Consider the following 144,179-nt stretch of genomic DNA (forward strand, 5'->3'; position numbering starts at 1 on the left):
AGGGACGACCAAAGGGCCAATCAGAGTTGTTGACTTTTTTTAGGATTGAAGTTGTTAACCCTTTTTATGATTTTACCCCAAAGTTGTCAAGCTTTTTTGATTGAGGTTTTTAAAGGATTTTACCACAGGAAACAAACTACCACAGGGGCTGGATTAAACTGACCGATGGACTTTGGACATGCCTGTCCTAAGGTAAAGTGGGACATCCTTGGATCAAATCAGAAACTGGGACGGCTTCTGTAAATCTGGGACTATCCCTGGAGAATAGGGACACTTGGAGGGTCTGTAATGACCCTTTCCTTTCAGGAGCAGAAGCGCCCTCTGTTGGATATCCCCAATTCCAAGTGTAGTCATAAGAAGAGCCCTGCACTATTAAGCCAAAGGCCCCTGCATTCCAACATTCTGGTCTCAGTCACCAACCATATCCCACAGGAAAATGTGCAAGCAGGAGCTGAATGCAAAAGCACTCATCCTGCTTGTCCTTGTAACTGAGCAAACACATGTTTCACACACACTATGCAGGGACAGAACTTTAAAATCCAGTCACAGGTCCAAAGGAGCCCCTCAAATATGCATATAAGCAAAGATTTGCCTGAACAGTGCTAACACAGTGTTTGGTTATGTAGCTCCTAGCTGCAGACACTCGCCTTTTCGTGTGTGGGCTTATTTACATGTATGCATGGATTTAAGTCTGTTCTCGTGCACTGCAAGCAAAAAATAATCTTTGCATCTGAGGGAGGGAAACGGGGCATTGTCAAAATGCCCTCCCCACCTTCATATAAAAAAATTGAGGGGAGAGAGGGAAGAGAAGCTGCTCTTTGAGTAGTGAGGGCTGATGACTACATCACTCTTATGACTTTTGCCATCAGCTGATAGAGATAAAGCTAATATCATACTATAATCCACTGAAGCCTCTAATAGGCTTAGGAATAACAGGGGTTTACAGCCTCATTAATGTTCAGCACTAGGTATAAGAAGCAAGTACAATTGGGGAAGTTCTGCACAAAAGAAAACAGTGGGCTGCTACATGGCTAGAGCCTGCTTACCTGTTGAGAGCAGAGGGGGAAATATTAGAAGCAGGAAAGGATAAGAGGCCAGCAGCACAGAGAAGGGTCGATTATATATAAAAAAGGAGCAGGTAGGAGCTAGGAAAAAGAGTAGCCAAGGAAACACTGACAGTTCAGTCACTGTGGCCAAGCTAAACTTAAGTCAAGCTGTGCAAAAGAGCTGAAGTCAAGGTTGTCTCTTCTGTAGCACAGCAGAAAACTCACATTCCTAGGCTACCCCACGAAATACAAGGCACAAATTCATGCCCTTTGGCAGGCAGCAAACACACTAGATGTGACTTGCTCCACAGCATTACAACTCCAGGGCAAGGATATAAGCATGTTCATAAACCAAAAACTAAAACAGGTGAGTTCAACAGCTGAGCATCTCTCCCCAGACAGAGGCTCCAGCAGCTATGGATGGGCCAAGCATTGATGCAGATGCTCTCGTCTGAACCAGCAGCATGGTGCAGAGTGCTTCACATTGGTAGGAGTTGGCCTATTACAGAAAAGATAGTTAGGTTTGAGGGTTACGATAGCTGGTGATGAAGTCACCATGTACTACGTTAAGAAGGCCAAGGTTGCCCCTCATTTTCAAGGTCTGTAGACCTGTAAGTAATCCATGCTGTTCTTTGGGCATGTTTAGTGCACCTGAGCGCTTAAGCAGAGGTAGCTACACTCAAGGAAGTTGAGTCCAGCTGACTTCAAAGAGAGACAGAACCCGTTCTAAGTGCGTATCTGCTGGCTTAAAAACTTCCTGCGGATTGCACTATTCAGATAATGGGAAACTATATACAATTGACCTTTTGCAAAAGGTTGCTTTTCTAGCTCTTTCAATGAACTGGCACATAACCTAGACGTAATGGGTATTTCATCTGTGGTTCACCCATCACCTAGCATTTGTGGGACACAGCCTGCCTGTTATTAGGGAAAAGCAGGTTATTGAATGTATGAAAGAAACCTGGAATGGAAAGAGCAATCAGTCCTATGCCCATTATCTCAGCTGGCAGTTCAGAGTCAATCACCTGTAGAAATGGAGGCAAGAGGCTGTCCGCTAACCTAGGCTTTCTTCCATTTGCAAACCTGTCATCAGCTTCGTTATTTAACTCCCAAAGCTGCCTTTGTTTTAGCCTTACACAAGACCACAATGCACAGAGTTTCAGCTCCAAAGACCCACAACAAGGCTTCCCTTTCGGGCAACCACATTTTAAAAAGATGTTGGGATAAGGAAGTTAAAAAAAGAAGAAGATGACTAGCTTTATGGAAACAAACTGTCAGGGATGTGGCGATGAGTGGAGGGAGAGGAGGAAGGGTTTTGTTTTTGGTTAATCAGTATTTTGAACCCTTGCTCATCAGTATCTTGGGTTCCATTTTTCCTCCCTCTTACCATGCTGTATTTAGAGGAGCTGCAATCTACTGAATGCTGTGGCCGAATTAACGACTTAAGAAGAGATAGATGGAAAAGTTGTAACTGGGGCAGATTGCCATCACAACATTACACTTTCTTGTGTTGGGACAAGTGAACGTGCTTGTTACAGAAAAATGGGAGAGAACCCAGCTGCAAATTTATGTGATGCTGTGTACACCTCCCTCCACACCTCCCCATACAACTGCTTCTACTTTCCTGATGTGTTAGAGCAAAAAGCAGCTTGCCAACCCTAGTAAGAAAAAACCTCCTGAGCACATGCAATTTCCCATTTTGTAAAAAAGCCTCACTTAAATCATAGCACCATCCTGGCGACAGGGATAAGATGGTTGCTTTTGTTGTCCCCCATGTTGCTGTAGACAAGGTTAATATATTCTAAAAGTACAAATGATAACAATAGGCTCTGTAACCCTGTACATGTCTCCCCAGATGGTTCTGAAAGGATGCTGTGGGGACCAGCATCAACCCCAATAGCTCCAACATGTCCATGACAGTCCTAGGGGCTGATCCAGTTTGCTATCTGCTACTGCTCTCTGGGTGGTCATTTGGGGCCCTTCCAAGTTGTAGACCTCTGGACTTCAGCCCCAAGATTGAGACCTAGCTGCACCGCAGTGTGAGTGCATGCAGGTGGCCAAGGGATGGTTGAGGAGAGCATCTTCTGAAGCAGGGCCTGGATGCTGTGATAGCTTACTAGTTTCTGGTCCCCATTTTAAAACTCAGGGTAAAATAATAGGACACCTGCTGTGGCAATATTTTTAGGCCTAAACTGAACACAGCTTGGGGCATTCTCAAGCTTACTAAACTCAATGCATGGATTTAAGTTGGATTTAAGTCATAACATTGCCTGCACTGAGCAGATTCTCTTTCTGCAGTAAGAGCAGAATTCAGCTTCTGTGTTCAGTAAAGGTTTGTGGATTCAGCTTTGAGAGACAACGGACACTTCTAGCTGACCTGTTTGTTGAGCATTCCTTGTGATAAGTTTGCAAGAAGATTACACGTTCTTGCAGGAAATTTAGACAACTCTGGCTATTTAATGAGCTTTCGCTCTGATTCCTAGCCCACTATAATTGCACAACTTGAATTTACCAGTATGTGACTGAATCCCACCCAAAGATAGAGTCAGCCTGAGATTATATATATATATATATATAGCTTTACTAACTTTCCAAGTCTGCAATTCTGCTCTGACAGGTGTCTTTCAAACAAATCAAAACACAGACTGCCCCCTCTTACCAGAGCAGGTGGTTAAAAATACATTTTCAACAATGTCAGTGAATCTTCTGGCAACAACTAACCACTGAAGAGTTTCCTTTTTGAGATGTTTCTTACAGAGAAGATGACATTTATTATTTATTTCAAGTATTTATATACATATTTTTAAATCATTGTACATTTTTTTACAGCGCACGCACACTCAAAGAATAAGACCAATTAAGTTCCAACCTAGAATTTTAGTTGCTAATCCTGCACCCACTTCATTTTTTTCTAGTATGTAAGAATTGATTCAACTCCTGAGTTGCCTCTTTCAGAAAATGCATGCATAAAAAAATGAATGCAGATTATACCCACTGGGGGAGGGGGAAGGTAAAGCCAAACATTCTCACTGGAACAAGGACTAAGGGGTCTGGGAGACATCACATTTCTGAATTTCATGAAATTCGTGAGCAAAAGACACATCTTGCTCATCTGTAAAATTTCAGATCAGAGGAGATGCATTTCTATAGTATCAGTGGAGGGGGGGGGAGCCAGTCACCCAGGATCAGCTAGCAAAACAAATTTAAAAATGTTATATGTACATCCCCTCTTCTGCATTGTGTAGGAATATCCCTGTACGATCAGATATACATAAATGTAGTTTTGATTCTTTCACTGCAGACTATCCAACAATTCACTCCCATGCTGTCAAAACTGTCCTCAGAGTGGCATACTCCTCCTACAGACACCAGGAACAACCTTGCCCATTTCACCTTTTGTCAGCCTTCCAAGACATCAACTAAATGTATAAATAGATTAAGGGACTCTTATGGTAGGGTCAAAAATGAAAGCAAAAACACACACAATTTTTGAAATTTCTAGGGCCAACAGTGGGTACAGCACAAGGCATACATGCAAAAGTGAACAAAGATAGCCTTGCTAGGGGGCTGCTTATAGCATCCCCCTCCCCTTATCCTCTTTTAGGAAAGGTGTTTAGGCAGACATAGGGGTCAAAGGCATCTCATTAAATGCCAGGCCTGCTCCGTTCCAATCAGACTCTTTGACAAGATGTCTCCTTCAGTTTATAGGACACCGTTATTACATAATGGGCCTTATCACAATATGAGGAAGGCTTTGCAAAAGCTATTCATCTTCCTTGTACAATATCCTGGAAAGGCCTTATCAAGCACCTTGGAGATATTAGTTCCTTCTCAATTTATTGAAGTTATTTCACTACCACAGAAGAGCAGAGATTGGCAGACAAGCATAACTGCATTATACCTATTTTCAATCTGAGAGAGAGAGAGAGAGATTGTGTAGGGAGCAGTCAGCAGTACCTGCTGCCATCATGCATTGCTTTTCTTAAAAAAAAAAAGAATTCAGCCCTGCAAGCAAAAATGTGATGGTCTGCAATTTTAAATGCAGACAAAATGCAATTCATGGGTGACAGATCTATCTCTACCTTAATTTTGATGTATTATCATGCATAGGTTGTTTATAAGCCCAACAAATTTGGCCTCTACAGCAAGGAATGAAGTATTCAGTTTTTGTCCTCTTGATGTTCAAAAAGTTTCACAAAATTCTGAACTAGGCAGGAAGTCAGGAGCATAGGAGCCAACTCCTAGCGACCGAGGTCCCTTCGGTCCCCCCAATAAAATATTTGAGGGGGTTCGGTGGCAGCCCCCAGCCATCATAGATAATGATCATGAGAGTTGCAGTCCAACATTCATACAGAGGGCCACAGGTTTGCCATCCCTGACTTAAGTGCTCTGTGTCACACAGGAGGAGTGCCCACCGAGTGGTCAGTCATGGTTTTAATCTATAAAGAAAAAAGGAGGAAGACTTCTTCATGATCTGCAGAACCAAAGATGGGAGAAGTAATTATCTGACCACACTAGGACATGATCAGGGCCGGATTTAGGTTTGATGAGGCCCTAAGCCCTTTATATGTCCAGCTGTCCTTTGTCAACAACAGATTGTCGCTGTTTGTTGTGTTGAATATATGTTATATGGTAATATATGGGAATATGGGAATATATGTTATATGGTAATTTATGGACCTAATAGGTATGTAAGGCCATTTGCACATAACCAAATATGTATTTTATCAAAGTAATTGTTGAACTGAAATACAATTAAGAAGTATATTAATAGCGCAATACAATTAAGAAGTATATTAATAGTGAAATAATGATTAAGTTCTAACTGTATGTAGGTTTTATTTTATTTGGTTTTTTATCTTTTATTTTGGAAATGTATATCCAGTTTTTCCCCCTTTAATTTTTTGAGGGGCCTCCAAGAGAGTGGGGCCCTAAGCTATAACTTGTTTAGCTTATACCGTATTTTTCGGCCCATAGGACGTACCGGCCCATAGGACGCACCTAGTTTTTTGGGGGGGAAATAAAGGGGGGAATTTCCCCCCCAGGTGTGGGGCTGAGGTGGGGGAAGCCCGAGCTTCCCCCGCCCCCAGCCCCCAGAACAGGCTGCTAGCAGAGAGCTGCGCGAATCCGGAAGCCTGGGGTGTGCTGAGCTCAGCGCGTCCCAAGCTTCTGGGTGCAGGCAAGCTCTCCCACGGCTTGCGCAGAGCTTTCTGAAGCCTGGAGAGTGAGAGGGGTTGGTGCGCACCGACCCCTCTCGCTCTCCAGGCTTCAGCAAAAGCCTGCATTCGCCCCATAGGACGCACACACATTTTCCCTTCATTTTTGGAGGGGAAAAAGTGCGTCCTATAGGGCGAAATACATGGTACATAAACCCGGCATTGGACATGATATCCTGACTGGGGAAGAGAAGCTGAATTAACCTCACTTAATGCACTTCTCAAGCAAAAGATGGTGTTTTAAACAACCCCCACCAATAGTAAAGACAGCTGGAGCTTATTTGTTCTCACTGACTAGCTGAAATCGCCCAAACTCCCAAAGCTAGGAAGCAACTGTAATTGAATCATTTTAAGATAATCAAATGAACACACAGGGCTGCAGAAGCTCTTGGCAGTTTCCTCAATGCCAGCCACCTACGTCATTCACTGCTGGGATGAAACAAACAAACAAACAAACAAAACAAAGAGAAACTCTTGGTGCTTCCTACCCGCCTCCCCTGGCAAAAGTTGTATGTCAAAGTGGAGGAGGAAAGTTGCAAGGTTTTTTATCATTTAGTATAAAACGAACAGAATCAAACCCTATTGGAGTGGTGGTTCTCATTTTGTTCATCCTCCCATATTTGAGGTGGGGACAGGGAGAAGGAGAATTGCAAGCATTATATGGTTGTCCTAGACAGGGCAGAGGTGTCCCTGCTCAAATTGCAGAGAATGCTAGGGTACTCTCTCCATTTACACTGGGAGTTTGCCGCACCAGAAGCAGTGCAATGGTCTAAGTTCATGTGCTCCTATTTGTATGGCTGGGTGCCTGTTGCATTGGGACACCGCAGATACCCACTTTATCTGCACTGCTGAGCTGGTTCTGGGAGTGAAGTGCAGCAGGCAAGGGAGAACAGGGGGCAACCAGGTTTTGAAGTCACCAAGCCTCACCAGGCCCAAGGCTATAAAACAAAGCGTTAGCGACATGTGCAGACTGCTTTAGCTAGCAATTTTGCAGTGTTGTCTTGCCCTTTGTAAAAACACACTTCCAGTATCCTGCAACTGATACAGAATATGCAAATATTATCAAATTAAAAACACACACACAAATATTTATCCATTGACTACGTTTATTTGATTCTATGAAAATACAAATCCCTTTCAATGTTCGCAATGGTTTTTATTTTAAACATTTCACTTAAAAACAGGGCTGTTCACTCGTCTCAGACAGTGACCCCCAAACTAACACTTTGCTCACCAGATCAAACCTGATGGCCAATTCTAGAGGCTCCCGGCACTGACATCATACCAAAGCAGATGCCCTGGCCCAAGGCAATTCCTTAATTTATTTGGTTCACATTAGGTTTAGAGGTTATCCAAATATTTCCAGTTTTAATTCAAGCTACTTCTACACTGAAGGTTGCAAAGCTCTTGTTTACCCACTCTGCAAAGAGCTTTGGCAGCGTGCATGTTTATTAAGATACTACAGACCCGTATTAGTATGTGAGCCTGTCGGAAAGATCTAAATAGGGAAAAAGCAGGCAAATCCATTTTGCAGGAGACCTGGAGGAATTAGATAAAGAAAAGGGAGCTCTTCCGATTTGTGCATATTAAGGAGCAGAGCTATCAGATACCAGGCTTAAGCAGCCTTCAGGACATAAAAAGGTAAAGCTAGGCAGAACCAATTGCTATTAAGCTCAAGGCAAGAAACACCCCCAGGCTGAAGGGAGAAGAGCGTGCGCTGCCATCTACAGATACATGGTCCTTGTGTGTGCAGTGCCAGAGGCAACAAGGCCAGTACATCGCAGGAGACAAGCAGCAACTCTCAAAAAGGACACACCTTAGCAGTGAGTCCAGGCAGAAGATCTGTCGAAGGAACCCTTGCTGCCTGGACCATCGTTATCGCTCTGCTGGCGCCGTGGGCGAGAAATTCAAGCGCAAACACCACGGCATAGAACAGGAACAGAAGCAGGTGCTTACTTGTATTAGACCCCAGGTAAGCCGGTCTCTAACCCAGAGATCAAGCAGCGGGGTTTAAAAAGGACTGAAAGGCTCACTGGACACAGGACTAAGAGAGTAGCAAGCAGCAGCAGCTCCCTTGGCTAGGATTGCAGCACTTGAGCACTAGACGCAGCAGACAAGATGTTACAAAAGCTGGCCGCAAACACTGGCCTACTCCACTGGGTAGCGGCAGGACAAGAAATGCCGGTGGAAATGGATGCTGACAGCAGAGACCTCTTGCTTTGGGATCCTAGGTGCAGCTCAAAGACCCTCAAGGTCACAGGCCTCTGCCCTCTCTCCTGTGCAAAGGTCTCTAGGGAGGTATATTCTCCCAGACTTGTCAAAGCACTCCATCTGTGAAGACAAGTCTTTTGTCTCCAGCTCTTTTGCCCCACCCCTTAGAAGTGGGCAGACAACAATCAACTTTAGCTAACTGCCCACTGACTTGCATAAACGCTGAACATTTCTTCTGTAGGGTCTTATGGCACTCCACTTAAACCTTAGGGCTCACCTGAAGGGACAATAAGGTATGAGTGGTACTGGAAAAAGGGATGGAAAGGCTACAACCACAAGAGGCATTCTTACCCCAAACTGTCCTTTCCCCGCACCAGTTAGCTGTCTCCAGGAGATATTTCTGGAAACTCCTTATAGATCTCTTGGATTATCATTTTGTCCATCTGGCACTGCTGATTCTCCTCCTCTTCCACCATGATGCGCTGCAAGGTCCTCTGCAAGTCAGTGTAACGGTGCTTGTGCTGCAGGTATGGCGTCGACCGGATGATAGAATGCATCAGAGACAAGTATTCCATCCGCAGCTGCGGGAACAGAAGACATCGAAAAGGGCTTTAGCAGCAAGATAAACACAAGCAGAAACACAGACACTGGAAAACAATCTGTTCGCCAAGCGCAAGTCTGCAGCACAAGCAATTGCAAACAGAATAGGCTCATAGGTGAAAGATTCCCCTGCAATCTTTGTTTTCCCCATTGGTCTGTAGGGGCCCTCACTTTCAGAGGAGTTCTGGAAATCTATTTAGCCAACCAATCGAATTAGCTGAATGGCTTTCAAATACTAGTCAACTGGACTCGGACTCAGGTGGCTCAATAAACAACATCCCAGTGGTAGATGTGCCTCTTCCATTTCAAGGAGCTTCAGGGATGAGAAAAATTACTCAACTAACCCTGGCCAGAAAGAATGCAAACTCTAGAATATACAGCTTCACTGCGTTACACAGGGGAGAAAGGAGATGGTAGAAACATTCCTTTAGGTTTCAGGCTCACTGTGTGAATCCAAAAAGAGAGACAGCTAAAATCCCCAACCTTGACTGGCCAAAGGCCCAGTAAACTGAGAAGCCCTCCTCTGAAAAGAAGCTGTCAGCCATCCATAGTTATTGGTCTTGTAGTCTAGCTTATCGGAAAAAAATTGAGATGGGTGACAGCTTTAAGAACAGATGTTCTTTGCAACTATGAAATATAAAAATATATCTTATGCATGCATAATTCAGGCTTTTAGTGAATCCCTAGAAAAAGTAGTTCGGCAATGGAAAGACTAGAACAAAACACAACCTTTGTGCCCATTTGAGCTTCTGGAGCACAAATGCTATCAGGATGATATTAAAGTGATTTCAGAAGCAAGATGCCGAAATATTGGTGCCCCAAACCCATCAGAACTTCATTGCAAAACAGGAGCACATTGAATTGGTCCTGGGAGGCAAATGCAGATTCTAGACCATTAGTCTTCAACAGGTGGTTCAGGACCTAATACAGCCGTACCTTGGATCCCAAACGCTTTGCAAGCTGAACGTTTTGGCTCCCGAATGCCACAAATCTGGAAGTGAGTGTTCTGGTTTGCGAACGTTCTTTGAAACCTGAACGTCTGACGGAGCTTCAGCGGCTTCCAATTGGCTGCAGGAGCTTCCTGCAGCCAATCAGAAGCCACGCTTTGGTTTCCGAACACTTTGGAAGTTGAACGGACTTCCGGAACTGATTCCGTTCAACTTCCAAGGTTGTATTGGGTTGTGGCCTGATCTATGGTGAGTCACAGCAGCAGTGCTTCCACCACACAAATATGTGGCTGAAAACTTAAGCAGTGGGTCCCCAAATGCATGTTTGGGTTGAAGATGGGCCTTGGGTCTGAAAAGGTTGAAGACTGCAGTTCTAGAGCATTGGCATAATGTGCTTCTAGCATTCCAGCACTACCAGGAGATGCACCTTCATTATACAGCAAGTGTAGCCTCAGAGCCTGTACACAAACCCCACTGACAAAAGGTAAAAGCTGTAGCACTGGCTGTCCCTTTTGGCTTCTTAAGAGCATCTTTCTAACTCTGCTGGATGCGAAGATTTGCTTTTAAGTGTGTGGCAAATGCCTGCAAGCTGGAAGAGCTGCCTATCCATTCAGACACACACCAGGAAGCTTCTACCTCTTCACTCATGTTCAGTTCTGCCTCTCTTTTTTCAAACTTCCAAAGAGGAGGCATGGGCTTTCTTTTTCTTTCTGTAAGTACCTTTTCTCCGGGAGAGAGATCTGCAATCTGCCTCACAATTATGTCGATCATCACCATCATGTCTGTGTGGTAGAAGATGTTTGCCGTGTCCTTGCTGGCAAAGATGTCCTGTAGAAATTTCAGCACGGAGTGGGGCGGCTGCGGCTGGTGCTTGAAGATGCACACGGGGTCGTCTGATCACAAGTTAGAGAGAAAGAAGCTTGTTGTGACATGCATAGACACGAGCTCCCTTTAGCCGAAGGAAGCAATTTGTACACAATGTGCGTGGACAGAGAGGCTTAGCTAGTTTCTGAGCAGCAAAGAAGCCAGTCTCTTGAAGAGCAGAGAGATTTCCCTCCCCATTGCAGCACTGCCCTAGGAGGAGAGAGAAAGCTTTCCACAAGTGCATTATCCTCGCCTTGTATTCTCTATCAGCGCCTCTCTTTATAGAAAATTGGCATAAACTGCATTCTGACACATGGGTCATACAGCTGTAACATTTAGCTTACCCCCTAAGACACCCACTTCTTCCATGGACCACTTCACTGCAGCTCCGTACATGAAAAAGTGTAAGTGCAGGACATATATTCCTGCACAAGGGACAAAGACGGTAGCTGCAGGGAGGCAGTCAAGGAGAACCTTGCTTAAGTCTTGGCATTTGAGAAATAAACTCAAAGTGAGGTGTCAAGAGTAGGCTTTCTAGCAACTACTAAGGATCTGAAAGGAGGCCAAGGCAAGGAGATTCAAAAGCTAAAAACAGCCTGCAGTGTGCTAAGAACATCATTTTCAGTCTGGAAAAGGGCTTAAACCAGGAATAAAGTAGAAGCATGAAACACAGGAAGTCATTTAAGAGCAAATCAACAAAGTAAAGGGAGCCTGAACACACACACACAAGCAAGCAGGACCCCCATGCTGCTAAATACATTAGTCCACACAATCCTTTGTTAGGAAGGCATAGGTAGAATACTTAGGGAATTAGAGAGTGTAGGGGAAAAGCTCTCCTGCTTTAATGAAGTGCTTTACAATAGGCTCTACAGCAGACTCAACACAATGTGCAGCGCTGGCAAAGTATTCTATAGGTGGGCTACTTGAAAAGCTGGTGGGTTGGGAGGAAGAAAACACAACAGGATCCCCTAAGAAGCTAGACTCTGGAGGTTTTTGGATCACAGTGTGCCAGTGGGGGGAGGAAATCCAGTTGTTGAGACATGCACAACCACTCAGACACCCTGGTTTCAAAATATCACTGGGGGTTGGGCACAAAGAGAATCAGTATAGATCCAAAGCTGATGACAAGACCAGTTTGTCGAACCATAAATCCTTTTGAAAGAGGGAAGGGAAAAGCTGAAGCAAAATACAGAAGAAAGGTGGGGGTCCCTTGGGCTTGTTACAGTGACTACCAAGGCTAGAAAGCATGCTTTTAAGAAGTGGGGAGGGTTATTAGGATTTCACATCAGCTACCAGATTCTTTATTCAATACCATCTTCCCTGGTTATACAGATCTCAAAATCCCTGAGAAGCAGCTGCACAGAGCTTTGCACTAAATATTTATTATACTTTTATTCTGCTTCGCAACCAAGACACTCCAAACTGATTGCAAACAGCTATTAAAAATTCAGTTCCCAAAAATACAGTTCTAAGGACACCACGGTTAAGATGTTGGGGGAGCTGCACTCCATACGGCGCTTTGTCCAGTTCTACACACCTGGAATACAGCTCTTTGGCCAGATAAGGTCACTGCATGCCGTTCTGCCACTAACTGAGCAATTACCTGCATTCCAGCAGGTCAATCTCCTTATACCACAGAGGCAGAACCGACTCCCCTGGCCTAGAAACTTTAAAAGGCAGAAAACTTCACGGGAGCTTAGAAACTGTTTGCCAATTATTCCTCCTCTGCAATGTCAGCAGGTGCCACTCTTCAGATCTACTTGGCCATTAGTGCTGCCGTTATCTCGAAATAGTAATAGAAACCTGCAGACAAACTCACCCGCACGATTCAAGAGAAGAAGAAGCTTTTCTGTGAAGGTTTTGACATTGGGGTGCTTGCTCACGGTAACCATGATCACATTATGCTCAGGCACTAAGAAATAAAACAGGCTTTATTAGAAGTGACCAGCTGCCTATAACTGGCTTAGTTACAATACCTATCTGGAGCGTCGCGATGCAAAGTTGGGTCTCTCTCTATGAATGGGGGGTCTTTGTGCCAATCAAAATACCACTTATTCAGGAGCCTACAATGTGTGGGAATCTTTTATTAGTAGAGGAGGCTTCATAGTCATCCTCCACAATGGGGATAGCGACATGGGTAATGGTGGAGCTCTGTATGCTTGTCTCTGCTCGTGTTTAAGGCTTGCAACCAAGCAGAATGACTGAACAGGGCTAGTGTTGTTTCCCCACAGTGATCACTCAACCCGGATGCACATCCCACTTCCATCAGGTCTCACAAACACGAACATATCAATATAATAATGCTGTTGGGACTGCACTGGGAATGCCATGTACAGCTACTGCAGAGCTGACGCAAGATCACAATAAAATGGGTTGCCAAAATTATCAAAGGAATGGAAGCAAGGGACTTTTTAGTTTAGAGAAAAGGCAAGTAAGAGGAGACATGACAGAGGTGTATACAATTATGCTTGGTGTGGAGAAAGTAGATAGGGAAAGGGTGTTCTCGCTCTCTCATTATACTAGATGTAAAGCTGATTAATATTCTATGGCCTTTTAAACGTGTTTGGGGGGTGGCTTACGGTTTTGTTCTAACTACAGTGGTACCTCGGTTTACAAACTTAATCCATTCCGAAAGTCCGTTTTTAAACCAAAACTGTTCTTAAACTGAGACACGCTTTCCCTAATGAGGCCTCCCGCCGCCGGTGCCCTTCCACCGTTCGGCTTCCATTTGTAGACCGAGGTAAAGTTCTCAAACCAAGACACTATTTCCGTTTTTGCGAAGTTTGTAAACCAAATCGTTCTTAAACCGGACCGTTCTTAAACTGATGTACCACTGTATTTATTTGCACTTTGATCCTGTATTTTTATCTTGTGAACTGCCCTGAGATCTTTGGATGAAGGGTAGTATATTTAATAAATGAACAAATGAAATGAAATGAAGTAACAAAGACATGGAGCAAGCAAATCAGGATGACTCTTCACTGTCATATAACTTCCTCGCAAACCAATCAGGACCAATGTTCAGTAAACAACTGACACTGTATAACCTCTGTATAAACTTTCCGTAAGCGTGTCAAGATGAATGCTCAAGAAATATGTCATCTGGAGAAACCCTTGCTGTATGAAGCCTTGTTATGATGCAACCAGTGTTGTAACGTAGTTGTCTGTTAAAAATGCCATTTTCATTTTATACATGTGTCCCCTCCGCAATCTTTGGGCTGTCACCTGTATCCTCCATTTATTAGTTTTCTTTATTACTTTATACACCTGGGGGAAAAAATCAATACCTCTACTTTCTTTTTTAAAAATATAGCTTTTTGTTATTTTCATACATGAAACTACTGAATTTGCTACTAGCCATTATCAAGCATTAAAGCCATGGAAGCCCGTATTCAAAATCTGGTCGAAGATTCTAGAACAAATGTTTAACTTATACTATACACACGTCTTCATTTCTACTGTGTGCGTTTGCATCTAGTCACTGCGTCAGGCTCACAGCTTGCTCCTGAAATAGTCATCAGGGTTCATGCTGCAAAATTCAGCTGCAGAAATATGTCTTGCTAGGTAATGTGAAGCTCCCTACTCTCCAGTCAGCAAACTACACCTGCTCAACTAAGAAGCCAAGATTATTCAGACAACCATATAGAAAATTGAGCTTACTTACGCTACACCACCACAGGGGATGGGAAGAAGCCAGAAAGAGGCTCAGACAATGCCACGCAGTGGAGGCCCACCGCTATTTCTGCACATTCCATAATTGATGCCATTCTATCACACAGCATGGGCATGGAAGTGCAGGAGGAAGAGACAGGAGTAAGTAGTCAACAGCTCCCTTCCTCCCTGTGAAAAAGCTAGTGTTTCACAGTCTGGTTTGAGTTTAATTTTGTATGTTTCATACTCCCATCCTGAACAACTTGTAATGAAGGCAGCAAATGAATGCAAATGGGTTTTTTTTTAAAAAAAACACCCAACAACATTGAGATGCCATAGCCTCTGCCCAACCAGGGCTACCATTGGTCTGAGTCACCTGACTTTGCACCAGCTACCTCCCACCCCTTGTTTCATGGACAACAATCTCATTACTATTCATGTGTAGGGGGGAATATTTTTAAGGATTTCTGTTCTGTTCTATTTTATGTTTTTTGTGCTTTATTCCTTAAATAAAGAATCTTATTCCTTAAGACTGTGCTGCCGCTTTTACATGATCTTTTTTTTTTACATTATTTATGCTTTTTCAACTGCAAGTTGCTTTGGAAGGCCTAGGATGGAAGAGATACATGGTTATAATAAGAATTTGGGCTTATTTGTTTTTGTTTCAGAACCATAGTAAAGGTAAAAGGTACCCCTGCCCGTACGGGCCAGTCGTGTCCGACTCTAGGGTTGCGTGCTCATCTCGCTCTAGAGGCCGTGAGCCAGTGCCGTCCGAAGATACTTCCGGGTCACATGGCCAGCGTGACGAAGCTGCAGCTGGAGAGCCAGCACCAGCGCAGCACACGGAAATGCCGTTTACCTTCCTGCTAGAAAGCGGTCCCTATTTATCTACTTGCACTTAGGGGTGCTTTCGAACTGCTAAGTGGGCAGGAGCTGGGACCGAACGACGGGAGCTCACCCCGCCGCGGGGATTCAAACCGCCGGCCATACGATCGGCAAGTCCTAGGCGCTGAGGTTTTACCCACAGCGCCACCCACGTCCCCTACCATACAATATGGCTATATATGAAGTGGGCAGGGAAACCCATAAGGATGGAAGAAGGCAACTGATTCTGTCTTGCCGTCCCTTGCAATTTGCAAATGACCTCAACTTGCCATGGTGACGTCTTTGCCTCCATTACTGCTCCCTCCATCTGCACTTACTGAATGCTGTGTCTACTACTAGTTGGCACTCTTAGGGCAAATCAGAGCAAGACAACAGAAAGGCAGAGACGTGTCAGGGAAGAAAAGGGTAGAACCTCTACATGCCGGGAAATATCTGTAACATTTCAGAAGACAACACACACACACTGAACAGGTTTCAGAGAAGCAGAATTTGTGGCCTTTTCTGCATTACACACTCTGGTGGCTTGAAAGACATAGACTTTTTTCCACACAAAAAGAAATGCAGTCCAAAAAGAGGCTGAGCATTAGTTTCTAAGTTCTTGACTAAGTTCCAGTTTCCCACTGTACCCCAGGTGGGCGCAAAATAATTCATATAAATGCTCTGCCCGTCAGGTGAAACAGTGTAATTACTCAAACTAGCCAGCACTGAAAGAAGAAAACTGTAATGAATAAAAAGGAAGAAAAAATAGACTTAAATCCATTTCTATTAGGTGATTAATAATGCAACAGATTTATTTATTCACACACACACACACTTTACTATAACCCATATCTTAATGATGTTATCCCTTAAATACTACGTGGCAAATTACTGGATGTGTTTATAGCTGCTTAATCCATTCCACTTCATGAAGCCAAGGTAGAAAGGCATCCCATGCAAAAGCAGAAAGCAATTAAGGCAAGGCCATGAGAACTTGGCAGCGTAATAATTTGCCAAGATATTCAGGATTAACAAGATGCAGCCTGATACCACGGTGTGTTTTGACCTGCTTATGACTGCCCACTCAAAAAATTACATTAAAAAGTCCCTGCAATCACCAACAGCAAGGCTAAGCTAAGCTGCTTCCCAAAAGGCTCAGCCTGGCAGGAACAAGGGGAGATCAAGTATTCCTGGAGAAAGTGCTGCCCAGCAGAATGCCATTGTAAGGAATAACCTACAATGCGTCTACAGCTAATGAAATTCACAAGGCACAGCAAGGGATAAGCAGAACACCTGCCAATCACCGAAAAGAGGAAGATGCCCAGTTAACTGCATTGCTAAGGACCCAGTACTTGTTACAACAAAGTCTCAGACTGGAATTTCCTTCCAGCTCCCCAGCTTTGAGTCTCCACATTTCATGGAGCACAACTATGAAAGTGCAGTTCTCACATGCACACTTTAGCTATTGGGGAAAGCAGGGGGAGGAGGATGAATAGATGTAGTGGGCAAAAAGGAAACCTAGTGGAAAGAGAAATGGGGGGATACAGGGAAGGGCATACTGTGTACATCAAAGAGGGCACGGTGTCAAACAAACCAGGACTCCCCAATGGAATAACTTCATCCACAGAATAATTCTAGGGGGCAGTGCCAGCCTCAAAACTAATTCCGCACTGAAGACATACCACCAGGGAAGAATCCAACATAGAAAGCACGTTCATAATGCATGACTTCAATGTGCCTCACACAGACTGGGCAAGGGTGTGTTCTGACCCGGACAAAGAGGCAAAATTTCTAGATACCTCAAATGACAGTGCCCTAGAAGAGCTGGCCATGGAACTGGCTAGAAAGGAGGTGACTGTGGATTTAATCCTGAATTGTGCCAAAATGTGTGCATGTTGCTGAGCCAACTGAAAATATTAATCACAGTGCAAAAGGAGAGCTCTGATAGGTCAGTGTAAAGTTCCAAGGGGAAAACTGCCAACCATGTTTACCAAGTTGGAAGAAATGTGTTCCCTCTCGAGGAAGAGGTGAAGAAATGAGAGCTTGCTGGTTAGTCCAGAAGCAGTTTAAATCTCCCTTAATAATACCTGAGCTCATATTTTCAGAAATGTAAATCTGCTCCCTTTCCACCTGTAGAGCATGGCCAAGTGTCTTATTTAAATCTGTGTCTTACCCATTCCAGAACCTAGACAGAGGCTTCTTGCAACTTAAACAAAGTACAGTAGTGAAAGATCTTCCACAGCTCACTGCAAACCTTGGCATCGTCTCAGCTGGGAAAACTTTTATTACTCACCTGGAATGTGAAGGTTAAAAGCCAGAAGAACATTAATGAACAGGTCAGGCAGCTGGTCTGTGGTGTCTGATGGCAACCCATCTTCAATCACATCCAACAGAAACTGGACAAACTGGGAATTGAGGTGCTCTGTGCAAAATAAAATATGTTTAGAAATGTTTTTGTTCTGTTCTGTTTTTTTTAAAGGACTCCACAGGGGATGTGATTTCTGGTATGTGGAGCAAAACTATAAGGCCAGCCACTACATTTCACAAAGCCGAGTAGCAAATGAGACACTGGGGTTATTCATTTTTGGGTTGTATTTAAGTCCTATTCAGAGTAGATCCACTGAAATAAATGAAACTATGTTAGCCATGTCCATGTGATAAAGACAGGAAGTCTGTATCTGATGTGCATTAAATGGATCATATTGTATTGTATTCGTATTAAGTAGGTGTACAGCAGTCACCAAGGCCAAACAGTTCCACTAACTGAGGACCCAAACTAGATGATAAAAGAGGGGTAATCCAAGTATGGATCCCTGTTATGCCCTCGCCCCACCCACCTGCTGGTTAGACACAGCTCTTGGGGAGAGGGACTAGGATTGGTAGCTATGGTGCTGGGAGAGAGGGATTTAACCCCTTTCCTCTTGCATATTTTCCCTTGAAAAGTTGCTCCTCCCAAGCTGCTATTTGCCCTGAAAGGGTGGTTTAATGAGAGCCAGTGTGGTGTCGTGGTTAGAGTGCCTGGCTAGGATCTGGGAGACCAGCGTTCAAATTTCCACTCAGCCATGAAACTCACTGGGTGACCTTGAGCCAGTCTTTCCTGCTCTCATCATAACCTATTGCACAGGGTTGTTTGTGAGGATAAAATGAGGAGAACTATGTATGCTACTTTGAGCTCCTTGGAGGAAAGGTGGGGTATAAATGAAATAGACAGACACAGACTGTGGAAGGACGGAGTTGAAGGCTTAGGGCCATTTATCAGCTAATAAGAAAGATATGGCTGCCCTCCAACAAATGTCCTGACTGATCTCGGGGAAGCTGAATTCAACACACAGTTCTGAAGGGAAGACCAAGCAAGTTTTCACTCATCTGGGCTCCATCCAGTTCTCATATTCCCTGTAAGCGTTTTGGTGAGCCGTTTCCCAGACTGTGGAGAGCAATCTCGGATCAAGCTGTCTCTCTTTAATTATAGGTTAAAAAAGCTGCAGAAATCCTCTGCTCAGTGGCAGCTTGCCATCCACCCCCTGTGGAGGAGCTTTTTCTCACCATAGTGATGATATGGCAGCGGTTCTCCCATACAGAATATCATAGCCAGCACCAAAGCGGAGTAGCACATCTTCTGATGGTCTGGAAAAGAAAGCCATGAGTTTAGTTACACCTGCACCAGGGCACATGCTCATGCGATCTAGATACGGCAAGCATCTAGAACAGCCACTGAAGGAAGGCAGCTGGCTTGCTTGGAGGTCTGCTCTCTTTCTTCCCTAAGGCAAAATTTCTGCCACACTGAAAAAAGTCAAGACGGAAAAAGAGATTATACAATGAATGCAGCAGATCAGAAGATAAGCGTTACATTTCCGGCATGGTGTCAGCTCTTAAACAGATACCGTATTGGCCCGAATATAAGCCGCAAGTGCATATCAGCCGCACCTTTAAAATTCAAGGGAGGGAAAGAAAAAAAAGACAATACCCAAATATAAGCCGCTCTCTTAAAATTCTGCAGGCACTCACACCCATTCCGTTTTACCGTATGTCTTTCAGCAATGATATCCTAACAGCCAATTTTTGTAAGGTCGCAAATTTAAGCCACATTTTAACTTTTCACAGTTGAATGGGGGGGGGGGGGGAGTGTGGCTTATATTTGGGCCAATACGGTACATTTCTCTCGATATTTGATACCGTCAACAAAGTCTTGAGTCTTGAAGTGGAGTATGCAAGAGCTACATGCAGAACTGTTAAGTTTAAATATAGGGAATTTGCCCACTGCCAGATGTTGCTATATAATTCTCACCATCCCCGACCCCTGACCATGCTGGCTAAAGCTGATGGGACTTAGAGTTGAACAAGATCTGGAGGTCCACAGGTTCCTCATCTCTGGTCCAAAGACCAGCATGTCACTGCAAAAGGCAAGGGCCAAGCTCCACGTCTGCTGGATTTATCTTTTTTCTACAATACGTGTTCTATGTTAATTCTAACTGAACTTTCAGATATCCATTCTGTCTGGTTAAGGCAACAGAGTTTGATTTCTGCAGGGCAAGGATGGGAAATCTCTGGCCCTTCAGATGTTGTTGGACTCCAAGTCCCACCAGCCCCAATGGTAAAGGACAATGTGAGTTGTAGCCCATAAACACCTGAGAGTCACAGATTAGCCACCCCTGCTGTTGAGCAAAATGGTGGTGACTTACTCCTTACTGCAAAGGCTGCCTCCATCCATTGGCTCTAATAGCACAAACATAATCGGCAGTAGAGGAAAGAGTCTATTCATTCCCTGCTTTCATATTTCCTAATTCCAATCACCTCTTGCCCAATACATTTCAGATTGGTAAAATTGACTAGACCAAACCAGAAGTAAATTTTACACAAATGAAGTTCACCGTGGAGGATAAACTTGCTTTTCAAAGGAAAAACAAGGTTGGTTAAGGCATTAGAGCACACATTTAAAGAAAAATGGATTTAATAAAAATTCCTGGTCTTAACTCGTTACTGAGGCACATCGGGACAGGACCTCTTCTCCTATTTCTCTGACTGCTAATTGTATTATTGTAGTATTCTGATTTGATTGCTTTTTAATAAAACAGGGGGTATGGCACATTATCAAATGCTGTGCTGGAGAAGGACACACTTCTGCTTGCCCAGAGGAATTTCACCGCTCTTCTCCCCACTTCCCAGAGCCTTCCACGGACCTCAGAGTCTTCTCCAAAAGGTATGGGGAGCCTCTGGAACAGATTTTGGGATAGTGGGGGGGGGGCTGCAAGGGGGAAGAGGGAAAGGGGAGGTTCTGGGCACGATTGGAAATTTGCTCACACATTAAATTCTGCCCTTTGTATATGGATTAGTTTGTTTGCTTTGCTGTTAATTGTGTTGAGCTCCTACGTGAAAGAAAAGCAGGACAATTAAAAAAATATATAATACAACTGGGTTAAACAGCTTCCCCTACCCCAAATAGTATTTCAAGATCTCACATATATTGTAATTTGGTTTGGTGGTGTTGTTTTTTACAGCCGTTCCTGTAGAACACATTTCTTTCCCATAAATCAGCAATAGTTTGGCTACAAGTCACCTGAGATTCAGACTATTCCAGGTGTGCGTTTTCGCTTCCTTTCCAGTGCACATTTGTACCTCATGCATCAACCTGTCCTGCAGCCTGCTAGTATAGCACAATTTTCACTGGCAGCATCTATACATGAGCGCTCCACAGAATCACAGCCACTGCCTTTCCTGAATCTTAATTAGTTGGCATGTTCCAGTAGGGGTTTAAATAAGAAACGCCACATGATAGGGCATATGGCCACAATGAAATATGCACTGCACTGTTTACAAGAGATCATTAAAGCATGGAGAGGTTTACACAGCCTAGTTATTATGTGCAGCGATGAATAACCCAGTAAAAGTTGGCTCATTTCTGTATAGGCCAATACTTGGGTTATGTACTCTATGTGACGATTAGCAGGAAAGTACTTGGACTTCGAAAGTGTGGATTTGTCCATTTCTCTCTCAACATGTTTTGTTTCCCAGGTGGGTCCCAACTTTCATCTGGCACAACCATCCCCCTCCACTGGATGTGACCACCAGTCAGGCAGATGAACATAAGAATTTGTGGCAGGGTTGGACACAGGCTTCCCTGAAGCTCCAGAACAGGTTAGGGAGCGCCAATGTTTCATAGGTACCTCGCTCTGTTATTTTACCAGCAAATGTGCCATCCTGGGGGAAGCTCTTGTGTCCAGACACCATCAGCTTTGTTTATGGGTGCAGCTGCCTGGGAGAAGGCCTTTGGTTGCCTAGGAAAGGAGTCAAGGAGCAGAAGCCCCAGTTAGCCAAGAGAAAGGAGAAAGAAACTGGGGGAAATGATACATGATCTGACAATATGTCAACAACTCAAAAGCACCCTAAAACTAAAACAAGGAAAGAGCAGAACAATGAAACATGTTCTGCTGTATAGGGTCTCTGCTATTCAAATAGCATGCCCACCAGTGTATGGGGATTCTAGGCAAGGAACTATTTGGGGCTGATGGGCCTTCTAAAGATATCAAGCCATCACTGCAGCAGGTGCTTTGGTTTTGCACTGGGCAGCAGTGGCAAGTGGCAGTGTACAAGCTGCCACTGGCCACTGCTACCATCTTCTCTGGTATTGTACCCGGTAGCAGTTACTCGCAGAGGAATGAAAAGAGCTAAGGCAATTAAAGATTTGTAAGAAATATATCTGGAATGCTAGAAGCCGAATGCAATATGTAAGCTAATTCAATTATTCAGTGCATGCTAAATTCATTGATACAAAAGCTTAAGATTGTTCTGAGCACCTAGTTCATTTCTCTTAAGCCACGGCAAAATGGTGCGTTCTTAGCAAATGTGACCAGTCACTTTTCTATCCTGGGCATATTAAAGGAGAAGGGGAAAGGGTTACCAGTAGCTCTATGAAGACTAAAAAACCACAACCCAATTCACTTTGAAGACACAATTCACCAGGGGGGACCTATGATGACTGACACTACACACAAAGCTGAGGCCAGTTTATGAAGGGCAGAGGAAATGAAAACCGCATTACCCAGAGTTTTGAGTCAGCTTGAATGTTTTCTGAACTTAACCACAAAGCCAATCCTCTGGACCGCAAATGCAACAAAGGAAGATTAGGACTTTGGAAGGGCTTGAAAAGTGAAGCTCATAAAAAAGGAGAGAGCAAAAGAAAAATGTGGAACTGACAGCAGTGTTGTGTCTCTATGTAGCAATGACAAGGGACAGTTGATTACAGGAGTGGATTATAAACAGAATTGTTCTAGTTAATACTGCCTTGCTGCGTCTTATAATAAGCTTCCCCCCAAAAATACCATGTGGAAAAGATTTGCAGACTAGAAGCACCACAGGAAAGTGGCTGTCCAGGGGCAAGAAGCATCTAGCAGAAAAAGTTGGACGGCAGCCAAGGTGCTTGCATCAGCACAAGGGGAAAGCATTATTTCATCAAAAGCATCCAGAATCCATGCAGAGAGCTTTAGCCTCCAGTATTCCTCTTTAAGCACCAGGCAGGATCCAATGGAACGCTTGCTTCTGGCTTGACAACAATCCCCAGCCGCCTGAGAGTTGGCATGGATTGCTCTGCTCTTTGCCATCCGCAAAAGGGATTAGATGCTCTGCAGTCTATCAGAAGACAGATCAGCCTCGATTCCCAAGTTCCAAGCAACAAAGTAAGCCTCTATCACTCCAGCACTCAAGGTCATTTTTCATGAGAGAATCTGTTTACAGTTTTGTGACAGCAACAGCAGAAAAAGAAAAAGAAATCATCTAAGCACTGTTGCACAAAATGGCCCCTGGAAAGAAAGAAATGGCTGACATGGACCGGTGGCAAAGTATTCACTGCCCCTTGCCACTTTTTCATTGTCTTGGTGATCAGTCCTGTTTCATTGTGAAGTGTTATTTCAAATGAACTGGTAACTGACATGAAGGGAAAGCGCTGGATAGTTTTGGCTGTCAAAATCACATACCTGTCAAGGTCTGCCATTGCTAACACATGAGCAATAGTGTGTGCGCAAGATGAATGCTCCTCAGATGTGCTGTGTGGGGATAGAAAATGCTCAAGCTGAAAATAAACGTGACAGGAGGGCATGGGGCAGAATACCTTTCCAGAAGCAGATGCTTCAGTCAAACGAAAGCATATGTAATATTTATAATCTAGCCTTATGGTCTCTTCCCTTAGCAGCTTATTGTATTGTATTTGAAGCGCGCAGAATTGAAAAACAAAACTGTTAGGGCGCAATTGCACAAAAGCTAGTTAATACTAACCAGGAAGCAACTACTGGCCACAAAGCCAGAGGCTGACTCTAGAAGACTGGAAGGTACTATCTGTAGGGAGATCACAAAGGAACAGCCCAGGGCAGCTACCAGGAGAACATGGTCTGCACATTTGGTGACAGCTAAATTGGCTGGCCAGGTTGTGCAGGTGCTACCACACAGCTCTGGCAAGATAGACTTGTAGGAGGGAGGAAGAAACAGGAGACAAAAAAGACCTTCTTTTTCAGCGCCCCCCAGCAAAGACAAGTTAGAGGTCTAAAAGGGCACCTGAACTCTGAATTATCCAAGCAGTAGATGAAAAAAGGAATCCATTTGTGAGAAATACGGAGTATAGAATAAAAACATCTGCCTGTAGATGAACTTATAAATTAGTGATGTATGGAGCCGAAAGTTTATTTTTAGATGCCAGCAAGCTAGGACTAATCTTAAAATCCAGGCAAGCTTCCCGCTAGCTAGAGTGAACAATGAGAACTACAGCTTCAAGTACTGCCATCTTAACCAGCAGAAATAAACACCCTTACAGAGACTTTTGCATGCCAAGATAGAAAATGATAACAACTTCAGACACTGTGGACAATCAATAAACTGCTGTGATAAAGAGAAAGCTCAGACATCTATAAGCATAACAAGTATAAAGTGCAGGCACAGATCATATTTGCATTGCAGCAACACAGGGAATGAATGAATGTATCACAGAGCAAAGCCAGGTCGTTGCGTGAGAAGCCAGTTGCCATCTCCCAGATCACCATCCCACCCACTCAGGAACACACATCGCCCGCCTGCTCCCCATGCTAGTTCTGCTCTGTAGTTTTCCCATTTTGTTTGTGTTAAGTGTGACTGTCAGATTTTTTATACCTTCAGGGCAGAACAATCTTGGCTATCTGTATGCAGATAACGGCAGCCTGGCATTCCCTCTCAGCCCCTTGCAGCTCAGCAAGGCTTAGAGTTGCATCCGATCAAGCGCAGGGCATTCATGTTCTCTAGCCTACCTTGTGCTTCTGCTGGCTTTAATTAATCCCCTCTCTCTTGTTTGCTGCTTGCACTGAGGAAAGGCCGTCTTACTGGTACATATCAACCCTATGCTTAGCACCCGAGTGTGTACCCCTCAAATGGTTTTTGAATGCGACAAATGAAACAAAACAGAACTGTGATTTTCTTAAAGATGGCCAATGGATTCTCTTCAAAGTTTTGTCCTTCAAAGAAACTGTGTAGTGATCCTCTGTTTAGACTTATCAAACAGATCTGTTTGCACCCTAGACAGATGGAACACAGTTTCTCATTACCACAGCTACGTTGCACCCATTTGGTAAATGTCCGGTTCTTCCCTATAACCTGTAACTCTAGATTAAAGCCATTAAGCTTCCAAATCCTTTATCAGAAGCCTTGGGATGTATGACAGCAAACCTCATTTTAGATACAGTGGAACCTCAATTTTTGAGTATCTCAGAAGCCAAACGTTTTGGTTTTCAAATGGTGAAAACCCGGAAGTAATTGCTCCCGTTTTCGAACGTGCCTTGGAAGTCAAATGGCTTCCGAGACGCGTTTCTCAATGGAATCTTCTGCCCACCCATTGCACCTCAGTTGTCAAATGTTTTGGAAATTGAATGGCCTTCTGGAATGGATTACATTCGACAACCGATGTTCCACTGTATACAGCTACACAGAGGAAGGGGGAGTTGTTCCATATGGCAAGCTGAAATGCTTGTGCGGATGTATGTTGTGCAGCTGAATCCCACCCAGAGCTGGTAAGGCTGCAATCCTATGCTCACCTGGATGAGAGGAAGTCCTATTGAACTCAGAGGTGCTTACTACTGAGCAGACCCGAACAGGATTGTATTGCAGGAGGCAGTGGGGTGCAAAGGTTAGCGCTGAACTTGGACTGGGAAGATCAGAGTTAAGCTTACACAGCTAACACCCTCTGTCTAACCTCCCACCACTATGCTATGAGGATAAAGTGAGGTAGTTCACCTGTACAAGTAGCTCACTACCCTGAGCTCAGTCAAAGGATGGGATGTAAATATGGGTAGTCATATAATGATCATTTATAATGCTTACCTTCAAAGGGTTATTCATTTGTATAGAAAAGCAGGCTGTTAATGCCACGTTTGATAGTGGATTATGGATTCAGTTTTAAAAGATTAAGGGTCTAGACTTTATCATGTGCGCTTGCATTAGTTTCAGAGTTCTAATTAAACTAGTTCCCATGGTGGCAGTCTGTTGCAGCATGTGTGTGTGTGTGTGTGTGTGTGTGTGTGTGTGTGATACTAAGCCAGATAATTTTTAAGGGATACTTAACTTGATATTTTTTAAAAAAATCAAATAGCCCATTAAATCCCAATAAAACTCCCACTCTTTTGCCAGTGTACTAGATGGCAACAGGTGACAACACCACTAAGTCAAAGACAGCAACTCTTTTTTTAACTATTCCATGTTCAGCAGCTGAATATAAAAAGGTAAAAGGAAACAAGATACAGCCCACTAGAAAGACACCATGGGCTTCCTTCTCCGAGATATGTATGCATTGCCCATCAAAGCCATGGAACAGATAGAAAGCCAAGAGATTTAAATCGGCACTTGGCAGCAATAAACAAACTGCAGAATTAATTTATTCAGCCTGCTGCATATTTTATACATATCGAAGAGCAGAAGTAGCTGGCTCTGCTAAACCTAGTTAATAAAAAATGTTCTCTGTCTAATGAAAGCATTTCCAATCTTTTTCTTCTGCAAAACTTTGCTTTCAAAGACATGGCTTCACACGAGGTCACCCATGAGATCAAGATCTACTGCCCCTTTTTAAACTGCCTGAACCAGGCAAGTTCACCCCCCCCCCAGCCATATCCATGCTATTGCTCTTCCCTCATATCTAAATCAGAAATACACAAGGCCACCCTTCCCCAAGATTTACACACACTTTCCATCATAGAACGGTCAAGCTATCGTACCCCCCAAAAACCTTTATCAATGGTCTCCAAACTCACCCAAGCCAACTTCTGAGCCTCTTGAAGATTTACCTGGGAGACATGCAGTCACTTAAATGAAATGCTAGTGAAGCCAAATACTCAAAACGGAACATTCAACTACAATCCCAGGGGCCCAAATTCATGACAATTCAGAATGAGCAAGATTTGAAGAGTTTAGCTGGAGAAATGGAAACAGAAGCTACTTGGATGATCATTTAGAAGGAGGCCAGTAAACTCAAAACACATAGACCAGCACCTTACTACTCACTCAGCTACCCGGGAGATGCTTGCAAAACCCAAACTAAAACTCAAGCACTCTCTCTTTGGCTATCGTGAGCTGCTTCCTCAGCTTGCGACAGGATTTCCAAGGATGTAGAAGCATGGAAGAAATGCTAGGCAATTGATCAAGGATACGGGTAAGATAATGTACTTTCAGATCTACTCTCCCTCCCTCTCTTTTCTTCCTGTTTATAGTCCAGCCTCAGCCCTGCTTCAACTTGGTGGCATAACTCCACTGTGCCCACCAGTCTTAATTTCCTACTAACACCCATCTCAGAGGCTCTTGCAATGGTGGATTAGATTGCTGTCCAAATACCTGTAACAATTATTTTGGATGCCCAATCTTCATAACCCCACAATACCCCACAAGCTGCCCAGAGTGGCTGGGGCAACCCAGTCAGATCAGATGGGTGGGTGGGTAGGTAGGTAGGTAGTAGCAGTAGTAGTAGTAGTAATAACAACAACAACAACAACAACACCTCAAGATCTCCATGACCAGCAGCAGAGATGTAGCAAGAGCCATTTTATAAGCTTGCCTTACCTTGGGTATGAGTCTGCATGTCTCGAGCTAGCTCCATTGGCAGGACCGAATTCACCAGAGCAGAGATAATAGCAGCATCCAAGTTGCACATTGCTCCAAAACACTTCAGAAGCAGTAGCCGTAATGGCACTCTGTGCTCCTAAAAAGTTTTAAACGACAAATTTTAAATGACAAAATGCCAGGAAAATACTTCCTGTTTGTTATCAGTACTCACCAAGGTTAAGTATTTAGTTTAAGAACTGAGCTCAGCAAAGCGAGTACATTTATCTTCACTGGAACAGTTTCAAGTTAGTGAGCTCACATGGAAGCTGGTCTTTCAGGGTATAGAAAATGGTGGTGAACTGGATTTCACCATTAGTGTTTCTTGCCTAGTTCTTTATGAATAAGATAATCAATAAACCAGGAAACCAAGGTTAGTGACAAGCCAGAAATGAAGCTACAGCTTGTTTGGGAGTTATTAACCACTGTTTCCTGGACTCGAAGTACAGAGAAATGACAGTTAACCTAGACTTCCTGGTTTGTCAAAACCAGCTCTAAACACTAAAAGACAGTGCCAGATAACCTCTTCCTACTTGAGGCAGACCCATTTATTACCACCTTCCAATTTGCCTTCTGCGTCAATTTGTAGCATCACACAAGTTTTGTGATAGAGTGCAATCCAAGCATTGCTTGGGATTAGAGGAAAGTAAGCTTACTCCTCAAGAGAGAGTCTCCTAATTGATACAACTGGGAACAGATGAATTATCCACTAATAAATAACTCCAACTCCTCTATAATTTCTTTTTGTGTGTGAAGATCCTTTCAGATATTTCATCACAGGAAGGAAACATTACACTTGTAAAACTAATTTCTGACCCATACAAGTGGACTATCTGTCACAATGGCAACTCTCACCACACAGGAACACGCCTCGTACCAAGTCATACCGTTGGTCGATCTAGTTCGGACGCAACTACAATGACTGGTAGTGGCTGTCTGGGGTTTTAGACAGGAATTATCTCCATCTCCCAGCCCTACCTGGAGACGCTGGGCATTGAACCAGGAACCTTCTGCATGCAAAGAAGATGCTCCAGCAGTAAACTACAGACCTCCCCCTACTTTCCATGCGCTGGATTTTTAAAAATAAAAACATGTTTAAAATAAAATGAATTAATTATGACAAGCATAGGAGAGTGGATTATCTAGGGCAGATGGCTGTAACAGCGAGCCCTCGGAAAGGGATGGAGCATTCTTGTAGGCACTAAAGAGAAACACCTACATGTTCCTCCGCATACTTGATTTCCTTCCTTTGTCCCAGAGAAGTATCTTCATAACCTAATTTCCTACCCAAAGCTGTTTATGAATGCACAGATGTGCATCAATTATGAGAAGAGCAGGAACAGCCTGCCAACGTTCCCAAGGCATTCTCAGAAATCCTTCCTCTCGATGACAGCAAAGCTGCTACCTCTGTTCCTGAGTGGAGTGCTTTTGTGTGCGTTTTTATAAGGGGCAGCTAGATTTATCTTCCAAGCTGCTAGCAGAGATGTGTCCATGACCCAGATATAAGGCTTGTTTTCAGGCACACTTTTCCTGATGCCACAAATAAACTTTGGAAATAAGCAGTCCTTTGTTATGGGTTCATTTACAGCTTACGCTCTCTAGATTTACAGTGTTAAGCTCACACTCAGCATGCTCATATTCTTCCTCTGCTCTTACTGTTTGGCTACTTGATCATAGTGTAGAATACTACAGCCTTCATAGTTGCCTGATTTAACTGGCAAGCCCATGCATGGGGAAACTATGCCCCCTACCAGATGTTGCCAGACTACAACATCCATTATCTCTAACCACTGGCCAGATGGGAGTTGGACTCCAACAGCACCTGGATGGCTAAAGGTTCACTATTCACAGGCTAGACAAACCAATTAGAAATATTCCTGGAACCGAGAATGCCAGGAGGAGGTTAAGGTTCTTCACAACACTGTTGTAAACTTGTGTTCACATTTTCACTTACTCCTGTCCCCAAAAACTCTCCATCAGTTTTGATTTGTGAACAAGGATTACATAAAAACAGTGTGCCCCCTACATGCAGCTGCGATGATGATGATAACAACAATAATTTATTTATACCCAGCCCATCTGGCTGGGTTTCCTCAGCCACTCTTGAGCTCTACACCCATGTCCAGTCAGATTCAGAGTGAGTTTTCTGCCACTGGTGCTCTAGCCATCTCAGTGACTGTTTCATTGCCCTCAGCTCCGGGGCTGTCCAGGCTCCATGCAATCGGAGAGGGCACTTTGGAGCCAGACAGTCGATAGCCCTGGTTAACTCTGCATTCCAGCGGGCCACCAGGGAATCAGCTGAAAGGCCATCAACATGGGATAAAACATCCTCTACCATTCTCTGGAAACAAAAAATATTGACTGCAGTCTCATACCATCTGATAATAGGTAACAAGGGATATAACCGATTCGAAGTCATTCTTCTTGCACATCTTCTTGCAGACTTCAGGATCCGCATCGGTCTGGAAATGTGGATGGAAAAATCAGTTTCCCAGTGAACCAAGAATGGATTGTTTCTGACAATAGCCATGCAAGATGAACCTGCAGATCTGTCCCAAACTGCAATCTTTCCATTTTCAAAACATAAACTAATATAATGCAAACTAAAGTTACATTCAGTACTGAAGCAAGTCTCTGTCCTGAAACAAAAACAGTCTATAGATGTATGGTCCAAACAAAAAAAAACATATATAATTCCAGAGAGCTATGCAAGCTGCTGAAAGGCTCAACAAGAGCATGCTACTACCCATAAAGTAATTTAGCTCTCATTCTGGAAGACAAAATAGCTTATAAGGGTTTCCCCCCAACCCCTAAATTTCCTATTTCAGGCCTGGAGGAGGAAAAGGACCAATCACATCCTTAAACAACGAACATTCACTAAAATGCACCAAATATGAGAGGTATAAGTTGTTTTGGACTTTCCCGCTTGCTAATAGATGCTTCTTCTGAAAGAGTCGGCCTTTTAATGTAAATTCCCACCTGCAGACTCCTTAGTTTAGAAACGCCATTGAAGTTCACTCTAAAAACAAGCAACATTAGGCAATTTCACATTTCAGTTCACATTCATGTTCGTACACATGCTGGCCTCTCAAGAGAGATATGGATCAAGACAAGGTTATCATGCCACATACATAACAGAAATGCATCTGTATCATTCTTTTTTTTTTCATCCCCACCCCAGCTAAAAAGTTACACCAGAGCTTTCCAAACTGTGTCACAATATGTTAGTGTGTTGGCTGCAGTGTGTAGTTGTGTTGAGCAAACGCTTCCCTGCGCTCCTCCCGGGGCTGGAAAGGGGTTAGTTTAATGGGTAAAACTGAATTACTGTGTCGCAAAATGATGCATGTCTAAAAAGTGTGTCACTAGCATGAAAAGTTTGGAAAGCTCTAAGTTACCCTGTCTTGATTGCTACTCGGGGCTCCTCTGGGAGGATACATGGGGGTATAAATTCAATAAATAATACATAAATCAAATTTTATATTTCTGCTGAACAGAAGTCTGAGAAAGTAACAAAGACTCAAGCCATGCAGAAGCCAGAGCAGGAAATTACCAGAATACGAAGAAGTTCCTCCAAGTAACAGCAAATGACGTTTTCATCTTCATAGAGGGCCCAGCTGCGTTGCTGGGCATCATCTTTATGGCGGGCCAGATCTGCAAATATAACCTTTAGCCTCTGTTCGTCATGGCAGATCTGACCAGAAGGCAGTCCTGAACAAAGATCCTGCAACAAAAATAATACACATCACTTTAACAGGACGCACTTACTGGAAAAGCACTTGTTTTCAACTATAATTTAATTTTCAACTGAGATTTAAATGGCTAAGGTAAGTGCACCTTCCAAGTAAAGGCCTTCAATGAACTGCCATTTGCAAATCATGTACAGGCATCCAAAAATGCCACAAGTGACTTATTTTACTTTATTTTATTCCACATCAGGACAATGTCTTCTATTTGTTTCTTACCCTTTGTTTCTTAATGGTCATTGGCCATAATAATAAAGATTTTATTTGAACTAGCCACAAGAGGTTGAATGGGGTTAGTATCACTTATGAGAATACCCTCAGTCATAAGCATGAATTAGTACTCTGAAAACTGAAATGTCTGTTCTGTTCAGTGTCCTGGGAAACGGATGGCAAACAGCTTGAACAATTAGTTAATTCAGCTGGTACACAGAAAACGATATTCCTCAAAGATGTGTATAACCTGGGGAGCAGAAGTGTCAACACAATACAGCTCATTGGGCACAATCATATCTGTAAGGAAGAAGGCAGTTTGGGAATCTTACAACTGTTGGGTTTTGGCACCTGCCAACTGTGCCATTAACCTGATTAAACAAATGAATTCACATTGGCAGAGGGTGTGTATAAAGCAACTGTGATTCTCTTGAAGATTAGAAATCCATTTCTCCCTATTTGTGCAACTTTTGTTTTCTCACAAGGCATGAAAGTGACCCTATGTGCTTGCAAAATGTGATGAAAATCATAGCCCTAGGAACCCAACTAAAAGAGCCTTGCATCATTTTAGAGTTAAGATGGTAAGAATCTCCATCTCCCATCACACTGTTCATTCAACCTCATTTTAAATCAACACTGTGAGAACAGAAACACCGTTAACTCTATCAGATTTCTCCAACCCTTTCTCTCCCTTCCTTAGACGGAGCGCTACTGGTACTATATTGGGAATAGGTAAAGGATCATGCTAATGTTTTTTTGGGTGCCTCCCCACCACACACAATAACAAAAACCATACAGGGGCAGTTGCTTAGATGCATCCAAGAGTTCCTTAGCTGGCTAATTTGCAGTGTGGATGGGGGCGATCTTTGAAAAGTAATTCATGTAGAAAGGATAACACATGGTTGGAACTGAATAAGATGATTTCTCTAGAGGCCTGATTTCCATGCAAAACATGCCCTAGAATTTGCCATCAGCACCTTGAAATGTCATCTCTCAGTATCTGAGCAATTTGCAAGGAAGGAAATTGGAAGCCGCCTTATACTGTCAGACCATTAGTTCACTTAGCTGCATGCTGACCCTACTACAGTGGCTGGCCGTAGTTCAGCAGTTTCAGATGGGAGGAATGCCCAGCAGTTCCTTGAAATGTCAGAGATTGAACCCGAGGCCTTATATTTGGGATGAGGGTGGGAGAGCGGAATAAGGACAAAAGATACTAGGCTCTGAAAACCTCAAAAGCTTGGTGAAACAAAAACTAGGCTTCTCCTGGAGGGGTGTCCCCAAACAAGCGATGCCACAATAAATAAGTCCTTGTTCTGTGCATCCACATTGACTGAGCCTTATAGATGGTTCATGCAACATTTGTTCAGGACCAAGGTAAAACTTTATGCTTTTATCTTCACATAGACTTATAGTGATGGAGGTCTTTATCCAGCCCTATAGTCTGAGGCAGGATTTTCCACAAACAGATCAATTCAGACCATAATATGACCCAAACCAGAGGGGAAGCATTGTATGATGCTAAGGTACATGCAGAACCATTATGTGATCAGACAAATCAGACAAGTTCCCAACACAAGTTCCCAAACAGCAAAAGTTTAATCCAGAAGTAAGTTAAAGTATTTCACTTCCATGCTCTCCATATTGCCAGTTGGGTAAGAAATAAACTAAATTTGTAGTTGGCTGACTATTTAAGAGTTGGTAGTCTGAAGAGTGCAGAACTAAAGTGTTTCATTGCTAGAATGTAAACAAAAGGTGTTTGCGAGGAAAGGTGCGCAAATAAGCTGTGTCGCTGGAAGACCAGTTAGACCCTAGTTTTATACTGTCATTTTGAGGGATCATGACCAGACTCTCCATGATGATAAAGAAGTCAAAGGTCAGTGTATCTGGGCAGCTGCACATTCAAAACTGTTTCCCCTCTAACCATGCTGGGCAGCCATAACTGCAATTCCACTATGTTACTTGTGCATTTATTAAATTTATGTCCAGTCCTTCCTCCTGAAAAGCCACTATGTGTGCCCTGGGTGTATATGGATTGAAAGTTGGGCTGATGTAACTTATCACAGAACTATAATGACTTCAAGATCCAAGTCAGCTATTTACTTAGTGTAATAACTAACTTTGTTCTGTAATCAGCAAGATAGGGCTTAACTAATGTGCCATATAAGATGGCCTCTAGACTAGTCAACAGCAGTGTGGGAGCAGCATAGTGTTAGAAACTGAGATATGAAAGCTAGGAGCTAAATGGCACCTTAAACCTAAGCTATGGGCACAACAGAATGTCTAGGCGCACTTTTTACAACAAAAATACAAAGTTGAAAATGAATGAACTGCAGCCAAAATATCACGTTCATTTCCCACATGGTCTAGTCCTTTCCCTGCCCACCCCCTAATATTCTTAAGAGGGTCTCTTCTCCAGTCTTCAGAGAGCAGCTGGAAGTGGTCAGGTCCTCCTTTCCTTCCACTCTGCAGTTTTAATCTGAAATCTTAGGCGCAGTACTGCACCCTGAGCTCAGCAACTGCTTGCGCTAATGATATTGCCCGTCACAAAATGTGCCTGGAACAATGGGAGTTTCGAACGCTGGGCATAGTGATGAGGCAGTGGCCTCACAGATTTGCAACACTGAGACTTTGTTCCCAGCCCCAAGGGGTTGCCTCAAAGCAGTATGGTCCCCGTGCTATTGGGAGTGGGGGCAATTCCCGGTCTTGAGGGTCTTTCCTTCAAGGAACCTCAGTGCAGCCCGTCAGGGTGCCTCAAGCTAAACTTGACTAAGTTTTGAGTATAAGCAAGCTTTTTGAGTATAAGCAGTGTTTTTGAGAATGTGAGGGTGTTTTTTTACAAACTCATGAAGTGTGTATGGACAGCAGTGCTAGCTTCAGCATGAAGTTAAGTGCTTCTTTCTCAAACAACTTTAACTATGTTCTCTCTGGGGAAAGTGAGAATTGGAGGAGGGAGCTGAAAGATTTTCTAAGAATTTTTTCCTCCCAAATGGAATAAGAGATCATCATTGATTAAAGCTTCCTGCTGCTCTATACTAAATCTCTCAACCTTTTTTCAGGCTTCATATTACATTCTTAAATTAGTTGTATCCTTTCTTCTGTCCTCCTACTTTAAATTAAAAGTCAAAGCACTGCTTTACTAAATCAATTTTAGAATCCATTACCACAGACTTATTCCCAATGTGCTCTTTTGAAGGATGAATTGCTTGTGGTATTTTCCATTCAGGTCTGCCTTGCTGCTGTGTTCATGCAATACAAGGATCAAGGGAAAAGAAATATACTCATACCTCTGATGTTGCACATAGTCTGCCAGGGTGTCCTTGCACTTATTCTATAGTGGAAGCAATTTCAAAAAGAAGGACCTTGTACCTCTCAGGTACTCTCATATACCTAAATAAGGCAGGAATGGAGAGAATCTAGCCAAAGGTGTAATTCAGGCCTCCTTTGATGTAGGAGAGACTTCTTTTTAAAACGTCAGTAGAGGCTAGCTTTCCCTTGAGCTTTGGGTTTCCACTTATTTCTCTAAATTGCCTTTTAACATATTGCCCATTTGGGCAATGTAAGAGAACATACATCCTCATAATGACAGGCTGCTGAAGGCCCACTCGCACACTGTGTAAGCTGCTCCTGTGGTAACTTCAGTGCCCCTGCACACATGCCCTCTGCACATTTTATTTAATATCCAAGTGTGGCAAACATGCATTCATCCATAAGATCAAAAGAGCAGCCCTCCTGGATCAGACCAGAGGCCTATCATGTTTAGCATTCTGCTTCCGCAGCGGCCAACCAAATGTCTGTGCAGGAAACTTACAAGCAGGGGGTGATGGAAGCAGCACTCTCCTGCTCATAATCTCCAACAACTGGTACCCAGAGGTACTGATTTTCTGACACTCAATGTAAACTATAGCCATCACGAATGAATAATGGTCATTATAGGCCTTATCCTACAGGAATCTGACTAATCCTCTTTTAATGTTGGCCGTCTTTGGACTTCAAATTCTATAGTTTAACTATGCGCTGCGCAAAAATGCACTGTGCATTTCCTTTTGTCTGTTCTGAATCTCCCACCGTTTAGCTTCATTGGATGGTTTTTTGGGTTCTGCTATTATGACAGGAGGGGAGAGGAAAAAAATCACCCAGTGTGCTTTCTCTGCACCATGTGTATTTTTGTGAACTTCCATAGCGTCCCCTCTTACTCATTTTTTAAAAAATTCTCCCTAGACTAAATAGCTCCAAACATCCTCTTGTAGGGGTTTGGTTTGATCTATAAGCAGCTATGGGATTCGCTTTTTCTTGGCTGGGGCCTATGCCCATTGCATTACTATGGGGTCTTCAATTGAAAAAGCTTCATGATACTGCCTCCTCCTATAAACATGGGAGAGCCAGATCCAGAGCTGAAACAAGTACCGGAATTGGACAGCCATCACTAGTTGTACAGGGAAAGTTACTACATTTGGAGCAGAAGTGACTGTGTGGGGATTCACACACAAGGATAGAAATAAATGAAAGTTTATATATAAATAAACGAAACCCAGCTTGGTGTCCGGTGCTGTTCAGCACTTCTAGTTTTGCAAGACAAACATTGGGATCCTTCTGGCTGTGCCTTAAGTCCCTTGACTGCAGTCACCAAAGCATATCTTGCGGCCCAATAACTCTGTGGAAGGAGTGTTTGAGTGACTGGCCTACAGATGACGATGGGAATACCTGACAGGCAAAGTGGGGGAAGCATAATTATTGCAATAAAAGTAAAGGTAAAGGTACCGCTGCCCGTATGGGCCAGTCTTGACAGACTCTAGGGTTGTGTGCCCATCTCACTCAAAGAGGCCGGGGGCCAGCGCTGTCCGAAGACACTTCCGGGTCACGTGGCCAGCGTGACATCGCTGCTCTGGCAAGCCAGAGCCGCACACGGAAACGCCGTTTACCTTCCTGCTAGTAAGCGGTCCCTATTTATCTACTTGCACCCGAGAGTGCTTTCGAACTGCTAGGTTGGCAGGCGCTGGGACCGAACAACGGGAGCGCACCCCGCCGCGGGGATTCGAACCGCCGACCTTTCGATCGGCAAGCCCTAGGCACTGAGGCTTTAACCCACAGCGCCACCCGCGTCCCAATTATTGCAATAGGAGAAGCCAAAAAAACTCTTCTTGCTGTCCGGTGCTGCTGAACATCTGTAAACACTTGCTTCCATTGCGCTGTAAAATAGCCTTCTCTGTAAGAGGATTATAACTCCAGAAGAAGGAGGAAGGAAACACCCTGTAATTACTACACACTCAGCCAGGGAGCTGAGCTTGCTCCTAAATGAAACACTAAGTTTCCAAAGGCTCTACCCTAGAGAGAGGCTCAATAAATTGAATTAAGTGTCTGTCTCACTCGGCACTGTTAATCTGGGCTGGAGTCTCCTAGGATGTGCTGTTGAGATGGCAGCCCCCTCTCTTGCATTAAGCATAGCTTAGCACAGGGATTTATCACACAGTCATCAACAGAGTAATGTACAATGATACCTTTTTGTTTATTTATTTAGGGCTCAGGGGAGATGATTGTGCACACCCACTCCCAAAAACCCCCCCTAAAAATATTGCCTACATTTTTTTGAGAGTGCCATTGGCTCTCTAGAACGGCTAGCCAGGACTTAGGGGAAAAGGAGCAGAGCAGCTTTTGCAGAAGTGCAGCCACGTTCGCACAGCAGAATTGTCATTCCATCTGTTAGCAGTGGAGGCGAGATAGCGGCAGAGGGAACTTTCCCAAAATAATCATGTTCTCTTCAGCGGAAAAGACTGTGATTGGGTGTTTCCCGTGTATAATTTGCCCTCCAAATGCAGAATGACAAACACAGATGAGCTTAAGGCACATCTTACAAATACTGTAGTGTAAATCATTTAAGTTGGCTGTTGCTTTTCTAAGGCATAGTCTGGTTCCTGGAAAGAACTGTATGGGGTGGCTATACAGCAGTAATAGCTGCTAGTTACTTAATAAGAGCAGATCTGACCCTAGCAGTGCGAGTGAAAGAAATGGAGTTAGTGATGAAATCGCATTAAGGAGGCGCATGATATGTCAAGAAGTTAGTCAGATTAGAGAGCTTTGCTAATAGATTAATCTCGTTCAAGTCCATTAACGGCTTGGTTCACAGTGGAAACCCTGTGGATGGGAGATGGGAGGGAAATAAAGTGGACTGTTAAAAGGTGGGGGAAGCGCTTCAGAGCAACTGTGAAAATTTGTGGGCTCTAAGGCTTTGTTTGCCCCAACATTTTATCATCGCAATTTTAATTTGTTTTTTTTAAATTTGTTGCTGGCCCCTAATAATTTTTAAACACATGGCTTCCCTTGTCAACAATTTCATGCTTGTAGGTTCTATTTTATAATAAGTGCTGAATTAGTTCACCCAAACACGATGCAATTAGGTTGTTATAGTCAGCTAAAAAAAAGGTAATTGGGATGGGGTTGACCTTGAGATGAATCATGAAGTAATACTGTTACTTGCTGCCTCTCAAACTCAGAACAATATTTATAGGATTGTGGTTTAGCTCTGTTTTTAAGATTTTGATAGTTTCTTCACTCCCACTAAAGTATTAAGGAAATTGCCTGGGGTTTGTAGACACTCTTGGCTGCCCTGTTGCTTTGACTGCATACTTTATATTTGACTTTCTTCAGTAATGTTTTATTCTGGATTGTTTTATTTGATTATTTAATGTGTTCTAAAACACTTTTGGAAATTTTCTTTAAAATATAAAGCGGTACAGAAATGGAATTAATAATATTGATAATTTTTTGCCATACGCTGCCAAATGGGGGAAAAACCACGGTCTTGTTTTTCTGAGTAGGGAAAAAGTGACAAGAGAGGTTGCACATTTGGGACTGGATCCAGTGCTAGTCCTACTTAGAGTTGACCCACTGAAATTAAGAGACCTAAGCTAGTCATGCCCATTAATTTCAATGGAGCAACTCTGAGTAGCAGTAGCACTGGATACAGCCCTTTAAAATTACCCTTACACGAGAAGTTGGTGCACAGACTCCACACATTTCCAGTCTTCAACTAAAAATTGTTTTTGTTAGTGTTTTATCAGGATACGGTCAGCTCAAAGTATTGTAGGTGTTTCCTTTGAGCCATAGAACAGGAACAGGAACCAACAGTCTAAGCCAAATTGTAGACAGGGTGCGGGGAGAAAAGGCTGCAGCATGAAATTGCTTATAGGTTTCTGTTGAATTGAGGCTGAGTATTGATACGCCATCTTTATCAAGTTAAAAAGCAATTATCTTGATTACCCAGTGGGTCACATGATCCCAGAAATGTGAAGTTCCGCTGCTGCAACTAGCGATTGTGTTCACTATGGACAGCTAACTGGATTACGATTTGATCTGAATTTTGAGCAAAACAGTTTTCCATATCTGTATGCCTCGCTAAACCCTTTTGTAATCTTGCCAGCATCAATAAAGCTTTCCTATTAGAGGTCAGTAGGAAGTTTCCTTCTCCACTACCACACAACAGAAAGGAACTGAATTTAATATTTTTCCACTTAAAGCCAGTTAGCCAGACAGACTATGGAGTCAGTGGCAAGAGTGCGCAATTTAATGTTGGGGGAACGAGCATTTCCAGCATAGCTCAAGTGGCTTGAAGATGCCACTTGGTGAGTTAAAGAGGGAATTGGAAACTGTGAACAAAGCATAAACCTGGCCCTACATGCTGCACCCATCAGAATCTGTGTTAAGCATCCATCTACCTGTGAGGTGTAGAGGACACGGATCAGACCTTCTCATAATCAGTGCTCACATCATGTAATTCATAGCTGTGGGAGATCTGGCTTTCCATGTCACTGAGCGCACCGAGCCAGGAAATCAAGAGCCCTCTCCAAACACACTTTTTATGGCAATGCTCTTGATGCTGTTTCTGTCCTGTGATAATGTTGCTGGGATGTTACTTGATTATTTTACACTAATTTTTACACATGGTACCCAGGCGGACACCCATCCAGGCACTGACCAGATCCAGGCCTGCTTACCTTCAGCAAGGCAGTGACCTCAGACCATACACTGGTAAATAAAAGATGTAGCAGGATAGAAACAAAACTAGTTTATATATAAATAAAAGAAAAAGAAAACATTGTATCCCAGGTTAACCGAGACCAAAGGATTTGACTTTTGGGGCCATATGAATGCAAAGCAGTGTAACAGCATTATCTCTAGAACTCTTAATTTAGGGGGGGAAATGTGGTTTCGGATAAAATAATCTGAACAGGACCTCGCAATGAACCAATGTTGCTTATGGTTCTCCCACCTCTTTTCAGATTCTGTATTATTTTTCCCCTTTATAGACAACTGTTACTTTTATAACACTAACTCAGTCTATACCAACCAGGGTCATTAAGTTGCTGCCTAAATCATCTCCGATTTAGGGTTCCAAACTATGCAGGCCAGATTTATGCAGTTATTTCTCTGTATGCCTAACCCTATGTTGCCAGTGTATTGTTTACCAATAAGGATGTCAACAAGACCGCATGATCCCATTCCCTTTTTATTCTGTTGCTCTTCTGGCATATGAAGTGTTCAGTAATTCTACCATCTCTTCATAAATAAAGCCCAGTAACCAAGCATGCATTCTGCTACTTTCTGAGGTGACAAAAACACCATAGAGAAGGAAGGGCAGAAAGCAGGATATACTGGTAGAGCTGGGTAATTTGAAGCAGATTGGCAAGGGTTATTGACTCCCAATTGTTTAACAATAACACCACCCCCTTCCCGGCCACAAATTATTCTTCTGACACACCAGGGGACAGGGGTAGTTAGGAGCAGATTCTTGTCTGAAAGGACTGTGACCTCAAATCAGCTCTGGTTCTGGAATCAAATTTCTGGGCTCAAAATTATTTAATTCTTATTCAGTGTATTTTGCACCTGGCTGTGATTGGTGGATCTTGGGATTCTGGAACAAAAAAATCAAGGACACCCTGCTAGTCTGAAGTTCAACCATCTCTAAAGGAGCCGACATAACCTCAAGGGGATATGTCCACTCTTATGCTGGACAGAATATGATCCACGCTGCCTCAGTCACCTGAGCTCCCAACTCATGTCACTGCCTGCCCACCAAAAAAACCCCATGCCTTCTAAAAACAAAGTTCATCAGCCAGCAAGCCACAGAAAATGCTTTTCAAGCTATGTATTTTCCTACCTTGCTTTCCACCAATGAGATGAGAATCTGCTCCATGATGCTATTAGTGGCAGGAACAGAAGTTTGGATATGGCCAATTACTACACCAATGGCAACCCGGGAGAGCTCATAGCTGAGATTCGTGTTCCTGCGGACGAGTTCAATCAATTCGGCGCCTATTGTCTTTGGCACAGATACTACTAGGCTCGGTGATTCATGATCTGCATCCTCTAGATCAGCTGACTTTTTATCTTCCGGGCAAAGGGAGTCAAATTCCTCTGCCTCCGCAGGAGCAACTGGCACAGTCTCCTTGGCTTGTACGGTCTTCTCGTCATTTGCACCTGAAGCCCCTGCTTGCACGGGCACTTGTGGGGCAGCCCTCTTGGTCTGGGGTGATTTGCTTGCACTCCCATGCTTTCTTTGCCCTGGCGGGCTAATATCCAAGCTGTGCGATGCCATCGTGTGGGCACTTCTGCTGGGAACAGGGGGAGGGGTGTTGCTGGGGCTGGGAGTAGCAGTCGGGAGAGCAGACTCTGTCGAGCCAGTGTACAAGGTATCCAGCGAAGTTGTGCTTACAGAGGAGGCACTAGAAACTGACCGAGAGGTGATTTCAACTGCGTCTGAAAGGCAACGATTAAAATGTCTTAGCAACAGCATCAAAGGAAAGGAGGGGAAAAAACAAACTGCAACAGCAGAGTCCATTAAGAAGCTCATTGTGCATGCTTCCAAAGTAGTTTAACTAGCCTTCCTGGTTCACTTATCTCAAAGCAAAATTGTATTAACTCTCTCTTGAGTATTCCTGATCACTAACCTCTTTCCAACAAGGGAGAAAAAGCTGCTCTGCAGACATGAATTTTCTTCAAAGATCCCAGTGTTTTTATTAAAAAGCATTAATCTGCGGGTGGAAGAGATTTTCCCCGCAGGAATAGATGCACCTTTTTTTCTCTTTCATTTTTAAGCATACAGCTATTACTTTTGAATAATGTTTCTTACATATTTCAAATTACAAGAGGAAAACTGCCCATTGCTGAAGCATCCCCCTTTTCCCTTCTGCAGCTACTTTCAAGCACCGGTGTACAGAGAATAGTACAGAGAATGTACTATGTACAGAAGCCAACAACAGAGATCATTGGCTAAAAGGTACTGACCGCCACCCCTCTATAACACTTGTGGCTCATGGGCAAAACTTAGCCTGCCAGGGTCCACAAGGCTATTTCAGGTAAGCCATGCCCACCTAACATAAGCCTGAAGTCATAGGACGTTAAGTGAAGTCATAGGATGTTGACTGATGGGCTTTGCTGGCCCTGCTGGCTGGCTGACAGTCACCAAGTGCATGGCTTGCAAAGTGCTTCACGCAGCATTTCAGAAGTGCCCAACAATCAGTTGGATGTTGGATGCTTGGAAATGTTGGATGCCAGTGGGGTGTAGTGGTTAAGAGTGGTAGACTCGTAATCTGGGGAACCGGGTTCGCGTCTCCGCTCCTCCACATGCAGCTGCTGGGTGACCTTGGGCTAGTCACACTTCTTTGAAGTCTCTCAGCCCCACTCACCTCACAGAATGTTTGTTGTGAGGGAGGAAGGAAAAGGAGAATGTTAGCCGCTTTGAGACCCCTTCGGGTAGTGATAAAGCGGGATATCAAATCCAAACTCTTCTTCTTCTTCTGGAAAGCACTATGAAGAGCACTGTGTTTAGACAGGTGTCAATCACCTGGCATCATTATGTTGTAATATGACTGACCAGTATGTGGTCCCATCCGCCTGACAAAACTGGCCTGTGGGGTGGAGATAAAGATCTGGCCCTCCAGGCCAAAAAGTTCTACATGCCTGACCTTTAGCTTGTTAACCAACAAAATGGGATGTTGGTTCACAAGGTTTTTCCTAAAATTGGTCAGAGATCTTCCTCCTGCATGGAATTTCTGGATGCCCTTTGGTTTTCAGTAACAAAAAAAACCCTTGCATTATATTACGATTCGCTCTTGCATGGCTGGCGTTGTTAAGAAGTGGAAATAACCTGTTGCAACTTTTACAGATGATAGGAATGGTTTGTACCTAATAAGTAAAATAAATTTATTAAATATAAATCTAATAAAATACATTTATTAGATTTGCGTAATTTATTTTCTTCAGCAATCTTGCTGGTTAAGGCTTTCTGAGTACCATGCTATTTTTGCGGCAGTAAACTCATACCTTCACAAACCCGAATACTCAAGGCAAATCAAGCATATATGTACGAACAGTCCAACTGCTGGAATGTCTTGTTTAAGATTCTGCCTGCATTTATGTACAAAGTTTTATTCCTTATCTTCCCAAAATAGGCTACTATATACCCCACAGTCAGTCTTTCATTGCTAAGACAAGGAAGAGTATATATAGTAAATAGTGACATAGATGAACAACTTGAGAACCTTATCTGTAAAAGGAAAGAAGCAGTACTTTCAAATGGCAACAACGCTGATTCTAATTCTTGATTAACTGTATCACCCTTATGTTACCCACCACTCTTAAAAACCAAAGGGGAACAGATTTATTCTCAATTCCCAAAAAGATTTTTTAAATTGCTAATGAATCACTAACACGCTCTCATTGCCTTGTACTCAGCACACATGCCTAGCAGGATCTGGCTCCAGAATATTTCCTTTACTTTTTTTATTTTATTTATGTTTCTTACATTGGCAACCTCTATACCTATTGATCTCTTTTCTATACTGAGTAGGACTCAGATTCAGATAATTTATTACAGTCAAAGACCAGTAGGACTCAAGTAACGCACAAGTTTAAATACTATACTTTGTTCTTTTTGGCCTAAGTCATAATGCTTAACCAATGTTTGTTTTCCTTACACCAAGTTTTCAATGCTATCATTTGCCTGGTTGCTTCAACAGAGTATAAATTTCCCCTGGGTGACTAGGGCTGATCTAGCATAATTCCTTTGCACCTAATAATCCAGCATGATTAAACTTTAAATAATGAAACTCATTGTATGTGCTCAATCTGGTACTAAGCAAATTATTAGTACCTACACGCAATCCAATACTTTGACCGTCACACCTCAAGCCTCCTGTTTGGTTTTATAAGCGATATGAGTTGCTTTTTGTTGTATTTGCCTCACTATGTGCCTAGTTTAGTAAGGTTCATGGTTCCTTCCAACTTTTTTGGATTTTTAGCTATCTATCTCTGAAGAGGAAACAGACGGAAAGAAAATTGGACACAGTTTCTTCCTAGTGCTCTTGATTCTAGATGTGTTGGAGTTATTGTTATTGAAAATTTCAGCTTGAATCTATTTGTTGTTGTTGTTTAGTCGTTTAGTCGTGCCCGACTCTTCGTGACCCCATGGACCAGAGAACGCCAGGCACCTCTGTCCTCCACTGCCTCCCGCAGTTTGGTCAAACTCATGCTGGTAACCTCGAAAACACCATCCAACCATCTTGTCCTCTGTCGCCCCCTTCTCCTTGTGCCCTCCATCTTTCCCAACATCAGGGTCTTCTCCAGGGAGTCTTTTCTTCTCATGAGGTGGCCAAAGTACTGGAGCCTCAGCTTCATGATCTGTCCTTCCAGTGAGCATTCAGGGCTGATTTCCTTCAGAATGGAGAGGTTTGATCTTCTTGCAGTCCATGGGACTCTCAAGAGTCTCCTCCACCACCATAATTCAAAAACATCAATTCTTCGGCGATCAGCCTTCTTTATGGTCCAGCTCTCACTTCCATACATCACTATTGGGAAAACCATGGCTTTAACTATACAGACCTTTGTTGGCAAGGTGATGTCTCTACTTCTCAAGATGCTGTCTAGGCCTGTCATTGCCCTTCTCCCAAGAAGCAGGCGTCTCTTAATTTCGTGACTGCTGTCACCATCTGCAGTGATCATGGAGCCCAAGAAAGTAAAATCTCTCACTGCCTCCATTTCTTTCCCTTCTATTTGCCAGGAGGTGATGGGACCAGTGGCCATGATCTTCATTTTTTTGATATTGAGCTTCAGACCATATTTTGCGCTCTCCTCTTTCACCCTCATTAAAAGGTTCTTTAATTCCTCCTCACTTTCTGCCATCAAGGTTGTGTCATCTGCATATCTGAGGTTGTTGATATTTCTTCCGGCAATCTTAATTCCGGCTAGGAATTCATCCAGTCCAGCCTTTCGCATGATGAATTCTGCATATAAATTAAATAAGCAGGGAGACAAAATACAGCCTTGTCGTACTCCTTTCCCAATTTTGAACCAATCAGTTGTTCCATATCCAATTCTAACTGTAGCTTCTTGTCCCACATAGAGATTTCTCAGGAGACAGATGAGGTGATCAGGCACTCCCATTTCTTTAAGAACTTGCCATAGTTTGCCGTGGTCGACACAGTCAAAGGCTTTTGCATAGTCAATGAAACAGAAGTAGATGTCTTTCTGGAACTCTCTAGCTTTCTCCATAATCCAGCGCATGTTTGCAATTTGGTCTCTGGTTCCTCTGCCTCTTCTAAATCCAGCTTGCACTTCTGGGAGTTCTCGGTCCACATACTGCTTGAGCCTTCCTTGTAGAATTTTAAGCATAACCTTGCTAGCGTGTGAAATGAGTGCAATTGTGCGGTAGTTGGAGCATTCTTTGGCACTGCCCTTCTTTGGGATTGGGATGTAGACTGATCTTCTCCAATCTTCTGGCCACTGCTGAGTTTTCCAAACTTGCTGGCATATTGAGTGTAGCACCTTAACAGCATCATCTTTTAAAATTTTAAATAGTTCAGCTGGAATAGTTCAGCTTGAATCTATATATGCACCTAAAAAGGCCCTTTTGCTCCTTCTTCACTCCTCCCTTTGCATAAGCAGGGGAAGCAGGCAGAAAGCCGATGGTAACATGCCCAAACTAATGGCTAGAAGCAAGCCAGATATGGATCTATGGTTTAAAATTCACCTCTAGTTCCCTGACTTGTTTGGAAGGCATTAACCACAGTTGCCCATTTCAGACATAAGGGGAAGCTTTGATTAACTGCAATTTCCTGGTTTGTTTCACTATGTGCATGAAAGGAAGAGGGAAGCAGTGGCAAAGAGGCTGTGTGTACAGCTATTATAACTATGGTTAGAAGTAGTCAGGACTGACTGAAATCCAGAATGAGCAACCCTGGTCTATGACTTAGGCTCAGCCTCCGACACTCAAACGTTTCTGATTACAATGTGACAGGTGGGTCTCACTGGTGACTTAAAGGGGCAACACGTAGCTTAGGAACCTTAACCAGGGTTAAAGCAACAAATGCTGATTGGTTCTAACCATGGCTATGTTTTATGTCTGCACTGGGCATTCCTGAAGAAAATAGTTCTCGTTGAGTAAGCTTGACCCTTTGGATAATCCATTTTCTAAAAAAGCATAGCAGCGGAGAATTATCTGCTTTGTTCTCAACAACACTGGGCATTTCAGATTTAATGAACATACATCATTGACAGCCAGCAGTTGCATAACTGACACACCCTCCTGGTAAAAGCTGAAAGAATATGGTTCCCGAGAGCACCGCTTCTACAATGTTCAGCTCCGAACAAAGAGCAGGATGGATTGTTCCCAGAAAGCTCGTTCTTAATTGAGCCCTTCATCATTGCATTATTAGTGGGCTCCCCCTGGTGATCTATGGAATTATCACATCTTGGCCAGGGGAAAGCTGGGATTCTCAGTACACTTGGTTGCAGGACTCCAAAGAACAACAAGAAGTGCTTATGCACCTTAGCCAAAGCAACTAGCTGCACAGAGGCATGTCTGTCATTCAAATACTGCCACGTCCTTTGGGAAAGACCAACCACTGCCACTTCCAGCTCATCTGAAACTGACTAGAAAGGAAGAAGGAGGGGTGGTGGTTCCCATGAAGCTATTTATCATCAATCTCTTAAGTTCTCTCTCCAAGTTACTACCAGAATCAAAATTCTTAAGGTGGGAGCCCTAGGCACATGTATCTCTCTAACTGATGAAGGATTCCAGCAGTTTCTGGAATACCTAAATCTAGCCACAAAGGACACAAACATACACCAATCCATTCCTGAGCTTTCTAAAATACGCATGTTTATATTGTGTGCTTACTCATGCAAATCTTCCCATGATAATAGCTTTAAGTCATAGGACTGGTGGTTTTGTAAAAAAAATCATACGGGAACAGCCTGAAGTTCTCAACTAGCTGAAATCGTGCTGGAAGAGAGCTTTCCAAATTGTGTGCCACGACACGTTAGCGTGTCAGCTACAGTGTATAGGTGTGTCACGCAAAAGTTCCCCACGTTGCTTCCAGGGTTGGAAAGGGGTTAGCTTAACCTCCGGTTTGCTAGTAAAACTGAATTACTGTGTTGCGAAATGATGCATGTCTAAAAAGTGTGTCACCAACATGAGAAGTCTGGAAAGCTTTCTGCTAGAAGGTTTTAGAACAATTGGAAAAAATCGTTCTAGGACTGCAAGCCTTCTTCTAAGTTCCATGGCAAAAAATACAAAAGCAAAACGTTTGGAATAAACTCTTATCCATAATATACTCCTTTCCATCTTGTGGAACACACACAGCCGGAAGTAGCTCAGCAGTACGTTACCCACCCTACCCCAGATGTTTATAGGGCCGGTGGACGTGGCTTGGCCAAAACGATCTGACAGTTCAAACGGGGAGGCCTGGTGGGCCTAACCAGGCCTGTGACTCAGAGGATGCCCACCGTGATGTAGACAATACTGAGCTTGACGGACCAACAGCCTGACATACTATAAGCAAGTTTTCCACATTCCTAATAGTTGACAACCAAATAAGTTAGTTGAGCAATGCAACTGATCCTCAGTGTCATACAGCCGCAAAAAGCTTTTTTCTTACTTTTAACAGAGGCAGCCATCTGTGTGTTTTTGTATTTCTCTGGCGGTGGCGGAGTAACGGGAGCTGCACGGCGTGGCTGTGGTGGGATCTAGAAGAAAAGGTTTTAGAACAATCAAAGGAAGTAGTGAAGACAGACACATAAAAAATAAATCATTTTTTTTCTCTCTGTGTGCACAAATTTGTCCCAATATTGCTCTTTTCATTCCTTAAAGATGCCGCTGGAGGATAGCGATGTTAATAATAATCAGTTTCCTCCAAGAGCAAAGCGGAAGCGTCTGAACGTGTCCCTCTCCTCCCTCCCATGGACAAGACAAGCAGCATGTTTAATTGCTACGTTCAGCAGTGCACTGTGTGCTTGTGTTACACAGACCTGTCAAACACGTACACTTTGCCTTCCTCTCAGCCCCTCCACAGAGGCAGCAAACCATGTGCATATTAGATGCATTCGGAGCGATCCATTCAACAAATTATGCTCGCAAAGGGATAAAGACAAAGACTAGAAGCATGTAGGTTTTCTTCGCATTAATGCATTCAGAGCATTTTTTACTGAGACCGGAAAAAAGTCTCAGGCTAGACAAGGCCATTTACAATGCCATTCATTCCCTGCAGAGGCTCCTGACAAGGAAAGCTTTGACTCGTGCACGGTGCTTAGAGCTCCCTACAGCTAGCACACTTCCAAAGTCACACAATTCTTCTGTGAGCAGATAAGGCTGGAATATTAATTGCATAGCTTGATCAGCAGTGGGGGGAGGGGAGTGGGGCAGAGGCTAGATTAGATAGTCCGTCTGTGACGTCTGGATTAGACAGAAGTAGCTCTAGGTTTTAAGGCTCCATTTCCTTCCTTTGGGATACAGAAGAAACACTTCCCATCCGTGTTAGAAACTCCCATTGTTCTAGGTGCATTTTGCAACAGGGAATTTCATTAGCATGATCTGTTTAGGTGCCGTACTGTGCCTAAAATTTCAGATTAAAACTGCAGAGTGGAAGGAGAGGACGACCTTTTTTCCCCTCCCCACTTCCAGCTACTTTCTGAAGACTGGAGAAGAGACCCTCTTAATAATATTAGGGGAGTGGGCAGGGGAAGGACTAGACCATGTGAAAAATGAACATATTATTTTAGCTGCAGTTCATTCATTTTCAGCTTTGTATTCTTGTTATAAAAAAGCGCGCCTAGACATTCCGTTGTTGTGCCCATAACCTAGGCTTAAGGTGTCATTTAGCTCCTAGCTTTCATATCTCAGTTTCTAACACTGCTTCCCATTTGTGTTTGTTATAACAAAGGTGGTTAGCCAGCTAGAGAACAGTTTCCCATTCAATGGCACACGTCATCCTGGGCTCCTTAACACAGTCCACTTCCCCAAACCTAAGGCTCTGAGGGGCTGCATCACCACAGGGGTCCTGCACCTGATTTGCTCTATTTGACCTCATTCTGCTCCTGGAGTTCTTGCCACTCAGGTGGCAGCTGGAAGCAACTCTTTTGACACCAACGCTTATTTGCAGGAGTCAGGATGGTGGAGACCAAAAATCTCACCCTTTGGGCCAGCACTTGTCTCTTGCACTCTTCTTCCTCATCTGTGTTTTCCCCCTCTTATCTCCCCCTCCCAGAAAAAAAGGACAGTCCTTTCCTTATACTTATTCAAATGCCTTTCTATACTGATTATTATTTCAAAAATATCTAAGCGGTGTACAGTCTAAAACAGATAATGTATCATTAAAACAAGAACACAACCTAAACCCTGTGAAATGGCAGTATAAAAGTATACAAAGGGGGGAGGGGCAGAAATTCAGAGGATTCAAATATCCTGGAGCCAGAGGCTTTGTCCTTCCTTCTGTGTGTGTGTGTGTGTGTGTTATTGGTTAGCTCCCCAAGAAAGAGTCCACCATAGCTCTTCCATCTTTTACCCCCATCTCCCAATCCATCTGTTCCTCCTTTGGCAACTCAGTAGCATCTAGTCCTCCACACTCTCCAACTCTGTGACAGTATTTCAAAAAACAAAAACAAAGCCATCTTACTTATGAGTGCTCTTTATGGGACCTGTAATATACCACAGAAACAAGATCTCCCCATACGCATCAGGAATGGGGAACCTCAGGCCTTTCTGATGTCCTTGGACTCCCTTACCATCAACCAGCCCCAACTAGCATGGCCAAGGATGATGGCTGCTGGGCTGCAGTCCAACAGCACTGAGGGCTGCAGGTTCCTCATTCTTGATACACCTTAAACAGAGAGTGATCTCTTAGAAAAGGACACAGCATTTACAAAAGGAATGCCCAGTGTCTTCGATTAGTAGGAACCTTTTCCAATTTATGGAGGGCATCGGTTTGGCGAATGCCAATTTATTGGATGCACCACTCAGAGTTAAACTACACATTATGTTAAGATATGTAGCTGTGCTTGTATGTGTAGGTGGTTCTTTCTTTCCCACACGTTGCCAGTGCAGCGGCCCCAGTTTGGATCACGAACATAGCTTGGAGGATAGGGAGGTCTTCAACACTCCTCGCAAGTATGGCCCCAATCCACTGCACAATGAGCTAGGCATGCTTCCTTTGGTTTGCAAGTGTTGGTCTTGGTTTTCATGTTTTTAAAAAGTGCAAACATTGTTGGTGGGCCTTTCTAGTTGTTCTATCATTAGGTGCAGCTTGCTGTGTGATGATGTACAGTAGATTGTGCTATTCTCTGCTCTTGGAGACACCAGTGGCTTCAACACTTCTAGGCTTGGGGCATCTACTTAAGACACATCTGACTCAGGCCTTTGGTAGAAGCTGAGGTTTTTTTTTGCTCAAGGTCCTATTGCTTTGCTGAATTGCATGTCATATCTAAAACAAATACTGTTTTAGAAATTATTATTTTAGTCTATTGTTGAATTTATCATTTTATGGTCTGCTGATGAATTTAGCATTTTATAATGTGCTTTTAAAATCAAGTAAAAAGGAATCAAACCTGGCTCCTCTAGAAGCTACACTGGATGTTTGGGACTAAAAGTCCTATCATCTCTGGCCACTGGCCATGCTGGCTGCAAACTGGGGGGTTATATTCTATCAACACCCAGAGGGTATCAGGTTGGAGATGACTGCTGCTTTAAAGGATGTTCAAAAGATGTTCATTTGAAGAAAAATGTTCAAAACTTTTCATGTGCTTAGGCCAGCTTATTTGTGGAACTCCATGCATCCCAAATAGCCAGTCGTTTGCATATTCTAGTGTAAGCAGCATATTTTGCAGAATAGTGATTTGCAAGTGGCAGCTTCATGTCAATAGTATACTAGGAATTATATATAAACATTATTGGTTAAACAGCAGTAGGTAGGAGATAAATGGAAACTAAAATGAAATGCAGCTTTTGAAGAAAACAAGCATAGCCTATGGTTATGTTTTGCAGAACATTTTACACTTAAGTATGAAAAAGTTAGAGTTAGGGTATAGGGAGCTAGAAACTACAACCATAAAATATGTTAACTTACGCCATACTTTGTTTCTGGCCTTTTATCATTCTGACAATCGTAATCCAGAATAATAATAAAAAAGATAAAAAATGAAATGATTTTTTTAAAAAAATGAAAGATACTATTTAAACAGCTCCATCCCATTCACTACATTACCATAGTGAGGCCTATGTGTTTGCCTTCCACAGTCATTCTTTACTCCAAGCCCAGAATTAACAGTTACAGTTCATAAACACAATACAGTGGTGCCTCGCAAGACGAATGTCTCGCAAGACGGAAAACCCGCTAGACGAAAGGGTTTTCCGTTTTTTGATGCGCTTCGCAGGACGAATTTCCCTATGGGCTTGCTTCGCAAGACAAAAATGTCTTGCGAGTCTTGAGGTTTTTTTTCGCTCCCCACCCCCTTTTTCTAAGCCGCTAAACCGCTAATAGCCTTTTAGCAGCTAATCCGCTAATCCCTTAAGCCTTTAATAGCCGCTAATAGTCGCTAAACCGCTAATAGGGTTGCTTCACAAGACGAAAAAACCGCTAGACGAAGAGACTCGTGGAACGAATTAATTTTGTCTTGCGAGGCACCACTGTACTTAAAAACCATGCTGAAGCGCAAGCTCAGTCCTTTATTTTTTTTAAAGCTTAAAGAAAAAAGTGTTACTCATTTGAAAAATGGCAATGCATACACATGATTCTAACGAAAGACAACAACTCATTTGTTCATTTAGAAATTATCGGTATTCCGTCTCAGTAAGTATCAGACAGCTGGGAGTTAAGGACATAAAGGATGTCTTTCAAAATACTGGCAAAATCCCTCTTCCTTTCCCCTAAAGCAGGGATGTCCAACAGGTCGATCGCGATCTACTGTTAGATCCCTGGGAGGTTTTGTTAGATCGTGGTGGAGTGCTGGGTCCCTTTCTTTAGCATTGTTAAAATAGAATCCGGCCCCACCCCCTCGCCCTGCCCCCAACTGTTGAACGATTTGGAGAATGGAAGACGGAGTTTACTCAGTGAGGCTGTTTGTTTCCCCAGCAATCCATTGGTGAGTGGTGCTTTTCTCCTTTCCAAAAAAGGGGGTAGATCACTGCCATTCTGTGAGTAGATCGCAGTGTTGGCCACCCCTGCCCTAAAAGATTATGTATATGCACATGCACCAAGTCAACTTAAATCTTCAATCCTTGGCATTCTGTAAACTTCACAGGCTCTGAAAACTTCTTGGTATGACGAGGAAGCAGCAGAATTTGTTTTTATATTATTTATTTAAGTTACTTCTTAGCAGCGCTCCAATAAGGGATTCTAGGGCAGTGTGCAAAACTGCAAATAAAAGTGCTTCATGCCACCTAGAAACCAACAAATAAACATAACTACCGTATTTTTCGGCCCATAGGGTGCACCGGCCCATAGGGCGCACCTAGTTTTTTGGGGGGGAAATAAAGGGAAAAAAATTATTTCCCCCCCAGGCGCGGGGCTGCGGCGGGGTAAGGCCGATAATCAAGATGTGATGTGGAAACAGCAAGATAAGACTCTGTTTGGACTGATTTGGACTGATTTGGACATTAACGCAGTAGCAAGAAGATGATCAGAATCCCCCTTCGGATCTTGAAATATGGGTCCCCTCAACAAAATTTAAAATTTGGCTTTGTAATTCGGAATTTATGTGATATGATTTAATTTGATTTGATTGGCCGGTTAATAAAAATTATTTTAAAAATATTTTTTAAAAAAAACCCCAAAGCAGGATGCAATACAGATAAGACAAATATACTTTGTTGTTTTGCATAAACATGAGTTATTTTTAAAACTTCCGTCTGAGACTTCATAAGATTATAAAGCAACACCTTCATTATTGTTATGAAGGCTGGAAGCTCAGCCGCAGGTGTAGCTGTAAGTATGCTTTGCACAGGCAAATAAATATATATTTCTCAAATACATTCCTGCTGATTAGTGTGCCTGCAGGCAAGAAAGCTCAACAGCTCCTGCTAATCCTCCCTTGTCAATACCCACAAGAATGTTTTTCTCCCAACAGCCAGATTTCTTCCAGCCTCAGAGCCCATGATGGTGGGCAGAACAGTTTTTTTAAATGGCCGGGAGAGGGACATTGTCAATACCACTCAGTGGTTGAAGAATTCTCCCATGTAAATGCCCCGTCCCTATTTAGCACTACCAGGCAACACAAGCTTGGAAACGGCATATTTCCATAATGAAGCACAATTCTGCTCTCAATGTTGAAGCTGCCTGAGTTTCCTCTGCATCTACCCTTGCTTTGTAGAATGACAAGAATAGCTCAGTTTTGAACATGTTTGCTGCTTGCTGCTTTTCTGGATGTCGACCAGAAGTGAGAGCCTGTGAAATTTCAAAGAATCAGGTCAATTTCACGCTGCTGATGCTTCCTAAGAGAAGCACCAACAATAACAAGGGAATACTGAAAAGAAATGGTGGGGGGAGGGGTTGTTTGATGGCGAATCTACTTCCGTCTTCCTTCTCTCCTTGCAAGCTGGTTTCACGTGTAAGACCATATCACAAGTCACACCCTTAAATAAGTTCTGATCACTTCAGGTTTAGCATACCCTTGCTAGCTAGAGATTCTTGTGCAAAAAGGAGCACATGTCCCGATATCCAGAAAATCCCTAGTATGGGGGGCTGAGAGCAAGCTGTCTAACAGTCTAACAAAACATGCTTCTCCCAAGTCCAAGGTTTCTGGGTTGTGGGTTTTTTTTTAAGGATCTTTAAAAGTATCTGGGGAGGGGCATTGGCTCTGCAAGATGTGTGCCCTACGACACGTGTCGTCCAAACCCCATTGCCCCACCCTCAATATCATTTTGGCAGCAATTCCCTGTTTACCTTTGCTAACAACTCTACTTGGGAAACAACGGTGACGGTGGTGCCAAACAGAAGTCAATCTTAACAATCAGGAGAGCTGACAGGTTGGTCTTCTTCAATTTGGATGTTCAAAAAGGATTTTCTCTCCAGCGATTCTAAATTCATCATCTGTTTATCACAGTGCAAAGCGCGTTCCATCAGGAGCACACTCAAAAGAGATTGCGGAGGATTTATAGCCAAATTGGGTTTGGGAAGCTCCCTTCCTATTAGTCAAGGCACTTCATGTTTTGCTAGAGCTTCACTGGCACTGAGGGTCATGATGGAGAATACAGATGGGGAGTGGATTTCCATCATTCATTTTTCTGTCTATAGAGAAGCATTCTCTGGCCTCTTCCAAAGGAGATCTAATGAGTTTATTTGCCTTGAGTGTAGATATAAATAGATCAAGAAACAAGTTGTTATGGCAAGTGACATGCTCCATTCCATTCAGATGACCTTTTTTATAGTTCCCGTCAATATTAATGTCCTAACAATCACTAAGACAAATAACTTGTAGTTTCTGAAGGAAGAGGCTCCCTGTTCCTTTGGGAGGGAAAGGAACCCAAACTTTACTGGGCTAGTAATTCCAGCAAACTGTACTATCACCTTCAGAACTCAGCCTACCAATTGAAAGACATACATGGGCATCAGAGAATATGTTTAAATGTCTACAAAACTAAGTTTTGCTTCCTTTGTCCCTCCCATTCTTTTTTTCCTAGTGTGACATGAACCAGCCTAGTACTAATTTTTGTAAGCTGCTCCAACAGTCTTTTTAGAGAAACAGGATATAAATGCCTTAAATAAACAAATCTCTGCTTACAAATCATATTTCCTGCGCTTCCTTCCTTAGTTTATCATCAGCACAGAAAATTTAAGGCATATTGCGCAATGCAGTAAACTGGGAAACGAGCAGTCACTGTAGTTAAAGAACTAATCTGTCGAAGAATGGGCAAGACAACAAGAAACACTGTCCCAAATACATTTTTCCTACTTCTCTGAGAAATCAGCATCTCTTTAAAAGCGAGTTACGAGACTGCTGAATGCCCTAATCTGCTCTCACAAATCTCTCTCCTATTGGCCTCTTCCCGGGAATTCCCCAAAGTTTTACAAATGAAACCATCACACACAGTAGCCAGGTCTATCATAGGTTCAGCTACTCTATAGTGCTTGTCAGCTGTAGTGAACACAACTTAAGAACTGATCTCAAGCTGCCATTGAGTTAATATCACCTGCAGTCACCTCCTTCATTCTCAAAACAGAACACTGACAAGAAGCAGCAGGTGGCATGTAACATATTTTCACCTATGCTCAATAAAATAATGCTTGGAGGTTGAGCTTCTAAATAGCTGGCAGGTCCAATAAAAAAAACCCAGCTCTTTACTTATTCTCTAGGATCAACACTCACAGCCAGCTATAAATGGTTAAGTGTAAGAGGTAGAAATTCTCGCTTTCCCACCCAAGCAATTTTTTTTACATGATTAGCACACAGAGTAGATATCTTATAAGATAAAGGATTAAATATGCCACAGATCTCACCTGGTAAACACCAACTTCCTCCTCTTGGGGATCTGTGTTAGGCAAGCTATGGTGTCGCTCATATCCAGTCCTGCAGACGCCATTGGGTTGCCTGGCTAGGTCCAGGTGATGATCACTGGAAGATGGAGTCATTCCTTGAGTGGATGGCGAGTGACTTTTGCGGGAAACAGTTTCCTTCCGATGATGTATCAGCTTCCTGGCAATATAAAACAACAGCCATATTGAGGAAGTAGAGCTCACAGGACTGGTCCAGAGTTCCAAAGCTGAAGTCATATGACTGAACTGTGAACATGGAGTGACCTGTTTAGGGAAGCTTTTAATGTTTGATGTATTACAGTATTTTAATATTTTTTTGGAAGCCGCCCAGAGTGGCTGGGTAAGCCCAGCCAGATGGGCGGGGTATAAATAATAAATTATTATTATTATTATTATTATTACCTTGAAGATCTTACTTCAACGGCAGAATGAATCCAATTCCGCTGAGCTATCGAAAGCTATGGGCAGGATTCATCTAATGAGTGCCTTTGCAAGGTCTTCCCCTTTCACAACAGGGCTCCCCCACTTCCCTGCGCCCATAGAAACTGGCTGTGGGAGGGGCTTGGGAGAACTCCCAGAGCAACATGCAAGTGGGGAGGGGATCATTCCATCTGACAAGCTGAAAAGCTTCCACTGTGCAATGCTGAATTCCTCCCACTGAATTTCCCCATCTCCTACTCATGGTGTGCAAGGTTTAGTATTTCTTGCCCTTTTGTTCGTGATTCATGACATATTTGATGACAAAAAGATGTGTGCGAGGAAAGAGTGTATCTCTCATGAAACTGAAGTACCAATGCTGGAAAGCAAACCTGTTTTGATTTGCAGGCACCAGACATTTTTAGCCTAGAAAACCAAGGAGTTCAGTTTAGAGGAAGAAACTCTGCAAAGCTCTTTACTTCCCCTCCAATGAAACTCGATTGCAAACAGTGTGAATGCAGCATTTTAAGCTTTGGTTACCGCCTTGGAAAGAAAGCTTCATTGATTTCAAGATTACACAACTCTTTGGTATCTTGGAACCTGCACATAATTCGTGATGAAACTACTGTGGCTTTATCTTCTTCCTTAAATTTCAATACTTTGATCTGAAAAATCAGGTGCTCTGGATTCATAGAGGTGCTTTGGTTGCCAAAAGAATCATCTTATTACAACTGGAAATCCTCATGTTTCCCCCAGGAGGGTGTCTGGATTAGCATCACTTAATCACTGGCAAGCATGCTGACATCTCCCCATTTATATGGCATGGTTTTCTTTGTGACTCTCATATTATCTGGGTTCCTCTGCTGCTGCACATCCCTCCTAAATCCCATTCTCCCTACCCTTCCCACTTCTTCTTGCATATTCAAGCCTTTTGTCTTCCTTATTGCTTACCACATTGGGTTGCTTATTCTAGTAGCCTACTGCTTTTCTTCTGTTTTCCCCCCTTTTCCTTTATTGGGTGGGCAGGGCTGGGAAAGGGAATGGGTAGTAGTTGTAGCCACCATTATTAGTGTCAGATAACACCCCGCCAATTGAAAAACAAATAAAAATATATTACAAAAGAAAGATTGTGTCTGCACATGTCAAGCCCAGATACCCAGCAGCCTTTTCTAGGTGGGACTAACATGAGAAAATCTGTAGTAAATGGATAGTTTCTCAGGGCTGATCTAGAACTGCTAGCAAAATCCTGAGGTTCACGTGTGCACTTTCTACTTTTGCCCTGGACCCTCTCCAGAAAACCCATGTTTCTTTGTCCACTATATGGTTGTGCTTAGTCCGATTTTTCTGAATGTGTCTGCCTTGCTCCGCCCTCTGCGCTTCTCGGGGTTCAAAGTGGCTGCGAGGAGTTGCTAGCTAAGGAAGCTCTAGGCTTCCAGGACTCGTTGCTCCCTCCTCCTCCCTCTCCATTCTCTGGAGGCACCAGGTTCTTTTTAATGTTTGATGTTTTATCACATCCTGTATATGCTGGAACCTGCCCAGAGTGGCTGGGGCTATCCAGTCAGAAGGGCAGAGTACAAATAATAACATTGTTGTTAGTATTATTTTATTTTTTTTAGAGAGCAGGTTTTGTGATTATGCAGAGATGTGAAGCAATCAGGTGTTAGCTCCAACAATTCCTGATGAGACTGGAGTACAAAAAAGTGATCGAGCAGGCACCACTCCATGTGTCTTTTCAACACCTGGCTTGGCCTTGAATGCTAACCGCGTGCCTTACAGTCATTTGCCTTCCCTAACATTATTTCCATACTGTCTTGAATATTCCTGCTTGCTGTACTTACTGGAGGACATCCCTCTGCTCCAAGTTGTATTTCCCCCCATTCTTCATCGCCGCATTATGAATGGCCTCAATAGCTCTGTCGATAGACTGCAGAACCACATCTTGTTCCAGCACCTAAGGAATGTAACAGGCATTGTGTTAAACACCTTCACTTTCATCTCCCCATCAACACTTATAATGACAACGTGAACCTGACAAGCGTAGCCATCTTAATTCTGTTTTATGGACAGACTTAGAAACTCTCTCAACTTCCGGAGGCGGCGCGAAACCGTGATGGCGGACCTCTTCGAGCTCTGAAGAGGGGCACCGCAGAAAAGGGTTGTTTCGCTACGGCGCAGCGGCAACCCATCAAGAAAAACCACGGACAGAGAGAGTCCGTGGCCGTGGGACTCGGCGGGCACCTGGAGCGACCCCAAATTCGCGGAAGGGACCCCGTAAGGGGCTCCGGAGTGAAGGAGGGGGAGCGGTGCTGTGAGTTCATCGCTCTTTCTGCGGAGGCGAAGCCGCGCGGCTGTCACGGATGAGCGCTGACCTTTCTTCCAAAAAATACTACTCTGAAACAGCAAACCCGTGAGTAAGGACTTAAGATTTGTTACAATAACTTGAAGAAATTTGGCTGAAACCGGGAGACGAGAAAGAGGAAGTCCGTCTTCCGGCACTGCTTATAAGATCAAAGCAGACTGTTTAAAGAGCGGAAAGCGCTGTGAACAGGGAAGCTTTAAGGCTTTAAAGTGGGACTTTCGTGCACACTTGAAATTCTATTCTTAAAGGAAGAAAAAATACAGTTTAAATTGGACTTGGAGCGGTCCCCCATGGGGCGAGGGAAGACTCTAACCCCAAATCTTCGGGTGGCCGGGTGAAGTTGCTTGACTGCGGAACTGTTACAAACTTCCAGATACTTTTGTGACTGAAGTGCAACTTTTGGGCTTACTTAGTTTGAGTGGATACAATTGCAGGCACCTTGTTGGAACATTGTTAAACGTTTTAAAGTGCTCTGCAGGACTTTTTTCTTAGTGTTTTGGAACTAATTTGCTTTTAAAATTGTTTTTGAAAACGGAAACTTTAATGGCGGAAAAGTTACCTTCTTCTTACTAACTTTTGGTGGCACTCCCCCTAGAGGACATTGGATAACAAAGGCCTGGGAAAAGTTTTTTTGCTTACTTTCTTTCTCCAGACTGTTTATAAATTTGGACTTGTCTTTCCCACGGGATTACAACATCTGACCTTGAACATTGACTGATGAGTGGTACAGGAAAGACAAGAGCAGCCAAAGCTAAGGAAGCTAAGGAAAAAGAAAAAGCAAAAAAGCAGGCACAGCTTTTGCAAACAACTTTAACTCAGGGACGTAGACTATCAGTGCCTGCTGTGCTTGCAACACAAAAAGTAGAAAGTGAAAAGCCTGAAAAATCTGAAGAGGAAGATATGGTATCAGGAGGAGCAGAGGCAGCACTGAAACAAGTTTTGGAACAATTGTCAACATTAAATCAAAAAATTGATAACCAATCAACAAAAATTGACCAAGCTACATCCTCGATCCAGAAATTGACAGATCAGGTTTCCCAACACACCCAAGCAATTGAAAAATTGCAAGGAGCAACGGAAGAGAACCGTAAATTGGCAGGGGAAGCCGTTGAAATTGCAACATCAGCTAAAAAAGAGGTTGAGGAAGTTAAAGCAGAAGTCAAGCCTCTGCATAAACAGATAGGGGACCAACAAACCTATCTCTCTTTGGTGGAACTGAAAAACCGGGAGACTAATCTTAGGCTTAGGGCGGTCCCAGAAATCGAACAAGAAGATTTGATTGGATTTTTGACAATACAATTTTCAAAGTTCTGGGGCTTAAAAGAAGAAAGTGATTTTAAAATAGTATCGGCTTTTCGACTGGGAAGATTGGTAAGAAAAGATAGATCTAGAGACTGTCTAATAGCTTTGAGATCAAGAGAGGAGAGAGACAAAATATTAGGCCTACACTTCAAAAACTCAATTGAGATTCAAGAGAAAAGGGTGGAAATCTACCGAGATATTCCTAAACAGCTATTGGATCTGAGAGCCACCTATTCAGAATTGGCTAAGTTGTTGAGACTTAACTCAATCCCTTATAGGTGGGAGTTCCCACAAGGACTATCATTTACTTACAAACAGAAGAAGGTTAAAATAAGATTACCAGAGGATCTACAAAAGTTCCAGCACGACCACGGAGAAGATCTCCAAAAAGAAGCAGCAGCCCTTTGGCCTATACTTAAACCAGGACCCACTCTGCCAGCAGGCGGAGGGACGCCTAAACCCTCGGAATTAGAGGAAAAAGAAGATACACCGCTCTAGGTGTAACAGAATAGTTCAGGATGTCTCTGCAGCTACTCAGTTGGAATATAAATGGCGGAAATTCCCCGGAGAAAAGAAGGAAACTGTTTCATATATTGAAGAAAGAACAATTGGATATTATTTGTTTACAAGAAACCCATGTGACCAGGCTCCACAGGAAAGTTTTGGTCAACAAAAGACTAGGCCAAGAGTTTATTTCCTCAGACAAGGTAAAGAAAAGAGGAGTGGTGATTTATGCTAAGGAGAGCCTGATACCTAAATTTTTATTCAAAGATGAATATGGAAGAATTCTGGCAATTGAAATCCAGACCCAAGGAGAAAAAATATTGATACTAGGAATTTATGCTCCAAACGACGGGAAATCAGAATTTTTCAAGAAGCTGCATGAGACGCTGCTGGACTATCTGGACTATGCTAACATCATAATGATGGGAGACATGAATGGAGTGGTGTCTACACATATGGATAAGTCTTATAACCAAAATCTAACATCAGACGGCAGACTGCCTAAAACTTTTTTTGAAATGACTGACAATCTGGATTTGATTGATATATGGAGGACAAAGAACCCCCTAGGTAAAGAAGGAACTTTCTTCTCTGAGGCCCACCTGTCCTGGTCAAGGATCGACCAAATCTGGACCTCCAGGGGGCTGGCACCCAAGACTAAAAAGGTGGAAATCTGCCCAAAAACATGCTCCGACCACAACGCTCTGAAATTAGATCTCAGACTTACTCAAACCGGTTCCTTCAGATGGAGAATGAATGACACTCTTTTAAGAGATCAAGAGATTGTGAAAAAGGCCCAAAAAACATTAAAGGACTATTTTGAGATAAATTTGAATACTACAGTAGAAAAAAGAACGATCTGGGACGCAAGCAAAGCTGTCATGAGGGGGTTTCTGATACAACAGAATACAATTAAGAAGAAGCTCTGGAATGGAAAGAAAGATAAAATACTGGAGAAAATACATCAAGGAGAGAAAAAATTGAGAACTAAACCAAAGTCAAAGGATCTGTTGAGAGAAATTAAATTCCATCAAGCAGAATATTCAAAATTGATTAATCAGGAGATTGAATGGAAAATAAAACAGATGAAGCAAAGATCCTTTGAATCAGCAAATAAATGTGGAAAGCTGCTAGCTTGGCAGCTGAAAAAAAGACAAAAGTTGAATACAGTTACAAATCTAGAGATTGAAGGAAGAACGGTGCAGAAACCAGAGGAAATTAGGAAGTGCTTCCACAGATATTTTAAAGAACTTTATGTACAGGGGCCTCAGAAAGAATCAGAGATAGATCATTTTTTAAAGACAAATGGACTATCAAAAATAACTCAAGATAAAAGATCAATCTTGAACTCTACAATAACCACCCAGGAAATTGAAAGTGCCATTCAGAACATGCAACTAGGCAAATCTCCAGGCCCGGATGGGCTTACCTCCAAATACTACAAGACTTTGAAAGACTATTTAACACAACCCTTGTTGGAGGTATGCAACCAGATCATGGATGGGAAGAGGGCACCAGAAACGTGGAAAGAAGCGTTCATCACATTGATACCTAAGATAGAATCTGAAAAGACTCAACTCAAGAACTACCGCCCCATCTCACTCCTGAATGTGGATTACAAAATATTTGCAGACATTTTGGCAAGTAGACTTAAAAAAGTTTTAATTGAAGTAATTCACAAAGACCAAGCAGGCTTTCTCCCTGGTAGACATTTATATGAGAATACCAGAAACATCATCGATATTTTGGAACTTTTACAAACTAACAGGAACACAAGGGCGGTGTTAATTTTTGTTGATGCGGAGAAAGCATTTGACAATATATCTTGGATGTTCATGAAGAAAAACTTGGAAGGGATGGGAGTGGGGCGGGGGTTTGAAAATGGGTTACGAGCAATTTATTCAGAGCAAAAGGCCAAATTAATAGTGAACAATGTGGTGACGGAGGAGTTCAAAATTGAAAAAGGGACACGACAAGGGTGCCCTCTATCCCCTCTTTTATTCATTTCAGTCCTGGAGGTGCTATTGAACATGATAAGGGAGGACCGGCTGGTACAAGGGATAGAGGTCGGAGTGAAACAATATAAACTTAAAGCTTTTGCAGATGACCTAGTTTTGACATTGCAGGAGCCAGAATCCAGTACAAAAAGAGTTCTTGAACTTATATCTGAGTTTGGTCAGGTGGCGGGGTTTAAGTTGAACAAACAAAAAACCAAGGTTTTGACCAAGAATTTGACACTTACAGAAACAGAGGGGTTTCAGAGAGAAACAGAATTAAATGTGGTAAAGAAAGTGAAATACCTAGGGATCTATTTGTCTTCCAAAAATTTGAATTTATTTAAGGACAATTATGAAAAATGTTGGTTGGAAGTAAAGAAGGATTTAGAAATTTGGTCAAGATTGAAACTTTCCTTGTTGGGAAGGATTGCAGCAATTAAAATGAATGTATTGCCGAAAATGTTATTCTTGTTTCAAACCCTACAGATCGTGGACAGAGAGGAATGTTTTGGAAAATGGCAGAAGGATATATCTAAGTTTGTCTGGCAGGGCAAAAAGCCCCGAATAAAGTATAAAATATTAACTGATTCAAAAGAAAGAGGGGGGTTTGCCCTGCCGGATTTGAGGTTGTACTATGAAGCTGCAGCCTTCTGCTGGCTGAAAGATTGGTTTTTGCTAGAAAACACCGACGTCCTAGATCTGGAAGGTTTTGATAATGCATTTGGTTGGCATGCATATCTATGGTATGACAAGGTTAAAGTTCATAAATTGTTTAAAAGCCATATTGTCAGAAAAGCGATTTTTGCAGTCTGGATGAAATATAAAGACTTATTAGAGAGTAAAACACCGAGGTGGCTATCACCGTTGGAGGCCAAAGCTCGAAAAAGACCCAATATGGAGGCCTATTGGCCGAAATATTGGGAATTAATTGAAAAAATTGGAGACGGTTGGAAGTTGCAGAGCCAGGACAAATTAAAAAACAAGGTGCGAGATTGGTTACATTATGCTCAAATTCAAGAGGTTTTTAAAATGGATAAAAAGGTTGGTTTCCAGGAGGGGAAATCGAAACTAGAAACAGAATTGTTAGAACCAAAGACCAAGATTTTATCTAGAATGTATAACTTGCTGCTTATGTGGAACACACAGGATGAGACAGTTAAATCTGCTATGATAAAATGGGCACAGGATGTTGGACATAATATTATGTTTGAAGACTGGGAAAGGTTATGGAACACCGGAATGAAATTCACGGCATCTAGTGCCTTGAAGGAAAACATTATGAAAATGATATACCGGTGGTACATGACCCCAGTCAGGCTAGCCAAGATGCATCACCTGTCTGACAACAAATGTTGGAAGTGTAAGGAAGCAGAGGGGACTTTCTTCCATCTCTGGTGGACCTGCCCAAAAGTGAAGGCCTTCTGGGAAATGATTTATAATGAATTGAAAAAGGTATTTAGGTATACCTTTCCTAAGAAACCAGAGGCCTTCCTGTTGGGCATGGTGGACCAGAAAATGTCAAAGAAAGATAGAACTTTGTTTATGTATGCCAGCACAGCAGCAAGAATACTCATTGCAAAGAGTTGGAAGACACAAGATTTGCCCACGCTGGAGGACTGGCAGACGCAGTTGATGGACTACATGGAGATAGCTGAACTGACCGGCAGAATCCGAGATTTGGATAAAGAAACAATTGAGGAGGACTGGGGAAAATTTAAAGATTATCTGAAAAAATATTATAAGCTGTATGAATCCTAAGAAAGTGCATGATTAGGAAACGTTAAGCTTCTGCGAATATGATTAAGTAAATGGTAAAATTAGTGACAAAAGAGAAAAGGAGACAATTTAAATTGAATATGTTATGTTTATTTTAAAGGTATTGAAATTGAGATATAATATATTGTATTTGGATACATAACATTCGAAAGTTACAACAAGGTATGAAATAAGGTAACAAAATGCTGACATTGTTAATGCAAAGAACGCAGAATCGGAAGGGGTGGGGAAGTCCAAGTTTTATTTTGTTTTTGTTGTTAAAAAAGAGAAAATTTGTTTCTTGTAACTACTTTATTTGTTTATAAACCTATAAAATTATGGAAAGAAACGCAATAAAAAAATTTATAAAAAAAAAAAAAAAGAAACTCTCTCATTGTTTTGGTACTCAACCACAACGTACATTCGTAACAGAAATCAATTCCCTCATTTTGTTTCTTATGGGTATTTGATAAAAGTTTCTTTAAAAATAAACAAAAAATAAACCCCAAGGGGTATGTGTGTGTATGCGTGTTTTAAAAAAGTAATATACAAAATGGATTCTGTCTGCGCAAGATTTATTGGCGGAGTAGAAAAACATTTGTTTGGAGGCAGCAGAGGATACATCACAACTCCACTCACCCATCTTGGGCCCTGGAGCCCCAGCAATTCATTACATGAAGATCAATGGCAAGACTTCAGAGGCGCAAAGCAGCTCTTCAGATCAATTTCACATTCAAATTGCCACAGTGACTCTTCCACCCTCCACTGCAAGTTGTGACAATTTGAAGCGTGTTTCCTTCCACTATCTTTGCTTGCCTTTAGAATAGAACGAAGGGGCTGGATTCCCACATACCCCCGACACCCATCTTGAAAAAATATAGGCGCAAGCATTGACTTGAAATACGTCAGGCAACCAAACACCTGAGAACAGCTATCCCATGATTCATACCACTTGAGGCTCCTCCAGACAGCCTTTTTTATTGCACGTTCATGATGATTTGTGCTCATGCTGTTATCAGGGCAGTCATACATGATCCCACTTTAAATATTGCTTGCTGGTCCTATTGCTTCATTTCCAGTCAGCGCATATCCTATTACTTCTGAAATCCTGTACCATTTATACCACAACTATTCAGGTTTATTTTCATCCTACTTCTGTTGCACTATAGCCCCTTTAGACAGCAACCTTGTGGTAAGGTTATCCCTATGGCTATTGTTCTCCAAGCAAATAGGCCTGCCCTTCATCAACCAGCTTTGTTTTTGTCAAATCTTTTTAAGGCAAATCATGAATCTCACATTCACCAAAATGTTATCTACCCCAGACATTTAATATGCTTATGAAAACAAATGAATGTTGATGACTGCTGGCTACGGTCTTCCATTCGCTTCACTGCAGGCACAAGTCATCATTGACACTCACATATTGGCTCTGCATGATCTGACATACTGAGTGCGACCTTTCTTGGATTAGTTATATATGCTGCTGTTAGCAGTGGCAAGGTCCTGTTGGAAAGCTGAAGGAGTTGTAACGAAATGAAAGTTATAAAATTGAAAGGTGGAAAACGGGGAAAGCATTATGTGAAGGTGAAGTCAAGGAGAAGGAATTCTTGCTGGTCAAGAACATGGCTATTATTTTAACTTACTCTGACTAATCAGTAAGTGTTTACGTAGTACAAAAAGGCCCTGATCTGAAGGGAAGAGCAACCAGGAGCTCAATAGATCCATAGTCTTCAATGTTTGCTAACTCAGGACCCACCTTTAACCCAAACATGCAATTGAGGACCCATTCCTATTTTGATTTTACATATATCTGTACAGTGCTGGATGCTGCTGTTGCAACCCAATTTAGATCAGGCTGTGGCCTGGTAGTGGGTTCTGACCCACTAAAGGCTAGCATGTTATGAAGTTGGGAAGCCCAATCCCAACCTCCACTGCAAGTCTGCAGCTTTAGGGGCATTCTGTGAAAGTAGGGAGGGGCAGAGCTGTGCAGTCCACTCCTTGCTAAAACCTGCTTCAAAGCCCACCATTACATTTGCCATCACTCAATTATTCCAGTATTTGATAGACATGGATCTAGCTCTAGAGATAGTGGCTGGTTGGCTCCAAGGCTTCTGCCCAGCACTCTTTCCCCACTCTTCCCATGCTAGTGCAGCAGAGTTCTAGCTACAGCTACCCAGATATAATAATAATAATAATAATAATAATAATAATAATAATAATAATAATTTATTTATACCCCGCCCATCTGGCTGGGTTTCCCCAGCCACTCTGGGCAGCTTCCAGCAAAATATTAAAATACAATAGTCCATCAAACATTAAAAGTTTCCCTAAACAAGGCTGCCTTCAGATGTCTTCTAAAAGTCTGGTAGTTGTTTTTCTCTTTGACATCTGGTGGGAGGGTGTTCCACAGGGCAGGTGCCACTACCGAGAGAGCCCTCTGCCTGGTTCCCTGTAACATGGCTTATCGCAGCGAGGGAACCGCCAGAAGGCCCTCTGTGCTGGACCTCAGTGTCCGGGCTGAACAATGGAGGTGGAGACCCTCCTTCAGGTATACTGGACCGAGGCATTTTAGGGCTTTAAAGGTCAGCACCAACACCTTGGATTGTGCCCGGAAACGTACTGGGAGCCAATGTAGGTCTTTCAAGACCGGTGTTATGTGGTCTCGGCGGCCGCTCCCAGTCACCAGTTTAGCTGCCGCATTCTGGATTAGTTGTACTTTCTGGGTCACCTTCAAAGGTAGCCCACGTAGAGCGAATTGCAGTAGTCCAAGAGAGAGATAACTAGAGCGGGCAGATAGGGTCTCATCCTGCGTACCAGATGGAGTTGGTAAACAGCTGCCCTGGACACAGAATTGATGTGCACCTCCATGGACAGCTGCGAGTCCAAAATGACTCCCAGGCTGTGCACCTGGTCCTTCAGGGGCAAAGTTATCCCATTTAGGACCAGGGAGTCCTCCACAACTGCCCACCTCCTGTCCACCCAAAACAGTACTTCTGTCTTGTCAGGATTCAACCTCAATCTGTTAGATACAGCTGTTGCGGCAACTCCCCAAGTCAGAGCAATATTTAGAAAATTCCTTTTACCCGTACTGTAAGCCTAATGTTTCATTTTATGAAGCAGAGCACAGGATCAGCTTTGTGGCCCTGCCACATTTAAGGAAAGAGCACTTGACTGACATTTGATGTATTAGCCTTTACGTATTAGCCTTTAGTGGGCAAAACCCAATTTGCTTAGATGGGTTAATGCCATCTAAATGCCAACCATCTTCTCTGCTCAGTTAAGGAGTGTTTGGAAACTTTATTTGCCTTAGGCAGGATTCTTGTACAGCAGAAGGTACCAGCTCCCCAGGGGGTTAAGATCTTTGTTGCCCATACAAAGGAATATGAATGCCAATAAAACTGTACATTATGAAGGCATTACATTACTGTGCCAAATCTGTACTTAAAGAATTCTATGAATACCATGGAAATAGACTTTCAAAGATGACAAAGGGAAGTGACCTCACAGTCCTCCAAAATTTAGATACTACGCTGCCATCAGCTGAGCTTTAAGGTCAAGATGAAACTTTTGTGGGTTTTTTCGAAATAATTATCTTACAAGAGAAAAGACAGGGAGAGAAGAAATGGGGGAGAAGAATCTGAATTTCATTAGCACTCTGCGGACTCATTAAAAATATCAAAAATGGGTCTAAGCTACCTTGGTGTTTTTAATACAAATCTGTGAGAAAGCCCTCTCTAAACCTTTCCTATGGAGAGTGAGAGTATGAGATACTGTGTGATTAATAGTCTAAGCAGAAGATAACTGAATCTCATTTGCAGGGTACGTTGTGTACGGAAAGCTATTATGTGTTTAAATTCAGACTAGAAAGGATCCAAATGGTCACATGGTCTAATCTCCCACCCAAGTTGTAAGATCTGCCACACCCTCTCCCAAACAATTCATGTAATCAAGACCACTAAAGTCATCATGGTGATGGCTGAAGAGGACACAGCTCCAATGAGACTAGTAAAAAACTTGAGGAGAAAAACAGCTTGTCTTCTATGACAATGCAGCTCAGCAAATGAAAATTGCTTCTCATGCTTGGAAGAAGTTATTTTGGGAATCTTCCCTGATCTTTTTACCAACAGGCCAAAGATGTTGCCCTAGTAATAACAAAATCGCTATTAAAATAGTTTACTATTCACTATCATTTTATGGAAGGTCTCACATACTTTTTTAGGGTGCATGCCCAGCGGTTACAACAGATCAACACATTTCCAGAATTTAAAATAGCTATCAGAATGACATTTAAATAAGAGCACCACATAAACCAGTTCTTAAATCAATTCACCTAGAGACAAATGGAAGTCTATTTCCAGTTTGTGTCATTGCATATGCTAACACCAAGTCCATTCCATCAAGTTACCAAAATTTTTAGTTTTTTTGTAAAAATGTGCAAAAATTACTAACAACGTTAATTACTAACAATTCTACAAAGTGATAAAATATGAGGGCAACTTTGCCTCATCCATACACCAGGCCAGGAGATGTAGATGAAGTCAGTTTACAGCTGAGGTAATTCCTTGAGAATCCCACCCTTAACCACAAACAATGCTTCTTGTACAACCATGAGCTACTCTTTTGGGTAGCTCACCCTCCCATGCCCCCCTCCCCGCCCGAACAGCAGTATCAAACTGTGCAGGCTTCTCCAAAGAAGAGGTTGTTGTCTATTCCTGTGACATCATCTTACTGGTGTCAACTAAAACTGAACAATTAAGACATTTAGAGCATCTTTGTCAGCTATCATCTCATTTGGGCTTCCCCTCCTTTCTTCCCTCCTGTGAGTCAGGCACTACATCATTTCTATGAATTCACAGCAAAAGCTTCTGAACATAAGCTATGCGCTTTTATTGACTTTAACAATGCTATGCAATGCGCACACACAGCCCTTCAGTTATCATGTTAACGTTGCATGTCTTTTTTTTAAAAAAGCACCCCCTCTTCTTTTAAAGTTCAAGTAACTTCTGTCACACACAAAAGTACTTATACTACGCCATAAGCGGCACCAAGTTAGCCCTCAAAACCACCAGCACTTAAAGAAATGGTTTCTAAAAATGTCATCATTTTAAAGCATAACTTGGGAGGAACATGTTCTAGTCTTGGGGCTGCTGCACAAAAGTCATAATCCACCCCACAGCAGTTATTTCTTCTTTTACATTGTTCTTGACAAAGCGACCCAGGTGGGTGGTATATGTTGTTAACAGGTTGTGAAGGGGCTGAGAAAACCAACAGAACCACTACAGTGAACACAATACTGGCTGAATACATCCTCACATTCACACTTCTACAAGGAGGCAACATGCAGCATTTTGCACTATACTAAAGCTGCAAGTCATATTCAAAGCAGTCCCTGGTAGAATGGCATAATCTTAAAATGATCCTCAAGACTACAAATGCATGATAAAAGATGCCAAAATTCCCGATTTTGTAGCAGAAGCACAGCCGATCTGCTGTTAAAAGAAGCTCCTAGCCCTAGGCACCACCTGTTCTTTCGAGTAGAAAAACTGCATCGGGGACTGACAGCCCACCCCAAACAGACACCTCTCCTTCCAGAGAAGCGCTGCAGATTATGCCACCAGCATGACATCCAGGGTGGGGGGAAATTAACAAACTGTAGTGCTGGCAGAATTGCTTCTCCTTGCACAAGACAGGATGCCTGCTTCTCCCCCGAGGCATAGCAGGAGGTGCCGTGGCACCAGGGGCAATGTTGAGAGGGGGCGCAAACAGGCGCCCCCGCAGCAGGCTCTTTCGTTGGAGCCTGGCTCCATGCCAGAAGGAGCTATGCCTTGGCTGCAGTGCTTCTGCCTGGTAAGTGACCTGGTGATAGAGAGCAGGAGAGTGGGCAGCAGCTTCCCTGCCCATCTCCTAACCCTGAACTGTGGTGCATGGAGGGTGCCTTCTGTGCCCCGTCAACCCACCCTGGGCAGCACAGGCATACGTTCCACCGCCAGCTTCTTCTAACCACTGGGGACCCCTCAAACAGTACAGGTTATGGCACAAAGGGCTGTGATCAGTAGGAGGGATGATCACTAGCAATAGTGCTTCCATTGATGCAAAGCCACCATCATATACAACCATATTTTTAAAGGTCAGTCTCCCCTCCCACATTAGATCAATGGTTACTTAAAAAAAAAAAAAAATCCAGTTAAACATAAAATCTGAATTTAATACTAATGTATTAAATTCTGCGCTGCTCATGAAACTCCGTTCATGGCCCTCCATCAAACACCCTGAGTTTAAGCCTACTCTTCTCTATGGAGAAGAGCTGTCAGGTCAAGCATTATAAATAGAACATAAAGTATGCTTAAGCCAATTGTTTTCAATGGATTTAAGGATGCTTAATTCTGTATTAAAATGGATTGCAGACAATGTATTACAGCAAATTATGAATATTTATAACTAGCTTCACAGAAATTTACTTTCCATCTCGTGGAGAAATACAGTTTTATCAAATGGTAAGCAGTAAGTTGCTTCTGGAAACAAACCTACAACCCAGCACACTGAACTCTATGCTGAATTAAAGTTACCTTTAGGGAAATGACCTTGCTTGTTGCCTTTCAGTGTGTACAGAAGAGCCAGACAGAAATCCATTATTTCACAATTCCAGTCCTAACCCCTTGTTTCTTAAGTAAGCATGATCTGCAAGACCAGAGGGGTTTTAGAGCATGCTCCCAGGTAGTTTTAACCCTTTAAAAAGTTGTAAACTATCAAGTTTCCATTGGTATAGTAGCCAAGTAGCAGGCACTCCTTTTCAGGGGATCTATGAATGACAAAGTGGAAACTTGATTTAGACAGATCTCTTCAAACAGTGTTTTAAACCATTGTTTAACAGAACCATCCAAGCCCCTATACAAGTGGGGGGTGTTCCTCTGTCCATCCCAGCCTTCATCAGTGAGGGAGCCCCACCAGCAAGGAGCACCCCAATTCACCCAACCCAAAATGTAGGGGAAGGTACTGTTGATAGCATCTCTGCTAGCAGCAGCCAACAAAATATCCTGAAATGCCAGTTCAGGAGCTGGCCCATGATGGCAACAACTTACCCAGGCCTCTTCACTGCACCAGCCTGGGAACTGGCACAGTAAAGGGGCATCTCCCCTGTCAACCTTCACCTTCTGCCTTGGCCAAAAGGCCAAGGAGACAGCAGATCCGACCCACAAGGAGTGCGCCACAGTTGTCACTGCCACTGTATCAGCAGCAGTGGGCAATGCATACCTTGGAAGCTGGGTCTGCTGCCTCCTTGGGTCCTGCTGCCTGGTGCAGTTGCCTTATCTTGCTTCACGGGTGGGTTCGCCCTGCCTATAGCTCAGGGATAAAAACCAGCACATTGCAATTGTAAATTACAAATCAAACCCCATGCCACTTCTACAGGGGCTTCTTGGTGATTTGGGAGGGGCTGCTGGTCTTATTATAAATAAAATGCATTCATTATGATTTTTTTTATTATTATACAGAGTTTAGGAGATGGGGAGATTAATAGGAAAATAGGATGGCAGGGAAAGGGGTGAGCACACCCTTCTTTCCCTTCCGCTCCTTCTCTGCTTCAAAGTGCCTCAATCGACAGCAGTTTTGAAAAGGAAACCATGCTATTAGGACTTTATGACATGCCCCTGAGACAAAACCAGTCTGACTTAGATGTGAGTTTAAAAGGAGCATTATTCAATAAATTCATGAAAGAAGATGGCGATGATAACGATAACCTTCATATAGTATTAACTGAATTTCTTACCCAACCTTCACCATAATGTTCTAGGGCAGGTTACAATGATATAAACACACCATATTAAAATCAGTTAAAACCATTTAAAATCAGAAGGTTAGGACCTTAAAACATGTATCTTAGATGTCAAAGACCAGGGCAAAGAGTCGCATCTGTACCATATAACAGAAGCTATACAATGAGGATGCTAGACTCACCTCTGTGGGTCTAGTAGGCTTTTTGCCCTTTTATAATGCCGGCAGATACCTCAATGGTTTAGCATTCCAAATCCCTGCACAATCACTAACAGCAAAGAAACCGTTGCTGGGAAATGTAGATGTCTTTGTACAATAGAATGAATTTTGTAAGCGTGCATGTTTAAAGATGTGAGAAACACAGAGCAGGTTTCAAATAAATAAAGGAGTCAAAGCAGGTATAACTATTACGTGAACCAAATAAATGTGGAGGCTTTTCCTTACAGCGGTCATGGATCCCATGGTGTGTTTTCATGGTACTATGAGAGGTCCATGTTGCTCAAGCATGTTAGATTGACTCTGGAAGTGGCCTGAATCATCAAACATTAATTGTGCAGAGGATACCTTCTTTATAGTCTAGCAAGAGGCAAAGCTATAGAACTGAATCAAGACACAGATATTTCCAATCTCTGTTACTAACATGAGCAAACAGGCAATTTAATCATTGAATCTCAGAGGCCTTCTTACTTCTCTGCTGGATTAAGACAACAAATAATATAAATAAGACATTTCCTGCTTGAAAGCTCCATACAACATGCTTGAGCCTGCATTTGAGACCAACAAAAAAAGAAATTGCTCCTTTCCCAACAACTAACAGGACAGATTATCTTCACTTTTCAGAAGTGTTTTTAATTAAACTCAGTTACAGAATATTCATGCAAGTGTTCAAGCTACTAATCAGCATTTCCCAAAAGAACTGCCTTCACCCCTTTCTCCATAAAAATCCATCTCTTTGCAGTCATTGCTCGGAATCTTCTGACTGTAGAAGATTCAGGCTTTTGTGCTGATCAGAAGGGGAGGGGGGACGTAATGATAGTACAGTATGTTTCTTTCTACACCCCATCCCCCAACCACTTTTCTCTTTTCCATTTTCTGCCTCCCTCCAACACACTTATATCACTCCTGCAGAGTACTTCTCTAAGTGTCACTCTACAAAACACCATGGTTGTTTAAATGCCAGTCACATAGGAAAACTTGTTCAGCAGTCTAGAATAATCATACCTTTCAGAAAAGCATTTTTCTAGACAAATGGGATTTTATAGGGTTTGCTGACAGAACCAAAGATGGACTGCAGGCATGCGCTGTGCGTGCAATTTACATATTTAAGGCAATGGGCCTATTACAGATATGACAAGCCCCTGAAAAATGTGCCTTTCAAACCAAGTTTTTCCTTTCCTTTGGCAAGGTTAGATTAAGCACAATAATATCCTACTCCTTCCTTGTCTCTCCCAATTTAGGGGACAGCAACACAGGCCCGAAATGGTTTCATTCCAGAGGTCACATGCTAAATTAGAAGCAAGATGCTTTCTACATTCAAGGTTAGGAATTTGAATTACTTACAGAAGCTAATGTACCACATTCAAGCAAGTGTCAACAATAGTTTGCATACCCTCCCAAGGAAGCAGACAGAGGGGAAACAAAGATGTTGTTCAAGTGTTTTCTGCTACAGTGGCTTCCTGCAGACATAATGCTTAACCATATTTTGCATAACCATGGCTGGCTGACTTAACCCAGTTAAAATCAGAGCCATGCCAGAAGGTCTTTAGAGACTCTTCAGCTCAGTGCAGGAAAACAGAAGAGCATGTGAAACCACACACTCACCTTTTTGTTGCTGTTGCCGCAAAATTGTAAGGTTTTGGAAGCAACAGAAATCATGCTTGCCACTGCTGCTAGCTGCACTTTTCTTCAATACTTTCCACCCAAAAGATGCCAGTGTGAAGGCGGTATCAGAACCAGCTTGTGAGGTGAAGAAATTGCCTGAATCACACTTTGCTCAGTGCAAATTACAGTCATACCTCGGGTTAAAGTAGCTTTGGGATGAGTATTTTCGGGTTGCGTGCTGCGGCGACCCGGAAGTAACGGAGCATGTTGCTTCTGAGTTTCGCCACTCGCGCATGCGCAGACGGTCAAAATGACATCATGCGCATGCGCGGAAGCGGCAAATCACGACCTGTGCACTCAGGTTGCGTTCGCTTCAAGATGCGAACGGGGCTCCGGAACGGATCCCGCTCGCATCCAGAGGTACCACTGTAAATGCTTAACCATGGTTAGTGCTAAACATTGCTTACAACCTGCTCTGTGACCACTTCTTAAGCACTGAAAAGTGAGTGTGGCGGTGTGGTGCCTGAAGTGTTGGATCGGGGCTTGGGAGACTAAGGTTCAAATCCAAACTGGACTATGAATCTCAACTGGGTACAATTGGATCAGTCTTTGTCTCTCAGACTCAGCTACCTCACAGGATTGTTGTGAAAATAAAAATGAGGGGGAAGAGAGAGCCACCTTGAGCTACTCAAAGGAAAGGCAGGATATAAAGGTAGTGAAAAAGCAAAGAATAGCTTTAGGTTTTCAGACACAACACTTAATCGTGGTTAAAGTGTTATGTCCTCAAGGGCCAGGCTTATTGCACATGTAGAAACAAAAGGCCAGTTGTTGCATTCCTCTGTGAAATCATATAGTCAAGTGTCCACAGCCACATGGAAAAAGGTTGGTGTGCACCTGCATGTACACATGGAGAAAAAGAAAACATATCTATGATTATAGTTGCACTTTTTACGCTAGCCATGATCTCAGTACTGTAATGCATGAAGGTACATGTGGTTCCCCCTAACTTTTGTCCATGTGATTATGTACTGTGAATATGGACTCCATGGAAGAATTTAGTGTAAATTCATTTTTTGAAACTTGCCTAAATAAATAGCTACATTGTTTCTAAATTCCCATTTCAATAGAGAAGGTGCACCCAAGAATACAATACAAACTCAGAGACCATAAGCGGCCAGAACATTCTGCTCCCTTAGGGGTTGCCTGATTGTTCCAAATGACAGTTTTTCCCTCAGAGTAATTATAGGGCAAGTCATTGTAATGGACTGAATTACTCTTACCCTGGGATAGGAAGGCTGTGATCTTCCAGATGTTGTTGGACTCCAACTCCCCAAATCTCTGGCCATTTGCCAGGTTCAATGAGGCAGATCTGGAGGGCCACAGCCTGTCTACCCCTGACTCGGACCAAAATATACATATTAATAGTACAATCAGCGCACAACCCCAGAGTCGGTCACGACTGGACCTAATGGTCAGGGGTCCCTTTACCTTTACCAACTTGGATCGCACAATGTGCAAGGCTCCCTTCCCCCACCTGAGGAGCCTAGAAAAACAGCACTACTGGGAAGAAATAAGACCTTCCTTCTCCTTTATCTGCAGCCGCTCCTCTCCTTCCCAAACAAATCTGGCTATCGAGCATTAGTTCCAACACTAATAGCAGAGGGCTAAAATGAAGGAGATAGGAGCTCAACATTGTCAGGATCAATACATCCATGCTTCCCCCCTCTTATCTGAAAAATACATCCATTGCAATAAAAATATAGGCGAAGAAGCATGGAAACTGCCCTAATCACTGCCATACAAGTTGGGGACACAAACTACATGGTGTTAGCCAACATATGACAGCTGAACGGACCACTTTTCCAGTAAGTTGGGTCAAATACCTCTGAAATTGCTTTTGATTGCTTCTTAGTGCCTTGATGTGGTAGACTCACACAAGTGCCAGCTTACTGAGTTCGTGGATTTACAGCACTTCAGTGGGGCCAGGCAGACATTTTACATTGCTGCTGACTTGCATGGGGAATAAATAAAATAAACTTAGGAAACTGTTTCAGAAAGCCTTGTGTTATAATAAACATTTGCTAACAGTGGAAATTCTGGTTTTAGTGAGCCATTTTTTCCTGGATGAAGACAGAAAGAATTGTTCCGCCAGCGCTAAGTTTAGAGGACTACAAAATCAGATTTTAGTTGAGAATCCCACTTTCCAACAGATTGTACATATCACATTTGGACTGGTTCATTAAGCAGAGACTCCAGGAAATGAAACAAAATAAAAAAAAATCCCTAACAAACTTAGTTGGTCTCTAAGGTGCTACTGGAAGGAATTCTTTAATTTTGTTTCAACTACGGCAGACCAACATGGCTACCTACCTGTAACTAGAATCCAGGAAATGAGTAAAGGTCTATAGCAATTCAAGGGCAGAAATGCTATTACTTAGCTCTTCCATTTCACATTACAGATTCCATTTCACAATACAGTGGTACCTCAGGATACAGACGCTTCAGGTTACAGACTCCGCTAACCCAGAAATAGTACCTTGGGTTAAGAACTTTGCTTCAGGATGATAACAGAAATTGTGCGGCGGCAGCACAGCAGCAGCGGAAGACCCCATTAGCTAAAGTGGCACCTCAGGTTAAGAACAGCTTCAGGTTAAGAACGGACCTCCAGAACGAATTAAGCTCTTAACCCGGGTACCACTGTATTTTTTAAAAACTAGTATCTCACACTTACAAAAAGGCCAGTGGGAAACTCATGTCTACATGGAGCAAAGTAAAAGCAATAAGTCTTGAACTGTGAATGTGTTTCTTGAATCTAAATGGACAAGAGGTTTAAATTAGGGGTTAGGTGTGAAAAGCACACACACACACACAGAGAGAGAGAGAGAGAGAGAGAGAGAGAGAGAGAGAGAGAGAGTAACCCTATTAGGGCTGTCTCCAAACCTAATGCTAGACCCAATGGGTGGAATTCAATGTCGTACTATTACAAACCTCCTACCAGTGCAAGCATCTCACAGATGAAACAACCCCCACTCTCCTCCCCCTGAACCCTGTTCTGGGGGGCTTATCCAATTTCAAGGGCAAGGGCACACAGGAGGAGGAGGGGAAGGCCCATTGCGCAAGAAGTTCTTGAGCAGGGCTTCTGCTGACATGACGTTAGGCAAATCCTGTCCACTGAAATAAAGGGACCTATGTTGGTCACATATTTTAATTTCAACGGGTCTACTCTGAGTAGCATTGGATAGCACCCTTAGATTTCTCCCAGGCAAAAACAAGTTGTGCGGCTTTTTGTATAAGCAGATTCCTGGCAGTGCATACTGAGGGCTTTAAACCATCCCTGTTTCAGGATTCATTTCTTCATTACATTTTTATGGATTTTCACAAGAGTAATAAAAATGAAGAGAAAAATAAATTTTGAACCTTATAAACATAGAAAGCACTGAGAGTACAAGTACGGCGATAGAAGCAATAAAGGTCATAGAGGTAGAAAAATTGTTAGAATTATAGCAGAATAGCCATGAAATTATAAGGTAAAATATTCAACTAGAACTACTCATACATTCCAGCAATATGTCTACAGGATGAATGCTAGTTGGCATACTATACAAGTAGGTACCAGCTCTCAATGAAATTGTCAAGACACATTGACTTTCTTTCATAGGCTTGTCCATTAAAACTAGTTTCCAGAGCTCTTGAGAATGGCCTGGTTCACATGTAATAACAAGGAGCAGAGGAGCTGCTTGCAGGGACTTTCAAGCAATATGCACCAGCTCACTTTAAAGTGATGCATGGACTGTGTCCACAGTCTGGCTAATTATCCATGCACTAGTAACCTATCGGCTAAACTACAGTAACACAGCCTTTAGTCTGATGGTGCCCATCAGAAATGTTATTCTGGTGCTTTCTTTGCTATTTTTTAGACATCCAGTGAAGTCCACCCTCTTCCCCCATCTAGTTTAGTGTTTTATATTGTATGCTGCAGTGAAGCCCATCTGGTGAAAGGTGTGGAGTGAACGCAATAAACGAATAAATGCTCCTTTGCCCTGGCTATCCTCTAGCTGTGGAGGTGCTGATAACCAAAAGAACCCTGGCATCTTAGCAAACGCCATTCCTTACCAAGGGAACATAACCACGTCTTCATCTTTTCTTCTCCCCCCACTGAAAACACCCCCGGCTACATGCAGAATTCATTTACGGGGCAGATATTTAGTACACAAGGGGTAAATTCCCTCCCTTCCTTTGCACAGCCGGGTTACATTCCTCACAACTGGCATATGCCAGGTGGATAGTGCCTGTTTGCCACAGGCACAGTACCAGCCATGAGTTCTGAAGTTTCACAGCTCAAAAGGGAGTTCTGCACTGACTTGACAGGAAAGGAAAAGTGAGGAAGAATAAACTGACCTTACTCCCCTGAGCTGAAGCTCAGCTTGCTGCTTGATCAATAGCCAGCATCAGCAAGTAGTTATTAAAAGGGAAGCTGCCAGCAGTCACACAGCTCTACAGTCAACAGCCCAGCTGCAAAGGGGGAAGGAACGGGATCAATGAAGCCAGTGGGGAAGCTGTGGACTTAAAACCCATGCAAAAACAAAACATAGCTTTCAGGTATAAGCTACATAAGGAAAGCCATGTGTACTTTAATAAAGCCACTAATGAGGGAAAGGCACTCCTCTTATGCTCAAGGGACGGACTTGGAAAGAAAATGCCACTAGTTACATTTTTCTTCCTGGACAGATGTGAGAGAAATTGTACAAAGAGAACAGTAAACCAGAGACACAAATCCCAAGGATCTTTTTAACAGCAATCGGAAGAGAACCCAGGGGCTTGACAGAGAAGCCTCCACTTCTTCCTACAAAGCTGTCATTGTGAAATTTAAAGGCATCAGCACAAACTTTAAAGAGACCTTGAGATGTTCCCTGAACACGTTTTATTCTGATCTAAAGGACAAGGCTTTGCCTCGTACGGGACACGCTCATATTAAACAAGGTCATTCACACGGCTGTTTTCCTAAAACGGGGTTATCTTTGGGCCATCACCTCACAACAAAAACACCCACATAAATTCTAATGTCATATGCATTCAAAATAACTCCTACTATAGCTTATTATCATGTGAATCTCCATCACAAGGCATGTAGAGAAAATTCACTTTCATATGGGTTTTTTTGGGGGGGGGAGGGGCTTGTACATGGTAAAAGATTTCATGTATCAATATAGCACCGCATTTATCTACGTGGAGGAAACTCACCATTATTACTCAGCATGGAATATTATATTATATTATTATTATTTCCCATGCATAGAATTCTGTTTGTATGGAGAGGCTAGAATCCCCTCATGTTGTCTTTTACAAAAACACTGGAAGACTCACAAGCATCATCCCCCATCCACCATTTTAATCTACACGTATAAACATTTGTCACGATATATAGGTAATACACATAAACTCTGTTGTTATAAAAATCATCCCATTGCCCATCAGTCTCCTTGTTTGAGCTGCAGTGTTGGGAAAACCCACACAGCTGCCCTGTGGATTTTAACATCCATGTTGGGCTTGCCTTGAGAGAACCAGCTCAGAGCTTCATGGCTACTATAACAACCACAGTGCTGCCTCAAAACATCACTGGTCAAAACATTTTGCAGGACAAGCTCCAGATCTAGTATTTTCAACAGGGCTGGAGGGTAATGGTCTGAAATTAGTGTGCTTTAATAACCTCATGGGCATGGATAGACCGCTTCCTGGTGTAGTTTTGATTGGAAGTAGCTAACCCCCTTTGCGGTGGTGTAGGAACCATTAATATGTTCTACTTGTGCAGGCTTACAGAATCCAATGGATTTCTGAATGCTCCAAGAATGTTTCCGGTTGACATGGCTGGCATTCCCATTAAAGGTCTATCTAGTCTTGCTATGATATGGTGAGGTAGAAGGAGCTATGGACTTGAGTGTAGAGCCCAAGTAGCTCCCTGATTTACCAGGGAAATGCATGCTATGCAAAAAGCAACAGGTGGAATGCAAATGTGACAAGTCTCATAGCAACCATGAAATGGGCTGTGGCCAAATTTCACCTGCCCTCTTTAACAAATAATAACTATTACTAGCAGAAGCAAAATGGACAATGCTCAGTTACCCTTGTGACAAGTGAGGGCACTCTCCAAATGAAAGACAACACGTTCCATACAGAGGTTTCACAATAGAGTGAAGCATCTCTACAGTTAAGGGGAGTGGCTGGGTGGGTGTGTCTGTTCCTGTTTATATTTTGTTTTTAAGTTAGGTACAGATGAGCCATACAATAAGCCTGAAACTTACATGCATTTAACTGTGTTCATTCAGCTTTATGAGCGTTGCCATTTTTTTAAAGGGGGGCCAGAAAGGAAGTAGGCTTCCGGAGGAAATGGCTTTGGCAATCCCACCCACCATTTTAACCCAACGTGTACAGACTATGTGCAATTTTTGCTTTAGGTGAGATCCCTGGAACACAACCCCTGCACAAGCTGTGCACTTACTGTATAGCAAAAGTTGTTAAACCTTCAAGGAAAAAGCGATAAAATTAAAAAGTTTCCAAAGTGTTTTAGGTAATTAGGGAAGTAAAGCTGTGTCGCTTATCACAGGGTCCATGCAATAGGGGGCTTTTACATGTTCCACACAATACTCCTAACTGCAACATACACACTACCTGAGGGAAAACCTAAATCTCCCAGCAACAAAATATTTCAGTGGAGAAAGACCTGGAATGCTACACAAAATGGAGTGATCAACTGCACATTTATTGTAATAAAAATAGCCAGGGGAAAATCAGGCTGCTGGCCTACTATAACTGTTGAATGCTTGTTTTTCCCTATGTTTTTAGCTGTTCTTATTTTATCTGTAAGCCACCTTGAGTCCCTGTCAGTCTCAAGAGACAATGGAGTGCACCTCTGGGAGTGAAGTCAAACCGCTGCATTGGCAGCACCAAAGTGACTTCCATGGGGCAGTGAAAATGGAGGTCCTGGGCTGCCCAGACGACTAAGGTACATTTTATTTGGATGGTGTAATGAGTTTTCATATTCAAGCAGTTTAAATTTACTTTAGCCTATATTAAGCCTTCAAAAAGGTGAGGTACAATATATGAAATTCAAATATATACATGGGCTGCCCAGATATCCAAGCCACCAGAGAGGAACACTCCCAAGTAAGTAATTTTTTATGGGTCAGATAAGTCTCAGCAAGTTCCTATGGCTCACTGTTAATTCAGAACACATTTTGCAAGTACCATTTTCTAATATGTGCTATTCACTTGCCATTTGTTGTCTACACTCAAAAAACACAAGATGCATTAAGAGTTACAAGCAGTTAAAAGTGTTTGCAACAATTCCACAGCCAATATCAAGTGGGAGCCTGTTAACTTGGGTAGAAAAAGCAAGGCTGTCTATCATATTTCCCAATAGATTAGCATAGTGGTGAGATGTAAACAGCTTCCTTCAAAATTTCTCAGCAATTTAAAGTTCTGCCTTTCAGCCTTTAAATAGACTTTATGTTGTGTAGTCTGCATTCTCTTCACTTTAGGGCAAGCTCTTGTACATTGCTTAAAAAAGAACAGATCCAATTATGCTTCAACCAATAAATAAATGTATTAAATATCCAAAGAACAAAGAAAAGGGTTAGCAGCATTTTAACATCACACTAAAATCTGGGCGAATAAATACAGCAGTGAACAACAGGCTAAGGAAAGAATGAATATTTATGTCATCACTGTAAGTAATAAATTTCTACTACTCACATAGCTGTTACCTCCAAAAGCATTCATCCTTTATTATATCTAGCATTATATTTTATAAGGAACACCACCTAGGTTTCTATAATGCAGGAGGCAAGACACTACAATTCAAAAGGCTATAACCTTCTCTAATACTGCTTATTAAATGGATCTCTGCTAACACAAGAGGAGGAGAACAGAAGGAAATTGGTGTGAAGGACTAGAAAAATGTCTAGAATACAGCTATTTCATGTGTGATAGGCCTTCACATACATTTGATATGATAAACGGTTTTGTCAAAATGCACATATCCACACAGTATACAGTATGTTATTTAAGAATGGCATAATGACAGAGATATAGCTGTGCAACTCTCCAGTAAGTACACAAATAAATAAGGTATAAGTCCCTCAGGGTCAACTTTCTAGAGAATGCCCAATTTTGTGGTGAGATCAACAACCAAAAGAACCATAATCATAAAATTTCACCATTACTGATGGCAGAACACTTAACTCTTTCTGTGGAGGGGAGTCAGTCCATGTTTCTTCATGTGTGAATTCAACTGGTGATCACTTAGAAAAATGCAACTAATGCATTATGTGCTTGTAATGTCACCATCACTTACACCAAACGACTTAGCAAACGAGAGCATGTAAGGTTATGCACCCAGGTAACATAGAAGTCAGGTGTGTACATGGTGTTTGCTTGCTTTGTAGCTCAATCTTTTAAAATAAACCCCTAATAAAACATCAGAGTACTTAGCCCCTATGTACTCATGCAGTACCCAAACGATATTACCGTGCAAGCCATAAATGGGAGTCGGGAGAAAGGCAAGAACTTCAGCTAGGCTACAGAAGAGAGAAACTGGAGTAGTTCGACTCATAAGTAAATACCACAGTGGCATAACAGCATGGGCATTTCTGTCCACATGTGTCTTGTTGCCCTCCCTGCGAGAAGCAAAGTTACAGGGAACCAGGCAGAGGGCCTTCTCAGTAGTGGCACCCTCCGTGGGACACCCTCCCTTAGGATGTCAAGGAAATAAAGAACTACAGAACTTTTAGAAGACTTCTGAAGGAAGCCCTGTATCAGGAAGTTTTTAATGTTTGATGTTTTACTATGTTTTTATATGTGCTATAAGTTGCCCAGAGTGGCTGGGCCATAAATATTATTATTATTATTATTATTATTATTATTATTATTATTTAAACTTAAGTGTTTTCCTTTCCTAGCACTGAAAGGAAACTACCTGGGTGCAATAGCAAATTCCAGTGGTGCTGGTGCCTTCTATAAAACTGACTGGCCTTTAAAGGGCTTAAGGCAGATTCATGCTGGATAAGCCTATAAAGTTAGAGAGTTCCAGAAAAACATCTACTTCTGTTTCATTAACTATGCAAAAGCCTTTGACTGTGTCAACCACAGAAAACTATGGCAAGTTCTTAAAGAAATGGGAGTGCCTGATCACCTCATCTGTCTCCTGAGAAATCTCTATGTGGGACAAGAAGCTACAGTTAGAACTGGATATGGAACAACCGATTGGTTCAAAATTGGGAAAGGAGTATGATAAGGCTGTATATTATCTCCCTGCTTATTTAACTTATATGCAGAATTCATCATGTGAAAGGCTGGGCTGGATTAATCCCAAACCGGAATTAAGACTGCTGGAAGAAACCTCAGATATACAGATGACATAACCTTGATGGCAGAAAGTGAGATGGAATTAAAGAACCTTTTAATGAGGGTGAAAGAGGAGAGCAAAAATATGGACTGAAGTTCAACATCCAAAAAACTAACATCATGGCCACTGGGCCCGTCACCTCCTGGCAAATAGAAGGGGAAGAAATGGAGGCAGTGAGAGATTTTACTTTCTTGGGCTCCATGATCACTGCAGATGGTGACAGCAGTCACGAAAAAGACGCCTGCTTCTTGGAAGAAAAGCAATGACAAACCTAGACAGCATCTTAAAAAGCAGAGACATCACCTTGCTAACAAAGGTCCGTATAGTTAAAGCCATGGTTTTCCCAGTAGTGATGTATGGAAGTGAGAGCTGGACCATAAAGGAGGCTGATCGCCAAAGAATTGATGCTTTTGAATTATGGTGCTGGAGGAGACTCTTGAGAGTCCCATGGACTGCAAGAAAATCAAACCTATCCCTTCTTAAGGAAGTCAGCCCTGAGTGCTCACTGGAAGGACAGATTGTGAAGCCGAGGCTCCAATACTTTGGCCACCTCATGAGAAGAGAAGACTCTCTGGAAAAGACCCTGAAGCTGGGAAAGATTGAGGGCACAAGGAGAAGGGGACGACAGAGGACGAGATGGTTGGACAGTGTTCTCGAAGCTACAAACATGAGTTTGACCAAACTACGGGAGGCAGTGGAAGACAGGAGTGCCTGGCATGCTCTGGTCCATGGGGTCATGAAGAGTTGGACACGACTAAACAACTAAACAACAACAACAACCAACTCCACTGTGGGAGGCAGTATGCCTCTGAACACCACTTGCTGAGAATCACAAGCGCAGAGTGGGCCGTTGCAGGTGAAGTCCTGCATCTGACTGGCCACTGTAAGAACAGGAGACTGGATAAATGGCCCTTTGGCCTGATCCAGCAAGACTCTTGTTGAGTTTAAACTATCATTTTCTAAATATATGTGCTAGCACATATAGAAATGGAAACACATTGCACCATACCATGAGAATCAAAAGGAAAGCTAATAGATTCATTCTAAGTGAAGATAACGTAACAGTTCACACACATTGAAGATACCAAGCTGTTCCTGGCATGTTCAGTCATTCCAGGGTCACCTGTGGAATGTATTTATTTTATTTTTAAAGTGGGTCCTAAATTTGAGTGCATGTACCACGGAAAATGATGCCTGCATCATACTAACTTCAACTCTTAAACGCTTAAATGACTCCAGACTTGATGCAACCCACAGCTAGAACAAAAGCAAAAACAGACAGATGGCAACCGTCTCTAGCAGGGGAAAACACATGTGTTTTCTTGGTAGTGTTTAAGTTGCCTCTCTGACTTACAATGAAGTACTCCATTTTATGGATTAGAAGAGGTTCGTTTTTATTGATTATCAGCATTTTAAGAAGGAATCTAGTTTGTCACCTGTCAGGCAGATTTATTTTGTTGCTTTACTGCATTCGTTCGTGAGCAGAGTTAAAATATGTTTAACATGGTGTTGTGCAAGATGCTGCACTTTCCACAGCTATGTAGTTCTGAAGATGCCTTCACTGGCACTAACACACTCCACAAACATGCAACCTAATCATATATATCAGAAAGGAAAGCTCTTGGATTTGGTATGGGTTTGTTAGGATCAATGGGGCTCCAAATGGTTGCTTGGCATTTGCAACGATTTATTCAAAATGCATCTGGTGGCAAAGCAAATTATACAACTGAAATTGCTACAGTAATGAAGAAAGGATGCAATTTAAGCCTCTCCGGAATCACAGAATAATATAATTACCTATTTAATACTTTGCGCACTGTGGATCCTTCACAACCTGGTGGCTATGTAATTTGGGTTACTGCTGACCACTCGTGTCAGTGTTTAAGTTTAGAGAACGAAAGGAGTTTGTTTGTTTTTTGGAAGACTGATACTATGATTGTGTATCAGGGCTATTTTGTATTAAATTTTCAAAACTCCTTCAGGATTTATCCTTTTACTAGCTCCCTGACAGCTCAGTTGCTGAATACATAATCTTAGCTAGAGACAGAATGAAGCTTAAATTGTTCACCGGGAACTGCGCCAAGACATTATTAACAATTCTGTTTATTTTTATTTACACTGAAACTCTACTAAAAGAGGAAGGGAAAAGATTGGTCTCTGTAACAGAAACAGAGGCCTAAGTGTTTGCCCAGGTCTGAGACACTGACACGCCCTATAAAGGAAGGATCTCTTTATCAGCAAGGTCAGAATAGCCACTGCCAAATATGGAGGCTTGCAAAAATTATCTCTACTTACTTATCAGTGCTTTTTAAGGGCCTAGATTTCTAACCAAGCCTCTGCTGTTACTTCCATCATTCTACTACACACATGGAGGTTGTGTTCAAAGGATCTGGGTTGGATCCAAATAGATCACTGTGCACAGAATCCCTTCCATGAGTGCAACAGAACTTCCCCTTCTCCTCCTTCCCACCCCCAAATCTCCTCCAAAGGGCAGATGCAAAATTCTGTTTTTCTTGTGGATGTTGTTCCATGCATCCAATGATTTAGATAGATACAACTCCAACTATCCCACCAAATCTTTACAGGGCCCCTTTTCTCCTTCCCTAGAAGAATAACCTTAACATAATTTTATTTGACATTAATCCTGTGGGCATAGCCATTCCTTCATTTTAGATGTGTATAGAGGTTAACTATGTACATGCAATAATGAAGCATCCTTCCAATACATTCCATAACATCCATGATTTGGACATGGGTTTGAGCACAAGCCATGTGTCAACACTTGTGCTTCAACATAACACACACAGAGACATACATCCCTCTACCTTTGTAGCTTGAGACAAAACATGCAGCCAAGGAAACACATGCTGATGTTGTGGCTTGATATGGAAAGTCTGACCCGTGGTTTATCCAACCCAGTCATGTTTTGTCTTCCCCAACAGCACCTGAAGTCTCAGATAAAGGTTTTTCCAGGCCCTGCTATGAGGGATTGTTTAATGAGAGAAGCTAGGAAGCAAAATAGAATGGTGAAGATGGTTTTTTAAAATTCCTGCCAAATGTATATGGCACCTATGCAAGACTTGAAAGGGCAATGGATTACATGCTTGAAGAGTGACTGGCCTCAAGAGAGTATTTAAGATGGGCACTGTCAGTAGACTGTTTAAGAGGGGAGAACTATTTCCTGCTTAAGGCACCTGGGATCCACCTGCATGATGGCTGGATCTGATGACCACTGGCAAAATCCTATTTACAGAGAGCATTTAAGAGTTGCCGTGAGGCAAGCCACAGATCAGCTGCTGCTCTACCACTTGCCTTGCTCTTTCCAGGGATCCCACAAGCTCAGGTGGGAAGCAGTACCCTGAGTATTGCTCCTGTAAAGGATAGGAGAGTGATTCTCAGCTTACATCTGCTGAACGGAAGTGAATGCCTACTTGGAAGCAAGCAGATTGGCTGGATGTCTCAAGGGGCATGATAACAGCTATAGCTGCAACTAGGGCACTATGCAGTATGTCCTGTGCTCAGAGCCAGAGTACCCTACATCTCAGCCTCTCCTTAGGGCAACCCTATTTCTCACAACACAGGCATTTTTCTTCTAGTATGGCTCAATTATCTCTGCTGTTACACAACATGTCAGCAAATGCTAATCATTTCAATTAGTACCAATGGCAACTGTATTTCTCTTTAGTGCTTTCCATTCCAATTCAGCATATCATGGTTTCGCAGACATTAATTCCCAATCTCACGAGGAAAAGAAGCATTATTGAATTTTTATTTTTCTAAAATAAGATACTAAGATGCATCTGTCAAGTACTCTAAAGACCTCTAAGGGAGCCCAAATTGAAAATTAGACACATTCACACTTACCTCTTCAAACATCAGTGGACTAACCTAACATTAACTTCAGCAGTAAAAGCACATTTCTGAGTGGTCTGTACTGCCTCTGCCATGTGCACTGAATCTGTCTTTACTCCCCCTCCCCAATATCAATAGAAGTCCCATTCATATTGCCTTGCATAAAGAGAATACTTTCAGCTTCCTATCTTAAAAAACCCCAACAAGTACATGTGCCCAGAAAAATGCAAATGCAGAACTTTCTATCTATCCAGAAACCCTTTAATTGTTTTCTAACATGTATCCCCAGCATGGTTGAAACTTCCGCTAGGTGCTTTTTCTGATAATTTAACACCCATCTGCTACTGAAAAAGGATAAATCTGCAGGGCAGAGCCACTTCCAGGGGTAATTATAGCAGTAAACCAGACTGCTAGCATGAACACATCTTTCAAATGTGCAGACACTTAGAAAGGACATCAACCCATTTCCCCATTTCCAAAACGTGTAGCATTCCAAAACTCACAAGGTGGACTTTACCCCTCTGGTTGAAGAGAGAGCCCAATATAAAAAGAATTCACAACATGACCCTTAGGCATAGATAAGCTTGGCTTCATCCTTGCTTTGCAATTTGGATGAGTCTTGCAAACCATGAAGCTGACTTTTACTCTTCTCCACATGCTCCCCGTGATCTGCCTGTTTCATTTTTTTTAAACTGCTGCATGCACATTTATGCCCTCATTATCTAGAAGTTATAAAGTGCAAAGCTGTTCTGAATGTGAGGGTGGGTGGTCTTGGTGACATCATAGCATGCCAACCAATCAGCACCATGTATGGTGGCCTATGCTACAGACTTAAAATAACATTTTTCTGAGCATAACCTTTAAAGAGAAAGTGTTTGGAGTGAATATAGAGTGCTTCTAACCCAGACCCAAAGCTCTAGAAGCACAGCTCTAGACTGGGTTGAAACCTGTTTCAAAATGAATCTTCTACAACAACTGCTTAAGGGAGAGGTCAACTTGTGTGATCAGGGCAACACTAAATGACAGATGTCATCACAGCAAATTCTGTAAAGAGGTTTACACATCCCTAGCATGCTCCAGTGCTATGCTGTCTGAATAAGTGAAGAGTTGTTTGTGCAGAGGCGTCGCCTGATAGAATGTGTGAACAATGGATTGCACAGTCAGCCGTGGGCTGCCAACGTCACTCACACTTGGGAATCCAAGCATAATGGTCAATTTTACTCAGTACCAAGGATTCAATTTATTTCTGCTCAAAATGCCAGAAATGAGCAGAGTCTATCCATATCCACACTTAAAAGGTCCAAAAATCATTAGCTTATAAACTTTAATTACTATGAATGGTGCAAAAATGGGATTTCCAATAAAAATACTGTATAGCTACAGTAATTAGTGGAAGCTAACTATAGCAACTGATCAATCTAATTTCAAATAAAATTCCAACTGAGTATCTCTGCTATTCTAACAGGCAGAAGGAAATATCCCCCTCCCCTCCATTCTGGTTTGTTGTAGTTAATACGTTTTTCTTGCTTTTAGCCAAAGACCATTACAACCACCACAGCACCCTTATTTCAAAATACAACCTCCCCCCTAAAAACCATTTCAATGCCCCCTGAAAAACTAAAAACAATTAACAGCATAATAGCCAAATATATCAACGAATTCAGACTATACATCACCATGGCAATAAACTGCCAAGATTTTTGGGTTTTCCTTGAATTCTTAGGACTGCCAAAGCATACAGGGAAGTTCCAGGTTCTGAGAAAGTATAGCTCTGAATCCCAAGAAGCTGGAAGGCAAACGGAGGAGGGCTGTTACTTTTCAAGTGCTGCTTGGGGCTTTTTTTGGAAGAATCTGGCCAGTCCCTGCTGGAAACAGGATGCTAGACTAGATGGACTCTCGGTCTGACCCAGCAGGAAAAGGTACCAATTCACCTGCGTTTGCCTGCACACATTCCTTTTACTTTATTTGGTTTATGAACAGAATTGCACGATAGGGAAATTGTTAAATTGGTATTGTGCTGTAATTTTACACCAAGGTATTGCTTGTGGTACCCCCATTCCACAATCAGTCAATACACTGTGTATCTGTAGAGTTTCCTAAGGTGGCAGAGGATGAAAGAATTGGTAATTCAGGGCAACCTTTCAAACCTTTGTAGGGCTAGCCCTGTGATCTGTAGGAAGAAGACAGGAACTGCAAGTCATAGGGCTGTTGCCCTTACCTTTGCTTGCAACCAAGACACTACTGCAGTTGTAGTAGATCTCTCCCAGTGGCAGTCATTGGTGGGAGCGGATTGTGCATCAAGCGTTTCTGGATGCACCCTGTCTGAAATGGCAGAAAAACTCTAGCAACAACTCTAGAGGCAGAGAACCATCAAGTGGAAATGCATTTACTGCTCAGAAATGTGGGGCAACAGCCCTGTACAGCCACTGCAATGAATGCCACATGCAAAGGCACAGCAGGTCATCTGGCTGCAGAGGCTTGTGAAGCCCTGTGCTGCCTCTTAAGTGCCAATGATCATAACATTGCTTACAAAGGAACAGGGATCTGCAGATGCTGAAAATCAGCTGATCGCCAGTGCCTGCGTGGGCAAAGGAAAGCAGGATGACTGATCGTTATTTTAACATCAGAGAACTGATAGATGGGTGGCTGTGCCCACCTGTGTCAAAAAGCTGGTCCACGGAGTGGAGGAGGTGAAGAACTGGCCTAACAATCAGATCCCATGTTTAAGAAAAATTCATGGAGAACAGAACTATCAACAGGTATCAGTGAAGATGAGTCAATCAAACTTTCAGGTTCAGATACAGTATCTCTCTAAATATCAGTTGCTAGGGGGCCGAATACCCTTCATATGAACTCCAAAGCATCACCTGGCTGACAACTTTTGACAACAGGGTGCTGGACCAGGTAAGTCTTTGATCTGACCCATCAAGGGCCTTCTCAAGAACACCCCCCCCCCCCAAATAGCCTAATCCTGCAGTTCAAGAGCAAGTGTGGTAGATATTTAGAGGAACTTTGGCTTGCTTGAAAACCTTGTGGCAGGCACTCTGGAACACAAAAACAAATGCTTATCTTCACAATTCTATTAAAGCAGCAGTGTTATTCCTATATATATCCTCAGCAGTATGCTGTGGGTGTGAATTTCACAGACTGCTTGTTGGCAGAGTATTTACTCTCGATTCATTGCATGCCAGGTTATTCTTGTATGAAGACAGGGAGAAAGGGAGCCTCAGCTATTCTGGCCTAGAATATTTTAGCTCCTCTGTTCATATCTCCTTTCCCAACCCTGCCACCCCAACTGTTAAACTTTCCATCAACATCTTTTCAACGTTTGCTCCTACATTTTGCATCATTACTTTTAACTGTAAGGAATTGAAAACTTACCAATAACCCAGGTGATGCATTTTCTGCATTCGTTCTCCATTTGTTTAGTCTTTCCAAATAAGCTATTCATTTGTAAAACATAATATGATAAAGGGCTGTCACTTTCAGAAGAGCTTCCTCCAGTTCAAGCTGCTGCTTTTATCATCCTAGTAACAGGAGACCAAGGCTACACCTAGCTTTCTTTTAGCTATATATAATATGATGTCAATATTAAATATTTCCAAGCATGGAACAGCTGTGCAGAACCACCATTGAATAAAGCCTGCGCTGTATCTTAAATGCCAAAGTAAGAGAGACCAGAGATCTGTGACTGAATCTTCCATCTTTTCAAATTTTGCCAAATAAGAGCAGCCATCAGAGCCAATCTTGATTGGGGCCATGGAGCTGGGAGAGCAAGTACCAGTGGTTCCCCTAAGCAGAGAAAGGGGCCTGGGGCTGAAAGACAAAGGAAAGTAGGTGTAAGTGTGCACAGAACAGGAATGAGTGTACGTATGGAGTACTTGCTGCTTGCATGATATACAACTTAAGGTTCTTCCTTGAACGTGAAATTTACGTGATTTTTTTGTACATGTGTGAATCTGTAAGAGTCTGAAGTCTTAAAACTAGAGGTTTTTTAATGCTACAATTTCTTGTTTTTGAAAACAATTCACAGAATCACATGAGCCATCTTTAAAGTAGCAAGATTTAACATCACTGTGGCTTTATAATACTTATATACTGCACTTTTACGTGTTGAAATCACTTTACATCAGCCCTGTAAAATGTAGGCCATTTTAATTATCCCCCACCCTTGCCTCTTTGTTTTGCTCATTGTTTGTCATTTGGTCCAGAAGTATAGTAGGCATACAATTTTGCAATGCAGTATTGTGCATTGGCCCAAAGGGGTGGGGGCCAACGCAGAGACCGAGCAGTTTATAACAACTTTGGAATGTAGCCCATTATTATCACAGAGTGCAGATCAAGTAAATCCATGGCAGGAATTTCAATGGCTCAAGGAATGAGTCAACCCAGAGGCTACAACTGAAGTCACAAGACAAAGTATATAGTAAGACTAAGAGTAAAGGAGAGAGAGAAAATACGGTATGTAGAAAACACATACACATTTTTCAACAGGAAATAGACCTAACCAAATGACATACACATGCAGCACCTCACTCCTAACACCTTCTCTCCCGCAGCGACCCCTTTCCCTCCTCCCACATGTAAACACAAAGCACTGTTCTCGTTCTCTTGTTCTCTCTCACACTCACACTCACACACACACACACACACAACACACACAAGCACACACTGGCCACCTACATCCCTTATGAAGCAGATGCCCATGCCAAACCTTATACATGTACTGAAAGGACAAACCCTCAGTTTTAGAAAAATAGGATTTTCAGAATATGTAAATGCTGGACAAACAAGATGCCTTAGCCGTGGTGCTGTTCCTATGGCTCTATAATAAGACACAAAATATAACAAAATATAGCACTGAGATTCAGTGATAATCACTAAATCTGACATTTAGAGAACTCTGCAGAAACTGGTAAAAAAGCTTATCAAAGAAAATCTTATCTTTCGTAAGTATTTACTACATTGGAGTTCCAATCCTATGCACACAAACCTGGAAGCAAGCCCACAGAACACGGTGGAATTTACTTCCGGGTAAGTATGAGCAAGTTTTTGCAGCAGGACATCAGGCCAATTCTGCACATTGCTCTTGTAGCCTCAAAGAAGGAAGGAACACCACCTGGTCTTACTCAGCTTCACCTGACCTAAGACTGTTAAATGCCTGCCTTTGCAATTTTAGCCACAGCCACTAAGGTAGTTATTTTTGCCCTCTTTAGCACTGTAAAGCAACAAAGGTTTTAACTGCCAGCATAATAGAGCTGTCAGAACTGAGCTTGATCCTCAGAGGCTTTGATTAAGGCAGGGAGATCAGAGCAAGGAAGAAGCTACAAACCTTGCTATAATCCATGGGCAATGCCTTTGTTTTCTCTAAAGAGAAGACTCGAAATTAGACTAATAAACTAGGAGAACAGCTCCTTTTAAAATTGCCATTGCAGTGGTACCTCCTTTGTCACAAAAATCCTCCAGTCCACTGAGAGAGGGAGTATTAGCTCCATTGTACATGGCTTAAAATAACCCAGTATTAATCACACTAGAGAGTGAACGTAGGCAATTAAAAATCCTATTCCCAGACTGGAAGAAGGGTCCAATCAAAAGCAACAGTCGACCTTCCACACCATTTCACTGCAAATTCAAGTTTAGCACACTGAGAATACAACTGTAGAAATCTAGCCACCAGAGCAAGGAGACATGGGTTGGGGTAGGGAGCACACAGTCCCATGGCTAGCGTTTTGTAGTTGCATTCTCAGTGTGCAGTGCAATCCTGTCCACTTTTACTCAGAGGTCAGTCCAATAAAGGTACTCTGAGGTACACAGGTACAGTCCAAGACTTACAGTGGCATGCTTTATGCTAAATAGGTTCCCTTTTAACCATGGTTTGCAAACCAGGTTCATGTCTTGGTTTCAATCTCTGCTTACACAGGGAACTCCGGTAGCATTAACCACGGATAAGGTTAGTGCAAGATGAACCCTTGAACTTGGTCAATACTTTTGGGGGGAAGGACAAGAGAATTCACACAAGGAAGGATACAACGCTAAAGAATGGAAGCAGCGTTCAAGCAGCAAACCAGCCAAGCACATGAACACAGGCCGTTCCAATGAGAACTCACTGAAAGCAGGAAGCCACCAAAAAAGGATGGCTTGTATTTTTTTAGACTTGCGCACTTCCTTAACTCCTAGAAGGAGAAACCATTTTTGTCCAGGAGGCCGACCCTCTGTGGGCCATCTCTGACAGGTGGGTGGGATCTGCCCACCTGCCAATCACCTGGCTTAAGGTGGACCCGATCCCTGCCAAAAGCAATGGGGTGTGGAAGAGATGCATACAGCACTGAATTTAAACAGTGACAACTGCAAGCCCTGCTGCCAAAGAACAATTGGGAGGGCACAGCTGAGAGTGTCATCCCAGTTGTCCCTTTGCAGTGAAGCATGCACTCAGTCCTTTTTAAATTTAGCACCAAATGCAAGTCCCACTGCTTTCATCAGGGACTGGATCCAGCCCCAAATGAAACTCCACTGCAAAAGAACATTTGGGAGCACAGTTGTTCCTTGACCACCACGGAGGGGGTGGAAAGAAGGACAGGGAGGCTTCAAAGTGCAGAGAGTTCCAACAGAACACGATTCCAACAGAATATTTACTGTTTCTCCTTGCTGAGCAAGGCACATTCCAACAAAGTAATCTTGCTCCAGCCAAGGAGCAACAGGCAGCCCATTTTCTTTGAAGTCCCACAGTTACCTGCCGCACAGCTTATTTCAGGTGTAGGGCAAGCAGCTGTGGTTTCCTGGAAGGTCAAATCTGGCCTGTGAACTGGAGGTTCCCCATTCCTGCACTGCTTCTTCTGTTGGCCATTACCCTTAACCTCCTACCCTGACTCATCTGTTGTGTTCTCATTGCTCTGTCCTCACCACTCATCCTTTAAAGACCCTTTCTACAATCAGCTGCGCGGAATGCTCAGAGTTTGACATGAAATTAAAGTCTGAATTAACCTGCCACAGCGAAAATCCACAGTGCTCAAAAGACAGATCCGATTCATCCATTGGCTGTCTTGCTGTTGACATATACAGCCCTAAACAACTTCAGGCCAGGGTACCTGAAAGACTGCCTGCCCATAGATAGATCACTTCAATCATCTGAGATCTTACTTGTAGCAACAAGTCCTATGGGCTTTTTGAAATGCTCTTCCTTCTGCCATACTTCTGTTGTGTTTTACAGATCTTTAAAAGAAATATTTCTTTTCCCACGCTTTCCCTGACCACTGCATTTGGTTGCTGAAGCTGGACCCCTGTACCTGACAATTGTGACTTGTGTTTTATCCATTATTGCAATGATGTGGGATGCGTGGTTTTATACTGTTCTATATTCTGAGCTTTGTATGCCACTTAAAAGATTTTTTGTGATATTAAGCTGGTAACAAATGCTCTTAAATACAGCCACAGCAAGGGAGCAGTTACATGTAGCGAACCATATGTAAGAGAAGCTCTCTACATGGTTCATATAGATTAGTCATGTCAATGCAACCCCCCCCCACTTTTTTTTTTTTTTTGCTGGAATTGCACTGGCATGGCTGGAATCCATCCAACCTGCCTGATGAGCTGCTCATGGTCCTGTTGAGTTCTACCCATGTAGCTGTGCTGCAACTGGTTACCCATGTGCCTGCTTGCACGTATGAGGGTTTCAAAACAGATTAATATTTCACAGACCATTTCCCGCAACTGAATAAACAGGCTATGGTGACAGCTGAGCCAGTCTTTTCCTCATCTCACTCTCAGAGACAGAAGACAACAGTCCTACAGTAACAGATAATAAATTGTTATTATTTTGGTCATGATTTCAACAACACAGACAGAGGCAATATTGTTCTCACTTTCATCTTTGATGACAAAGATCCTGTACAGCTATGGTGCAATCCAAACCCTTATGGTCTAAAAGCTGAAACTTGGAAGAGATCCAGATTCCCATTAAGTGATTACATGTTTTACTATTAAGATAATGTATGGACTGTTTAACCTAACCATAAGGCCCTCATTTGTTACATTGGGCTTTCTTTCCTATTCAGCAACTATTCACTTCCTTGACACACAGAATAAATCCCTTTCTCCTGAGGAAGCTTTTAAATTGATTTTTTTTATTACTTCATATAAAACTTCACTCTTCTATCTACAATAAATTATTCTCTGCCTCAGATGAAAGCTTCCATTGTAGCCACCACACTTTTTTTTTTGCTGTTCGCAACCTATTTAAGTATCACTCTTACACTCTTGAGATCTTCCAACAACTGGCATCCTCCTGTTTAGTCAGACACGGTGAAGTTCATAGGCTGGTTTTCCTACCACAACATCTGCTTTGCATTAAACTATTGGCAGCACTTACTAGGGACTCTCAAGTAACTCCAAGCAATTAACCAGATGATGCTGTCAGGTGCGCTTCTCATACCTCTCAGCTGTAGCACCTGTTCGAGTCATTGTTCCCTACAGTGTAGCTGACCTCAGATCCTGTATCCAAAACTCTAGACACTAAAGGCTTGCTTACATTAAACTCTCCCATTATCATTGCAGCTGAGTAAGAAGCAGTTTACCAGATCTTTGTGGTGTTGACGCAACTTCATGGAAGCTGCTGTCCCGTCCCGTCCCCATGCGAGGAAAAACGCTATGGATGCAAATTCAAACATGCAAATTCTGTGCCCAAGAACTTAAAATCTGCATCGTGAATTTAAACACATTTCCTAGAAGCAAGGCTGGCTTAAAAGGACCTTTCATTTACCACTATGTCCCTTTCTACATCTGTGTTCAAAATTACAATGAATATAATAGCCACACAGTCAGGAAACGAGCTCAAGGTGACTCAAGCCACAATTTCAAGGGGAAGGCAAAAAAGGAAGCCCAGGATCACTGCTAGCTTCTTTGGTTCAAATATGTTGTGACAGATCCTGAACATGAGAAAAACAATTCACCAAAGTAAAACTGAATTGGACTCTTTCATGAATTAATCTGCATTTCTTACTGAAGAGAAAGATGGTAGGGCATAAGGCAAGAGAAAAGATGGATTTGGACATCTGTTCCAGGTAACCTGTAGGGACAGGGATCGATAGGTTCACTGGGTACTAAGCCTCACCAAGTGTGCACTTGCAGCTGAAATCAACCACCCTTTGGTCTTCTAGGTTTCACCAGATATGGCCCTCAAATTCTCAAGCTGCTCTTTACAACCAGGTCAACAGTAAAACCCTAGCAGTGCCCCGTTTTGCACTGAAGCACTATAAATTCTGTAGTTCCACAGAACAAAAATAGCTCGACATACCACTAAGCTGGAGAAAACACACACGGCCTGGCAGAACATTTTCTAAAACAAAGCTAGTTGTGCATTTTGCCTCTTGAAGCCAAGATGTGAAGGAGGAACTCAAAGGAAACATGCAGGTGGCATTAACAGGTGTAATGCCTTAATTTAAGTCAGAGATCCCACTTTAAATTACATTATTTCAATTGCCACGCTGTGATATCAGTTCATAACTCCCACTGGGAAGTTCCATCAGTTGAGGGAGGTTTTCTTCCGCGGACTGTAGCTCTTGCAGCATGTGGAGTTTACCTGGAACCTGACTGCATTATTAATGAAGTTCACTGCTGGGTTACTTTTTGCAACAGTGATTCTCACTGGCACCACACATCCTCTCTCGTCTCAACACACTGTCACTTATCATTTGATGCAATGTTCTTGCAGCGAGCGTGGCAACATAAATTACCTTTAAGCATCTTGCTAATTAGCATCAATGCACTTATTAACTGAGACTCAAGAACAGACACCTCTTGAACCCTTAAGCTACTCTTTTGTACACGGGTTTTCTATAAAAGATTTGGTTCATTTCCAAATATTATTATTGGCATCTTCGATTCATCAACACTTGCATCACCACCAAACTGGAAGCAATAGACGTACACTCAAAGTTAGAAAGCAGCTCAGAAATATTTGGGACAGAGGTTGCCGTCCTACAGTCACCGAGACACTGGAAACCTCCTGCTCAGATCACTGTAAACAACCAGAACATTGTCTCCTAGCAATTGAAGCCTTGGGCTCACTAGGCCTAGCTATGCTACAGCAATTTAAAAAATAAACCTTGTTTTGATTGAAAATCAATAGATGGATAACTTAGCAAATCCTTGAAATCAGTGGCTAATTATTCTACAATACAGGATGCTATGATTAGGCTAGCTAAACTCAACTGTAAGTACCTACCAGAATGAACTCATGGGAGAAATGTCTTTAGGCTGGTGTGGAAAAAAATGTCACAACTAAATTAACAGCAAGTTACTAAACAACCAGAAGAGCTAGGTTTCTGGTGCTTGAACACAACAAAAGAGAAAATAATGTGTTATGAAGAACAGAGCATGTGCTATAAAGGTAAAGGGACCCCTGATCATTAGGTCCAGTCGCGGACGACTCTGGGGTTGCGGTGCTCATCTCGCTTTACTGGCTGAGGGAGCCGGCGTACAGCTTCCGGGTCATGTGGCCAGCACGACAAAGCCACTTCTGGCGAACCAGAGCAGCACACGGAAACGCCGTTTACGTTCCCACTGGAGCGGTACCTATTTATCTACTTGCACTTTGACATGCTTTCGAACTGCTAGGTTGGCAGGAACAGGGAACGAGCAACGGGAGCTCACCCAGTCGCGGGGATTTGAACCGCCAACCTTCTGATTGGCAAGCCCTAGGCTCTGTGGTTTAGACCACAGCACCAACCGCGTCCCTGAGTATGTGCTCTAGATGCTGGTAATTTAACCTGGAAAGAAACTGATCATCGAAAGCATAACTCATCAGTTGAGAGTTCACTTCTCTGGATTGCTTAAAAAGCAAATCCTCTTAAAAACCAATACAGATTATCCCTAAATCAAAAGGGATGAGTTAGTCCACTAGTTATTTTTATCCTGTATACAGACAAAAAGATGGCAATGATTCTATGATTCTATGATTCTATAAAAGATGGACTCAAAATGCATTTTAAGGTGCTGGAAGAAGAAAATGCTTGCTAAATACAAGTTTGAGACACTGATCCTCAACTGTGAAAATAAAAAAGTTTTGGAGCACCCTTTCTTACTGCATGCATAGACAGGGGATAGGCTGGCATTTTGCGCCATGCTATGCAAGGGCAGAGAGCAGTTTACGTCTCCCCAGGGAACTCGGCATCTCCCCATGGAAGGCGCCACATACAACTTTTTTTGTGCAGTTATTCCTAAAAATGCTTGAAGCTATTTCCAAAATGCCCTACTCCTGTTTGGCTGAATTTGGTCATTTAAAAAAATACTGTTCTCTCCCAACCTCACATCATCAATGAAGACCGCACCCCCAATGCAGTCTGATCCGTTCACAGTTTTTTGATACAAAACGGGAATTCTGGCACCAAGCAATTTGCAGAGGTCAGTGTGGAGCCTACTGTTTTGAATGTATTCTGCTCCCTGCACACACACGTGTATGCACACTCTCTCGCACACACTCCTATAATCATGCACCAGGCAAGGTTTAAAAAAACAAATGTTCCAGGTACATTCTGACAGGACATTAAATTAATGACAGGCTCCAGACCAATATCCATTATAAAGCAGTTGCCAAAAAATATTTTATGATGAGAGCACAACTTCCCATAACCAGTCATGGTTGTCCCATTTACTTCAGAGCTCTTCACACAACATAATATAAAATGCTACCCGTGAAGTAAGGAGCATGAATTAATATGACTAATAACTTACAAGTTCTAAGTCCACATCAATGTAAATAAGGAGCGTGGGACAGCAGACAGGGCTGGTTTTCATCAGCTCCAACCCCACATATCCACTTTATCCAGCCCACAGAGGAGGGTGTTGGCAGGATGTGGCAGTGCCACTAATAGGAAGGGGCAAGGCTTCACCATCCTTACACTGGGCCCATTTTTCTCTTGGCAGACAGGCAGATACTGAAGCAAAAGAGGCCTTTTCAGAAGTAAGCAACTGAAACATAGGGAAGCCTGAACAGCACAAAGGCCAGGGCTTCTGATGAGTCATGGACCTGTTTTAAGACACAATTTCTTTAAAATTTGCACACTAATTAATTGCCTATATTAAGACACAAGTGTGTTCTGAACATTATAGGGTCTTGTACATGTGCTGTGGGGTTTTGGGGGGGAGGGAACTGGGGGATTTTTGCATTTTCAAAAATTTGGAAGCTTCATATGTGCATTAAAATATTACAATGAAGTATGTTGCATGCTCCCATCATTGAAAGAGGGGAGTGTTTCTCCCACTGCAAATGGCAAGTGTGAGGGAGGTTAGGACAGTGGTTGGGGTTAGAGACTTATGATCCCCTTCTTCCATGCCTGTTCCAAAAGAGGCTACCCCCCACCCCAAATATGGGGGAGGGAATCAACGATGCAAGAGTAAACTATGTGACAAACTTCACCTCTAGTTTGACTCTTAAGTAAGTAAATTATAACTATTAAGCACAAAAGCATGGTTTCTTTATGCAGCTGCTTCAGGCACAAGTTCAAGTTTCTAGCATTAGAACTAAATGCTTTAAGCCAAGCTGTGTTTGTTTCAAAGCAAATTCACATTTCAATGTTTATGCTATCCCTAGGAATTCTCCACTAAATACACCCTCACACTAGAGAGGAGGGTGTTATCACTCATCACTCTGATTCCTATTTGGGCTGAAGCAATCTGTTCTTTCACTTTCCATAATTGCTAACATGTCTGACTTGGCTATAATTACTGCCACTATTGTTACAACATTTGCTCAGGCTTAGCCGTCTGGCCCCTTCATCAGTAGTTGGACAGGCCTGTTATTAGCCTCTCTCTATTATAATCCACATTAGAAGGAGGTTTGAAACCACTGCTGCTCTCCTCTGCATTCAAGGAGTCACAGTATTCTCAGTAGACACAGAAAGCCAGCTTCAGAGATACTTTCTAAACAGCTGCCTGATTGTGTGTGTGTACGTACACACACAAAAATGTATACATAAACATCAAGAAATACATGCATTAGTCGAGCTCTGAATCTTTTGTAATGGCTATCATCCAACACAGGCTCCCTTTGGGAGTAACTGCCACATAGCTTTTCCTTTTCCTTTTCAGCATTACAAATGCCTTCACATTTCATCCACATCAATACACTCGAGTTCCAATGCACTATATATTCTGCACATGGAGATCAGGTGTGAAAGATGGGTCATTGGATTTGCAAACACTAGAGATAAAGGGAAGGAGTGTGTGTTAGTCCCCCCCCCCCCCCATGATCAGTTTCTGAATACAGTATACCATTAATACCTTGGGTTGTATGCAACTCACCCTTGAACGTGCCCACATTAGAGCTTGACTTTCTGGTGTGCAAGTTAGGCCCAAATGCATGTATCACATCCCTTGGTCATTGAGAAGCAGGTGTAGGCTAAGCATCTTAGGGTGCACCTCATCTGATATACTATCCCATCTTTCATTCTGCACCTGTTTCTCTTCCTTGCCACTTAAGCAAGACTGCATATTTTCATTTCTCCCTATGTACCAATCCCCATCAGTTTCCATCTCACATAGTAGTGATATTTGGAAGTAACGAGAAATGCCCCCCCCCCCCCCCGCACACTAGGAGCAGAAACTGATGTAAGATTGCAAAGCGTTCTTTGCAAAATATTCTTTTTATTTTTAACCATTTGCCTGGCCCAACTATAAGAAATCACAGTCAATTAAAGTGCATGGCAAGAGCAATACCAGGCCACTGAGGGACAAACCAAGGACAAACATCCGCAAAAGAGCTTTGAAAAAGACCTGATAGGAGAGGTGAAAGTGACACAGTCACTACTAGGATGCACTGTAAAGTGAGGCTTCCTTTAGCAAGGAGACACTCTCTCTAGCCCAGAGTCACCTTCAACTCTCACGAGGCTTGTCATTTGACCCCTACCCTGTCAACATACCATGTGAGACACGCCAAGCAGCCCATCTCCTCGGAGCAGGCCCTGCGCCTTGACACAACTCAAAGCGGCACGGCGTCGCCGAGACCAGCGCCGCCTAATTTTCCGGGGGAAGGTGTGCGCACCATTCTCACCGGGTGCCCAGCAGCTCTCTAAAGGCAGCAAAGCCCCCGTGGGTGGGGGAGGCTTCCGCCCCTTCCTTCCACAGTACCGAAGTGCTTCTTCGGTGCCCGGAGCTGCACACAACCTCCCCAGAGGCCACAGGCTCTGGGAAGCCTTGGTCCGGTGCACCTTCCTGCCCCATGGACCTGCGCAGCGACAGAAAGGTGAAGCAGTCGTAAACAAATCCGGACTTGCCTCCTTCCCTCGAAGTTATGGGCTGCGCCTGGAAAACCCCCCAGGACAGCTGCGTGCGTGTGCTTTGCACACCTGGAAGGGGGGGACACGGGCGCAAGGCCCACCCCCCACCCATGGCAGACGGGGAGTAGCAGCAGGAGGAGGAAGGGGCCGGAGCCCCGCCGCGCCCCCCTCGAGGCAGCCGTCCCCGCCGCCGCCTCCCTCGGCCCCCTGCCCCCGTCGCCGCCCCCCGCCTGACCTGTAGGCGCTGCAGGTAAGAGGCCGGCACGTAGCCCGTCTCCCCGGAGCCCGCCCGGGTCACCAGCCACCAGTGCTGGTTGCTCCGCTCCAGCAGCAGGAAGGTCTCTCCGGCGCCGAAGGCCAGGGAGCTGGGCTCGGCCGAGCGGAAGCCGTACAGGGCCCGGTACATGGCGGCCGTGAAGGTGGGTTGGGGGAAAACACTACAGGGCAGCGGACCCGAAGGGGACCCTCCGGTCAAGTGCCAGCGCCGCCTCCTCCGCCGCTGCCGCCGGCTCCCGATGCAAAACACGGCTCCCCAGGCTCCACCCCCGCCCCGGGCTGCGTCACCCTCGCCGGCGATGTCAGCGCGCAGCCACGCCCCCTGCCGGGCTCGCGGGGCTGCGGCGCCACCTGCTGGGCTGCCGCTCTATGAGGGAGGCGGGAAGCGTGGCCGGGGGCGGAAAGAGCAACAGCGCCTCAAGCGGCTGCTGCTGCTCCTGCTGTTGTTATTGGGTCAAGTTGTCGTCCCTCGCCCCGCCTTGGGGGAACGTCTCCGGCGCCCCTCTATACTAAAATGCTCTCACGCTGCATTTTCCCTTAGTCTTATTAGAAATAGTAGAATAAGAATAAGAATTCTATTATTTCTACCCCACCCATCTGGCTGGGGTTTCCCCACCCTGGCTGGGTGGCTTACAGCAAATATAAAACCATAGTGTGGTTTTATATATATTTGTGTGTGCACCCTCATTTTTCACTCATGGGTCTCAAGGTAACTTACAGGGTTTTTTTAAACTGCCAAAAAAAGCCCCCCACTCATTAAAAAACGAACATAGGTAGATAGATATTCTATTAAAAGCATACAATCACAACAACAAAAAAGCTCTTACAGGCCTTTCTTTCCCGATGCATCCACAATAACTACACATTGAGGAGAGTAGTTTCACCACCAAATTTCACTGCAGCTAACCTAACCCAGGCATGGAGGTAGTAGAGAGAAGATTTTGAACTCTTATCTGGTTCTTGCTTTGAAGAGAGAGGAGGAAAATCACAAAGTAAAGCTGTCCTATTGCCTTACTGGAGACAAGGGGCAAGAAGGACATGTCTCTTGGCCTAATCACTGGCAGTACTCTGGAGGAGATATTTTAAGGCACTGGATGAATACTGTATACCTGAACAAAATGAAACAGTGGGCCACTGTCAAGTTCTTTATGAGGGAACATGGTGCTGAAGGCAGATGCTTATGTGGCTGTATTAAGGACTCTAGCATCAACCTGTAATTTTAGGGTGACTCCTCAGATTCACAATTGTTTGGGGGACAAGAGATCAGCATTTGAATGTGCAGCCGTTGCGAGAAACCAATTTAACACTACATCGCTGCCTGGACGTACGCAGGTCAGCAGAACTTTCTAAAGCAAGAATTAGAATATTAGCAGGCACCCAAGAGACACAGGTGCATGCTGTCCAACAATCCGAACATCACTATAAATAAGATGTGCCACCTAGTGAAGGAGCATGCAGGAGACAATGCCTGCATTGCGGGAAACAACATGTAAAGAGAAAAGGAAAACGCCTAGCATATGGACAGCACTGCAAAGTATGGGGCAAGTTTTCAAAGCTAGTGGAGGAAGGTGAAATCTCAGAGACAGACAGTGAAAGCAGCACAGGAAGACAGTGATGAATCTAAGCACTGGGATGATGTCCTAAGCTGACTTTGGGATCACCGTTAGTGGGAAATACTGGGGCAATGGGGATCAGTACCTACCCCCACTGCACTCTTTGCTCATATGCTTTTAACCAAAGAAACATTTCCCTTTCAGCTGCAATCTTTTTTTTTTATAAATTTTTTTATTGCGTTTCTTTCCATAATTTTATAGGTTTATAAACAAATAAAGTAGTTACAAGAAACAAATTTTCTCTTTTTTAACAACAAAAACAAAATAAAACTTGGACTTCCCCACCCCTTCCGATTCTGCGTTCTTTGCATTAACAATGTCAGCATTTTGTTACCTTATTTCATACCTTGTTGTAACTTTCGAATGTTATGTATCCAAATACAATATATTATATCTCAATTTCAATACCTTTAAAATAAACATAACATATTCAATTTAAATTGTCTCCTTTTCTCTTTTGTCACTAATTTTACCATTTACTTAATCATATTCGCAGAAGCTTAACGTTTCCTAATCATGCACTTTCTTAGGATTCATACAGCTTATAATATTTTTTCAGATAATCTTTAAATTTTCCCCAGTCCTCCTCAATTGTTTCTTTATCCAAATCTCGGATTCTGCCGGTCAGTTCAGCTATCTCCATGTAGTCCATCAACTGCGTCTGCCAGTCCTCCAGCGTGGGCAAATCTTGTGTCTTCCAACTCTTTGCAATGAGTATTCTTGCTGCTGTGCTAGCGTACATAAACAAAGTTCTATCTTTCTTTAACATTTTCTGGTCCACCATGCCCAACAGGAAGGCCTCTGGTTTCTTAGGAAAGGTATACCTAAATACCTTTTTCAATTCATTATAAATCATTTCCCAGAAGGCCTTCACTTTTGGGCAGGTCCACCAGAGATGGAAGAAAGTCCCCTCTGCTTCCTTACACTTCCAACATTTGTTGTCAGACAGGTGATGCATCTTGGCTAGCCTGACTGGGGTCATGTACCACCGGTATATCATTTTCATAATGTTTTCCTTCAAGGCACTAGATGCCGTGAATTTCATTCCGGTGTTCCATAACCTTTCCCAGTCTTCAAACATAATATTATGTCCAACATCCTGTGCCCATTTTATCATAGCAGATTTAACTGTCTCATCCTGTGTGTTCCACATAAGCAGCAAGTTATACATTCTAGATAAAATCTTGGTCTTTGGTTCTAACAATTCTGTCTCTAGTTTCGATTTCCCCTCCTGGAAACCAACCTTTTTATCCATTTTAAAAACCTCTTGAATTTGAGCATAATGTAACCAATCTCGCACCTTGTTTTTTAATTTGTCCTGGCTCTGCAACTTCCAACCGTCTCCAATTTTTTCAATTAATTCCCAATATTTCGGCCAATAGGCCTCCATATTGGGTCTTTTTCGAGCTTTGGCCTCCACCGGTGATAGCCACCTCGGTGTTTTACTCTCTAATAAGTCTTTATATTTCATCCAGACTGCAAAAATCGCTTTTCTGACAATATGGCTTTTAAACAATTTGTGAACTTTAACCTTGTCATACCATAGATATGCATGCCAACCAAATGCATTATCAAAACCTTCCAGATCTAGGACGTCGGTGTTTTCTAGCAAAAACCAATCTTTCAGCCAGCAGAAGGCTGCAGCTTCATAGTACAACCTCAAATCCGGCAGGGCAAACCCCCCTCTTTCTTTTGAATCAGTTAATATTTTATACTTTATTCGGGGCTTTTTGCCCTGCCAGACAAACTTAGATATATCCTTCTGCCATTTTCCAAAACATTCCTCTCTGTCCACGATCTGTAGGGTTTGAAACAAGAATAACATTTTCGGCAATACATTCATTTTAATTGCTGCAATCCTTCCCAACAAGGAAAGTTTCAATCTTGACCAAATTTCTAAATCCTTCTTTACTTCCAACCAGCATTTTTCATAATTGTCCTTAAATAAATTCAAATTTTTGGAAGACAAATAGATCCCTAGGTATTTCACTTTCTTTACCACATTTAATTCTGTTTCTCTCTGAAACCCCTCTGTTTCTGTAAGTGTCAAATTCTTGGTCAAAACCTTGGTTTTTTGTTTGTTCAACTTAAACCCCGCCACCTGACCAAACTCAGATATAAGTTCAAGAACTCTTTTTGTACTGGATTCTGGCTCCTGCAATGTCAAAACTAGGTCATCTGCAAAAGCTTTAAGTTTATATTGTTTCACTCCGACCTCTATCCCTTGTACCAGCCGGTCCTCCCTTATCATGTTCAATAGCACCTCCAGGACTGAAATGAATAAAAGAGGGGATAGAGGGCACCCTTGTCGTGTCCCTTTTTCAATTTTGAACTCCTCCGTCACCACATTGTTCACTATTAATTTGGCCTTTTGCTCTGAATAAATTGCTCGTAACCCATTTTCAAACCCCCGCCCCACTCCCATCCCTTCCAAGTTTTTCTTCATGAACATCCAAGATATATTGTCAAATGCTTTCTCCGCATCAACAAAAATTAACACCGCCCTTGTGTTCCTGTTAGTTTGTAAAAGTTCCAAAATATCGATGATGTTTCTGGTATTCTCATATAAATGTCTACCAGGGAGAAAGCCTGCTTGGTCTTTGTGAATTACTTCAATTAAAACTTTTTTAAGTCTACTTGCCAAAATGTCTGCAAATATTTTGTAATCCACATTCAGGAGTGAGATGGGGCGGTAGTTCTTGAGTTGAGTCTTTTCAGATTCTATCTTAGGTATCAATGTGATGAACGCTTCTTTCCACGTTTCTGGTGCCCTCTTCCCATCCATGATCTGGTTGCATACCTCCAACAAGGGTTGTGTTAAATAGTCTTTCAAAGTCTTGTAGTATTTGGAGGTAAGCCCATCCGGGCCTGGAGATTTGCCTAGTTGCATGTTCTGAATGGCACTTTCAATTTCCTGGGTGGTTATTGTAGAGTTCAAGATTGATCTTTTATCTTGAGTTATTTTTGATAGTCCATTTGTCTTTAAAAAATGATCTATCTCTGATTCTTTCTGAGGCCCCTGTACATAAAGTTCTTTAAAATATCTGTGGAAGCACTTCCTAATTTCCTCTGGTTTCTGCACCGTTCTTCCTTCAATCTCTAGATTTGTAACTGTATTCAACTTTTGTCTTTTTTTCAGCTGCCAAGCTAGCAGCTTTCCACATTTATTTGCTGATTCAAAGGATCTTTGCTTCATCTGTTTTATTTTCCATTCAATCTCCTGATTAATCAATTTTGAATATTCTGCTTGATGGAATTTAATTTCTCTCAACAGATCCTTTGACTTTGGTTTAGTTCTCAATTTTTTCTCTCCTTGATGTATTTTCTCCAGTATTTTATCTTTCTTTCCATTCCAGAGCTTCTTCTTAATTGTATTCTGTTGTATCAGAAACCCCCTCATGACAGCTTTGCTTGCGTCCCAGATCGTTCTTTTTTCTACTGTAGTATTCAAATTTATCTCAAAATAGTCCTTTAATGTTTTTTGGGCCTTTTTCACAATCTCTTGATCTCTTAAAAGAGTGTCATTCATTCTCCATCTGAAGGAACCGGTTTGAGTAAGTCTGAGATCTAATTTCAGAGCGTTGTGGTCGGAGCATGTTTTTGGGCAGATTTCCACCTTTTTAGTCTTGGGTGCCAGCCCCCTGGAGGTCCAGATTTGGTCGATCCTTGACCAGGACAGGTGGGCCTCAGAGAAGAAAGTTCCTTCTTTACCTAGGGGGTTCTTTGTCCTCCATATATCAATCAAATCCAGATTGTCAGTCATTTCAAAAAAAGTTTTAGGCAGTCTGCCGTCTGATGTTAGATTTTGGTTATAAGACTTATCCATATGTGTAGACACCACTCCATTCATGTCTCCCATCATTATGATGTTAGCATAGTCCAGATAGTCCAGCAGCGTCTCATGCAGCTTCTTGAAAAATTCTGATTTCCCGTCGTTTGGAGCATAAATTCCTAGTATCAATATTTTTTCTCCTTGGGTCTGGATTTCAATTGCCAGAATTCTTCCATATTCATCTTTGAATAAAAATTTAGGTATCAGGCTCTCCTTAGCATAAATCACCACTCCTCTTTTCTTTACCTTGTCTGAGGAAATAAACTCTTGGCCTAGTCTTTTGTTGACCAAAACTTTCCTGTGGAGCCTGGTCACATGGGTTTCTTGTAAACAAATAATATCCAATTGTTCTTTCTTCAATATATGAAACAGTTTCCTTCTTTTCTCCGGGGAATTTCCGCCATTTATATTCCAACTGAGTAGCTGCAGAGACATCCTGAACTATTCTGTTACACCTAGAGCGGTGTATCTTCTTTTTCCTCTAATTCCGAGGGTTTAGGCGTCCCTCCGCCTGCTGGCAGAGTGGGTCCTGGTTTAAGTATAGGCCAAAAGGCTGCTGCTTCTTTTTGGAGATCTTCTCCGTGGTCGTGCTGGAACTTTTGTAAATCCTCTGGTAATCTTATTTTAACCTTCTTCTGTTTGTAAGTAAATGATAGTCCTTGTGGGAACTCCCACCTATAAGGGATTGAGTTAAATCTCAACAACTTAGCCAATTCTGAATAGGTGGCTCTCAGATCCAATAGCTGTTTAGGAATATCTCGGTAGATTTCCACCCTTTTCTCTTGTATCTCAATTGAGTTTTTGAAGTGTAGGCCTAATATTTTGTCTCTCTCCTCTCTTGATCTCAAAGCTATTAGACAGTCTCTAGATCTATCTTTTCTTACCAATCTTCCCAGTCGAAAAGCCGATACTATTTTAAAATCACTTTCTTCTTTTAAGCCCCAGAACTTTGAAAATTCTGTTGTCAAAAATCCAATCAAATCTTCTTGTTCGATTTCTGGGACCGCCCTAAGCCTAAGATTAGTCTCCCGGTTTTTCAGTTCCACCAAAGAGAGATAGGTTTGTTGGTCCCCTATCTGTTTATGCAGAGGCTTGACTTCTGCTTTAACTTCCTCAACCTCTTTTTTAGCTGATGTTGCAATTTCAACGGCTTCCCCTGCCAATTTACGGTTCTCTTCCGTTGCTCCTTGCAATTTTTCAATTGCTTGGGTGTGTTGGGAAACCTGATCTGTCAATTTCTGGATCGAGGATGTAGCTTGGTCAATTTTTGTTGATTGGTTATCAATTTTTTGATTTAATATTGACAATTGTTCCAAAACTTGTTTCAGTGCTGCCTCTGCTCCTCCTGATGCCATATCTTCCTCTTCAGATTTTTCAGGCTTTTCACTTTCTACTTTTTGTGTTGCAAGCACAGCAGGCACTGATAGTCTACGTCCCTGAGTTAAAGTTGTTTGCAAAAGCTGTGCCTGCTTTTTTGCTTTTTCTTTTTCCTTAGCTTCCTTAGCTTTGGCTGCTCTTGTCTTTCCTGTACCACTCATCAGTCAATGTTCAAGGTCAGATGTTGTAATCCCATGGGAAAGACAAGTCCAAATTTATAAACAGTCTGGAGAAAGAAAGTAAGCAAAAAAACTTTTCCCAGGCCTTTGTTATCCAATGTCCTCTAGGGGGAGTGCCACCAAAAGTTAGTAAGAAGAAGGTAACTTTTCCGCCATTAAAGTTTCCGTTTTCAAAAACAATTTTAAAAGCAAGTTAGTTCCAAAACACTAAGAAAAAAGTCCTGCAGAGCACTTTAAAACGTTTAACAATGTTCCAACAAGGTGCCTGCAATTGTATCCACTCAAACTAAGTAAGCCCAAAAGTTGCACTTCAGTCACAAAAGTATCTGGAAGTTTGTAACAGTTCCGCAGTCAAGCAACTTCACCCGGCCACCCGAAGATTTGGGGTTAGAGTCTTCCCTCGCCCCATGGGGGACCGCTCCAAGTCCAATTTAAACTGTATTTTTTCTTCCTTTAAGAATAGAATTTCAAGTGTGCACGAAAGTCCCACTTTAAAGCCTTAAAGCTTCCCTGTTCACAGCGCTTTCCGCTCTTTAAACAGTCTGCTTTGATCTTATAAGCAGTGCCGGAAGACGGACTTCCTCTTTCTCGTCTCCCGGTTTCAGCCAAATTTCTTCAAGTTATTGTAACAAATCTTAAGTCCTTACTCACGGGTTTGCTGTTTCAGAGTAGTATTTTTTGGAAGAAAGGTCAGCGCTCATCCGTGACAGCCGCGCGGCTTCGCCTCCGCAGAAAGAGCGATGAACTCACAGCACCGCTCCCCCTCCTTCACTCCGGAGCCCCTTACGGGGTCCCTTCCGCGAATTTGGGGTCGCTCCAGGTGCCCGCCGAGTCCCACGGCCACGGACTCTCTCTGTCCGTGGTTTTTCTTGATGGGTTGCCGCTGCGCCGTAGCGAAACAACCCTTTTCTGCGGTGCCCCTCTTCAGAGCTCGAAGAGGTCCGCCATCACGGTTTCGCGCCGCCTCCGGAAGTCCTCCCTTTCAGCTGCAATCTGCTGCCAGTGACACTGGTTAATGTAAAGAAATACTGTACATTGAACTGTGTCACCAGCTGCTTATTATGTACAACAAGACTACAGTCGTACCTCGGGTTACATACGCTTCAGGTTACATATGCTTCAGGTTACAGACTCTGTTAACCCAGAAATAGTACCTCAGGTTAAGAACTTTGCTTCAGGACGAGAACAGAAACCGTGCTCTGGCGGCGTAGCAGCAGCAGGAGGACCCTTTAGCTAAAGTGGTGCTTCAGGTTAAGAACAGTTTCAGGTTAAGAACGGACCTCCGGAATGAATTCAGTACTGTACTTAATCTGAGGTACCACTGTATCCTGAAACCTGTGGGCAAGTGCAGACATCTTCTCTTTTTACATTCGAGAGGCATATCAATTTTATGAAATAAATAAGTAAAGGAATTGCAAACAAATTGGAACAATTAGATGTAAATCTACTTTAAAAACACAAAGGTTTTTTTGTTTTGTTTTTACAGTCTGTAGTGGGCCAGTGCTTGTTTGTTTGTTTGTTGTTGGCTATTATATTGAATAAAGCTCCGGAGTGCCAGTTCTCACACACTCCCTTTTGGCTCTGCCAGCACGGTTTTCTAACATCCTGGAAGTGATGCTAGCCAGGCGGAAAGCAGAGATTGCTCCCTTCACTCTTGCCAGGAGTGGGGAGAGGATGAATGAGGACAAGGGAATGAGAGGGGAGCCTGGGTATTGCCTGAAGGCATCTCTAGTGTAAGCAATGTGGTCGCTTTCAGAACATTTAAATGTTCAGTCACCTTATACTTGAGAGAAACTGTCACCTTCAAGACGCACCTTTATTAAGGTACTGTACTATGTAAATGCATGCAAAACAGAACTGATTAGTCACTTGCCAAGTTTTCTTTATTTTTTAAACAGAACACAGAGTTCTATTCATTTAAAGCATCTGAAATTGGTATGACAATCCCAGTGAAAATGAACTGTACGGAGCACATGTCTCCCTTCACTCTCCGCTACCTGACAAGGACACAGAGAGAGGCACAGTAAGACTGAAAGGCTGATAATGGAAAACAGAGAATAAAAGGAACTGTTTCAAGGAGGCTTGACTATGACAGTCTTTTTCATGAGTTATGGCAGAGGCAAGAAAGCAGAACGATCCAACAGAGCTTGGGAGCTACACAAGTAAAAACACCGGGGGGGGGATTGAGAGTTGTATCTAACAAGGCCCTAGTCACAGTAGAGACATTAAAATTAATTCTAGGACTAACCACAGCCCCAACTGCATGAATGCCCCACGAATACTTTTTTTTTTAGACCTGTAAATAAAAGAGGCTTCCATGTATTATTCAAGCCATACCCACATTTAAAGCATATTGCTTCTCCCAAAGAATCATGTGAAGTGTAGTTTGTTAAGGTGCTGAGAGTTGTAAATCTATGAGAGGTAAACTGCAGTTGCTATGATTTATTTTATTTGTGCTTCAAATGGGCTTTAAATGTATGGTATGGATGTAACCTTATCAGTCTCTGAATTGAGATTGAAAGCTGGCTCTTCAGTCCTCACAGAGTGTTATAGCTCCAAGTACAGAGCTCCAAGGACAAAGGACTGCTAGATTGCCACAAGTGGAATCTGCAACAAAGTGTTGCAGCATGGAGTTCTCCTGCTGAGAATTCCTACCAGCCAGCCATTCCCGCCTTCCTGGATACTCCATGTCATTTCCACTCCCACTGAGTTTTTCCTTTTCTGAGCTTCCTTCCCTCCCCCACCAAAATCAACCAGCATTCTGTGGCTACAGAGAGTCCTCATAAGTCTTTTGCAGAGTTCCCATTGTAATGTTTTCATAGGCAGTTGTTTTTACTTTTGCAAACCTTGGTTTTCCTCCAAGATTGCTGATAACTCCTGTATGTTTGTTTGTGTGTGTGTGTGTGTGTGTGTGTGTGGCGCTAACAATATCCATGAAGCTTTATTTAGTGCAGCAAATGCTCAGTAGAGGGCGATCGGAGCTTGCAAAACAGAGCTCTTTCGCTATCCAATTCCTTCGTAAATTACCAAATATAGAAAAGCCCTCGAGCTCTGCCTTCTGCTTTCTTTGAACTGTTTTGTTTTGCTTTCGGAAGTCATGGTTTACTTTTATTCCCTACCAGCTAAAAATAAAAATATAAAAATGCACAGATCTAGAACAATGTGGCAACATGGTGTGGCATGATCTTTTGCAGGCAATGGCCTAATTTGCCAGCTTTCGGGTATGTGAGATTTTCACCCCAAACAGATATGGATTGAATCTAGTGGTAGATGACTGAAAGGATGGTGGAGAGCAGAGTGGGTGAAACTAGGAAGCAGGAGTCTGGTGAGCAAAAAAGTAAGATGGCCACGAAAGCACAAATGAGGTGAAAGCTAGCTTTCCCAGAAGGAGACCAGAAATAATCAGGTACCCCCCTCCCTCCTTGTAAGAAGAGCCTGCTGGATCAGACCAAAGGCCCATCTGGTCCAGCATCCTGTTCTCACTGTGGCCAGCTAGATGCCCATGGGATGCTCACAAGCAGAACCTGAATGCTACAGCACTCTCCCTTCTTGTGATTCCCAGAAAGAGGTATTCAGAAGCACACTCCCGTCAACAGTGGAGGCAGAATGTCGCTAATATGGCTTGTAGTCAGTGAGAGCCTTATTATCCATGAATTTGTCCAGACATAGGAACACACCCTGCCAATGCACATAGCACTAAAATGGAACCCCCTAGAACTTTACACAAGCCCCCCCCCCGGCCAATTTTGCCAAATCATGGACTGACTGATGGTAAGCAAAATACATACTGGACAATTCCCATTGATTCTGGCTGATTCCTCAGTCATGGTGACCTGGCCCCAAACCAAGAAAGGACTGAGGGGATCTGATAAACAGGTCTCAGTCATCTCCCAGGAAAACACAAGAGTTGAGACTTTTTACACTAGATGTTTCCCAGCCAACAGGCTGTGCCTAACCCAGCTGAGAAAGTCATCTTGTATGTTTTTCTCACATACATACTCCCCCCATTCCTCCAACAAGCCCAAGGTGCCATACATGCTTCTCCCTCTCCCCATTTTATCTTCACAACAACCCTGTGAAGCGGGTTTGGCTGAGAGACAGTGACTGGCCCAAGGTCATCCTCAGTGAGCTTCATGACTGAGCGGGGATTCAAACCCTGGTTTTCTAGGTCATAGCCCAACAGTCTCAGCATTACACTACGCTGACTCTCTCTCTTTGATTTTCAAAATGGCAACTGCATGAGATGAGCAGGAGCAGGTCTGTGGGGACTGGGGAGTATGCCCCTTTCACCCCATGCCACCATCCTGAGGAAAACTCTCCTCTGAGCTGCTGTTAGCCCCCAAAATAACAGCTGTTATTGGGAATGTCTAAAAGAGGCATGATAAATGTACGGACACATTGCAATGTCATGGCTGTTTGGGCAACAAGGACCAGGGCAGGAAAAGAGGAAGCAGGTGGATCATATTCTGGCTCATCAGGGAGCTGCAAGGTCCAGAGCCATCTCTGTCATGCCATTGCCAGAGGTGGAAAAAACTTAAACACGATGCAGAGTTCCCCAAAAATAGACCGGAGGCAATTGTACTTCATTCAGCAGAGCTTTTACTGCTACCATTTATACAAATATGCTTAAATCTGCAGGGATGCTTGCAAACAGCAATCTATGTTTGGATCTCATGCTGGCCTAAGACATTTTGCAGCCCTTAATATATGCTCCATGCACATGCATCTCTCAGCCTATGCTACCTGGGCATGGTGTTTTGGCATTGCTCTTTCATGTTTTCAAGGAATCCTTCCCAGGGCACAACTTTTGGACTGTATGATGTTCCACCAGCATCTTAAAAAGTCATGTTGCCGAACTACTTCAGTTGTGCATTTGGGCACTGTTAAAGCTATAGAAAAGGTCCATTCTAAACCCTTATTTACTTGCCTAGGATGGGAGCAGATGACAGGTTTTCTGTTCTGGTAATTTGAAAGAGGGATCACTGCTCATGGTCATATAGAATCATCTAGTTGCAAGTAATCTAGTTGAGAGCCAGTGTGATATAGTGGTTAGAGTATTGAGCTAGGATCAGGGAGAACAAGGTTCAAATATGCACTTGGCTATGAAGCTCATTGGGTGACCTTGGGCTATTCACTTACCTCACAGGGTTGTTATGGGGAGTAAATGAGAAAAGAGAGAACCATGTACACCACGTTGCATTTCTTGGAGAAAAAGGTGGTATATCAATGCAATCAATCAATAATAATTTTGTCTCTCATTCCTGGGGACATGACCAAAATGTGGGCATGATCAATGCATGGATGGAGGAGCAGGTTGAACTCCACCAGCACCTTCAACAGACAGTGGCGTAGCGTGGGGGGTGCAGGGGGGGCCGGCCGCACCGGGCGTAACATCTGGGGGGGGGCATGCTCGCACTCGCAGCTCTCTGCCCCTACCTGGCTCACTCACTCTCTCTCACTGCAGTGCTGGCTGTGCGAATCCGATCCGAGCCGCCGGGTCGCCACCCACTGTGGAGGGGAGGGTGCCAGGCGTGCGGTGTGGTGCGGAGAGAGAGCGAGGGACTATCTGGGGGAGGGACAGTGCAGCGGGGGGGGGGCGCAAATTACTTGCCTTGCCCCGGGTGCTGACAACCCACGCTACGCCACTGCCAACAGATCTTCTTTGCTGAGCTTCTACATGCACAAGAGACAAGTTCAGTATATAGTGGTCAGGAGCCAGACCACTGGGCACAATCCTACTCCTCCACATTATCCCCACAATTTGACACCTGCACAGGGCCTTACTAACCAGGTTTTGCAGGGTATTGGAGAGTTCCACTAAAAGAGACAAATCAACAAAAGTGGTTTGCCTTTCTCACCTTGTTTTGAATGCTCTTGAAATGTATTATCTTTTTCCAGCTTTACGATCTCTCTGGATCAAACAGGAATGGAAAGTTGGCAGGCTGCACAGATGCAAAGAGGTTTCATTCCCACTGGGTGCTAATGCAATGTTTGTCGATGCAAATGCAATGTTTCGGGGCCAGCTCTGTGCTATCCTAAATTATCATGCTGCTTGGTCTACAATAAAACACCAGGCCAGAGATGGGGTATGATTGTGATTGCACGACAGCCCCCCTTGGCCCAGTCTGGGACAATAAAGAAAAAATGCACAAAACATTAAAAGCACACAAGAATAATAAAATATTTATTAGAGAACCAACAGCCAAAGAAACAGGCAAACGGAAAATAAATTCAGATGATTCAGATGAATACTGCAAGGTTTTCTTAGAAAACACAATTCATTTCCTTGTGAGATTTCATCATATTTATCAGAACAGCAAAACGCCCAAGCTTGAATTATGCACTTTAATTTCCAAGTACTGTATGTCACCAGGAGCTTTTTTCAGGAACTGGGCTTTCCTGGGAAGACTGTGCAACCTCTCGCTCAGTAAACACCTTTCTTGCAAGCACTACTATTTCAAGCAATGTCACTACCCCCACCCCTTTTTCTCCAAAGAAACAGGCCGCAAGAATACAGCCTGTTTCTTTGGAGCAAATGGGGGTGGGGCAGTATTGGCTAGTGTCTAGAACATCCTTGCCTGTCAGAGATCTAGTTCCTCCCTTTGCTACCATGTTGCAGATATACCCCTCCCCCCCAGGCCTTTCCTCTGTCTGGTGGAAATGACACAAATAGTATCAGTTTCCTTTTAGGGATTATGAGACTGGGAATCCCAATCCCATCGCTGGTGAGGAAACAAGTTTCACCAGTACAGTATGCCCACAATTCATGTGAGAGTTACATTCCAGGTATTACACCCAAAGCCACAAATAAAAAGGTAAAGGGCCCCCGACAGTTAAGTCCAGTCACGAACGACTTTGGGGTTGCGGCGCTCATCTTGCTTTACTGGCCAAGGGAGCCAACATTTGTCTGCAGACAGTTTTTCTGGGTCATGTGGCCAGCATGACTATGCCGCTTCTGGCAAACCAGAGCAGCGCATGGAAACGCCGTTTACCTTCCCGCCGGAGTGGTACCTATTTATCTACTTGCACTGCGTGATTTTGAATTGCTAGGTTAGCAGGAGCAGGGACCGCACAATGGGAGCTCACCCCGTCGTGGGGATTTGAACCGCCAACCTTCCGATTGCCACAATTACGTATACTCAAAACACATTGGGTTCAGTGGCGGGTGGGATTGCCAAAGACATTTCCCCCAAGAACCTTGCTCCCTTTCTGCTCCCTCTTTTATTTATTTTTGCCACTCGTAAAGCTGAATGCACACAAGTCAAATGTGCGTAAATTGTGGACTTACTGTACTGCCATCTTCCCTTTCCTTAAAAGGTAAGAGCTATAGGAAGAGGGAGATGGCAGAGGTGGGTGCTTTTTGAGCACCTATAAACCTTTATCGAGCGCTCAAAGCAAGTGCTCACAAAAACTCAGCCAGCCCCTTTCAGAGTGAGTAGTGGGATGATCTCTTGATACTCCAGCACACAAAGGGCTTAGATATAACACAGCCAAATTGTTTAGGATTGGAATACAACAGGCAAAACATATGTAAGTGGTTTGGCTGGCAGCAGTCGTCTCTAGGGATTAAGCCTGCCATGCAGACAAATAGTCCAGGCGCTGTTTATATGGGGAGCAAAGGGGATCCAATTTCTCAGGAATTCCTTATGGAGGTGGGAGAAGGGGGCTGACTCTTCCCTAAAATAATTAAGAAGTGGTGAAATGCTGTGTATTATTGCTTACATTTTTTTTTAAATGTTTTGCAGCCTTATCCCAGACTTCCTTTCTGGCTGTTGCATAGTATATTGGCTCTCCTGGCTTGCCATACCAGTCAGCTCTTAGGCAGTGAGCAGTGCAGTTTGCAGTTCTGCATTAGCAGCACCAACCTGCTGCATGGTTTGTTCCTTCCATAAACTGTCTTATATTAAAGAAGTCTTCCACCATTTATTATTATTTATTAAATTTGTTAGTTGCTTTATCTTGCCCAAAGCAACTTACAACCAGAGTTCTGGCAAGTTCTGAGTGTTTTAGTTTTAGCAGGTAAAGGTAAAGGGACCCCTGACCATTTGGTCCAGTCGTGTCCGACTCTGGGGTTGCGGCGCTCATCTCGCTTTACTGGCCGAGGGAGCTGGCGTACAGCTTCCGGGTCATGTGGCCAGCATGACTAAGCCGCTTCTGGTGAACCAGAGCAGCGCACGGAAATGCCATTTACCTTCCCGCCAGAGCAGTACCTATTTATCTACTTGCACTTTGACGTGCTTTCGAACTGCTAGGTTGGCAGGAGCAGGGACCGAACAACGGGAGCTCACGCCGTTTTATATGTTGTTAGTTTTAGCAAACTAACATATAATTAAACAAACAAACAAATGGAACTTTTAATTTTTAAAAATCCCACACTGTTATGCTTAAACAAACAAAAAACCCAGTGTTCTGCAGGCAGCATTTTGGACAGCCTCATTACTTGCAAAGCCCACGGGCCATAGAGATATATAGGACAATTTAGAGCTGAACGATACACTACAGAATCTTACTCAGGGGATTATTGACATCACACTTGACCCCCCAAATAACCTCTAGAGCCAATGCACATCCCTAGCATTAAGTCTATCTTAACAAAACAGCCAAGATTTTAGAAGCCTAATTTTGACCTTAACAGCCATATTCTTCACTATTTCTCAAAGGAGCTACTAGGCTAATGATGAAATAACAGCCTGAGCGCAGACCCCATCAGCTCCACTTTGCCTCCTGGGGGAGATGAAACACTCATGAAAATGCCGAGCCCTTCTCCCCAGACAGGGACAGAAGAGAGAACTCTCTTAAGATTTCTCTGTCAGTACGTTTTTGTTTTTTCCAATTGCTGTTAATGCTTTCCTTCAAAAGGTGCTTAACGGAGGTAATATTCACAGAGGAGAGGAATTTTAGTGACCGATGAGGGCTCCACAGTTGTAGTGACTTAGCATACATCCGATTCAGACAATAGTCAACAGTTTCACAAGTTTAACAAATGTTTCTTTAAAACAGAAGCTATGACTCAGAAGGGGACGCGGGCGGCGCTGTGGGTAAAAGCCTCAGCGCCTAGGGTTTGCTGATCGAAAGGTCAGCGGTTCGAATCCCCGCGGCGGGGTGCGCTCCCGTTGCTCGGTCCCAGCGCCTGCCAACCTAGCAGTTTGAAAGCACTCCCAGGTGCAAGTAGATAAATAGGGACCGCTTACTAGCGGGAAGGTAAACGGCGTTCCGTGTGCGGCTCTGGCTCGCCAGAGCAGTGATGTCACGCTGGCCATGTGACCCGGAAGTGTCTCCGGACAGCGCTGGCCCCCGGCCTCTTGAGTGAGATGGGCGCACAACCCTAGAGTCTGTCAAGACTGGCCCGTACGGGCAGGGGTACCTTTACCTTTATGAGTCAGAACTCGGCATAGAGGCCTGAAATGCACCTGCTACGGTGCCTAACAGAACAATCACATACATGTCTACTCAAAAGTAAGTCCTATTTAGTTCTATGGGAACAGTGTCTAGGGTTGCAGCTTACAGTAATGGAGTATTTGGCAGTACAGTTTGGCAGTCATGGGGCGTTTAGCACAACCATGTCAAGGACCTTCTGCGAATGCCCCCCAAAATCTAAGCCAGGTGTGGCTAACCTGTGGCCCTCCAGATGATGTTGGACTTCCATCAGCCCCAGCCAACATGCCCAATTTTAAGATATTATAGGAGCTGTAGGGTGGCAACATCTGAAGGGCCACAGTCTAGCCACCCCTGATTTAAGGCAAGGTACCAGGGAGAGGACCTTCTCAATGGTGGCTCCCAATTTTGAGATGCTTTTCCTATGGTATACTTTGTTGACTTTTCAGTGCAAGGCAGAGTCCTTTTCTATTTTCCCCAGTCTTAATTTTAGTCCCTGCTAAAGGAAGTTGCCTTTTACTGAAGTCAGGCCTTTGCTCCATCTAGCTTAGTATTGTCAACACTGACAATACCAGAAGTGGCTCTCCAGGTTTTCAGACAGCGGCTACTGGGGATTGAACCTGGGACCTCGTGCATGCAAAGCGGATGCTCTGCCGCTGTGCTGTGGCTCTTCTCCAGTTGTTTTAATCTGGCTCTTAAGGTCTTGCTGCCTTTCTAGCTTGTGTTTTACTATAGTTCCATTTTGTTCTGCTTTATTTATTTATTTTGTTTCTGTGTGTTTTCCTTTTATGCAGAACTGCCCTAGGAATTTCTGTTGACAAGTGGGATAAGAAGAAATAAATATTCCACCTTCCTGCAAATGGAGAAAGAAGGGTAAGCATCAACACCTCCCCCCCCCCCAAGTTTTATTTATAAGATTCACTTAGTTAATGGAAGCCCAATGATCAGTGTTATCAGCTTGCACTTTGTATGGTATGAGGATCACTGTAACATCCTTGCAGGTGGTGCGAAGTAGTACGGCCTCGATTGACCTGCTGTAGTTCCTGTTTCTCATTTGCTGCAATATTCAGCTGCTATTTTACGATCGGATGTAGCTACACGGCTCAGCCTGACCACAATATTTTGCAGGAAATGTCACATTTCTGCACAGAATGATACATGGTCATATACCAACAATGAGTAAACCCAGCATTTCTTTTCCTCTAGGAGATGGCAGCTATTTCATTGTGCAGGAATATAAGATGGCAGAAATTTCCATTCCAATATGTATTCATCATAAACGATGCTGTTTCTTTTCCGCTGCAGTTTGTCTTCTGCCCAGTAGTATGTTATTCACCTTGCAAATTTAACATAATTCCAGTTGTGATGATTATCGGTATGATTATGTGACTTCACACCATGAATTCAATCCTGCTTGCTTTGGGCGTGCCACCCTGCACAGAACTGGCTGGCACACTTGTGCTCTGCAGGAAGCAGGACTAAACTGCCCATGCAGCAGCTGATATGCAGGGAGTTCAGTCCCGCTTGGTTCAGGAGCATGAGAATGTTCCATGTGGGGAACATTTTCACACATCTATACCCTGCATAAATATAAATGTAAAACCATGTGAAAAATAGTTCATCCATGATGTGCCATTTGGGGGCTTAGAAACAACAATGATATGAGCAAATACCACTTGTCTTCCCTTGACTTATTTCCATTCTGGGATGCAAACAAGCAGTCTGTTTCAATTTCTATATCTGCCCCTGTTTTATTGCAGGATTCTCTGACATCCCTTTTTCTGTGGTATGAACCCAGAGCCTATGAGCTCCATCTGCCTGCTGTCTATTAGATGGGGAGTGCAATGGCATTCCTTGCAAAGGGCCTCATATTCAGTTCCTGGAACTTCCAGGTAAATGGATCAGAACAGATAATGTGAATGGTCTTTGCCTGAGATTCAGGACAGCTGCTGCCAGTCAGGATAGACAGCACTGGGCTACATGGATAACTCGTCTGACCTTGGTAGAAAGGAGATTTCTGTGTTCTTCTTATGGTGCGAGAAAGGGGGCCATCGCTGTGGTACAGAAGAAGGCCATAAATGGAAGACGTCCAGGAATTACCTCTTAACAATTCCCCTGTAAGAAGACCCCCACACCCCTGAGGCTGCAGTATGGCTAATCTTAAATTAGCCAAGGCACACTTCCAGAGTGAACAGAGGGACTAGATTGTTCAAAGAAACTATGTGCAATAGGCTTTTCTCTCAGCTTTTGAAGTATTCTGTGTTTCATTCTGCCTTAGTAGCTGCCATAGCAGGGTGGGGGATCCCTGTCACTATAGCACTGATGCCATTAGAGTTGCCTCCATATTATTCAGAAAGTGAGGAGGCGAAAGTCAAATGCCGGTTTGAATCAAAACTGAGGGAGCAGGGAAATTTGCATGATGGGACTGGGGTAGTTTTCCACATGTCATGTGTGGGCTACAAAACCAAGCGTGGCCTAATGATACCATGGCAAGACGCTCAGATTACCTGGCTGTCCCTTCATGGAGGTAAACTAACACCAAGTGTTGTATTCCTGTCGTGAAGGGAAAGGAGCAGAGGCCTCACCTGGGCATAAGGGCCCAGCCGCCAAAGGAGCATTGCGTTTCAAGGGCTGATGGGGAAAGCCACGTGTACCGACCGGTGACCTGAAGCTAAGGTGTCCCTCTCAGGGTGAGGAAAAGCCCAGGGCTCTTGACAAATGGAAGCTAAATAAAGACACGCTGTAAACAAAGGGAAATAAGAGGTCCAAAGAGCAAAGCGCTGAAGGATATCTCTGCCAAAGCATGTTCTGTTCTTCAGACAAATTGGGGTGTTTTTTTTTAACGCCTAAAGGCTACACAAATGACTCAGCAGATGGAATCTTTTTTGGCAGGTAGCAGTGGAGAGATTATGGACACAATTCACCAAGTCTGTGTTCAAAATGCATTCTTTCTCCTACCTACAGAGAGAGAGAGAGAGAGAGAGAGAAGGAGGAGGAGGAAGAGATGAGGAGCTGCACTTAGGCTGTGTATACACTTCAGCCTTAGAAGTACTGAGGTTTGGGTTTTCTAAAAGCCCTTTTATAGACCTGCCTTACAAGGGTCCATACCTGCATACTATGCGGACAGCAATTTGTGTACACTGGCCAAAGAAATGTGTCCTCAGTGCCTAGGGCTTGCCGATCGAAAGGTCGGCGGTTCGAATCCCCACGGCAGGGTGCGCTCCCGCTGTTCGGTCCCAGCGCCTGCCAACCTAGCAGTTCGAAAGCACTCCCGGGTGCAAGTAGATAAATAGGGACTGCTTACTAGCGGGAAGGTAAACGGCGTTTCCGTGTGCGGCTCTGGCTCGCCAGAACAGCGATGTCACGCTGGCCACGTGACCCGGAAGTGTCTTCGGACAGCGCTGGCCCCCGGCCTCTTTGAGTGAGATGGGCGCACAACCCTAGAGTCTGTCAAGACTGGCCCGTACGGGCAGGGGTACCTTTACCTTTACCTTTAGGAGACAGGAAATGCACATTGTGGCTGCATGTTCAGGACGGTTTTGCCCAGTCTCTCCTCACAGCTTTAGTAGTAACTTTCATTCAATGCCTTTCCTGGCCCTTGCATGCATAGAACTGGCCTTCTCAGTTCTTTGTACTGGGCCCAGCTTTGTACTGGGCCACAGAACACACTCAAAAGGGCTCCCGGGGTACAACCCCTGATCTCTCCAGATAGGGCAGGGCAAGGCTTCCTGCTTCAAACCCCAGAGAGCCTTTCCAGCCCCTGGTGATCAGAGGTAGCCAACACGATGCCTTCTAGATGTTGCTGAACTGCAACTCCCATCAGCCTCAGCCAGCACAGCCAAGGGTCAGGGATGATGGGAGCTGTAGTGCAGGAACAACCTGACAGTACCATGTTGGCTAGCCTTGCTGACAGTACCAAATTAGATGGATCAGTGGTTGACTTGATATAAAGCTTCTATTTTCCTACGCCTATGCCCCTAAGTTCCAGTCCAGCGGTGGACCTCAGTTGCGACAAATCTTGGAATTATCACTCTCTGCCTTGTCTCCTGAACCGGCAAAGTTTCCTTAAATTATCTAGCCTGGAATTATTGATTCTGAACCTGATTCTGATAAAAAAGACATCACTCTCTTTCTGGGCTGCAGAAACAATACGATGGCTCAGCAGGTCACCCTGGACAGCCTGCAAGGATGATTCCCTATCCCAGGCTTCCTCAACCTCGGCCCTCCAGATGTTTTTGGCCTACAACTCCGATGACCCCTAGCTAGCAGGACCAGTGGTCAGGGATGATGGGAATTGTAGTCTCAAAACATCTGGAGGGCCGCGGTTGAGGAAGCCTGCCCTATCCCCTCCCCTCCCAGCAGTCCCTTATAATGCTGCAATTTGCTTTGGTGTTTGGCATCAGCTTTGTCTCCATACTGTACACAGAATGGCAGCAACAGGTGCCTGCTGGGGCCAGGTGTTCAGGCAACTCCTTTTGTTCCCTGGAATGTGCTCAGCTGTTGTTTACACTCCGGATAATTACGCCACGTTTCCATGAAGACAGCAGCGCAGCAAGTGCCACAAGCTGAACGCAGAGCACACCCCTCGCATCCTGCAGCACTGAAGACAAAGTTCTCATGCCTTGCTTGTCCCAGGGCACTGCATCTTGATCGGCTATTGTGAGAAGAGAATGCCAAATGAGATGGGCCTCTGGGGCTTTGCTTGTGTTCATACATTCTTATGTTAAAGGTAAAGAGGGATGTGGGTGGCGCTGTGGTCTAAACCACCGGCCCACTTCAGCTTGCAGATCATAAGGTCGACAGTTCTAGTCCACCCACCCATCTTCTCTTTCTCCCAACTCCTGCCAACCTTGCAGTTCGAAAGCATACCAGTGTGAGTAGTTAAATAGGTAGTGTGTGTGTGGGGGGGGTGTTTTCTTTTTGCTCTGGCTTCTGTCACGGTGCTCCATGCACCAGAGCTGGCCACATGACCCGGAAAGCTGTCTGTCGAGAAACGCCAGCTCCCTCAGCCTGAAAGCAGAGATGAGCACCGCAACCCTATACAGTGGTACCTCAGGTTACAGACTCTGCTAACCCAGAAATAGTGCTTCAGGTTAAGAACTTTGCATCAGGATGAGAACAGAAATTGTGCTCTGGCGGCGCAGCGGTCGCAGCAGCAGCAGGCCCCATTAGCTAAAGTCGTGCTTCAGGTTAAGAACAGTTTCAGGTTAAGAACGGACCTCCGGAACGAATTAAGTACTTAACCTGAGGTACCACTGTAGTCGAATTCAACTGGACTTAACCGTCGAGGGGTCCTTTACCTTTTACCTTTACCTTTGTTCAAGGGCTGTTGAGGTAACAATAGGAAAGCTTTCTAGGCAATTCCAAGTGCTGTGCAAACATCATAAATTATTGCTTGGTGAGGACAGTATATCCATAGCAAACAAGAAGCATGCAAAGAGAGCCATGGCCTCTAATTTGACAAACAGGCCCCATCACCTAGGCAACGAGACACCAGCCTTTTCTGAGGGAAGAAAGTGCTGTGACCCAGGTCATGTGTGATGGAACTATAATGCCCCAGGCTCAATCCTGGTAATTCCAGATGAACCATAACAAGTAGCAGACCTGGGAAAGACTTCTGCTTGCAACACTGGGAAGCCGCTGCCAGATTAAATAATGGTGAGTGGCGTAGATCAACAAACCGATTCAGTGTGAGTCAGCTTCTAACAGCAAGTGGCCTGATCTATCCCTCCCTCTGGCTTAAAAGTTTCTCCACACTCTGATTCAAACTAGACGTTGGGTGGAAATGACCCCAGACATCCTGGATCTTGGCAGAACATCTAAATAGATGTCACATCAGTGAACATGCTTTCCAAACACGCATGTAGGTGAGGTGCAATGTGGAGGCAGGGGGAGAATCTCACTCAGTGGAGACGAGGATGCTTCAGCCTTCCTCCATGTGTTGACTCTCCTCTGCATCCCTCTCCCAGACTCTTTTCATTGGATGAGGAGTGGTGGCCATCATCATTAGGCATCGCCTTCTTCCCACATATTCTCCTGCAAACACCCTCCAGCCCCACATGAGCATTAGGAGACAAACCTGAGGTTTTAAACCCCATGTTTGCTTCATGGCATTTAGTTCTACCCTAGAAAGCACCACGGGGAGGGTGGTTTGAAGAGGGGAGGTGCTAGGCAGGGAAGGAGTGCTTACCCCTTCTCCCAGATGCATGCCACATTCAGCAGGGACTCAGTGGAAGTGCTGGCCTACATAGGGCTCCATTTCAGTTCCAGCCACAAGAGGTAAGCCTTTATTTTGCTGCCACAGCCCAGAGGGCACCTCATTTCCAGGTCTGACAGGTGGGTGGGTGCTGGGCTACATGTTGTCCTATCTATCTCTGCACCACTGTAGACGCAGAAATGGGGGTGATGGGTAGTTTGCACTAGAACTGGAGCTGATCTGTGGCTGATCAGCAGCTCCTTCTTCTTCAGGCATACATGCTAAGTTTCTGGGACCACTTTGCACATTGAGTTGTAGCCAATGTTAGTCACACCCAGAATAAGCTCATTGAAATCAATGGACCTAAGTTGTGTCCATTAATCTGGACACAACCTATTCTACTTGCAGTTTTTGGTGTACACCTCAGACACTATGAATGTCCACCTAAAAATGTGTTAGGGTTAGCTGTGCACAGTTCCCCTAAGAACCATCTAACTTCCATATGTTTCCCACTTCCTCTCTTCCCTTGGTCTAGGCCAGGGGGTAGTCAACCTTTTTATACCTACCGCCCACTAATGCATCTTTCTTGATGGTAAAGTTTCCTTACCGCCCACCTGGAATCCTGCAACACCCACTAGTGGGCAGTAGGGACCAGGTTGACTACCCCTGGTCTAGGCAAACCCTTGCTGCAGGCCTATGCTTAGAGCCCTCCCAGGGAATGGTATATATAAAACCCAATTTAATAAGCCTCTTAAATGAAAGGCACTTCTAGGGAGTATGAATCAATAGTCAAATTGCAACAAACATGGATCATATAGGCACCACTCATCAGTCTGCTGCAGTTCACGACAGTAATATTTTCTATGTACCCTCTGTATAAAGTGATTCTTCTTGCACACAGAAAGCAGGCATCTATTGCCCTTGACACCCAGCATCTCTGAAATGCCCCATATTTTCCAGAGTATCATAAACATTGACATCCATGTTCTCGATACCTTTATATAATCCTAAGACTGCTTGCGTAACAGTTGAAATGACATAAACAAAGCAACCATTCTTCAAACGTGGTTGTTTTTTTTTTATAGAAGCTATTCTGTTCCACCTCTATATGGCACTGAGCAAAAGGTACATGGAGCTTTGATGGGATTTAATGGCCCTCAGGGCTGGAACGGGAACATGAAACACAGAAGGTGTGTTTCTTCCCCGTTTCTCAAATGAAACAAGGAAAGAAGCATTAATACTGACTGGATCGTGTTGCGTAAAGGTGGTGGGTTGTGTTCAGAGGCAGGCAGATCACAAGACAAGGGGACAGGAAGCCAACCTTAGGCAGCAAATGTTGGGCACAATAGCAGACTGAGAAGGAGACCATCTGACCTTTGAGCTCCATACACCAAGGCCTTCTATAGACCACATAGGAATGAGCAGGAACTGTGCAGTTCATGGTAATACACATGCTAGATGGGGGCTATTTGGATTTTACTTTTAAAGGACAAAAAATGTCTTGTGCTCTGGCCTCAAGCTTCTTTCAGGGTTTTATAGGAGCATAAAACTGGCTATATCCTCTTTGCTTCTAGACTTCAGATTTTCACACACACCAAAGCAAGGAAGACTTTAATTTGACAGCTAATGGTTGAGGGTCCCTAGCTTAGCATTACAAGGGTTTAAAAAGCAGCCATTTTGAAATGCTCAGACCAAAGGGAGGCTACTGGTAGTAGAAACATGCCCTACCCAAGTTTACTTTGATAACACAAAGAATGGGAGAATCTCTCAGACAAGAGGAAACAAGTTTAAGTGCCGGCCATTGTCTGCTCAGGAACCTAAGGGATTCACTGCCCTTCTCCAGTGAGGCAGCTCATCCTCAGTGCTTGATCACACGCAGTAATGTTTGCACAACGTGGTACCCTGACGTCATGCACCATAGAAAGGAAATCATGCAGGGGAAAGGTCCTTCCTGGCAAGCACATGTGCTGGGTCAGCCTAAACTGCTAAGAGTTCCACAGCAGTCTTTTCCGGGGAAATCTCACAGCGTTGCGAAATTGCATTTTGCATTCGTACTCAAAGATGGGAAAACTATGCTGTCGACATTAAGGACAATGTACCATATCCAGCTTCAGAGTCCGGAGCAGAACACAAATCTCCCCACTATGCAAAAGTGGAACATAAAGCAACAGGTGGGTAGATCCATGGACCGAGGTGATGGCTATACGCATGATGTAAAGGAGAAAAGAGTGGAGATTTGACTGAGTCCGTCATACATATCTTCTCACACCTCTGGAATGAAGTTTAAAAGACAATCTCAGGTAGTTTAAAAGACTACCTCAACCTCAGGCAGCAATTAAGCTTAGGGGCTGCAGGGCAGACCACAGGGCACACATTTTCTTTTGCCACTTTCCACTTCTCAGAATTTGCTACCTGAGGCAGACCCTCCAAGTGTCCCTATTGTCCAAGGACTGTTCTGTATTTACAGAAGCCATCCTAGTTTCTGATTTGATCCAGAAATGGCCTTCTTTTCCTTAGGTTGTCCTTATTTTCGTCAGAGGATATGGAGTTATGCGACCCCCGAGCCAAGGAGATAAGCAACTATACAACCTTTAGAAGACATCTGAAGGCAGCCCTATATAGGGAAGTTTATTAAATGCTTAATGTTTTGTTATGATTTTATATATTTTGGAAAGCTGGCCAGAGTGGCTGAGGCAACCCAGTCAGATGGGTGGGGTATAAATTATAAAATACTAATACTAATAATAATAATGGAACAGGACATCCCTATTTTCATCGGAGAAATGTCGGAGGGTATGCAGAGGCAACTGCCTTACTCTGCTTCATGGAAAGGCCAGTCCTGCTCCTCATTGCAGTTCAAAAGCACTGGTGCTGTTCCTTAGGCCAGTCACTACTTAGCTTCCTTTTTCCCTCTTGGAATTCAACTGGCAAGATTCAATTCATTTATCTCCATCGAGGGGTAAACACAAAAACAAACGTCTCCAGCCAGCAGCAGGGAAAGACAATCCCTGTACAGTGAGAATAAATCATCTCCGCTGCCTCTGGCTGAGGACATCAGGCTCCATTAGCAGGGCATGTAAACACAAGGTCACCCTGCTGCCAAGAAGAAGTGAGGCAGGGGAGAGAGAGCCGGCCGAGGAGACCTAATTGAAAACACCAGCATGTTCATCTCCAGCCTGGCTTACAGAGAGTGAGAAGTAAACAGAAACCCAAAGAAAAAGGGGCTGTCTGCATCTGGGTGGCTCGCTGGCATCATTCGTCTTTGCAGATGCAGCAGAGTTTTGTTGTTGCCTTTCTGTATTATTTCCCTCTTTGTCGAAAGGCTCCATTACATAACCTGTTGTGCAGAGAATCTATAGAGGCTCCTGGCAGTGTCCCAGGGCCCCTCCCTTGAAGTCCCAGAGAAGGAACATTCAGCTGCTGTCAACAGCTGGAATTCCTAGAAGTGAAAAAAAAGAAAAAGACAAAAGGTTGTACAAGGTCCAGGGAACAAGGCAAGCGAAAAGGGGGGAAATGGTGAGAATGATGGGTGGCAGAGTGTGAAGGGCCTCTCTGTCTGCACATGGAGGGTTTCAAGGCAAACTCTCGCAAGCCATTAACTTGTCCGTCTTGGCTTGTTTACCCCAAGAAAAACAGTCCAGTTGATTTTGCTACGGCCTCTTCTTGTCAATTAAGCACTTTTTTTCTGGCACTGCAGGGACACCCAAGAATGCCTGCTGGCTGTTTTCGCTCTTCTTGACGGATCTGAAGGAGGAGGCACTCTTACTTTCCCACTTCCATGGCCCACGTGCCACTTGGTTGTGGAATTGAATGCAAAGCCTGTTGTCTCATACTTGAAAGGCAGCGCCGGAGAGTGGGCTCTGAGTTTAAAGCCTCATCCATCATCATTGTTGTTCCATGTGGATAGTGAGCATCCTGTATCTCCATTAATTCTCTGCTGTCTATATGCCATTTTCCTCCAAATCACTGCCTTCTCACCCTTTCCCCTCCCTCCATTTGGATTTTCCCATACCAGGGATGCTCCATAACAGAGAGGATGGACGAGGCCTAAGATTTCCTCAGTCTGTACTCAACAGTGAGATAAAAAATTGAGCCTGGATAGCTCAGTTGGTTAGAGCATGGTGCTGATAGCAGCAAGATTGCAGGTTTGATCCCCATATGGGACTGGTGCATAGTCCTGCATTGCAGAGGGTTGGACTAGATCAGGCATGGGCAAACTCGGCCCTCCAGATGTTTTGGGGCTACAATTCCCATCATCCCTGACCACTGGTCCTGTTAGCTAGGGATGATGGGAGTTGTAGTCCCAAAACATCTGGAGGGCCGAGTTTGGCCATGCCTGGACTAGATGATCCTCAGGGTCCCTTCCAGCTCCACAATTCTATGGTTATGATGGCCATTCCCCAATAGGACACTGAGGCTGCCAGTGTATCCTTGAAGATTTATCAGGTTGTTCAGTAGTAGGAGGTGGTGTGGCATGGCAGCGATGCTCGCCTGACCTCCAGTTGGTTGTGCCACTGCTGCTTACAGGGAGGCAGAGGGGGAGGTGGCTGTGGGAGCACCAGATTGGCTCCATCAGTGCCTTTGCATCACACTGGCCTCGCAGCCTTGCCCCCTCCCCCTCTACCTCCCAATAAGCAGCAGTGACTGACAGTCAGGTGAGTTCCATTGTCCCACCACACTATTTGCTGCTGTTGTAGTAAGTGTGTGCCATGAATTTGTTGGCAAGCGATTGACAATAGCACTTGAAAGTAGCAGCAGTGCCCGAAGGCTGTCAAAGTGTCAGGGACTGGGCAGAGGAGGAATGGTGGAGACCGCCTCCCCAGCCTGACCCTTCCAGAGAAGAGGAAGACGGTTTAGATTTACAAGAGGGGTTCGAGGGAGGTCATAACTCAGAGGCAGATGAGGGGGAAAGTTAGGAAATAATGGGAGAGGAGGAGGAAGAGGAAGCACCAAGGGGGCGACAGCTGGTGGACACAGTGTCTTTAGAAAGCATTCCAGACCCCCCTCTCCCAGAACCAGGTGAGCCTTGAAATTAGGAGCAAAGAGCTCAAAGGCAGAGAGCACTTATCAGCACCCGTAGAGGAGATGATGAGATTGACGAATGAGGAAGTTGGAGAGACGGGGGGGTGGGGTAGAGATTCACTTGGGACAACGGCATTATCCAAGAGGCTGGGTTCTATAGCCTGTCTCTGTAAATATTGAATAAAAAGTGGATGGTAAGAACCTTCCTTGTCTTTGTACATTCCTAGGCAACCAGCCATGGGAGTCGCTGGCAGCAGCCTGACACAAAGAGAATAAAAACACAGGGAGACTTATACCCTGGTTCTCAGCTGTGATGTAGGAACAAGCCAGTGTGTTCCAGGCAAAAGGATATTCCACAGCTCCTCCAAGGATTTCTTCTCTGGCCACCATTTCTTTAAGAGTCATAGTCGCTCAGTAGACTTGTTGAGGGGTGCTGCTCAGAAATAAAGCAAATTCAGATAAATTGAAGGATGAGCCAAGACCTTGCAGCAGTCTATTCTGAGGGCTCCGTAATGATACCTCGAAGGGGCTCAAGGGGGTAATTTTAAGGCTCCGGGCTCATAGCTCACAAGTCCTGACCTCCCACTTCAAAACACTCCACTGCAGGGGTATAAATTATACAGCAGCGTAAGAGAGATGGAGAGATAATTGGAGGGCGCTGAAGACGGCAGGGTAAACACAGGGCCACAGAGACTGTATTTTTATCCTTCAAATAATATATGAATTTTATTTTTAAAGAGGTTAATCTTGGAACCTATGCTCCATTTTTGCTGCCCTATGCATTAAATAAACCCCAAAGACAAATCCATTACTAGCCAATTTTGTTGTTTGGGTCAAGCAGATTTTCCTTTACAACATCTCAAAAACTTCTGATAGCTTCTCCAAAGTAAAATGATACAATCGACAATAAAATAGCCAAAGATTTCTAAATGCAAAGGATCAATAGTGGTCGGGCTGTCGCTCAGTGGTTAGAGCATCTGTTTGCAAGCAGAAGGCCCCCAGCAACTCCAGATAGGTCTGGGAATGTCCTGTCTAAAACCCTGGGGAGTTCCTGCCAGTCAGTGTGGACAATATTGAGGTAGATGAAAAATGGCCTGACTCAGTGTGAGTCAGCTTGCTGTGTTCTGTGTTCGAACTAGCCCCAGGCTAACAACGTGAATTTTAATGCAATGCCTGTAAAGGTAAAGGTAAAGGGACCCCTGGCCATTAAGTCCTGTCGTGGCCGACTTGGGTTGCAGTGCTCATCTCACTTTACTGGCCGAGGGAGCCGGCATTTGTCCGCAGACATCTTCCAGGTCATGTGGCCAGCATGACTAAGCCGCTTCTGGCTACCCAGAGCAGCGCATGGAAACGCCGTTTACCTTCCCGCTGGAGCGGTACCTATTTATCTACTTGCACTTTGATGTGCTTTCGAACTGCTAGGTGGGCAGGAGCTGGGACCGAACAACAGGAGCTCACCCCGTTGCAGGGATTCGAACCGCTGCCCTAGGCTCTGTGGTTTAGACATGTGAAAAGGATCTAGTAGACTCAAAACTTAACATGAGTCCACAATGTGATGTAGCAGCAACAGATACTAATACTGTTTGAGTCTGCATCAACAGAAGTCTAGTGTCCAGATCAAGGGAAGTAATAGTGCCACTCTATTCTGCCTTGGTTCTGGGCACCGCAATTTAAGAAAGATATGGACAAACTGGGTGGAACGTGTGCAGAGGAGGACAACCAAGGTGATCAAGGGTCTGGAAACCAAGCCTTATGAGGAATGGTTGAGAGAGTTGGGTATGTTTAGCCTGGAAAAGAGGAGACTCAGAGGAGATATGATAGCCATCTTCAAGTATCTAAAGGGCTGTCACATGGAAGATGGAGCAAGCTTGTTTTCTCCTGCTCCAGAGGGTAGGACCTGAATCTATGGCTTCCAGTTACAAGAAAGGAGATTCTGACTAAACACTAGGAGGCCCGGAGGCTGTATTTTTACTCATCTGTGGAAGATGAGGGGGGCACAGGAGCACACCCTGCTCTGATGGAGCAGGGAGATTCGGGGGGGGGAGTGGGTTCAGTGGTGCCACCCAGGGAGAGCTGGTGCATCAAGAGGAAACAGGGAACTCAACCCCATAGGCAGAAAGCCTGTCTACAGTTCAGGAAATCCTGAAGGGGCAGGGATTCTTATGTGTACTGGGTATTCTCCACCTCTGATTAAACATTTGGCATGTAGGCGGGGAAACTTGTTGGAAGAACCTCATGGCTCCCATTCAGTCTTGGAACCCTTCTTACTAATCTCAGGTGCCTGAATGCTGGCCCTTGATCCTGGGCTGGATTGTTTTGTTGCTGTTCCCTTGCCATTTAAGAGCTCCTCGACTAGATACTTGTTTTTTTCCTCGATGCCAAGTTTGTCCTGTTACACTGCTATAATAAATGTTCACATTTTTCAAGTAAGAGTACCTGTCATGGTTTTTTGGGCAGGAAATAGGACAACCAGCGCCACTAAAGCCATCCTAGTTCCATAACCAAGCCCAATACCTGACAGAAATGGGTCAAGGGAGGATGCAACGTCTGTGTACGCCTTAATTTGCCCTGCCACCACATGTTTGATTGATTTTCTTAGATTTTAAAAACAGGTTGGCTCCATCCTCCTCATCTAAAGACAGTTTCTTCAGGAGTGGGCAGACAACCACCTCTTTTAACAGAGAACGGTCCCTCCCTCCCTGCAGTGGAATGCTGACGGTTTCAGCCAGTAGGCTCCTAAGCTTCACTCAACTGGCCTTAACAAGCCAGGATGGGCAAGAATCTCACCACATAATTGCCTTCCCAACCCCAAGCTCTCTGCTGACATCCTCAGGGCCACAATGCTGAAATGATCTAAGTCACTTCTAGTCTTCGTTGCACCAAGAAGGCCTCTAGATGACTGACACAACAATGCAGGAGGGAAAAAAGGAATAAACTGTCACCCTCTTTTTTTACATGTGTAAAAAAAACCCAAAGCAGGAGTGGCTGAGGGCTGTTGTGCTGGCAAGCGCAATGAATGACACAACAGCATCCACATCTACTAAGCCAAAAGGATTTAACAAACTCCAGATGATGACAGACAAACAAAAGACCCAGCCAAGATTAGACCAATGATTTTCTTAAAATGACATCAGGAACTTGTATCCTCAGCTCAGCATACGAGAGACACACATCTCCCATGATTCCTTTCAACCTAGAAGATGTTTTCTCAAGCCAGGCTGACACACTTCACAACAGCACAGGGCTGAGCCGAGATATTTGCAACGGCAACAACAACAAAAGGCAAGCTAATCCTCGTGGCAATTTCTACATATCTGCTTTCAGTTTAGGAAATGTAACTAGGGAATGGGTCCAATACATGCTGTCTTAGCAACAGGGTGACAGGAAGTGCTGATTGCTTACCCAAATTTATTTCCACTGCAATTTTGGCTTTCTATATGATTGATGTTTAGGAGGGGAAGACGTAACCCATCTCTTTCTGTATCTTGCACTGCAAGTGACTGAACTGTACAAAGAAAAGCCAAGTGCTGAAACCTGTATAAATGAGATATATTTGCATTTATACGTTAAAAAAGCATAATAATGCATTTTAGTTCATATAAAGGGGGTAGCTTAGGGCACTTAAAGCATAGCTCTCTGAAGCTTGAAAATCCTTCTGAAGCATTCTGGGTTCAGAGGCATTATTACCAGGAAGTTATTACAGAATCATAAAATCATAGAATTGTAGATTTGGAAGGGGTCTCATGGGTCATCTAGTTCAACCCCCTGCAATGCAGAAAACCTTTGCCCAACATGGGGCTTGAACCCATGACCCTGAGATTAAGATTCTCATGCTCTGCCAACTAAGCTATTCCCTAGTCCTAAAGCCCTTTAGCTTTCTCTTTTAAACAAGAAAATTCTGCGCTTGTGCAGAATTGCAGAGTAGCCCTAAGGTATGTCTTGCACAGACTTAGAGGCATCCAGGGACTCAGCTATAAAAGGTTTTAAATGTCTCGTAATGTGCAATATACAAGTGTGACACTAGATGGTGACAGTGAGCTATGCCAAATTCAATGTATTTTTCAAAATGTTTTTTTAAAAAAACAACAACAGCAGCAGCATTTTCACAGCGTTTTTTATGTGTGTAGATTCCACCCAGGTCTTATGCAGATTGCAAAGGAGTGAGGAGCTTCTACTTTGTCACCCACAGGAGGGTACTGTCAATATGACACACCAAAGTTCCTTATCGGTTTTGCACTGTTTGGGAACCTAGAATCTAGAGGGAGGTATTTTGCCACCTAAAAAGCCAGAACTCCCTGGCAAAACATGCAGCGTTATGTGGCAATAAAAGTTCCTTTTAATTGCTTAGCCTAGGAATGATCCCAACGTATGTCAACAGCCGCTGGGGGTTCAGGAGGGCCATAAATGGTTATTCATTAATGTAGGAAGTGTTGATACTTTCACACATCAGATACTGGCAAGAGCCAAACAGGTCTACCACCTCCTCATTGTGGGATGAGTAAAAGTGACCCATATGCATTTGATTGTTGATTGGTGAAATTGGGAAGGTTGACCAGTATTGATAAAAGCATGCTGTTCATCAGATTGCCAGGAGAACCAGTTAGTAGGAGGGAGGTTTCTCTCTGAAATATTAAATCCTGGCACTTTCAGGCTCTTATTATTGGGCAAGGTTAATTTACTAGCCCTTCCAGTCTGGGAGGACTGTCTCTGCATCCTTGCTAGCCTGAAATTCATTCAGAATCACCAGCAACCTGAGATCCGTGATATATATGGAACTGTGCAAACTTTTATTCTGCCTGGTGTGTCTCTATCCCTGAAAGGGCCGTGAGTGCAATGGGACTCAGAGGATGGGTCCAGCATATGCAGCCCAGACAAGAAGCCCAATGAGCCTTAATCTTCTCCAGTCAGAACAACTCTTTCTGCAGGGCAGCTGTGCATGCAAGAGATGGATTTTAGCTCTGCCTTCTTTACGATGTTCTTGTTTTCCGCAGGCTGGGGAGGTTGGTGCCTTTGTTTATTTACACAGGAAGCATTCAAGCAGGTTCACTTCTCCAGCACAGAGGAGACCATAATGTCAGTGTTTATATAAAGGAGGCATGGGGAACCTTTGGTCCTCCTGATGTTGCTGAACTACAACTCCCAGCAGCCCCAGCAAGCAGGGCCAATGGCCAGAGGTGATGGGAGCTGCAGTTCAGCAACAACTGGAAGGCCAAAGCTTCCCCACACCCGCTATAAAGCACAGACGGACAACCTGTGGCTCAGGGATCCTATGCAAGTCCAGTCTCATTTTCCATGGCCTCAGCACCTTCTGAAGCTGCCCCATCTTTCCATCTCATCAGAGTCCCCCCTCCCTTCACATTTGTCCCTTCCCCTTACTTTATTTGCAGATTTACAAACCACTTTGCAACCGGACCTTACCAAAGTGGTACAGTATACAATAAAGACTGGTTGTAGTCCAACCATGTAAGCTTTGTGCTAGCAGATCAGAATGAGTGCTCAATAAATAGATTATCTGGAGCCACTGGCAGTGAAAGAGGAGTGTAGGAGGAGCGCACTGCCCCGGCAATGCGATCACAGTGGGGTGCCATCGTGGCTGCCCCCCTGCCCGCGCTGGGCACCACACCCCCAGGATGCATGCCAAGCTCCTGTGGGTGCCGCGTCACACCCCTGGGATGTGCGCCAGCCCCGCCTCCACCTGCTCTACACCCCCCCCCCCCCGTGCTGGAGCATGACGCTCCGCCACTGTCTGGAGCAGCCCTCGGCACCATGGTAGTAAGAAAGTGCATTTTTAATTTGTTTACCAATTTCCAATGCTGTCTGAAAACACAACCCTGCTAAGGCTTATTTGTGAATCTGCTCTCAATTTTCTGATTCCAAGAAAGTGCGTTGTGCTTAGGATCTGAGTGCCGATTCGTTTCTTTTTGCATCTGTGCTTTACAGTCTGTATAATTAATCCTCAGAGGCAAGGCTTTCTTGGCTCCTTTTTGTTTTGACAGAGCAGCCTGGATCTTTTCCTCCCTAGGATGACCTGTCAAGTGGAACAGAATAACAACTTGGGTTTCGTAACTGGGAGGTTCCGTACGAGAAACCTCAGGTCCCATTAGTTACCTCAGTTCCATTAAGAAGACCCAGGAGCCTCCCGCAGCCCTTTGCGGCGATACAGTTTCATGGGAGCTCCCAGCTTGTGAGGCTTGCGATGACGCTCGTGTTTCCCCAGAGACGTAAAAGGTCTAATGACCACCACAAAGCCAGAGGCTATGACAGAAGGGGCACCACTTACCCTCAAACACCACATCAAATTAAGGGAGAGTGAAACCCCAGCTCATTGATTCACTCGCCGACATAACAAGGCAGGCCTATTACTGAGGTAGCAACTCTGGCTTAAATGAATTACATCAGAAGCAAACAAAGGCTGCGAATCTTGAAGTCCGTAACCTGCCAGGTCATAGGGAGCTGCCTGATATCCAGTCAGAGAAGAATGTGTACTGTGATTCTGGGAGAGAAAGGTATACAGCACATGTGAAGTAGAATGAGCCATATACAGTGGTACCTCGGGTTAAGTACTTAATTCGTTCCGGAGGTCTGTACTTAACCTGAAACTGTTCTTAACCTGAAGCACAACTTTAGCTAATGGGGCCTCCTGCTGCCGCTGCGCCGCCGGAGCACGATTTCTGTTCTCATCCTGAAGCAAAGTTCTTAACCTGAAGCACTATTTCTGGGTTAGCAGAGTCTGTAACCTGAAGCATATGTAACCTGAGGTACCACTGTACTCCTCTTTGGGGAATATAACTATATTCCCCAGTATAACTATACTTACATCATCCATTCATTCATAGATAGATAGATACAGTGCTTTTATTCTGTGGGTATGCAGGGGTACGCATACTCCTAAACATGTTGTGAATCTAAGTTTGGCCTCATTGAGGGGCAGTAATTCAATATGAGTAGGAAAATGAGAGTACCCCTTAACATATTCTTTTTTAAAAGAAAAAAGCACTAGCTAGACAGACAGACAGACAGATAAATAGCAGGCCTTCCAAGTGTCCCTATTTTCCAGGGACAATGCCAGATTTACAGAAGCCAGCCCAGTTTCTGATTTGATCCTAGAATGCCCTGCATTTCATTAGGATGTCCTTATTTTCATTGGAGAAATGTTGGAGGATATGATAGATAGATAGATAGATAGATAGATAGATAGATAGAGGGCAGATTCACACAACACATTTAAAGTGCACCCAACAAACATTTAAAGCACACAACTCTCCCCCCCCCCCGAAACCTGGGAACTGTTCTTTCCCCCTCCTAGGATTCTTGGGGGGAAGCCATATACTTTAAATGTATGGTGCAGACCTGCCTGGAAGAAGGGTGGGGCAACTGTGGCCCTGCAGAGGTTGTTGGGACTCCAAACGACCAGGGATGATGGTGGCAGAGGTGTAGCTAGGAGGGGAGGAGGGTCAGGGCGCACTGGGCACCCGACTTGCTAGCTAAGCCTCTGGATGGGAGGAGTTGTATTTCAACAACACCTGGAGAGCCAGAAGTTCCCCGTCACTCAGACAGGGGAGGGGAGAGAAAATGCAACGATGTTATGTTGCGTTTGTTGAGTAAAACTGCAATAGGTTGTAAAAGGGGAGGGGGCGTTGCTCAGTATTTGTGACCGGAAACAGAGAAATGGAGAAGTGAAATGAAGACAGTGCAACTTGCTTGTGTCTGGTTGGGGAGGAAGCACCCACGAGCACCTTCACCTGGAAATCTGACATTTCTGATACTCGTGGGCGGGGGGCGGTGAAGATGGGCCGTGGGTGGTCTGGCCTCAAGGGAAATCATTCTTCCATGGTCCTTCATGGTCTGTCTCCCTCCTGCAGCACAAAGGGAAAGGAAATCCAGGCTACATCAACCTTGTTATGTTGCAGAGAAAGACCTGTGCGTTTTCTGTTTTGTTTTCCTACTGAGCTGCTGGGGGAAGATTCTCCTCCATCTGAGAGAGACTGCGGGGAACGAGAGTTGCTCACAAGCCAGCAGCTGCAGAGGCTGCAGTTTCTGTTTCCTACATCTGGAGCAGCTCTTGCTCCTCACGTGCCGCTGCCAGGAAAGCCACGAGCCGGCACAGCTCTGCGCTTTGTTTCTCCCCCTCCCGTTGCCAAAGAGCGAAACTGCTTTGCTCCTCCGCCTCGTGTCAGTTTCCAAACCCTCCTCAGCCCTTTCTGTCCCTTCTCCATCGTGTGTTTATCCCTCTCCTGGAGTGCCTAGTCTGTGATTAGAGAAAGGTGTTGATTCAGCATCAAGGGAAACTGAATTACGAAAGCTGTAAGTCCCAAGTAAGCAACAACTTGCATATGTTTGCACATACTAAATCATTTACTTTGCTTTTGTCCATCATGGGTGAAGTTAGCAGGATTGCAGGTTACTAGGAGGGATGGGCAATTCTTTCTGTGCTGTTCCCCACTTACCCACACTCTGTTTCTTATTTTTTCAAATCTTAAATTCCATTTACCCCATCTCTTGACAGGATAGCTCAGTTGCTTAGAGTGTGGTGCTGATAACGCCAAGGTTTAATAATAATAATAATAATAATAATACAGTGGTACCTCGGGTTAAGTATTTAATTCGTTCCGGAGGTCTGTACTTAACCTGAAACTGTTCTTAACCTGAAGCACCACTTTAGTTAATAGGGCCTCCTGCTGCCGCTGCACTGCCGGAACACAATTTCTGTTCTTATCCTGAAGCAAAGTTCTTAACCTGAAGCACTATTTCTGGGTTAGTGAAGTCTGTAACCTGAAGTGTATGTAACCTGAAGCGTATGTAACCCAAGGTACCACTGTAATATAATTTAATGTTTATACCTCGCCCATCTGGGCGGCTTCCAACAAAATATTAAAATACAATAATGCATCAAACATTAAAAGCTTCCCTAAACAGGGCTGCCTTCAGATGTCTTCTAAAAGTCTGGTAGTTGTTGTTCTCTTTGACATCTGGTGGGAGGGCGTTCCACAGGGCAAGCAGTATGGGACACCTGGATATTCCTGCATTGCAGGGGGTTGGACTGGAATCCTCAAGGTCCCTTCCAACTCTATGATTTCTGCAAAAAAAAGAAAAGTCTCCTAGGATATGCATTTTTGCACACAAATTTGCTTAAGGCATGCATTTTTGCAAGCAATTTCTCCTAATATAATGCCTTTGGTACATGCCTTTCACGAATATACACATTTTTGCTCACACTTTCACCTCGTATGTACATTTTTCCATGCATGTTTTAGCTGGAGAACTGCATTGCAAAATTTGGGTGAAGTACGAATGTCAAAGGATGACTATGTTTCAATCCACATCTTTGTCTGGGAAATGCAGATTGGATAGGGTCATGTGGAAATGCAAACAGAATGATTTTCTCTTCCATCCTAGTTGCTAGAGCCCCGCACCCCACAACCACAGGAACCTCCTAGCCCATGTCCACAACCTACCTGGAGATCTCGTTCAATCAGTCCCTCCACATTCTTCTTCAGAAGTTTGAGGCAATGATGCTGACACCAGTTATAACAACAGGGTCAGATATTTTGAGTTTCGGGAACACAACTTGTCATTGCACAGGATCAAGTACCTCTTAATTTAAAGAAAGGTCTTTCTTTTTAGAACCTTACATCTCTGTGGCAGCAAAGGATTATCCTGCATAATTGCATCTCAGGCCTAAATCTCAAAGCCCCTTTAGTGCCATGTCAAGAAGGGAGGATGGATGGAGGAATAAGAGATATACCCCCCCCCCCCCGTCTATTGCATTAAACCAACAAATGGCTCCTTCCTGCCCTCACCAGGTTATACTTGTCTCTGTGTAGTCACCTTGCTGGACACTGGGCTGTGTTTAAATGCCGTCTTATTGTCAGATACTTTAAGACCTCAGAGGCTCTTCCTTGAGCTTCACAAAGTGCCCAAGGCAAAACCCAACAGAGAGGCGGATTACAGAGATCCAGTTACATAAGGCTTATTTCTATTCCTTTCAGGGGAGTCGGCTTCAGGCAGCTGCTTATTAGCCCTGATCTCTGCTTTGTCCTCCTTTCTGTGCTGTTTTAAAGAGCCTCCTCCAGTCATAACACCACCCATCACAGTGTCTGTTGCTTGCAAAATATGCTTCCCATCACTTTCCCATCAACCTCAGCTCGCCAGGCAGCTAAGGTGACCATTTATCCATCAACCGAAAAGAGAAATACATTACCAAAAACCAGGACCAAAGTAGTTACTGATTTGAACCTGCTAATTTATGTGTATGGAATTTAGGAATGTTTACTGGCATTCAAATAGTGCTACATCTCACCATAGTGGGGAAGAGTGTGACTTGCTGACTTGTGTGTTGGCTCATTCTAATGTGCAGGTGTTGCTAACTGCTGATGAATAAATTCAGGACCTCCATTCTCCCTTTTTGAGGTTCTTGATCTTTAAACCAGACTTGGATCAGAGAGGCCTTCAAATGGAGGACAGCGTGTTTGCTTCCTGGAAGCCCTTCAGAATGAAGATTGTCCTCTGTAAAGGAGGACACGCGGTCACTCTACAAGAAACACAACAGCAAGGCTGTCACTGCACATGAAGCCAAAGGTGACAGCCTGGACCATCACTGTCCATTCAAGTCAAGTTAGAGAGAGGAGAACATCACTGTGATTGTAGAGGCCTGCAGAGCCTCATGAAGGCCAGAGAGATGGGGACCCTGAGTGGAGTTATCTGGAGAAAACAGGAGCATAGCAGAGGATTGTCTACACTAGCTGGCCATCAGCTCTCCAGGGATTTTGATGGGAGTCTCTCCTAGCCCTTCCTAGAGATGCTGGAGCCTCAGCGTGGGACCTTCTGCATGCAAGGCAGCTGCTGGACCAGTGAGCTGCAGCCCTTCCCCAGGGATGCTTTTTGAAGTAATCCATAGAGGTGCATGTACGGTGACGGAAACAGCTTTGAAACCAGAACATCATGAAGAAACTGGGCAGCGGTGGATCTTGGGGTCTCAGATGTCAGCAGCACCATGTACAATGCCAAAATTCACCCCCCCCCACACACACCCCTCTCGCCTTCCATTCTACATTATAGTTATTATTATTTATTAAATTTGTATGCCACTGTTTGTCCATAGTGACGGCATCCCCAAGGCCCTGTGCCCAGTGCAACTAAACCAGCCATGCTCCCCTAACTCCTCCTCTGGGCTGGGGCCCTCAGGGTGCAGCTGAAGCTAGCTGGCGTTTAAACATTTGATCCTTGAGCTGAATTCTTAGAATCATATTGCAGGATTTTTCCTGGTATGTGAAATTTTAGCCATCACAGCACTAGGGGGCTGGGAGGCGACAGAGAGGTGGTCTTTAGAAGGGACAGGCACTCTCTCACTGTACTCCTTCAGAAAGCTTCACAATTCAGCTTTCATTCCCGATGACCTTGTAGGCTCTGAGATATTGCTCCCCTCACCAGGCCTTATCTTTATATCACATATAACTGAGCACAGAGCAGTCGTAGGCGGTCAAGCTGGTACAACAGAACTCAATGCATCTTTTGTGATGGCAACATTTAAGCTCTTTCCATAAGACCTGACTCATAAATAACTTGATTTTGAATGAGGTGGCTATGCAGCCCAGACATGCTCCCTCCATGTCTCTCCCCCCCCCCCCGCCCTGTGGCCTTCCTGCCCTATTGGCTGCCTCCAGAGGGTGTCACATTAGGACAGGGCCGTTGACAACAGCAGATCATGACTTATATTTATTTACAGGCAATTTCTTCAGAGTTTCCATAGGTGTGGTAAGGTACTGAGGTTACCTTATCAAGTTGCCAAGGAGGGTATGTTTCGTCTTCTTCCTCTTCTTTCTGTGAAACATTTCTTTAGCATTCTGCAGCCTCCATCGCTGCCCACACTTTCCGATCTGAAAAATCCCATGGGCAGAGTTAGCACTGGAGAGATGATTTGCAGAATAAAATAAAACAGCCTGGGTGCCCTGAATGTAAGGTAAAGGGAACAAAAACGCTGCATGCATCCATGAAAATTTCACCAGAATTGAAGGCAATTGCTTTTCCTACTGGTTGATGGAGGGGGGAAAAGCAGAAGAAATTTTTGGCACAGCACCAGTTTTCTCTTGCCTTTACTGAGAATCAGTACATCAAGATCGTGGAGCAAAGATGCTGATGGCTGCATGAGGCAAAACAAGAACTACATTGGGGAAGAAAGAAGGCTTGGAAAATTGTCTTGCCAGGAAAGCAAGAACATTCAGAGACAAAAAGAGCCTGGTGTGCTCTTACACCTCCAGCTATTATCTGCCTCTGACCATTGTGGCCAGTTAAATGCACTGGCAGGGGGCTGGCAGTGCCTGTATGAACTATAGGAATGAATATTTCTCTATTTATTCAAAGGGCCAGATCTCCTGCCTATTTTCTTTTTTGAAAGCAGCCTGGGATGAGTGGGTGGGTAGGATTGAATCAGGACTACAGCCCCAGGAAAGGGAGGCCTTCGCCTTCTCTGTGTGCTGTTTTCCTGATGGAAATACTAGGGGTGTGCATCAGCTCTGCATGCAACCCAAACAATGGGCCAGATCAGATGCTGTCTCTCACGTTCCTGAGTTGGATTGCACTGCTAGCAAGGTGTGTCGAGGTGGACCAGGGAATTCCCAGCCTTCCGAGTAGAACTGTTGCTTCACTTCCCCCATAAAAGTGAAACATGCAAGCTTCTCCCCCAGCCTGGCTGCCTTCTTATTTCTGGGAAATGAAATCAAGCTGACTTGGGAAACAACCGGAGCTTGAAAGGGGAGAGGGTGGAGAGGCAGGGAAATCTCTTGTTTCGATGGGCAGGTCTAGTTTTTCCATCACGGTGAATGATTTCCCCTGTGCCCTCAAATCACTGTGCTTTGGGGAAGGAATAACAAAGGTGTTCTTCGTGTGAGTCATTATTCTCTTCCGGACTTTTTGGCTGTGAAAGCAGGGCATAAGCAATGAAATTAGACTATTGGGGCGGCTTCCCCCACAAAACAGGCAATTAGCTCTTTGTGCTTCACAGAGGGTGCTTCTGGGAAGGTGAGGTGGAGAAATGCACCCCCAGACTTTCCCCATTTTTTATGACAAACAAAACCACTTAGCACAATAGCCTCTGGACCTATTTATCTGAACTTTGACAGGCTTCTTTCCCAAGGGTATCTTCCCATGATTGCCAACCCCCCCCCCCGGAAAAAAATACACTTGGGGAGGGAACATGACTAAATGGACCAGTGATTAGTGATGGGTGAATCAGCCAATGTTCATTTTTCTCAGTTTCTCACTTTTCCAATCTGCAGTTTTCCACATTTCCATAAGTTTTCATTTAAAAAAAGGTACTCATGACAATTCATTAGCAGTTTAGTGTGAATTCCTCCTAATATATATGCTTGTTTGCAATTTTGCCTAATATGCACACTCCCTCCCCACTAATATATGCATTTTAATGGTCACGTTACCCAAGTAACTGCATTTCTGTATACGTTACTTGGCTGGAGAATTCCATTGCAAAATTCAGAGATGTGGACATTTCAAAATATGGCTTTCTTCCACTTCTCATATTGTTTTGGAAACTGAAAATTTCATATGGTCACCTTTAAATGCGGACTTCATCGATTCCTGCCCGCTAACCCCCCCACCCCACCCCCAATATATGAGAGCCTCCTAGTTCCCTAGCATTTGATTTCACATAGACTGGAGAAACAGCAGAAAAAATTGCAGCAAAAGATTATGCAATGGGAGAGGAACATTTCCTCTTTCACTGGCAAGGAGTGTCCCAGCAGGAAGTGAGCAGGCCGTTCCCATCTCCCAAGCTACTGTGGGCACCTTTTCGCTCCCTGGAACTCTCCAAATACAGAGAGACGGACATCTACTAAAGGGTAGTACCAGTCACCTTAAATGAAGAGAGCAAAGATGGCAGGTCACAGTAATCTCCAGCGGGCCTTCTTTCCCTGGCCTCTTACTTTGCATCAGTTGTATCAGAGATAAGGCGTCTGGCCCTCTGCCATAGTCTCTGGTCCTCAGGGAAGGGTGTGCTGTGTTTGCAACCTTTCAACCAGTACTGTTGAATAACAGAACAAGGCAGCCAGTTACTTGTAGGCTCTGGGGAGGGTGTGTGTTTTGTGTTCTGACATGCACTCTTTATAGCCACTAAAGGAGATATATATAGAGATAGAGAGATATTCTCCGGGCAAGGGCTACTAGATGCATTTTCCTCCACGCTCCCTAATAGTCGGTACGTGATTCCATGTCACTCTTTGGCACAGGCTTCTGTTCTATAAAAAGAGCAGGTTCTGGGAAAACTCTACAGGCAGAAAGACTTCATCTAATGAAATATACTTAGGGCAGGGATAGCCAACATGGCACTCGCCAGATGGGATTCAGCTCCCATCATCCCTGATCACTGGCTATGCTGGCTGGGCCTGATGGGAGTTATAGTCCACAGCTTATGGAAAATACTGCATTGACTACCCTGGCTTAGGGTTTCTGCTTCCTCCGCCACAGGCATCTCATTTCCTTGTGTTCAGCCATTCTACATAGTGCTAAGTCAGAGTCCTATAAGTGCAATGGGACTTTCACACCTCTTCTCCTACCTAAATCTGTTCCAGGGATTCCCCCAATCTACCAAAGCAGATTTGGGGAGCTCACAGGACACACCTGGGGGAGGAGAGGGGGGAAAGTTCCATAACGCTAGTGGTAATTTTTGCACTAATAGGATGAGTGTGTTGAATAGTGCCCTCAGTTATGTGCAAACAAAAACTTGTTACATAGCATAGGTAAAATAATTTAGTGCATAAAATTATGTTATACAGTGTATTGAATACAACTGGAAAACAGAAATGAACAAATAAAACAACCCTTGAGCTCTGCTTTCCAATTGCTTGGAAATAAATTTTCTTCCTTTCAGCAGAGTTAAGCATGGCTAGGATCAGGCTGCCAACTTTTTACTTTTTTCAGTAACATGGTTGCCACCCAAGCTTTCGGCTACTGGAGATGTGTTTGTGGGAAATTTCCAGGTGATCTTCTGAGAGCCAAGTGGGCAAGGCCAGAGGCAAAAGTAGGGGGAGCAATGTACATTTTACCTTTGCACAGTGGGCTGCTTTCTGCACCCTACTTAGAACACCCCTCAGAGTTCAAGGGCACATTCCAGCTGAGCACAAACACTCAGGGTGCGAATCAGAACCAGGGGGGAGCATGGTGTGGGAAGAGCCATATGCAGATGCCTGGAGGGCTGCATTTGGCCCCCGTTGCCTATGGTTATCCACCCCTTTGTTAAGGTATTAGACTGACTTTGCAATCTGCATCATTCCACTGTAGGTGGAGGTTACCGCATTCCTCTCACAAGCAGAAGTATGCTCATTGCTCTGTTGTGTTGCCACTGGAATGCTTTGCCTCCATTGATTGGCTGCCGGTTTATTTATTTTTCACGTGTGCTTCTAATCCTGGAGAGGATCCTGAGGCAGGAAGAAAGCTTGGCAGGCTCTTCCTTGCCTGCAGCTCAGCTGCTTCAAACAGGACCGACTCCTCCAAAAAGAGATTTTGCTGGTGCCTTCTCTTTCCCGTCTTGGCCAAATGCCACTCCTTCTGGCTCCCAGGCTGCTCTGTTGCTCTTCACTGGGTCAGCAGAATAGTCGGCTACAGCAGAAAAGTC

General features: G+C 43.7%; 1 protein-coding gene and 2 long non-coding RNA genes across 4 annotated transcripts; 1 reads left to right on the forward strand and 2 right to left on the reverse strand.

Moving 5' to 3' along the window:
* Positions 1 to 7,350: 7,350 nt before the first annotated feature.
* NCKIPSD (NCK interacting protein with SH3 domain) lies at positions 7,351 to 101,258 on the reverse strand. Of its 2 annotated transcripts, XM_083419816.1 has the most exons (14): positions 100,920 to 101,237; positions 57,493 to 57,605; positions 55,202 to 55,397; positions 50,834 to 50,863; positions 47,375 to 47,462; positions 40,597 to 41,195; positions 31,043 to 31,213; positions 29,868 to 29,954; positions 27,454 to 27,592; positions 18,943 to 19,023; positions 17,693 to 17,821; positions 12,704 to 12,796; positions 10,741 to 10,913; positions 7,351 to 9,054 (listed from the first exon to the last, which is right to left on the reverse strand). In XM_083419816.1, exons 1-14 carry the CDS (start codon positions 101,088 to 101,090, stop codon positions 8,851 to 8,853), a joined length of 2,274 nt encoding a protein of 757 aa, XP_083275942.1. In that variant the 5' UTR covers positions 101,091 to 101,237; the 3' UTR covers positions 7,351 to 8,850. The 2 variants fall into 2 exon arrangements, with proteins under 2 accessions (XP_083275942.1, XP_083275943.1); XM_083419817.1 differs by lacking the exon at positions 50,834 to 50,863 and having other exon boundaries at positions 100,920 to 101,258.
* A 16,089-nt stretch (positions 101,259 to 117,347) lies between these two features.
* Positions 117,348 to 119,201, forward strand: LOC310672068. Its single transcript, XR_014508379.1, has 3 exons — positions 117,348 to 117,417; positions 118,131 to 118,209; positions 119,097 to 119,201. It is a non-coding gene; the product is annotated as an uncharacterized lncRNA (long non-coding RNA).
* Positions 119,202 to 137,412: 18,211 nt separating this feature from the next.
* Positions 137,413 to 142,640, reverse strand: LOC310671293. The gene is made up of 3 exons (XR_014507946.1): positions 142,422 to 142,640; positions 140,327 to 140,430; positions 137,413 to 137,630 (listed from the first exon to the last, which is right to left on the reverse strand). It is a non-coding gene; the product is annotated as an uncharacterized lncRNA (long non-coding RNA).
* Between the last annotated feature and the right edge of the window lie 1,539 nt (positions 142,641 to 144,179).

Source organism: Podarcis tiliguerta (assembly GCF_965153285.1).
Source record: "Podarcis tiliguerta genome assembly, chromosome: 2".
Lineage (NCBI taxonomy): Eukaryota > Metazoa > Chordata > Lepidosauria > Squamata > Lacertidae > Podarcis > Podarcis tiliguerta.

Coding starts and splice junctions, on each gene's coding strand:
- NCKIPSD (XM_083419816.1), bottom strand. CDS start 101,090: ATGTACCGGGCCCTGTACGGCTTCCGCTCGGCCGAGCCCAGCTCCCTG. Junction 31,214..40,596: donor TCTCATTGGTGGAAAGCAAG/GTAGGAAAATAC, acceptor TTTTTGTTGCAG/GATCTTTGTTCAGGACTGCC. Junction 29,955..31,042: donor AGGAACTTCTTCGTATTCTG/GTAATTTCCTGC, acceptor CCACATTTCCAG/ACCGATGCGGATCCTGAAGT.